The following is a 139334-nucleotide window of genomic DNA, read 5'->3' on the forward strand; positions in this document are numbered from 1 at the left end:
CCCAGCAGCCACCCTACACTTATGCTCCTGGCTGCCAGCGAGGGTGACACTGCAGGGACATTTCTCCAGCCCATGGAAAGAGCTGTCCCTTTGAGATGTCTTTGCCTTTCTGTACTGAACCAAATCTGTTTTCTCCGCCTTGTCCCTGGTGGGTAGGACAGGATGGAGCTGAGTCCCCAGCTGCTCTGTCATGCAAGCCAAAAGCCAATTTCTGGTGAATGAAATTCTCTGGGGAGATCTTGAAACACCTTCCAGAGCCTAAAGGGAGTCCAGGAGAGTTGGAGAGGGACTTGGAACCAGGGCCTGGAGGGACAGGAGACAGGGAATGGCTTCCCACTGCCAGAAGGCAGGGATGGATGGGAATTTGGGAAGGAATTGCTTGCTGTGAGGGTGATGAGGCCCTGGCACAGGTTGCCCAGAGAAGCTGTGGCTGCCCCTGCATCCCTGGAAGTGTCCAAGGCCAGGCTGGATGGAGTTTGGAGCAACCTGGGATAGTGGAAGGTGTCTCCCTGCCCATGGCCAGGGTGTGGAACTGGATGATCTTTAAGGTCATTCCCAACCCAAACCTTTCCATGATTCCCTGACTCTGTACAACAGCCAGAACTACACATTCCAGTCCAGAATTCTCCCGTCTCTGACTGCTTTGGTGGGATTTTTGTTCATTTCAACTAAAACCCTCCAAAACTTAAACCATTGTCCCGGATTCCATCTCTCTCCGGCTACATTGCGAGTCTTGGGAATCACATCATTCCTGACTTGTCCAGTGCATGAAAACTCAGAGGGGCATCAGCTGCCCAACAGATACCACAGTTTGTTAATAATATCAACACTGCAATAATGATCCGAGAACGAGGGCTAATTACACATAAATTTGACAACATGCCTGAGTATTCTTTCCCCATGCACTGCACTGGAGCTTTGCCTGATGATATGATCATTTTCTGATAAAATGAACTTTCATGTCATTGTGCCTTTTACAATTACAGCCTGTGGAGTATTTTCTTGCTTTTCCCCATGGATGACAAAATGCCACCTTCACCCTGGACAGCATTCCTAGGGAGGGGTGAAGCTGCAGGATGGGTCCAAAAGCCAAAGGCAGATTGGATTTCAGCAGATTTAAGGGAGCATCAACTCTGCTTCTCTCTGGTAACACTGGTGCATCGAAAATATTACACCAGTGATATTATGAACCCAAAAGAGGAGAAGAAGAAGAGGCAGGATATTCCTGATGGTAGAAGGGAGCTGGGATCTTTATTTGTGCAGCCATAAGAATCTCAGGGGCATAGTCTGAATTCCTGCTGCCCTGAGAGATGCTGGGGAGGGCTGCAATGTTCACTTGGCTGGAGAACAGCAGTGCAAGGGAGATTTTGGTGGGATATTTCTGGAAAATTGGGTGGATGTTAATTAGGAAATTTAAAAATCCCTTGTTGCTGTCTGAGATCCAGGAGTTGTGCAGATGATATAGAAAATAAATATATTCTGAAGGAGCTCTGGCAACACTTAATAGAACCATGGAATTGCTTAGGTTGGAAAAGCCCTTTAAGATCACTGAGTCCAACCATTCCCCCAAAACTGCTAAGGCCACCACTGAACCCTATCCCAGAATTCCACATCCACACACCTTTTAAATCCCCCCAAGGATGAAGATGCCACCACTGTCCTGGGCAGCTGTGCCAGGGCTGAGCAGCCCTTTGAGTCTTCCTTTCCTTTGCAAAGTCGAGGCCAGGAGATTTGGGAGAGGCTGAGTTCCAGCCCAGTATCCAAAGTTCAGGAAATTCATCTTCTCAGGGAATTCAACCATTTGCAAATCTAGGTGAAGAGAGGAAGATTCTCAGAAATTCTCATCTGCCCCCAGTGTCCCTTGCTGGGAGATGTTGCCAACCTCAGATCACAAATTCACCCTGCACCAGGGAGCTTTTTTCCTTTTTGGAAAAGACCAGACATTTTTTCACCTTTTTTGTTTTCAAGCTTTCCTTTTCAAAATGGTCAGTGTTTTGGGTTTTTCTGACTGGCATCTTGTCCAAGGTCAAACCATCCTCCTGCATTACCACTCAGTCCCGCCAGCACTGCCTGCACATGAAACCCTGCTTGTCCTCTGCTCATGTGAGTGCATTTCACATGGATTTGGGCTTGGAAATTCAGTGCTTGGACTTTTTGGCATGAAAACTATTTTGGATTCGTGGCTCGACTTTTACGTGGAATTCACCTCTTTCCTTTTTTGCTTTCCTCTCCAGAATAAGTGGATTAATTCAACCACTGATACATCAGTGCAGAGAGAGAAACAATTTTTTCAGCGCAGAGGGAGCTCAGCCACAAAACCTCACCCTGCATCTGCCACCCAGGGGCGGAACATTTGGGTCAGGACTGGCTTTTTTTTTTTTTTTCATCACCACATCCAACACCGGCGCTGCATCTCCCAGCACCCGGTGCTGCGCGATGCTCGGAGGCAGCGCAGGGGGCATCGCCTCGGGCTCCGGCCCTGCAGCCCTTCCCTTGCCGGCGGCGGCGGGGCTGCCCGGGGCGCTGACCCCAGCGCCGGGGAGTCTGGAGCGGAGCCGGCGGCCGCCGCTCGCCGCCGTCAGCCCACACCTCATCAATAGGGGCTGACAGCCCCGGCCCCGCCGCCCCGACGGCACCGCCGCCGGCACGGCACGGCTTGGCACGGCCCGGGGTGCGGGCTGCCAGCAGGGAGAACCCCGAAGGTGGGCTTGGAGGCAGCACATCCAGGGTGTATGTGGGGAGAGAAGCGGCCGAGTCGGGGTGCAGAGAGCCCCGCGGGCGTCAGGCTGCAGGTAACCCCACAGGATTACCAGGATTATCCAGGGATCCCGGCATTCCCGCAGGCAGCAGCCCCATGGGTCTGGGATAGACGCAGCATCATTGTGAGGGGCTACCAACATACCAGTGGGGCAGACTGAGGGGGCCAAGGGGGCTGGAAGGGGGGAACAGGGGTGTAGGGGACCCCACAGTGACAGGTAAGGGCACTCAGTGAGTGGTACAGGCGAGTAGGAAGGTAAGACACGTTGGTGAGAGGGAAACAGACACGTGGATAAACGAAAGGATGAATAAATCGATTCAAGGATGAATAAATCGGCAAAGCAGATGGGCACAAGAAAGCAAACAGGACACAGGAATGAGTAGGGAGTTACAGAGATGTATGGATAAATGGATATATGGCTAGATGATGGATATAGGGATATATAGATAAATGATGGATAAATGGATATATGGATAGATGAGGGATATAGGGATATAGGGATATGGATAGATTAGGGATAAATGGATAGATGGATAGATGATGGATATAGGGATATATGGATAGATGATGGATATAGGGATATATGGATAGATGATGGATATAGGGATATATGGATAGATTAGGGATATAGGGATATATGGATAGATGATGGATACAGGAATATATGGATAGAAGATGATGGATATAGGGATATATGGATAGATTAGGGATATAGGGATATATGGATAGATGATGGACAAATAGATATATGAATAGATTAGGGATATATAGGGATATGTGGATAGATGATGGGTGGTGATACTGGCTGGGGTTCCACATTCCCAGGGCTCCATCCCGGGCATCTCCAGGCAGAGCAGCCTTCCCCGCCTGACGCACGAGGCTTTTCCAGCCTCTCCGAGAATGGGAAGGGGTTTTCCATCGCCGCTGCTGTTCCTACCACACACGCGGGGCTCTGCCGCGGCCGGTCAGCCCCCGGCAGCCGGGATGTCACAGCGGGTGCGTTCCACACGGGCGGTTTCACTGCCGCTGCGTCAAAGGGCGGTGACAATGATGACAGCAGGACCACACGTGTGCGGGGCGCTGCGAGTGGGCGACAGGAGCCCGGCTGGTGACGCTCCCCCTTCGTCCCCAGCGGGTTCCCCCGCCGCAGGTGATGCTCGCCCGCTCGTCCCGTGCTGGTGGCCCCGGGGGATCCCCCATCCACGGGTGACTCGTGCCCACACATGCCACGCAGACTTTCGCCACACCGCCGTGGCACAGCCCCTGTCCCCGTGGGGAGGATCCCTCTAAGCTGAGCTTTCACGTCTCCCCACCCATCCAGAGAATCCCAGACCGGGAAATTCAGAGCCCTGACGTTTTAGGTCGATTTTGGCAGTAAAGCTGACAGGAATGCAGCGCATTGATGCACGGTGAATTTTCAGTGTTCTCTGGGACACATCTGTCCCCCTCCTCGCACACACAGTGGCAGAGACACGCAGGGCACCACATGTCCTGTGCTTCCCGTTTCCTAGATATCCCCGTTTCCTAAAAAACCCCGTTCCAGGTGGGTTTTGGATTTTGCCTGTCCCCCAATTCCCGCAGCACTGACCCTCACTTCTCAGCCTCTCCCCTCCTGCTGCATCAGGGCACGGCTGCTCCACGCACCTCTGCACCTCACGGGTTTGTCCCCGAGGAAGTCACTTGTACTTATTTCCACTGGGGGTAAAAAAAAAAAAAAGGGGGGTGGGGGTGGAAACCAGGAAAAAGCAATAACATAGTATTTGGGGGTAGAGGGGGTGGTCAGAAAGGATTTAGAAATTCCCCTGAAGCCTCGCTGAGCCGTGATGATGCTTGGCCACCCTCCTGCCAAGGGCAGTACCCGGCCTTTGGGACGGAGGAGGAGGCGGGGGGGGTTGGTGGCATTTCAGGACCACTGCCGTCCCGTAAACAGATGTGACGTTTGTTTGGGAAAGTGTCTCTGAAAGGCGTGACAAGAGCTGTGGTTAAGCCGGGGCGGGGGTGGCAGCCACAGCGGGGTCCCCTGCGAGCGGCTCACGGTCCCCCCTGCGCGGGGCTGTCGCACTGTCCCCGCCAGCCGGGCTCTCCACAGCATCCCCTGGGTTTTCCTTGCGCTGGGGTGTCCTGAGAGGTGTCTGCGGGCAGAGGGGTGCAGAGGGGTCCCAGAGCGGGGACTCCAAGGCTCCCCAGAGAGAGGAGGTCCAGGATCTGTCCCCCAGGAGGGCGGAGGGTCCATCCCTCCCCCCGCGTAGCTCCAGGAGGGGTTGATGCTCGGGATTCCCCCCTTTTGCTGGACCAGGGGAGGGCTGGAGCGGCAAGCCCGGGGGTAGCATCCCCCTCTCCATCCCCAGCCCCCCCAGACGGGTAGGAAGGGGGCGGGAGGAGGAGATGCCGTCCCGAGACGTCTCCTGGCTCGCAGGGAGCCTCGTCCCCCCCCTCCCGGCCATCCACCCCTCCCAAACCACCCCGGCCCCAAAAATTCGAGGGTGCAGCCTTGGTTGGGACCCCGCTTTCCCTTCTCAATGTCACCGGCTGCTCTAACACAAGCCAGGGACAGCCTAGAGATACCCAGAGATAGATACCGATGGATAGATACCTATAGATACCTATAGATAGATACCTATAGCTGATCCATACCGCCCGCAGATGCCACCCAGCCGTAGGCACCGGAATTTTTGGAGCCGATTTCTCCCCTCTCCGCTGTCCCGGGGATGGCCGATCCCTTCCCAGAGTCTGTAACTCTCAATTCTCCCCAGCCCCCTCCTCCAGACCCTTCCCGGCTGTAGGCAAAGCAAGGAATAAATAAAAGAATTAGAGTAATACTAATAAAAACCCCGAATACTCCCAAGTGCCCAATACGCAGCAGCCGCCGTCCGCATTTATCCCTTTTGTCCTGCTAAAACCACATTTCCCCTGCTATTTTCCCCCCTATTTTAACGACTTTTCTCTATGATTGTTTTAAAAATTCAACTTTTAGCACAGATAAAAATTTAAATTAACTTTCTCCCCTATTCCCCTCCTCCCCCCGCCCCATTCCTGTTCCTAAAGGGTTTTTCAGTGATTTTTTTGGTTTTTTTGGAGGGGAAGTTTGGTTTTTTTTCCCCCATGCATCAACACCCGGAGCTTTAACTCTAAAATCACGGCGGAACTATGTTCGATACGGGGAAATTAGAAAAAGCAAAACAAAAAAAACTCTAAAAAACAGGCATCGTCTCGACAGTTTTTCCTGCCTGGGGCAGAAGCAGAGGCTGGAAAGGAGAGAGGCAAGGCCAAAGTTTGCTCCCCTGGGTTATTTTCACACAGATTTCGTTAATCGCAAGGGGGGAAAAAAGCTCCACCGCGTGCAGAACAGAGTTAGAACAGAGTTTTGGGTTTGATTTGTTTTGTTTTGTTTTGTTTTTGTCGCTGCGCTTTGCTGTGTCCCATCTGCTTTTTTTCCGGGAGAAATTGTGTCCTAAATCCATCCTCTCCCTGCCGGCTGTTGGGTCGCGCCAGACTGGGCTCGGTGCGGTTCCTCACATCCCCGAATTTCGGGATGCGCGTCCCCCCGATTCCCGGCTCCGCCGACCGATAATTCCCCAAAAAAAAAAAAAAAAAAAAAAAAAAAAAAAAAAAAAAAGAGGCTGGATCCGGCCACACGCACGCGAAACAATCCACGGGAATTGCTTTTGTGCCTTTTTTCCCGCAAGTAGCAAAGCCAAAACAGGTCCTTGAAATCTTCTCTGCTCCTGGTATTGATGCTCTGCTGCTTGGGCGGGTTTAATCAGTTTAAATGGCATTTTCGCTTTTTGTGTCTTTTTAAAAATTTTTTTAAATTTCTTTTTAGTGAGGAAAGAGCTGCTTTTCTGTAGGAATTCAACGAATCTTTAGGAAATCCCTGCTATGGGAGAGAAAACCGTCAGGGATTTTGCAAAGGAAGGAAAGAAGAGTGTCCCGAACCCGGCACATCTGGATAGGCGCTGCTTCAGAGAACGGATAACAAAAGAGACATCAACATATTTAATTCTCCTTTCTTTGCCTGTGTGCTGCTAGCCCCGTGTTCATAAGCATATTTTTATATATACACGTATTCATACATACTTTTAAATATATGCATTTACATGTTTAGATATTATATATTAATTATTAGACATTATAGTTTATACGCTATATTTCCATTTTTATATATTTCATAATTGACACATATACAAAACAATACCACAGGGCGTTATAAATTATAAACACTAAATTATTTTGGTATGACAGTGCATCTATGTTTGCATGTAACACACGTTCCTGTGAATTATAACATACATTAAGTCCCGTTTATACTTAATTTTTCTATCGATCTGCATAAAATTACACACCTTTTATTAATTACAAATTGCAATATTTGCAATTTGTGTGTAATTTCACACCTTTTATGATTACATATCTGAAAGTACAAACACACACAGTGATACCGTTGCTGATGTTTATTTCTTACGTATTTCTGTGCCTGTAATTTTATTTCCATACGGGGCTATAAATATTTTCATCCCGCTATTTGGGGTGATCTCCAACTGAGTTTTCCCACTTTTTTGGGGTTCGGGGAGTCCCTGTGCCCCCTGGATATTCCAGAATAACGTGAGGGCAGAGGATGAGGGGATCCCACATCCCCGGGGATTCATTCCCAGCCCTGGAGCACCCCCTCACCTTCCATCCTCCTTCAATAAATCTCTTCCCCCATCCCCTCTTCCCCCCCACCTCGTCTCTTTCATGCGGAGATTTGAAATTTTAATTCAGTATTTTTATTTCCAAGCACCAAAATCCGCTGACATCTCTCCCCCTTCCCACAGACTTAGGGTAGGAGCCCCAAATTTCCACGAGAAGCTGCACAGCGTGGGAAATGTTAATGGTGTGAGAGTTATTCCCGGGAAACAGGGCAGTGGGACCCCCCCGATGTCTGGAGAGGCTCCAGGGTGAGACGAGCCCCTGGGGAGGGGGGGCTGTGGATGGGGGGGCTGAACCCCACGTGGAACTGGGACCCCGAATTGCAGAGGGGTGCAGCACCCCCGCTGCACTTCATCATTACCCTTAAACCCGTCACAGCATGGAGGGACAGGAAAGGGCTGTCCAGCTGGGGGGGAGCACCCCCAAAGTGGCTGGGATAGAGAGACCAGCTGCCACCTCCTCACTCAACAACTTGGGATCGCGATTTGGGGCAGAAGCACGGAAAAATCCCCCTTGTGCAGTATCGCCAACGAAAGGGGTTGACTCCAGCGGGATTGGGTGGTTGGGGGGTGTCTGTACCCCTCAGAAAATCCCTCTGATTTTTTTCTGGGAGCTGGACACGGGCATCCCTGAGGCGCACAGGGACGCGAGGCTGCCCAGCTGGTGGGGCCATGCCCATGGGACTGGTTTGATTTTATTATTTTATTTTATTCTTTTTTTTTAATTGTTTTTTTCCTCCACACAGCCATGAAACCTGGCGCCCGGTTGATGGTGCAACAGATACCGGCCACCCCCTTCACCCCCCCCTTCCCTCCCATCGCCGCCCACTTCCACGTGACGTGGGAAAACCAGTCAGCGAGTGGGACTGGGCAGCCTGGCCATACTGGGGAGCCCCTAATCCCCCCCAAGGAAGCAGGAGCCGGGCATCTCTGAGCCCTCTGCCTTCCCCACAGCGAGGGGGAGGGGGGGTTCCTGCCCCACGGCCTCGCCCCCTCCACCCCTGTGCCCCCCCCCAGCACTGAAGGTGGGTAGCGCTTCTCTGTCCCCTCGCTCCTCTTCCTCGCTGTCACGCCGGGACCCCAGTGACCTCCCCGAAAGCTTCCTCCTATTGTCTCCTCGGGCTTGAAAAGTGACTCGATTTTGCTTTTTTTTTTTTTGGTCAATTTTTTTTTATTATTATCACCACTATTTGTAAGGGAAGAGGGGAACCCGCTCCTTGTTCCCCTCCTGTGAATCCTGCTTGCTCCTCGCTAGGGAATCCTGTGGAAAAGCTCCATCCTAGGCCGGTTACACGCCAACCATTCCCTGGGGGTCAGGGGGACACAGACCTCCCTTAAAGCCCCTTCTTCCCGGCTCGCTTCCATCCTTACCCCTTCCCAGCGCTGCCTCCGGCTTCTCTCCCTTTCCTCGGCCGCCTACCCGTCTCCCGCTGTCCTCCCAGGGTATCAGCCCTTATCTGCTGGTTATCTCTTCTGCTGCTAAATTCAGCCCAGCGGAGGGGTTCAGCCAGGGGAATCTGTTGGTTAAACCTAAAGCAGTCCCAAGAGCTCACTCTCCGGCCATAATTCCCGCCCCCCCGCACCTCATCCAGCTCTTCTCCCGGTGTGAGGTGGCTTTCACGGAATCCTATAATTCCAGAATGGTTTGGGTTAGAAAATACCCATAAAGGCTCATCCAGTTCTGACCCCCCCGTCCTGGGCAGGGACACTTTCCACCAGACCGGGTTGTTCCAAGCCCTGTCCAAGAGGCTCCCTCCATGATTTGTAGAGAATCTCACATTTCAACTCATCTCACCCCCTCCCCGGATCTTCCTTGGGAAAGGGGTTTCACCCTGACCCCTTTCCACAAGTGGGTTTTGGGGTCTTGCCATTGCAAGCCACGCACAAGGCCCCAATGGCATTCCAAGGCCCAAACTCACTCCAAATTCCCACAAATTTCCCCAAATTCGAAACCAACCCAACATGAGGTAAAGCACCCCTTTCCCCCACCCCGTCCCACGACTCTGGGACATTCCTCCCCACCAGGACCTACAGCATTCCCAGTCCCCAGTGGGTCACCCCACGGTGCTTCCCGCCTCTCCCACTTCCGCACACGGGAAAAACGGGGGAGAGGGACAGAAAACACCTGGGAGAGGGAGTTTTGTGGGCGCTGCCTGAGCTCTGCTCCCCACTTTGGGCAGCACGAATGGGGCTGCAGTGGTCACGTCCCCCCCTCTCCTTTAAGCCCCCTCGGTCACGCGTGGCCGGGCTTTAGGGGGTGCGGACACGCCCGGGGCAGGCGAGGGGTGGGAGTGTCGAGCCATCCTTTCCCCTTTCCCTCTTTCCCCCCTACTTTTCCCTAATTTAACTCCCCCCCCCAACTCAGCCCTCCTCAGCCGCCTCCCGCCGCCCACATCAAACGCCGGCCCCGGGGGCCATTAACAACTTAAAGCACCGATCGTACCTGCGGGACAAAGGTTTTTTGCTCCGGGCCAGAGGAGAGAGCATCGCTGTCTCTCACCTTCCCGGCTGTGTCCCCCCCTTCCTTTCACCTCCCCCCCTTCTCTAACCTCCTTATCTCCCCGCCCGGGGGGGTCCCGGCCCGGCCGCCGCCGCATCCCGCATCCCGGCAGCATCTCCCCCTGCTCCCCCTGCCCTCCCGGGGGGTGTTGGAAGGGGCGGGCGGGGGGGGAAGGAGGGAGGAGGAGACTGACCGAGGGTTTTAAACAGCCCAGCCTCATGGTGGAGGGCGGGGGGGGGGGGGACGGGAGGTGATGGATGGAGCCCGGTGGGAGCAGCTAAATCCAGGCGGGAGCTAAACTTCCCCTCCGGAGGGACCTGGACTTCTTGCTCGGGGTCTGCAAGAGGCGGCGGGACCTGCTGAAGGTGGGGAAGGTGGGCGGTGGGGAAGCGAGGGGGGAGGGGGGGTGGTCGGAGGAAAATCGCATCGCTGGTGGTGTTTTGGTTTTGGCTGGAAGGCTGCGCCCACGCGAGACCGCTCCGGGGAAAAGTGGAGCCGAGGGTTTTCCACGCGCTCCCCATCGCTCTGGATCGCGGCCGGGGAGCCGGCTGGGCTTTGGGGAGGCCCCGCACGAGATGTACCAGAGCTTAGCCATGGCAGCCAACCCCGGCCCTCCGGCGTACGAGGGGGCAGGTGGCTTCATGCACAGCGCGGCCGCAGCGTCCCCGGTCTATGTGCCCACCACGAGGGTCACCTCCATGCTCCCCAGCCTGCCCTACCTGCAGAGCAGCGGCTCTTCCCAGCAAGGCAGCCCCGTCTCCAGCCACTCCATCTGGACTCAGCCCGGAGCCGAAAGCGCCGCTTACAACCCTGGATCTTCTCACCCTCCCGTGTCACCTCGGTTCTCCTTCTCCACCAGCACTCCCATCCCGGCCACCTCTTCCCGGGAAGCGGCGGCGGCTTACAGCAGCTCCTTGAACCTTTCTGCTAACGGGAGGGAGCAGTACAGCAGGGGTTTCGGCAGCTCCTATTCCAGCCCCTACCCGGCCTACATGAGCCCCGAAATGGCCACGACCTGGACTTCCTCGCCCTTTGACAGCCCCATGCTGCACAACCTGCAGAGCCGAGGGACGCCCGCGGCCGCCCGCCACGCCAACATCGGTGAGCACGGGGCTGGGAGATGGGAGGGGAGCTTCCACCCCGTTACCCCCCAGATTTTGGGGCACGCACCCCTCTGTGCGTAGGCGCAAAGGGCAGGAGGGGAGGAATTTGGAGTATTGGGCTTGGCGCTGCCTGAGTGGTCTCTCTCGGGGTCCTTATTCTTAATTGTTCTGCAAAATCACCGCTCCAAAACATCCTCAAAGGCCGCAGTTCCCAAAAAGTAAACGAAATTTAGGGCAGGCCCGGAGCGGCAAGGAGGGATGAGCCGAGCTCTGGAGCGAGGCGCTGCTGGCTCCTCGAATAGCTCAGAGGGGATTTAGGGGCTCTGATGAGGATGATTGTGGGGTGCAGGACCACGATGTTCTGTGGACACGCAGGCAGCCCCTTCCTGAGCTGGCTTTAGGTGTTAAACTGGGAGCACTGAGAAAGCAAAGTTGGGTCCATGAATTCCAAATCTTCCCTTCGGGCTGTTTTACGTTCTTGTCTTTTATAAAATTCTTTTGGAAAGGTCATTTGGGCTACAAAAAGGGAGAGCGAAGGGAAATTTAGAGCTGAGGTGGGAGAGATGATGGAGAAGGATGAAAAGAAATGCATCCACATTTATAATGGTGCTTTTTGGGGAACTCGGGCACATCTGAACAACGCGACCCTGGTATTTCAGAGTCTCCTTACCCCAAAAAACCTCACCCTGACCTCTTGTGCCGAGTCCAGTCTCGGAGCATTTAATTTCATTAAATTCCTCTGGTTCCTACAACGAAGAAGTGGTCCAAATGGCTTAAAATACTCCTTTTGTATTTTGTGAGGTGGAGGAGGGATTAAGGGAGAAGAAATGCAGGCACATCTTTGCATGGTGGTTTCATAAACCCTTTTTTCCTTCCTGCCTCCTCTCCATGAAGGTATTTCTGTCCGCTTCGGGGTCGGAGTTAACAAAGAAAACACCTCAAATTTGTCTTCAGATCTATTTTACGATTGTTTTCTCTGACCCGAATTTTGGAGGGTGATTTTTCCATCATGTCCAGCAGGATTTGCGTTGTCTTTAGAATTATTTTGAGATGTTAAAAGAAGGAAAGTTGGCGTCGGTGAAGGCTTGGCCTTGCCAACATCTTGTGCTTTTCTTTAGGTGCTAGAAAATTTCTCAAGACGAAGAACAGATTAAGGATAAAATTTTAGCCAATCAGGCAAGGTTTTTTTGGAAGCCATGAGAAGGCAGATCGTAGAGGAAAAAAAACCCAGGCTGAATTAAGTGATCTCATATTAATTGAATATCAGCAAACACATACGAATATTTGTATTTTACCGTGGTGCCATCTCTTCCTTGGGCGAAAAAAAAAAAATCACCTTTTTGCGGTGATTTCAGAAGGGCTCTTAATGATAGAAATACCCTAAACCCAAAATAATGCAAATGAAGAATTGCAGTTGCAGAAACACCCATCAGCTTTTAAAGTGCTTGGGCATTTGGGGGTTTGAGCTTGGTGGTTTGTGCTGCAGCTCCGCATTTTTGATGGCCAAAAAAAAAAAAAAAAAAAAAAAAAAAAGAAAAAGGGTCTTAAATAGTACTGGGAAGAAGAAGTGAGTTAACCAGCACAGAAAATGGTTTTAATGAAGAAGGAAGGAGCCGGGAGTCCACGGCCAGGTCCTGAGTCGGGTGCCGGATTCTCGGCAGCGCGGCCGAATCCGCGGGATTCATTAGCATGGGGCTAATTACGCCTCTGCCTCGGATAAGGAAAAGCGTTCGAATTTTAAAACAAAAGCGCTTGGGTTTTGGTTAAAAAAAAAAAAAACAAAAAAACTGCCTGAGAGCTGGTGAGTTTTAAATGGATTTTTGGAAGGCAGCTCCTCCGGGAAGTGGTTGAGGGTCCAGACCTGCCCCGTTCCCACTTCTCCCTGAGTCGGGACGCGGCCGCTGCCGGGTCTCTCCCTGAAGCCGAGAGATGCTTTGGGCATCGAGCGGGTTGAGTAAAGCATGTAGAGGCTGACTGTGGGGTTCTGAGCTGGGCAAGGGATTTATTTTAATGATATTAAGGGTAAAAAACTCTGAAAAGCTGAAGGCACTGAAAGATGTAGTGGGAGGGGACACCGTTGTGGATTATTCCCATCACAGACCCACTTCAATTCCACATCCGAGGCTGGTCAGCACCTGAGAAATCCCTGGAACGGTGGAGTTGACTCCTTCTTTGCCTTTTCTTAGGGCTAAAAGTAATTTTATTCTCTGCACAGCGAGGAATCTCAAGGTGGAAACGCAATCGTTTTAAATGTGTGAGCGGTATTTGCAGCGCTCTCATTTTCTTTTCCCAGAGAAATACCCACCACCCTCGAGCGGCGCTAAATGCAGAGCACCCCTGGGGTCATTAATATTTTAATTACCACGATTTTTTAAAAATAAAGATCAAGTATAGGCAGGTATAGCTGAATATGCAGACACGAATTCACAGTCTATACAACTGGGCATGACGATTTCCTCCCTGTTTTATACAAATACATCCCTGTAACGATAAAGCAACACACAGGGAAAAGAAGATTAGTGAAAACGTATCCAAAGAAAATAACACTAAAAGAAATACAAGTCTTCTTGTTTTTCCCTAAATTGAGGAATTTTTGCTTGGGTTAAACCGTGGTACAAAGCACTGGGAAGGATGGGCAAAACGCACGGGGCCGTTTGGAAAACTTTCCCTGGTGTGAGTTCAAAATGCCAAATTTGGGCTTTTCAGGGTAAGTTTGGTGACTGATTTCATTACCCTGAAGAGCAGGATCAGACCCTGTGGTCGAGGCAGTGAACTTGCCCCAGGCATTGCCTGGGATGGAGTTACTGCGAATTCCCGACTTAATGAGGCATGAAAAGGACCAGCTGCAGAATCCCCTCTCAAAAGACTTCCCCGCCAGCACCAAAAATCTCTTGAAATCGCTCCCAAAAATTACCCTAGATGGGCAGTTCGGTTCTTGCCCCTTCCCCAGGCGAAGGGAAGCGGGGATGGAGGGCGGCACGGGGATCCGAGCGCATCCATCCCGCAGCTCCTCGCTGCCTCCTGAATTTTTCCAGGCTAGGGAAGGACGCTCCGATCCCAGACTGCCATCCCTTTTCATTTTGCTCACAGCGGGGATTTTACTTTCGCTGTGGCATCGCGGAGGTTGCTGTGGTTGGCGATAAATCGGGGCTGTGGGCATTCCTGGTGGGTGCTTTTTGGATTTGTTTTTTTGGGTTGTTTTTTTGGCTAAATCGAAGTCAGGGCTCCTCAAACAGACGCTCCTGGAACACAGCAGCAGCATCTGGGAAGATCAAAGCCTGAAGCAGACACTGGGTTGGAAAATGTCCTTTCTGCTGCTGGTGGGGGAGAGATTGGGAACCAGATCTTAAGCTTTCCCACAGGGATGCTAAGAGATCTGCCCTGTCGCATCCCGGGGCTGACATTTCCAGTGATTCATTGGCATTTGTTACAACCCTCTGCCCTACAAGCAGCCCCTGACCTTCCCCACGCACCAAGGCACAAGGTGGCTGGTCCCTGTGGGGTGGCCGGCGATGAGGGGGGCCCAGCATCGTCCTGTCCCTGATCCTGGTGGAATGGGACCTTAGGACGCAGGGATGGGGCCATAGGACAGAGGGATGTGGGTGTAGGATGGCGGAAAAGTCTGTGGGGCAGCGGGAAGGGGCTGTGGGACAGCGGGAAGGGGCTGTAGGATACCGTGAAGGGGTTGTAGGACATCGGGATGGGGCTGTTGGACGCGTCTGCCTTTTCCTCCATCCCCCGTTTCGCAAGCGGCCGCATTTCTCACCCCAGCCCCGCCGGCGGGGAAGGTTCGCCCAGGGCTTTGTTCCCCCCTCCGGGTCTGAATCCACCTTCTGCTCTCCCTCCTAATTAAATTGTCACCCGTCAGTCTGGGATTTGGGATGAAACCCACAGAATGAGGGTTTCTAATCTCTGAGCAAGATCAAGCCTGAACGCACAAGTGTTTATTCCCCCCTCCAAGCCCCCAAGCAGTAGAATTTAAATTGCAAACAAATCAATGGTAATAATAAAAATAACACCATCAAGGGCGCTCTGTCACCCCTATTAATAATTCAATTATTTACTTTAAAATTGCACTGTATTACCAAGGGCAGCTTATGTTGCACAGAACAGCCATGGAGTAGTATATAATATAAATGTTCTCCAATTTTCGTAGAGCAGTAAAACTTAAGGCAGTGGATGGTGGTGATTAATCTAAGACTCTATTAAACCAGGATTAAATATTTTTCACCATCCATGTGCATTTCTTTATCCCTATAACAATAACAGCAATATTTTTTTAAGAGACAACTTATATTTTACTCTTTTTTTTTTTTTTTGCCAGAATTTTTAAGGGAAAGAGGTAAAAATCTTGGAAACAGATGAGGGTTTATCAGGCAGAGTATTCCAAAGGAAACCAGGCCCAATCCTGACACCTCTGTGCTCTTCTGATGAGGTTTGTCCAGCAGAAAGGGCTCCCCAAAACTGGTTTGTCCAGCAGAAAGGGCTCCCCAAAACTGGTTTTACCAATTGCAGAGGGGGATTTTGAAAGGGCAAACCATTTCTCTCTGAATATTTAAGGGTCAATGGAAAAAAACCACCAACAAAGTGCCAAATATCAAATAAAATTCCAAACCGAGTAAAAAGTGGCTTTTTATGTGCCTGAAGGTTGGAAGCCTGTTGTTTCCGAGGGAAGATATTAAAATAAAGGTGCAATTTTAAAGAAAAGTCAATTAAAAAAATTGATTGTGCTGTCCCAAAACCTTCGGAAGTTTTGTCTCTCACTGGCGCAGGGCTCTAGGCTGAAACTTTTGCTCCTTGAGCCTGTGGAGCTTTGCAAGCATACAAAAAAAAAGGAATGCAAATACATAAACTTTGAGAGGTTTTATTCCCAAATCTGCACACCAGCCTGGTGTGTCCTTCCCACCCTGCAATTTTCTTCATTGGTAAGGAGGTTCAGAAATGGGATTTTCGGGGATCTCCCCCTGCTCGGTGACGCTCCTGGGGATTCACGGGGCAGAGGAAGCTGAAATCTTTGGTTCTTCAAGGCTTTTGCAACCAAACTATAAAAAACTTCACAAAAAGTCTGCTTCCCCTTTGGGGCTTATTGCTGGCTGCAAAACCAGGTGGGAATCTACCTCAAGAGCTCAGTCCATAGGCTTAGGAAAGAAAGTTTTGCTGATGCTGGGAGGGAAAGGCAGAAATGTAGATTTTTGCTGCACCAGCCAGACGTTTCAGGGACGTGGGATCCCGAAAAATGCGATTACGCTGCCAAAACCCTTCGGTTGTAATGGCCAGGTTGGGTTGTTACAGGTCTGAGTTGCTTTGGAGTGGGGAATGCGTGCAATTATGCCTGCAGGATTGCAAAAAGGGAGATGGGAATATCTGGAAATGCCAAATATTCACCTTGTCAGCGGGTTGGAATCCGCGCTGCCGTCTGGCAGGAAGGTGTAAATTCGCATTTGGTGTGTGAGTGTGAAACGCTGCTTAAATAACCAGGGAAATAGGTGAGAATTTGCTCTGACCTCCCAAATTAACCCAAATTATAGAAGCAAATTTCATTATAAGGTTGGATTGAGTTAGTTCTTTTTTTTTAATTTTAAGAAAAACTGGTCTTTCTGCTTCATGGGACAGAACTCTTGCAGCTGTCTACGATCACATCCCACATTATGGCAAAATATGAAAACTTCTCCTGCCTTCCCAAGGCTTCCCCACATCATCGGTCACGGTGACCGGGCCTGAGCTGTAAATACATCTGTAATGACAAATTAAACCCAATTATCTGCCAGGCCTGAGCACTGAGGTCTTCCCACACACGGGTGCTTGCACTTGCGTGACTGCGCTCAAAAATAATCCCAGCACTGTTGGCACAAGTGGCATTAAAGGCTCTTTTGAAAACACCCGTGTTTTCAAAACTACTGCAAAATGTCGGGGTTTTTTGCAATTTTTTCCCCATTTTTTCCCTTTTTTTCCTTTTGTTCCCCTTTTTTCCAGGAGCTCCTTGCTGCGGGGTGCGTTGAGTTCGCAGCATTCCCCGCGCTCTTGCACCTTTCTAAACGCTCGCGGCGCTCGGCGGCGATTTCTTTTTCAATACGATAAGCTGGGGCTGGATTTTCTCATCCCCCAAAAAAAGAACTGGTGGGTGCTGGGTGTGCTCCAAAAGAAGAGCCAGGCAGAGATTTTCCAAGTTGGATGCAGATCTGACCCCGTCATCAGCGCTGAAATGTTTCAGCTTTGGGGTTTTGGCAAGACCTGGATTTTAAAGCCAAATTTGGGGCAGCATCAACTGGAAGTGAAAATAATTTTTTCTTTTCCAAGAAGTGCCCAGTGATTAATTTTTTTCTCAATTATTTGCTCGCACAGAGGGGTTTTTTTGCTTAATGAGGTGGATACCTAATTGTAGAATGAAGTCTTTGCTTGGGGGGAGCAAGCTGGGTATTTCCAATCTCTTTTTGCTTTCTCTGTCTTTTAAAGGCCAAACCTGCTCAGGTTTTAGGATCAGCCATCCCCTAAAAAACTAGAAAAAACAGTGACACAGAAAAAAACAACCTCAAAAATACCCACATTCCTTGATCAGAGCTGAAGCCATCCCTGAATTAAAGCACAGAGCAGCTCACTGGGAGCTGGTGCAGGATCAGGCCCATGCAAATAGATTCCATAGGGAAGAAACTCAGCCCACTGCAAATTACATGGGAATTTACATGTGTTCTCAGGGAGGTGAACCCCCAAAATCCGGTGGGACCTTCCTTTTCTTCCTGAGAAGTGGCGACTTCGTTTATATGCTGCAGCATGAAGGAGTTCAGGATGTTTTTTTAATTATTTTTAGTCACCCCTAAAGCTTGTGAGACCCTTATCGGAGCCAGCTGGGCTCGAACCACTCACACCAGACTTGGGAGAGACTCAGAAATTAATTTTGTTTGTGAAAGAGGAAAAGAAAGAACTCCTGGAAAGCCAAGAATTAATAATTTTTCCAGCAGAGGTGGGGCGAGGGCAGCCGGATGAGGGATCCCGCAGGGCTGATCTCCCTTCTCCACCAGGGACTGGTACTGGATTGCTTCTGAATCTGGGATAACAAAATCGCTGCCTGGAAATGCTTCCTCCTAATCCCTGGGGATTAAGCTGGTGTCTGCTAGGGGAGCATTTCAGGAGAAGTCCCGTGGTAGGACACCGCTCGCTGCTCCTGTTCTCCTTCCCAGAGCTCAGCCCTTTGCCGCTGGACAACGCTTCCAGCACGGTGGATTTACAGGGAGCTGGGATGGGGCTGGGTTCCCATGGCCATCAGACTCTCCCAAAAGGTTAAAACCCAAATTTGGGGGCAGAGCTGAAGCAGGGAGGAAGAACGAGGCCACACCAGTCCCTCCAAGCAAGATTTTGCCAATTCTTCCTGGATTTTCCACACGGAGCTCCCTGTGTTCATAATATTTAAGCAAATTCCAGGCTGTCCTCTGACCTTGAGGGCCTCCTTTGGCTCTGCAAACACCTCCCGACAGTTCAGGAGACATCTCCCTCTTGCTGGATTCCCAGCTACCCACCCCTGGCTGTTGCCAGCCCTTGTGCTTTGGTGCACCTCAATTTTCCTTCAAGCTCCAGCTTCCGGAGCCCTGTTACCGTATGTCAGGCTCTGCTCTTTCAGAAAGGGAAAGAGCAGCTTTCCTGGACAAGGGAGAGGCTGGAAAACCCTGATTCCTTCATGCTGAAATCCTAGACAAGGCAAAAAAACCACCCCAACCTAATATTTATTATTCAAACTCCTATGACTTTCCAAGCCAGACTCTTGGATTTGCAAGCCAGGGAGCCACTATTATTTAACATCCAGGGCTTGCAGTGCTGGAGCTGTAAAAAAAAAATAAAAAAATCAGTGAGGCCCTGAGCCCCAGACATCAGGACTCCTCCAAATGACGTGTGGTCCCAGATGTCTGAGATTATTTTGGGAAGGGAGTGCTGGCCCCAGGGGCTGCCTGCCCAGGGGGCTGGCTGCTGGGAAGGACTCTGGGTTGGGACATGCCTGGGTGGTGTGGAGCATGAGAGGGGCAGCTGCTTTGGGGGTGGGATGTCTCTTCCTCACACTCCCCTGGGCCGGGATGATGCTCTGGATCCTGGGTATGACTTTTCCCATGTTTCAGTCTATCATTACTTCCCTGGGACAGATGAGTGATGCTGTAATTTATCCTGCCCCTCTGGACATGAAGATCTGGGCTTGAGGACCCTTTAACTTCCCAAAATAAGTAGGACCACTAGCAGGAGGGTGAAATCCCCCTTACACCCCATTCCCTTTGCCTCAAGCCAGGGAAGGGTCTCACTCTTGCCTGCTCTCCCTGAGCACTTCTTCCCAAACCCACATCCCAGTCAGGTTCTGGCACCTCCCTCCACACAAATCAATAACAACGGGTGAGCAGGTTAATTATAATCACAGAATAAACGCCGTGGTCTCAAAGTTCACCCAACTTCAGCAGCATTTCAAAATGAGTGGACGGCGCCAAGAAACTTTCATTGATTCCTCTGGGGCAGGTGTGGGAGTTTGAACCTGTCCCCAGGCTGATCTTGATTCGAGGCTACTCAATTTTCCTCCTTATCTCGACTTTCGCCTATCTTATAATGCCTGTTATTTTAGATAAAAAGTCCAATCAATTGAGTTAGAAAAACTGCAAGTTATATGTGGCCCTGATAAGTTTGGTACCTGCCGTTTTATTGGCCTGGGCTGCGAAGTGACCTTTGCAGATGCTTTATCATCCCCTCCTCCCGCCCCGCTCGGGGGCTGAGTTGACTTAACATCCAGAATAACTAATAAAAGAGGAAAAGAGAAGGGCCAGGGGTTAGACAAACTCACTGTCCTCTCTAACGTGATGAGCCGTCGTAAACACCTTTTTGTTTGTCCCTGGCTGGAGTCCCGCTGGGAGGACGGGATCTGGCCTGGCTTGTGCTGGTGCAGCTCTTCTGAGTGGGATTTATCAGTGGAACAGCTCTGAACTGGAGGCAGAGCCTGTGTCTAAATCAGGGAAATTAGAACAAAACTGAGTCAGGGGTTTGGAGTTTGGCTATGTCAGTATTGGTTGGTGCCGTCATGCTCAGGGAGGGATTGGATATGTGGAGAAGTCCTACGTATTCCATATCTTCCTACACATGGTATAGATGTGTTTTATATTTATAAAGTCAGGTGTTTTAATATGTCATATGTGTTTTACACATTTAAAATGAGTTTTTAAAAATATATTTGTGCACATATATGTAAATATATATTCACACACCATTCTATTTAGCTAAGTTCTGTATGGTCACAGAATAATAACAATTTTCATAGCAAAACCATAAAGAATTGATTGGAGATGATTCTTAACTTGCTACAATGGCATTCTCAAGGACATCCCAGGCATCCCTGCCTATGGAAGAGGGTCTGGAACTAAATGATGTTTAAGATCCTTTCCAACCCAAACCATTCTGTGATTCTAGGACATGTAATGTGTATATATACAAATATATATGTTTATTTCTATGTATCCCACATGCCCACAAATATAATAACAATAATACAATTGTATTATTGAATTTCTACAAGAAAGATTTTGCTTCTTTGCTTTAGATAAATGTCTATCCTTCTGATCTGGGAAAAAAAAAAAACCAGCCACCCCAAACTTGGGAGTTTCTGGAGTTTTAGGACTGTAGAAATGCACATTTTAAGATCCCTAGCAGGAGAATCAACTCAGCAGTGGCTGAGGGCATGTGGATGAGGCTTTGGAATGCTCAAGGATGAACATTCTGCCATCTCCTAATGAAAACTCAACAGACCATAATCTTCAGTCACTGGTGAAGAATCATCTTGGGGTTGTTCTGTGCAGAGGCAGGAGCTGGACTCAATGCTCCTTGTGGATCCCTTCTAGCTCAGGATATCCTGTGATTCTGCAATAATTGTTAGCCCCTGGCACGGTCCAAGCACAGACCATCTCAGCCTGAGCCCAGCATCTCCTGCTGCAGCTCCTGGGAAGAAGTTTTGAGTGTGACTGGGGTCTCAGAACATTTGAACACGGCCAGACTCTGCTGGCTGGGCTTAGGGTCAGGCTTCACCACGTACCCAGTATCTGGCCCTGGCTCACTGGTTACCCTGTAGCCACAAGGCCAATTCCCATGGCTCAGCCACGGAGCAGCAGCTTGGCAGGACTCCACAGCACACCTGCTTGTGGTCCCCTGTGGGGACACCAAGAATGGCTGCACATGATCCATCACCTGCTCCCAACTCAGAGGCAGCTGCCCAGGAGGGATCATGGCACTGCAAATCCCAAGCTTCTCTGATCCACTTCATTTTTTCCCTACTGTCCCTTGGCTGAGGCCATCAAAGAAGAGTCTCAACGGGCACATCCACTTGGAGATAGGCCAGATTTCAAGCAGGGCAAGGCTGTGGCTCTTTTTTCTTTTTCAAAAGAGAGAAAGACCATTTCCAGGTGCCTCCTGCCAAGCAGACCCCAGGCTGTGGCTGACCCCATCTTGCCCATTCCCTGGTCTCTCCATGCTAATCTGAGATTTGTTAAAAAATATTTGGACAGTCGATAAGCGGAGGAATCTTCTGTTTATCAGAGGAGCCTCGGATATTTACAAGTGTAAGAACTGCAAGGAGGAGTAAGGAAGGGGAGGTCACCTTGGTGGGTGGGAGTTCGCTCAGGCACAACTTGACAGTCAGCAGAAGCTGCTGTTGGACACCAGGTTGGTCTCAAAAAGGTGGCCAAGGGGCTCCCACCAAAAGACCCTCAGGGATGTCTGCATTCCTGTCTCTTTCAGAGCAAGCTGTGCACCTTTGGGATGCGGGACATGGTCCTTCAGTGCGTGTGAGTGGACTGTCTCTCCACTCAGCTCTGGGATAACCACGGGGCTGGATGGTTTGGGCTCTGGTGGTTTTTGTGTGCTGAAGAGCTGTCAGTGCTTCTCCAAGCAACCAGGCTGGCCATCCCCCCAGCTCCTGCCCCTTCCCCTTCCCAAAGTACTGTTTAGATCTGATTTAGAGGAATCCAGCTTGTTTCCACCCACCCTTCTTCCATCCATTTCTTATCTCCAGCTGTGGCTTTTGAAAGCTGTCCTCTTGCCCCCCTCCAGTGTCACTCCTTGTCATGGGGAAAGGACAGCGTCACCACGAGATGAAAAGCCTTGCTCAAGGGCATCCTAATGCAGAGCCAAGAATGAACTCCAAGCCAGGCCCAGAATTTGCCCAACCTTCCCATCATGGCCCTCCTGCACATGATTTCAGCTGCTCCTTTGGCTGCTTCCACCTCCACCGTCCTTCAAAGAGCAGAAAACGTATCCACGAAGGAGAAGGAGTATTCCTGGCTGCTGGCAATGGTGTGTGCCACAGACCTTGGCTTGCTGCAGGCAGAGCAGGGAGTGCTGCAGGGGAGGGACACAATGTTCCCTTTGCCTTGACGTGAAACATTTGGCTTGGGAAGGGTTGCACGGGAAATGTCTCGCCGTGGTGTTTCGCGAAGCCGGGGAAAAAGCAGATTTCTTTGCCTTCTGGAAAGCCAGACTGTAGGGTGAATGTTTCCTCAGCAATAAGTAGGGTCTTTATGTTTTTAGAGGGAAAACTGTTTGGCCCAGGCAGCTAACTGGATACGCAGCCATTTTCTCCACCACAGATACGGCAGATAAACGCTAATACTTTCTGGGATGGCACCAAGCCATTTCTGTGAGGCTGCACAATGATGCTTTTTGCTTGAAACCATGTTTCTGGCTAAGTGTGGGCAATTTACCTGGTTCCCCACTTCCTGCAGATCCTCAATCACATGGGTGATGCCTTCTGTTAATCCAGACCAGGGGAGAGCAGGGAGCCACATTCCCTCAGCTCCCAGCCCAGTGATGGGCACTGCTCAGTCAGGCACTGCTCAGTCAGGCACTGTCCTGCTCTCCCTGTGTTTAGATCCCATTAATCTCTAAAACCCTGGGGGAATTTACCCCAAATTCTACCTGAGAGGAAACAGGAAGAGAAGAGGGAGCAGTGGGGGAAAAGCCAATGAGCAAAACATGTTTTTATAGAAACACACTTGGCTCCCTTAGCTCCATCCTCACTTTCTGATACCAGCCTGTGTTCCAAGATGGGGATGTCTCCATGGGAAAAGGAAAGACCCAATGACAGCTTGCCTTTTGCTACAAAGCCCCATGCATAAATTTGGGGGTTTAAAATTTGCCCAGTCACTTCCTGCCCATTCCCCTTTTGTCTCTCCTCTTTTTTTTTTTCCTTTTGTGCCACAATCCTGGACCAACAAGCCCTTTTAGCTGGGATGTGATCTGACCAGAAACCTTTTGGTGGGTTTTTCCCCTTGAAACTTCAGCTTCTGGAATCATGCAATTCAAGGAAACACCTCAACCCATTCCAAAGAAATAGGAGATGTGACTTTCAGCTCCTCCAGCTGCAGCAAAGTGCTGGTTTAAAGGACCCCAAAAGACTTGAAGAATAGGAAGGATTTCCAAACTGCCACTTTTTAATGGGAACAATTTTGGGATTTGGGACAGAGCGGCTGGGAATGTTAAATCCTGTTTCCACTGGCATGCTGTTGTGGCTGTCCCTTGAAGCAGAAGGTGAGGGTGTCCTGGGTGGGATTCCAGGGTGTCCATGTCCTTTGCCTCAGCTGCGAGTGCCCCCGAGAGTCCATTTGGGGTTTGTGTATACACAGGATCGTGGCTCTCACCTCTTATCATAACAAATTGTTTTAGGAAACTGCTTCTCTGCCGGGAAAACTGCTCTCAGGCTGTGTTTAGAGCCTCTAAGTGGCCTGGCTGTGTTTGAAGGAGAGTTCCTCCTTTGCTGAGTTGCTTCACTGGGTTGAGAAGACACTTCTGCAGGGGGAACTGTTGATATCAAATATCTCTCCAGCTGTAAACAAAACTCCAGTGCTATATTAATGGAAGTCTCCTTCCATCCAGAGAGGGTGAAGGCAGAAGGGGGTTGGAGGGAAGTAGAAGACAACCTTGTTATTTCTCATGCAGGAGGGTCTGACCCAAACCAAGGTAGGGAGGGCTCTTTGTCCCCTTCCACAGGATGGTTTGGGAAGAGAAATTCATAAATTGGATGCTGGCTCTGGACTGAAGGAATCAAAACCCTTCCTTTTTCTGTTATCATTCCTTAAGTTCCTAATCCATCAGGTTTATGTGTTCAAGATGATCTCTCCGTGTAAACAGATTTAATCACAGAATAACAGAATGGTTTGGGTTGGAAGGGACATTAAAGCTCATCCACTTCCACCCCCTGCCATGGGCAGGGATACCTCCCACTGTCCCAGGCTGCTCCAAGCTCCATCCAACCTGGCCTGGACCACTTCCAGGGATGGGTTCCTAAAGAAAGCCCAAAGGTCTGGACTCAGGAATGGATGTGGTGCCAGACTGGCAGAGTTGGGGTTTGCAGCGATGGTAGAAAGAAGTCACTTCAAGCCACGCTCCAGGCTCAAGCCTTGGGTTGAGTTGCAAGTGGGTATCTGGTTTTCCTGTTTGGGAAGGCAAAATTCCTCAGACTTTTGGTGAGCCAGATGTGCTGGAGGTGTGGGCTGGCAGGGCAAGCTCCAATCTGCTTTTTTGATGACCTCAGCATTGTCCGTTCAGGCCGATCTCAGTGGATGTGAAAGACCCCTCCCAACGACCAAGTGTCACGAAGGGCCACATCCAAGAATTCTTTTTCCCTACCAGACCCCCGTGCCCCACTCAGGAGTCACTCCTGGCTCCCTGGGGACTGGATATCCCATTGTAGAAAGTATTTCTGACATGAGCATACTCAAGGCCTCACCCAAGATTAGCAGACTGTTGTGCAACACACAAATGACATTTCCTGCCCTGGGGACCTTGCAGTGCTCATAACAGTAGATGTGAGGGGAAAAAAATCTCATTTTACACAGCAAGTTGATGACCAGGATAGGGATGGGACACAATCCATCCTCTCCACTGGTCATTCAGTGAGATTTCATGATCTGCGAAGCTCCTTCATTGACTAAAGACAGGGTTTTATGAAGAATTAAGTAGAAGGCCATCAGGATTAGCCAACTCCAGGGACCCAGCCCATAAAAAGGACTGAATGATCCCAAGATACAAGATAAGTGCTGGGCAAAGGCACGTGGGGAAGCTGAGCATTCAAAGAGGAAGATGAGGCCACTCAGCACACATGAGGCTCCCCCAGCCGTGGGCTGACGTCCTTCTCAGCCTGATCAGCAAATCCTTTCCTCAACCCTGTCCCAGTGCTGGCTGTACCTGGCTTCGGGAGAGGGAGTAAATCTTTCCAGCAGAAAGGCCATTACAGAGGTCACCGGATGGACCCATAAATCTCCATTATCAGGCAGCGGCTCCTGTGCCACAGAACGGAAATTATTGCCCTGAGTGCGACTGGGGGAGCCTTTCCTTCCCCCCTCATTGTTCAGGGCCCTCCGGGAGCCGCTCGGGCCATTTGCTGCCTGAATAAACGTTTCCTTTCCCGGCTGCAAAGTACAAGGAATAAGTGTCAGGGGATCTCATAATGCCAGGATTTAGAGCTCCAGCCCCGAGCCAGAAGCCAAGGAAACACTTTGCTGCTTTTTCCTGGGGAGTCTCCTTAATCCCCATTATTAATAACAGTGACAAATTAAACAATTAGTGCATTTGAAGCCCAGTGACCTCCATGCCCAATTTAGCTCAGCCTGATGGTAGACCCCAGCTCCTGTGGGCTCTGAGCCCTGGGAACATTTTGGTTTCCTGGGTCCTGAACACCCACCCACATCAAACTGTACAGGCTGCAGGTCTTCAGGTGACCCTTTCTCATTATTCTGTAGATCTTCAGGGTTCTTCAGAGCAGGAGGGATGTGTGCCCAGAAGGACAGCTCAGAAAGCTCCCCTTGGCAACTTCATCCTGGAGTTGAGTGACACTGTGAAATTATATATAATTGTATCTATACCAAATAATAATTACAAAATATAATTTCTTCTAGAAAGAAATCGAGCCCCTTGTTTCCCACTCTCTTGGGGCCCAAACACCCTTTGTTCAATAAATGACATGCACCAATCCCATATTATCATCTCTAAACCCACTTCCAGCAGTGTTCAAGACACCTCCTGTGCCATCCCAAAGCATTCTTTGAAGCAGGTGAGGATATCTCTCCTCCAGGTGATATCTCCCGAGGTCAAGGAGCTCTCCCTGCTCTGTCAGGGCTGCAGGAATATTTTTAACGAGGTTGCACTCGGCAGGTGTCATCTGACTCAGCACTGGGTGGCGCCCGGAGGGGACACACCCATATGATAGGGGCTGTGATTAGGGAGAGCCACCCATCGTGTGGAGCCTGGGTGTCCCCTGGGAACAAAGTCTGTCCCTGCCCTGTCTCAAACACCAATGAGTCCTGTTTATGAATGTTCACAAGGATCACCTTTGCCTGCAGCTGAGAGGGGAAAGTCTCACGAATGTTATTGCCACGGAAGCAGAAGGGGACTTTTGGAAACTTCAACCAATGAAAGTTTGGATGGGGCTTGGAGCAAGCTGGGATAGTTTAACGTGTCCCTGCCCATGGCAGGGGGTCGGAATGAGATGGGCTTTAAGGTCTTTTTCTACCCAAACCATTCTGGGATTCTATGGAAGTCATTTGAGAGAGATGTTCCAACCCAAATCCCATGGAAAAACTGGGAGAGAAACCCAAAACCAACCAAAGAAATAGGGAAGAATCTCAGTCAAATGCAGATGGGAAAGGAGAGCAGGTGTCAAGGCAGGTTTGCCCTGGTCTTTTGGATGTCGATGAGAAACCAACTGAAAATAATGTGCTCTGGAGCTGGGTGTCCCACTCTTGGGAAATAACACTCAACATTTGGTAACAAATTATTTATTGCCAGCAGATAGGAAACTTACATTTATCTAAAAGCAGAAATATATCCATACTTGACATATTTTTGAGGGACCTTCTTATTCAAGAACTAGTCCAATTCTTAACATTTCTGAGGGACTGTTAGGAATTTTCTGCTTTGTCTTTGATTAAAAACTTTTATATTTTGGTTTCCTGGAAAAAAAATTTCCAAGAAAGACCATATTTTGTAATTAGTCCCAGGCACAACTCAAATCACTCAAGTTTTAACTGTTACCTTTTGATTATCTCTGCTCTGCTAAATTCTCCCTGTATTATGTCCACAACTCTGTACTGAATTATTTTCAAAGAAGAAGGCATTTTTTACAGGAAAAAAAATACAAAAATACTTTGGCTTTTTCTTTGGAAAATTATAGTCAAAAACCTCAACAACTTCTAAGATGAAAAAAAAAAAAGTGAAATGTTTTCCTTTCTTGAGATTTTTCAAGGAAACGAGTTCTTTCCTGAGCAGCTGTTCCAATCCCTTTTCTTTTCAAAGGAAGTTTATTTGATCTAGATTTTGGCTGTGACTCAATTGTCATTTTAAGGGTGAAAGTGAGGGTTATGCTATCACTGAATCCGTGTGGACAAAAATCACCGGGAGGGATTCCCATCTTTTTGAAACCACCAGAATTGCCCCAGGATAGTGAGATTTTCCTAAACTGCTGGGAAGATACTGGATTCCTGCTTTTCTGGCTCCAGAGCTGCTTGGGTACAATAAATTACTGCTCTCTACCATTTCCCCATGGTCACACGGTGTAATCTCCTGCCATTTTTAGCCAGATTTCCTAGGGAGAATTAGGCTCACGTGAATATTTGTCTCTGTTAACTGGCGCCACTTCATTAATTTTTTTTTTGTCCTTTGGCTGCTTCACGGTTAGGCAGTTTCCTGCAGATTTTCCAAAAATAGTCTGGGGAAAAGAGAAAATAAGGCCACATCTGAACATAACCCTTGCTAGACATCAGAGAATCCACATGGGACTGAGGCATAACATAGCTAGAAGCCAAATTTTGTTGGTTTGCTCCTTGGGAGCAATTGTCTTCCAGCAGGAAGCTGAGATTTTTGTGTAAAAAGCAGGTGGACAAGCAAAAAATACAGTGAAGTTCTTGGTTTCTGGAAGGGTTTATATGGAACGGGGAGGGAGCTGTGCCTTTCCAAAGGACGATGAAGTTGAGCTGTGTTGTGCTGATCTTTGAACCTCCTGGTCCTGCCACAGCCAGAGGGACTGGGCTGGCCCAGCCCAGGGCAGTTCAGAGAATGACAGAATAGTTTGGGTTAGAAGAGACCTTAGAGTTCATCTCATTCCACAGCTCTGCCATGGGCAGGGACACCATCCCAGGTTGCTCCAAGCCCTGTCCAGCCTGGTGTTGGACACTTCCAGGGATGGAACAGCCACAGCTTCTCCAGGCAACCAGTACAAGGGACTCCCCGCCCTCGCAGGGAAGAATTTCTTCCTAACATCTGACCTAACCCTGCCCTCTGTCAGTTTAATTGCATTCCCCCTTCTCCTATTGCTCCATACCCAGTTGCTCCTCACATCCCAGCTGCAGCAGAGCCCCCGTGCAGGATGTACCAGGAATGCAGTGGGTGAATGTAGCAAGCCCTGGAGCGTGGCACCAAGAACAATACAGATTTCTATCAAAAGCTGAGCCTCTAACACACATAAATTCCCAACAATCCCTGTTAGCTGTCAGCCTGAGCTGGGGTTTGAATCCTAGAACCATGGAATGGTTTGGGTTGGAAGGGACCTTAAACACCATCCATTTCCAACCCCTTTCCATGGGCAGGGAACCTTCAAGTTGTACATGTGGATTCCTGCAACTCAGGAGATGTTTTCCATGCAGGGAATGGGGTGAAGGCACACGAACCTCCCCTTGGCTCTCTGGAGCCATTCTCCCCAGCAGAGGGGTTGGGCGAGGAGCAATCCCATGGAGAACAGGGCTCATGGAATGGTTTTCCCTGCCCAGCTGAGATGCAGCTGCCTGACCTCTGGGCAATTCTGCTCTGTGGGGTTTGTTTTTATCTGTGGTCTCAGGAATCTGCCTTGATTGTAACCAGGGCTGCTCACCTGCCCCAATCTGATTGCCCTGGCTATGGCCAATCTCGAAAACTGGATAACATCAGAGCAGAAGGAAAAGGTTTCTATTTCTCTCTCCTGGTATCTGTGTCCCAGCACATCCCTGCTTCCAGAAGTCCTGCAGCCATGGCAAGGAAAGGAGTCCCTCTTCCCAATAATCCTGGGGGGGCTTCCTTGGAGAAGGAAGAGCTGTTTCTTGCAACCTATAAAATCTGAATATTTGTGATTTCTTGAAATATCCCTTCTGGGCTAAACTGAGAAGCAGAGCAGCAATTTGGTACAGCCACCTAATTAACAAAGTCTTTTCCCTTCTCTCCCGTCCTGGCAGCAGAATTTTTTGATGATTATTCTGAGGGGCGAGAATGTGTCAACTGTGGGGCCATGTCCACGCCGCTGTGGAGGAGGGACGGCACGGGGCACTACCTCTGCAATGCCTGCGGGCTCTACCACAAGATGAACGGCATCAACCGGCCCCTGTTCAAACCCCAGAGGAGGCTGGTAAGTCAAGATCACACATGTGGGAGGAGGAGGAGGCAAAGAAATCTTGGCCAGATGGAGATGCCAGGGGTGTTTCAACTCCCATCTGCCCAGCTGAGGTCCAGACTTTCAAAACAAGCCAGATTTTCTCATGCTTGGGATACTCCAAGCCCTGGTACTGCCCAGAGCAGTTCTCCAGACACTCAGACAGGCAGTGGAAAGGGCTGTAGGACACAGGGTGATTTTGGGACATTTGGAGGAATGGCAACTCTTTCCAGTTCCAGCACAGTACCAGTCCATCTTCTCTTATCCACAGGGGTCCCTGGTCAAGGCTGGGTGAGCCCCTCACTTCATGGTGACTTTTCTGGATACTTTTTCTGGATACTCTGCTCCCAGATCCGTTGGGTGAGGTGAAGCCCCTGTTGTAGGGCAGGTCAGGGAATCCCAAAGCCTCTGGGGTCAGGGTCTGGTATGCACAAGGAACCTGGGAGACAGGAACAGGATTGTGCAGCCTGGAAAAGAGAAGGCTTTGGGTTGACCTAATTGCAGCTTTCATGAAGGAAACCTATAGGAAAGATGGAGAGACACTATTTACAAGGATGGCAGGACAAGAGGGAATGGTTTCAAACTGACAGCGCAGGTTTAAATGGGATATCAGCAAGAAATTCTTCCCTGTGAGGGTGCTGAGACCCTGGCACAGGTTGCCCAGAGAAGCTGTGGCTGCCCCTGGATCCCTGGAAATACCCAAGACAAATTTGGATGGGGCTTGGAGCAACCTGGGATAGTGGAAGATGTCCCAGCCCATGGCAGGGGGTGAAACTTGATGATCTTTAAGGTCCCTCCCAACCCAAACCACTCCATGATTTTGTGAGCTCAGTGTTGATAATCTGCTGCTCCTTGCATGTTTAGGTGAGGTGTTTTGGGAAGGTCTCTGTTCCCAATGACATGAATCCATCATGACAGGCTGAGAAGGTTGGGAGTGTTCAGCCTGGAGAAGAGAAGGTCTTGTGGGGACCTCACAGCCCCCTCCAGTATCTAAAGGGCCCTACAGGGAATCTGTGACTCTTCATCAGGAGCTGGAGTGACAGGAATGGAGCAATGGGTACAATTTTAAAGAGGGGAAATTTAGGTTAGGTATTAGGAAGAATTTTTCTCTGTGAGGGTGGTGAGACTCTGGAATAGCTGACCCAGGGAAGCTGTGCACGCACCAGCCCTGAGAGTGTTCAAAGCCAGGCTGGACAAGGCCTTGAGCAACCTGGTCTAGTGAAGGTGTCCCTGTCCATGGCAGGGGAGTGGGACTAGATGAGCTTTAAGATCCCTTCTAACCCCTTAAAATTCTATAATCCTACAATATTCTACGATTCCATAACATTCTATGATCAGGAACCCAAGCTAAAAGCAGCTGCCGGAAAGCCAGATTTCCACACTCCTTGTTTTCCACGAGGCTCCATCCCCACACTGCCCTGCCCTTTGCATCGCTCAGCCCTGTCTGTGCCCAAACCCAGCCGTCCCCTGCGAGTGACAAAAGTGACACCGGCAGCCTAAGCGCTGCCAGCAGCCACAGGCACTGAGCGCCCTCTTGTGAAACGCCTTCCCAGAGCCCGACAGATCCAGGCAGGATCTCACCCCGGCACCCAGGACCTTCCCTGTCTCATTTACTGGCCTCTAAGGCCTGAGCTTTGAAGCATGATAGCAGAAGTCAGGCAGGTGTGGAGGATGTGGCTTTTCCTTCCTCCACCTCCCACTGTTTCCCAGCTCAAGACTTGTATTTTATATGGCTTGAAGCCCGTTGCTTTCTCCTTTTGCCTTCTGAGCCTGACTAAACCAGTTCACCCAGAAAAGGAACTTTGGGTCTGCTCCCTGCACTAATTCATTAGTGAGACTTCCTATTAATTATCCCTCTTTATCGAGAGGAGGAAAATGCTGCTGGAAGCTTCTCCATTTTTATCTTCCCCTTGAGCTCTATAAACAACACAGCACAAAGCCAGCAAGGAATATGCAACATTTATGGTATTGATAACATTTTCTTGGGATAACCACAATGCCTGGAAGGGCTTAGGAGCTGGAAAAAGGCAGGATGGTCTGAGATCCAGACACTTAAGTGTAGGTGTGTACACATGCAGGGGGTCTCTAAGCTGCCACTAGAGCTGCTGGAGATCTGGGGCTCCGTTCAGGTGATGTGGGGTTCTGAAGAAAGGAGGTTCAGGGGGGACCTTCTGGCTCTCCACAACTCCCTGACAGGAGGTGGCAGCCAGGTGGGGCTTGGGCTCTGCTGCCAGGAAACAGGGACAGGATGAGAGGATAGAACCTCAAGCTGTGCCAGGAGAGGTTCACTTTGGACATCAAGAAGAATTTCTCCACTGAAACAGCAGTCAGGCATCGGCAGGGGCTGCCCAGGGAGGTGCTGGAGTCCCCATCCCTGGAGGTATCCAAGGAACAACTGAATGTGGCCCTCAGCGCTCGGGGCAGGGTGACAGGGTGGGATTGGTCACAGGTTGGACTCGATGGTCTTGGAGGTCTTGTCCAATGATTCTATTTCGTGTCTCTGGTGCCATCTGAGATGGCCCAGGAGAGCTGAGACCTGGAGTCAGTGGGAAGGCAAGAGGGGCAGAAAGAGGCAGTTGGACAACTGCAAAGGGGGCAAAAGATGAAAAGCCAGAGAAATACGAGAGGCAAGAGGAGAGGGAACCCTGAGGCATGGTGGAACGAGCTGGTTGGGATGTGGGGCGCTGCTGGTGAGGGCATTGCAGGGCTGATGTGCTTCCTTGCTCTGTCGTCCCCACAGTCAGCATCCCGCCGCGTTGGGCTCTCCTGTGCCAACTGCCACACGACGACCACCACGCTCTGGCGCAGGAACGCCGAGGGGGAGCCCGTCTGCAATGCCTGCGGGCTCTACATGAAGCTCCATGGGGTAAATCCTCGCTGTGGGAGGGTGCTCATGGCACCAGGCTGGGGGCTAGGTTCTTTACATAGCTCTGTGCTCTCCTGGAGCTGCTTTTCCTGCTGTCCTTTTGGGTTTAGTCCCCCTCAAGGTTACATCATGTTTATACCTGCAAAGGGGTGTACATGCTGGGTATTTCTCTCTTACTAACTAGGTTCCCTTAAAACCTAAAAAAAACCAGGCCCATATTCTTCCCACATAAATTCAGGCACTTTAGTAGAAAAGCCAAGTCTGAAGCACAAACACACGAGCTGTAGTTCCCTTGTGGCCCTAAAACACACAACACCATGGTGTGATCTGCCTTCTTATTCCCATTTAGATGCACATCTTGAACCTCCCTTGACCAGGGAATTTGGGCTCCACCTTGTTGCTGCTTTCAATTAAACTAGCTTGACCACAAGTTAGAATGGGAATCACGTTCTCTTAGATGACTTTAAGGGCATTCAGAAACCAATGTGCTTTTCCATTTGGACCCACAGGTCCCAAGGCCTTTAGCCATGAGAAAAGAGGGAATTCAGACGAGAAACGCAAGCCTAAGAACCTTAACAAAACAAAGGCACCAGCAGGTAAGTGTTAAATGAAGGAATTTATTTTATTATGTGTATTTGTGTGTGCACTTGTATTTCTGACCACAGTGCCCTCAAATTAGAGAGATCTAATGACAAAACAGGCAAATTTTTTTAAAAAATGGGGGATGTCTAAATACCTGAATACCCTTCCAAGTATTTTAAAATTTATTTTTACCACACACTTCTGGGTGAGTGAGAAAGACCTTTGGAAAGAGCCTGTTTTAACCTCTGGTTTTACCCCAGGCCCATCCAGCAGCGAGAGTCTTACCCCGACCACCAGCTCCACCAGCAGCAGCAGCAGCAGCACCACGACCACCGAGGAAATGCGCCCCATCAAAACAGAACCTGGGCTCTCATCTCACTATGGGCACCCCAGCCCTGTTTCTCAGGTACTGAGGGGAAGTGCTGGCAGTGGGGAAAAAAAAAAAAAAAAAAAGGGAAATAGGATGGTAGACATGGGGAGAACATCCTCAAAACTTTACTTAGGCACTTAAAGACAAGCACCTGAAGGGAGGCTGCAGGAAAAGATGGAGAGAGACAATTTACAAAGGTCTGGAGTGATAGGACAAGGGGGAATGGCTTCAAACTGAAAGAGAGAGGTTTAGGTTTGATATTGGGAAGCAATTCTTCCCTGTGAGGGTGGTGAGGGCCTGGCACAGGGTGCCCAGAGAAGCTGTGGCTGCTCCATCCCTGGAAGTGTTCAAGGTCAGGCTGGACGGGGCTTGGAGCAACCTGGGAAGGTGGAAGGTGTCCCTGCCCATGGCAGGGGGTGGGAAGGAGATGATCAAACCCAAATAGTTCCGTGTTTCTAGAATTAGAAAGAAAGGGAGACAGGAGGAAAGAGCCTGCCCAAAGTATCCCACATAAGATGCAATCTCCACCCCTGCAGCAAATCCAGACACATGTTTACAACAACACCCACCCACACTAAAGGGATTTATATGGTCCTCTATGGTTTGAAGCTTTTTTCACAGCATTCTCCTTTTTCCATAGGCATTCTCAGTCTCTGCCATGTCCGGACATGGATCATCCATTCACCCTGCGATCTCAGCTCTGAAGCTTTCCCCCCAGGCTTACCAGTCAGCCATGAGCCAGTCTCCCCAAACCAGCTCCAAACAGGACTCCTGGAACAGCCTGGTGCTGGCTGAGAACCACGGGGACATCATAACTGCATAACCTGGCCCTTTCCCTATGAACTCCAGGCTGATCCGCTTGAGAGATGAAGAAGATGCCACGTAATCATCAAGTCAATGTTGTCTCCACCTCCCCTGCTCTCCTGCCTTCTCTCCCCTTGTGAGATGTTCCAGCAAAGAGGTAAAGAGAACTTATCCAAGGTGTAGGGGAGCTCTTATGAAATGAACAGAGAAGACTCAAATCTCAGAGTATCTCAAGGATTTGAAGCCTTTTTTCCCCACTTTAAATGAGCCTCTCTATTTGACTGTCACCGCGTACTATGAAACAGCCAGAAACACAGAGATGGACACAGTTCTTGAGTTTTATTTAACAATATCTGGCATTTAAAAACTCAGACAGAGACAATTCTTCTGTCACCACCCATTCTTTTCCCTAACAGAAGAAAATGCCATTGTTTTCTCATGACCCAAATTCAGTGATCTTCCACCAAACGGAGCCAGTTCCAGGACAGTTTGCTGAAAAGACTTCACTAGGGATTCTTTAGTGGCTTTAGTGGATTTGATATGATGTAGGGCAGAGAAAAAAAGATATATCCCCCTTCCTCCGCAGCTCACACATGTAGAGCATTGTCTTCATTTTTCTAGATGGTCTGGAAAGCTCATGAATGTCCGTATTTAATAGTAACTCCTTTCCTATTTATCACTACGAAATCATTGGACTGTGTTTCCAAAAGGTTGTTGGCTGAGCCTGGAGTAGGTCTGTCCAAAGTCAAAGGAGGATTTTGGAAGAAGGAACCTTCTGGAAGAAGGTAGATGAGACCCATGCTGGCCATCAAATCCTGGAGTAAATGGCTGGGCTCTTCCCTGATGGATAGCGACAAGCCAGGTTTAGAGATGATTCAGGAGCACAGCAAGTGAAAGATGCTCTTCTAACGCTGCTGGGCCACTGCTTCTCAGACAGATAATTTAATTATTTTGCCTATTTTTATGTTGGTTTGGATGCCACTGATGAAATCTGACTGTCACTTATTTTGGCTGTACTGTGAGTGCCCACTTTCCCCCTAACAGCTGGCTCGTGACCATTTCCCACATCTAATCCTTTAGGATTTCACTTTTTGCAACAAGCAGTGGCTTCAGCCCCTACTGGAGGTGGCAGGGGCTGTTTTCCTTATCAAGCATGTGCACAGACTTGCTTGCCTGCAAGAGAAGCACAACTCCATTAAACAAGACTCGACTGTTTGCTTGCCCATAAGGCTCTCAGCTACCAGGGAATCCTGGCAAATGGAGTCGGAGGAGATGCGAAGAGCAGGACTCATTCCCTTTTCCCAAAGGGATCAGTCCTGCCTAATCCAGCCCTGACTGCTCTGCCTCTGGTTTAACAGACTCAAACTCCAGCATGGCAGACGCCACAGCTCCCCTGGGCAGTCCAAGTGCTTCACCAGATGCTTCCCATGACGTTTGCATCAACGTTTCCAAGGAAGGACAGCTTTGCCTGTCCACGCAGAGAGTTCCTGGGAGACCTCATCCTGCAAGATTCTTCACTCTGGTTTCTGTCTGCTCCCAAGCTCTGTTACCCTTCTTGCCTTCCCAGCTCCTCTCTTTTCCTCCCCACATCCAGAACTTGAGTGCAGAGCTACCAAGTGAAAAATCTCCAAGGGGGATTGTGCAACCTTCCCAAATGTGCCACCCTCTGCCTCCCACTCCACAAGGAGTGTTCTTCCACACAAACTAAGGCACATGACTTGGTGAAGAGGAGAGCCACGGACAAGTTTGAAGCAAAAGAATGGCATTGTGTTGTCTTTGCTTGAACTCACCCTTTTCCTCCCTGTGGTGTAAAAGCTTCTCTAAGGAGAAGGATTCAACTGGACTGGTCATGACTGGAGAGTCCTGGACCCTCCCGCATCCCCCATTCTCTCCATAGCTCAGATTTGCAGGGTTTTGTAGGGGTGACAGAGCCTCCACACTCCCTAGAGAAAAGCACCATGGCAATGGTGCCTTGGGAACAGCTGGGTGGTGTTTGCACCAGTTCCCACTGCTTTGTGGAGCTAATGCAGTGTTTAGCCTCATTAGTGCTAATTACACATGAGGGAAAGACATTTATGAAACATGAAATATAAAGAAATGAAATACTGTGATTGTGTTCAGATATGCTAGGCTTTAGAGAAGAGGCCAGAAATAGCCCTGAAAAATTTGGATTTGAGGTGAAAACACAAAGGTGTTTCTCCATTGGCAGGAAGATCTTTTGCCAAATGCCTCCTTAAGTAAATCCCTTTGTAAATGGCAGTTGAGCTCTCCCGGGATCTGGCTGTGAATTCCTGGCCATAACACAGCAGCCTGCACCACAAAATGCCACATGGCTCACGTCAACTTTTGAGACATCCAGAACTACCCTGGAAAGCCCCAAGAGAGACTGGAGCCTCCTGATGAGGATTAAAAGTCCAGATCAACCACATCCCCATTTATACTTCCATCTGGAGGCTCACACTGGTTCTACCTTCCCTTCCCTATTGCTGTGCTCCACCTCCTTCCCTCAAAGCCAAATTCCCCGGTGGAATTTTTCTCCTGCCCTTAAAACCCACTCAGAGATGCCAGAAAGAACTCTGCTTATAATGCCAGAAGGAAAAATCCCTGCAGAACATATCTGCCTTATGTCTCCTTGGTAGAGATTTTTTAACTGGATTTAAGCCTTCCTCAAAGCCTGAAAAAAAAATTCTTGAAACAGAGTGAGGAGCATTTTAAAATCCCTGATAACAGAACAAGATATCTGATTTCAAAAGGTGAAGCTCTGGGGGCTGCGAGGACAGCTTTAGGGGTAGAGGACAACTCTTTAGGGGTAGAAATTAGCTCTTTTGTCTCCCTTTCTGCACCAGAAGCAGAAGTTCGGATACACCAGGTTATGTGGTTCTTTTCAATCACCCAAAACTGTTGTAGAGCTGCTGCTGGCCCAGGAGATTCTGTCTTTTTCAGGCCAGTGCTGATATGAGGATGGTGAGAGACTGATCTCAGATGAGCATCACCATTTCAGGAGGGGTACAAACACACCATAATTGATGGGTCCCCTTCTTCAGGGCTTCTAATGATCAAATTACAGAATAATTTAACTCAGAAGGGACGAGATCAGGTCTCTCAAGGCCTTGTTCAGGCAACCTTTGAATATTCTCAAGGACGGAAATGCCAGCACCTCTCTGGGTTCCTGCTCCAATGTTTGACCACCCTCATGCTGGAAATGTTTTCCCAAGAATCACTGGCAAATTACTTACTCACATTTGGGGATTCCCATGTAAGGAGTCATTGTGGGAGGCTGAATGTGGTCTCCAAGGCCAGGAATCACTCAGAGCCACATTTTGCAGGAATGGCCAATGCAGGATGGCAAACTCCAGAAGTGACAGACCAAGGGATGCTCACAGGACAAGAGGATTAAAGTGCTGCCACTGTCAGTTCACTCAGCTCCTTCCAGCAAGAGGAGCCAATTACAAAATTACAGGTTCCACCAGAGCTCTGCTTCCCTGCCTGTGATGGGGGAGGCGGTTAGAGCCTGCTTTGGTAATGAATTAGATACAATTATTAGAGACCCATTAAGGCAAAGTAATTATTGGTTTTATTATTGCTTTTATTGCTGGAAAACCTAATGAGATCCTACACAAATACAGGATGGAGAACTATCCCTTCTCTGAGGGGCAAGAGGGAAAGGCCCACTCCTGCAAAATGCCTCAGCACATTTAAAACTGTATTTGTGGGATATGTTCCACTTGAGATCATCCCTAATCAGGAAAATTTTGATGCTGAAGGGTTTACAGCACAAGGTTTGGGTGTGTCAAACCAGACCTTGGCACTGGCCCAGTGACCACCAAAGTGAGATGGGCAGATGAGTACCAGGTCAGGGAGCCAAGAAAGGTCATTTAACCACTTCTAAATGCCTTTGCTCTTTATGGAAGTGCAGTATCTTGATTCACTTCAGTTACTCTTTGTAAATTGATCAGACAAGATCCACAGATTACTTGCAATCTTATGGGCTTGGATGGAGAGGGTGCAATCAGGAGGAGCTCAGGAATATTGCAAGGGAGCTTTAAAACCAATCAACAACTCTCAATGTAACATTGAAGCTGTGACCATGTCAGGGGTGGTGTTTTGTCTTGCCTTTTTTTCTCCCCCCCGTGTATAAAGTTTGAAGCTTCTCAGGTCATCTGGGAAGGTCTCATGGAAACAGACTCTTATTTGTAAGGGGGAGAGGGAAACCAACCAACTGAACAAGCTGTAATTATTTAAAGATGTAAAAAAATATCTATTATGAAGTAGTATGGCTACCAATCCATGTAACTTCTACACCTTTAGAACTAATGGAAATAAAACAATGATAATAAAACGAGAAGGTTTTTGCTTGATTCTGTCTACCCTCATAGGCTTCTTGGAGAGGGCAGGGGGTAAATGATGAAATACTGAAAACATGAAATGTACCTGGAGAAGAAATGGTGAGGTGGGTCCTGTCCCAGAGAGCTCAAAATGAAAAAATTACAGGGAATTTAAAGTCAGAAAAGATAAGATCAGGTTTCTCAGAGCCCTGTTCAGTCAAGTTTTGAACATACTCCAAGATGGAAATCTCACCACCTCTCTGGGTTCCTGTTCAGTGTCTGACCACCCTCATGGTGGAAATGTTTTCCCAAATCATAGAATGATAAAGTGTTGGAAGGAACCTTAAAGTTCATCTAGTCCCTCCCCCTGCCATGGGCAAGGACACCTTCCGCTAGACCATTCTGTTCAAGGCCTTTTTGAACCTGGCCTTTGACACTTCCAGGGATGGGGCAGCCACAGCCACCTTCGGCAACCTGTTCTAGCGTCTCACCACCCTCAAAGTTAATAATTTCTTCCTAATATCTAATCTAAATTTCCTCTCCTTCAACTTGCACCCATTACTCGTTGTCCTATATAAAATTCCTATTTAATAAATATTAGGTTATTAATGAGAACAAAAATCTTTGATAAATTAATTGCCTAGACCTGGGAATTCCCAAGCAATGAGTCATTGCAGGAAAATCAATGTTGTCCCCAAGCCCCAGAGCCACACAGAGCCCCCTCCTATATGTAGGATTTGGGATGGCCAACACAGGATGAAGAACTCGGGGGTGACAGACCCAGCTGGGAGCAACTCAAAACCAGGCTGGACAGGGCTTGGAGCAACCTGGTCTAGTAGAAGGTGTCCTTACCCATGGCAGAGAGGTGGAACTGGATGATGTCTAAGGTCCCTTCCAATGCAAACCAGTCTGTGACTATGATTTTAATATAAATGAGGAAAAGACACAGTACACAAGAAAAAGCCCCCAAACACAGCAGAGAGGGGAAAAGCCCTTGGGAGCACTTAAAAACCATCATGACTCAGCTTTTTGGTCTTCTCGCTGAGTTTTACTCGGTAGGTCTTGCTCAGCCTGAATGCTTCCAGCTGAACTCAGAGACAACAGCCTCGAGCCGCAATCAGGCTGTCAGCCAGGGCTGTGCTCAGCCACCTCCCACTCTGCAGGGGCACAGCCCTACTCTGAGACCCAATGACCCTGCCAGGTACTGCCCAGCTTCCTCCCCAGTCCGACCGGTTTACAGACCGGTACAGCTGCTGGCGTGAGTGAAATCAGCACCTGGACCCGCCCATCCCTGCCCCAGCAGCCAACTGGGGAGCTCCCCTGCTTTTTGGGGAGCGGAGGGAGGATCTTCCTCCCTTATAAAAAGAGGCGGGTGAAAGGGACTTGACTGTGCCTAATCCTGTTGAGGGTGTGTGGAGGTGCTCTGGGAGGTGGCTGGGGACAGAGGAAGGGGTGTGAGGAGTAGAGGGGAGGTAATGAAGTAATGGGGGAGGCTGCCCAGGCTGCTCCATAAATGCACAGGGTAGGCCCAGGGAGAGCAGTGGATGGAGAGCTAGATGCAGGAATGTGGGGCTTGGGGGAAAAGCAGTGGGTGCCTTCACCGCCCTGGGGCGATGTGGGTGAGAATGGGGTGGGAAATGAGTGCCTGTTTTCTGAGGATGGCTGCAAACTGATGCTTGGCTGAATGTGAGAAGATGGAGAGCTCTGCACCCCCCTGAGTGCCTGTGGAGGGTCAGAGCTGTGCCTTGAAGTCCCTGCAGGAGCCTTGCCCAGAGGTGTAAGGTCACAGGGAGCCTTCCTGTAATCCCTGGGGGCAGGAAGGTGCTGTGAGGGTGCAGGCAGAGCTGGGGTGAGCTGCATGTGCCTTGTCCTTGCTCTGTTCTGCTGTGGGTGCTGGGCTTTTGTCTGGGCACAAGGACTGGGAATGAGCCCATACAGGGGGAGGATTTGTCCTGGAGGCCTGGCTCCCTGCCCCAGACCTGCAGAGGTACTAGCTCAGGTACCATGCTCATGGTGAGATGGGTGTTGTGCTCTGCAGAGGGCTGGGGATGGTTTTCCTCCTCTTCCTCCTTGGAGGGGGGAGTGCTATGGATGAGACTGAAGTAGGTCTACAGTAAAAATGTGAAATAAGGAGGTACATGGCATAAGGATGATAGATGCTGGTGGTTCTGATGTGGTGGGGAACAGGGCAGTCTTCCCTCTTGAGGAGGAGTGTGCCTTTGCTGTCAGACAGGCTACAGCTGGGGCAGTGTGAGCATTAATACCTTACAGAGCTCCCAGCACTTCCAGTCTCTCACAAGGAGCTGTGGAGAGATGACTTAGCAGCAGTCAGAAAGCTATGCAGGTGATGAACTTCCCTGGGATGTGAGCTCTGGGCTCACAGGGCTGTTCTGGCACTCAATCAGTGAAGCCAGTGCCTGGATAGTCAGGGGAGACTCCTTGGATGACCTGTGGCCAGCTGTTTCCAGGGATCCAAACTGCTGCTGGTGCTTTTGGAAGCAGAAATATCTTTTTAGCTGTCTCTTGATCAACATAATATGCAGATTTTTTGGATAAAACTGGAGCAGCCCTGTGAATAATCATCACATGCCCTTGAAGGCAGAGGACTAAAGCTCAGTCTTTTACCCATGCTAAATCTAGTTTTGATGACCACTTAATATCTGGGTCTAAGACATTAAATGAATGTTCCCTAACATGTTTTTCTCTTGAGCCCTTCCAAAAGGGATTTGGTTTGTGCTGCAGCAGGAATGGCTGCATGAGGTGGGAATGGCTCTTCTGGTGGTGAACCCTAGGATTGCTGTTGATTTTTTTCATCAAGCTGTCTCAGAGCTGTGCCAGGTGCCTCAGAGCCCTGTACTGAGTGCTGTGGAGCTTGAAGCTGAGCCTCTGATCACTGCTGGTCTCTGGGATTAGTCTGCAGGAAGAACTGGTGCTGTGGGATGAAAGCCAAGCTGAGCTTTCCTTGTACACCCACAGCCAGCAGAAGTCCTCAGAAGAACTGCAAGTGACAGGGGCTTCATGCCAGAAATAACTCCTTATGTATTGGTGTGACTTCCTGGAAGGAGCTGCAAGATGTGCTGCCTCATCTCCCCCTCACCCAGAGCCTCCTGCTCCCAGATGGTGCTAGCAGAGTGCAGGAATGCTCCCCAACTGGTTCCATGCCATTGCAGTCAGTGGGGCAAGCAGTGGGTAAAGCCAGGGGTGGAGATGTTCTAATTGCAGGGCTGATCTTTCCATGGGAAAAGCACTTCCCATGGTGTGTTGGGAAAAAGATGGGTCACTGGCCTGTGCTGGTTCTGGGTCACTAATCATAAAATTACAGAATGGAATGGGTTGAAGGGAACTTAAAGATCATCTACTTCCAACCCCTGTGATGTGGGCAGGGAAACCTCCCACTGCCCCAGGTAAAAGGGGATTTTGGGAGATTCCCCAGACCAAATTCCTGCTTGTAGCATGAAAACTGATATTGGAGTACGTTGTTCAGGGCTGTGTTTGATTAAATTATGTATATCTGGTAGGATGGAAACTCCTCCACCTCCCTGGTCCTATTTATCTTCATGTACTTTGCCTCAGGAACTTAAAGAGGAAAATTAGGAGAATGTTTTGTGTATTTCTGAGTTGCAGCTTCCCTTCAAGTCTAGGGCAGAGTGTGACAAGGACCTGCTAATCCCTCTGCAGCTGCTGGAGATGCCAGAGGGCCCATCAGTGAGGAAGTTCCAGCTGCTGACCTCCCCTTTTGTGGGACAAGTGGTGGCCAAGGTGGGGGGAAGCAGCCGGAAGCTCAGTGTGAATGACCTGAATGCCCTGAGGCTCCAGGACTCCCAGGTGAGTTGAATTTACAGATCCATGACAAGTCTGAGGGCAGAAATCACCACTGTCCCACACCTGGGTGACAGAAGGTGCAGAACCTGTGAATGCTTCCCTGAGGGTTTCACCTGGCAAAGGTGAGATATCTGCGCTGTGGGTACTTGTCAGAAGTCACACTGGGTCAGTCCTGCTGGGGCTTCACTGGCCTGACACCTCCAGATGATGATTTGGACCTGACTGGCAAAACCCTGGTGGCAGCCTCACCTCTGATTAAAGGTGTGGAGCAAAATTAAAAGCACAAAATGTGCCCAGCACAAAGTGGAAGAGGAATCAGAAGTGAGGATGACAAATTTCAAACCCCTGAGTGTCTGTCCTAGTGGGCCTGATGGGAATCCCTGTGAGGGATTCAGAATTGAGTGGTATCTAAACACCTTGTGCTTCAGGCAGACAAAGAAAGGAATCTGCAAGGATGACCCCAGCTCTGATGGGAATGGCTTGGATGCTGATGAATCCCGTGTTCAGGGTGGGCTGATGTGCCCTCTGATAGAGGTTGTAGAAAATAAGTCACTTGCATGGAAACAGCCAGAGGTTTTATCCCTGGAAGTGTTCAAAATCAGGTTGGATGAGGGCTGAGCAACCTGGTCTAGTAGAGATTGTCCCTGCCCATGGCTGGGGACTTGGAATGAGATGATCTTTAAGGTCCATTCAAACCCAGGTCTTTCTAGAATGCTATGATCCTTTATGGATCATCAGCACATCCCATCTCTTTTCTCAGGTTCATGGGAAGAACTTGTACCTGGCATTTGGGGCAGCTGAAGGTCCTGTTGGACCAACTGCAGAGGAGACAGTGCTGCAAGGAGAGGCTGCTTGTCGGGCACACTGTCCTGCCCAGGGACAGCAAGGACAGGATGGTGCTCCACATCCCTATTCCCAGGATGAGGAGCTGCAGGAAGCCCAGCACTCGAGATCTGAAGCCCCAGAGGCAGCAGAGGGTCGCGGCAATTGGCTGCGCATCCATTTTGGCATGTTCGGCAGCGTCCGGGCAAACGAGTTCTCGAGGGCAAGCAGAGCCAATAAAAGGGGGGACTGGAAGGATCCTGTGCCCAGGTATGTCCTCTTTTCTCCCAAACCAAATCTGTGTGGGAATGCTCTTAGCCTTGATTTTCTCTGATAATTTTTAAGGCATGAGAGAATGGGGGGTGTGCTCAACCAGAGAATCCACAGTGGAATTGCTGGATGCAGTTGTCTGGGCATTATAGTACCAGCTCTGCTAAGATTTTTATCTTGAAGAGAGAAGTTTTAGGATGCCAGGCTGAATCATGCCCTAAAAATGCCAGTTTCTCCCACTTACCTGTTTTTTAAAAAGCCTTGGATAAATAACACGTCTCATACACCCGGAATCACAGGCTGGAGTGATGCTGTAAAAGGCAGCAGTGAATTGAAAACATGGCTATGGTTTGTGTCCTATATCCCACTGGAATTGTACAGAGCAAGGGGGAGCAGCTTCCCAGAGAAGCTGTGGCTGCCCCATCCCTGGAAGTGTCCAAGACCAGGCTGGACAGGGCTTGGAGTGGGGGAAGGTGTTCCTGCCCACAGCAGATGGTGGCCCAAAATATCTTTGTGTTCTCTCTCCATTCTATGATTTTATGATTTTTTGAAGGATGACTTTATTTCTATTACAAGTATTTTTAGACACAGTTTTTTTGTGCTACTTTTAACATCCATTACTCTGATTTGTGGACTGTCCTGCTGAAGGCTTTGCCAACCAGGGTCACAGGGCAGCAGAAGGAAAAACTTTCCACCAGCTGTTTGGGTTCACCACCAAGCTTTATGGCTGTAGGTGCTAAAGATGCCACCTTGCCTTGAGACAGTGGCCAGCTGCAGAGTATAATAAGTAGTTCAGAGATGTTTCTGATGAGAGACTCCAACTTCCCTGCTTCTCCCAGGCTGGTTCTGCACTTTGAGAGTGGAGGCTTCCTTGTTTTCTACAACTGCCGGATGCTCTGGTGCTCCTCTCCGAGGGCTGATCCTGCTTCTGACATCCTGTCTGTGGAATTCCACCGAGGCCGGGCGCTGCGTGCCCTCTGTGCACCCGATCCCATCTGCTACACCCTCCTAGACCAAAGATATTTTTCAGGGCTGGGTGAGTTCCAGGGAATAGGGGCAGAAGGAGAAATGGAGGAAGGGGGGTGGAATGTCTACAGATGCAGAAGTGTGTGTCTGGGCAGTTTTCTCTTTTAAGAGCTTCTGGTTGATCCAGCTGAGGGCATGGGGTCATCTTCAAGGTCTGTAACAACAGCAGAGGGAAGAGAACCTCTTCCAGTCTGATCCCAGCTCTAAGTCTACTCTTTGGATTCCAACTCTGGTACAGGGAATGGTGTTGCTGGCTGTGATCCTTGAGGCAGAAATCACAGGCTGGAGCCAGCAGCCTGCATTACCTTGATTAGAAATATCCTTGCTGTCTCCTTGTTTCTGACCCCTTCCAGGGAACATCATCAAGAATGAGATCTTGTACCTGGCCAGGATCCACCCGTTAACACCAGGCTCCCTCTTGGCTCTCTCAGATCTGGAGCGTCTGCTGGATTACGCTGTCCAGTTCAGCTCTGAGTGGCTGCACAACAAACTGCGTGGCCAAGGGCTGCACCCCCAGGTGTACCAGAAGGAGCAGTGTCCCCTGGGGCATCCCCTGATGAAGGGCACTTTTGGACCCTCGGGTGGCTTCAAGAGACTTACATGGTGGTGCCCTCAGTGCCAGCCTGCCATGCTGCCAGGGGATGGGGACCCTTCCCCAGTCACTGAGTGACCTGCCCTGCAGGGTGCTGGGTGGTCTCTGATCCATGCTCTTTGTTGTCCTAGAAGGTCCCTGTGGTTTCTTTTAGGCTGTTGAGTTTGGTCTTTAGGGAGTTGGCAGAGTTAAGTGCTCAGTGGAGGTCTCAGGTCCCCTGAGTGGCTGCAGAAAGAAAAAGTGGCTGTCCAGCTGTCCATGGGGCTTTTTTTTTTTTGTCACAGTGGCACCACAGTGTAAAGAGTTTGACCAGTTCTGAGGTGCATTGGTCACTCCGTTCAGGTGGCAGTGGATGGGAAATGTAAAAGGTTGAGCAGGGGATTGCTATGGTCTGAAGTGATCCTGTCCCTTGACCCCGGAGGAGTCAGCAAAACAGAGGATATACCTCTGCCTAAGCAGCTTGATTGATTAGGAATTAAATAATCCTGCCTCTGTTTGGCGCTGAATACATGTGTTCTGGGTTCCCTGTGTCAGATCTGACAGGAGCAGCTCCCTCCTTCCATGTCAACATATACAAAATATATGCCAGCAGTGCTTGGTGGGGCTCATCTCTGCACCCACAGGTTTCAGCTTTGTGCCAAACTGCCAATTCCAGATCTCACTGTAAAAACTAAAAAAAAAAATTACAGTGTGTGACAGTGTTGCATAAAACTCAGGATCTCCAAGGAAACCTGAAAGCAGAAAGGTTTGGAAATAGAGCTGTGCCTCTACACTAGGTGGGAACTGCTGCTGTCCTCTCTCCCTGGATTTGAGTTTATTTTAATAATAAGTTGTTGACTTGAGAAGAAAAATAAAAGCTGGAATTAGAATCAGTGATGTTCATCTCAAGAATGTCCTTTCTGGCAGTTTCTTAGTTAAAAACTGGGGTGTACATGGAAATTCCAGCTGCCTGGAATTGGTTAACAGGTACCTCTTTGGTACTGCCTGTTGAAGACGGTACCAGTGACTTTCTTTGGCTATGTAACTGGTCTCATTAAGGGGAACTGGATTTAAAGATGGATTGCAAATCAGCTGGGAGTGCTGGAGGTAAACACCTCTGTTGTAGGCAGCTGCTTCCTATGCAAGACTTGCACAGCCTCTCCCCTGTGAACTGCAACACCTTTGAGTGGTTGCAGGTTATGGGATTGCTGAATAAACCAATTAATGGGGTTATGGGGCCAAAGAAGGTGGTTAATGTCCCTTCTGCAGGGTGTCAGCCAAGTGCCTGTCCAAAACAAAGAATCACAGAATATCCTGAGTTGGAGGGACCCACAATGATGATCAAAGCCCAAATTCTGGAAGAAAACCACTCACAAAAAAGAACCCCAAAAGCTGAATCTTGTGCTTTGAAGGATGAGGATGGAGCTAGAGTTTGTGTTGGGTTCTCAGCGCAGGAAGGGTGTGGACTCTGGAAGCAAGTCCAGAGGAGGCTGTGGAACTGCTCTAAGGGCTGGAGCCCCTCTGCTGTGGAGACAGGCTCAGAGACGGGGCTTGGAGCAACCTGGGCTAGTGGAAGGTGTCCCTGCATTGGCAGGGGGATTGGAACTCCAAGGTCTTCACGCTCCCTTCCCACGCCAACCCTCCCGTGCCTCCATGGCGGCTCCGCTCCCCTCACGCTCACACGCGGGGGTTCGGGGCCGCCGACTCCTTCCCGCTCCGCCTGTGCCGACGCGCGCCTCCGCCAATCAGCGCCCGCCGCCGGCCGTCACACCAGCCGCGCCGCCTCCCTATTGGCTGGCGCTGCCCTGGTGCGAGCGCCCCTTCGCCAATCGGCGCCGCGCCCGCCCCACCGAGCGATGGGCCGAGCGCTGTGATTGGCTGCGGGGCGGGGCCGGAGCGGCCTCGCCCGTGCCCGGTTAAGCGGCGGTGGGGGGGGCGGCGGGAGCGCGCGGCGGCGGCGGGGTCTGAGCGCGGCCCCCATGGAGCTGCTGCGGAAATGGCTGGGCCACCCCGAGGACATCTACAACCTGCTCCGCTTCAAGATGGGCGGCTACCGCGCCGTCATGCCGCGGATGGACACGGTGAGCGGCGAGGGATGCGCGGGCGGCGGGATGCGCTTCGCTGTCGCCGGTGCGCGGTGGTCCCGGTGTGCAGCGGGGCACGGGAGGAAGAGGAGGAGGTGGGGGTACTGTCATGTCCGGGCGCGGATACGGTGTTGCCATGGGTGACCATCCTATATCTAGCATGTATAGGACTTTGCCTGGCTTTGTGCGCCTTGTGTGCGCCTCGGTGCTTCCCGGTTGCACCGGCTCCGGACATCCTATTGCATTGTACCGTGTGTGCATCCTACCGATTCCGGGCATCCTGTGCATCGGTGCATCCCACGGCCTCCAAGCATCCCTGCATTGCTCGGTGCCGGTACCCTGCGAGCTTCCCACCGGCTCCGAGCATTCGGTACCAGTGCCGGACACCGCAGAGCCCCGGTGCTACCGGAGCATCGCGCAGCTCCGGGCATCCCTTGCATTGCTCGGTGCCGGTGTCCTGCGAGCATCCCACTGACTCCGAGCATCTCAGGCATCCCATGCACTGCTCTGTTCCCCTACCCGCATCCATCCCACCCGCTCCGAGCATCCCTTGCACTGCTCGCTGCCGGTTCCCTGCGCGCATCCCCGGCGCTGTCCGTACATGGCAGCGTCTCCGGCCACGGCTCGGAGCCGGGACGGGGCGGGTTAAGGGGCGGGTTTCGGGCCGGGGGCGGAGCGGCCGCAGCCCCCCGCGACCGCCGCCGCCGCGCCCCCATGGCGGCCGGCTCCCGGGCCGTGTCCGTGCTGCGGCGGACACTGACGCTGTCCCCGCCGCGGAAGCCCCCGCGGGCAGCGGGCCGGCGGCGGGGACAGCAGCAGCGCTGCGGAGCCCCCGCGGCGCCCCCGGCCCCTCCGCCCGCCGCCCCCCGCCTCCAACCCGCGGCCCCCCTGTGCCCGCAGGACTCGCTGGGATGTGGCCTCCGCACCTGCTACCGGTACCTCAACCAGACCAGCCGCAGCTTCGCCGCCGTCATCCAGGCTCTGGATGGAGAGCTGCGGTGAGCGGGGGGGCCCCGAGGGGCCGGGGAGGGGGTGCGGTGACCCCCGGTACTGGGGGGGTCTTTGGGAGGTGGTGGGTGGGGTGCCGCCCCAACGCTGGGGATCCTCGGGAGGGGGTGGGCACAGCTTTTCCCGTGACACCGGGAATCCCTGGAGATGGTGGGGGTAATTCTTCTCCCTGGGAGGTGGTGGGTACAATGCTGCCCCGACAATGGGGATCCCGGGGAACTTAGTGGGTGCAGTGGTCCCGCCAGTTTCAGGTCTCCCCAGGAGCTGGTGGGTGTGATGCCCCCCAATACCAGAGCTGGGCCCATGCAGTACCCCCAAACTCCATTTTTCTCTAGTGGAGCTGCTGGGACACGCTTCCTCTCCCATCAGGAGCTGACTGGACTCGCTCAGCTCAGCCCCACCCCGTGCAGCAGGACGTGGGGCTTTTCACGTCCCAGCTGGCTGTACCACATCCCCCATCCCCACCACATTCCCCCCCAAACTTGGTCTCTGGGCTGAGCCTCCTGGCCAGCGGACTGTTAAACACAGGGCCTGGCAGTGTGCCGTGTGTGACACCCTGGGAATGTGTCCTGGCACTGCCAAGGCTGGCGCTGGACAAAGGCTGGAGGGAGGAGGTGAGGAAAAACCTGGGGCTGACCAAGGGTCTGGGCCTTGCCTGGGAGGTGCTTTTGGAAGCAGCTGCCTCAAAAGCTGTGCAGTTGTCGCAGGGGGTTGTTGCACGCTCATTTTTTACTGTGCTGGGTTTTGCTGCCCTGTGCAGAAAAGCTTCCGATGGGAATAGTAACAGAGGATGTAAAGCTCAGCTGGCCAGGGGGCCTCATGGCATGTAATTATTCTCCATATAATTCCTTATATTCATTTGACAATTTCTGATTTCAGTTTTTAAATCCCCAGTTAATCCCAAGATGGGTTGATGATCAAATTTAGGGGTTCTGGAAGCTTTTCCAGACACATCTGATGGCTCTGATCTGAGCAGTTGCAGGCACCACCCCGAACACTGGGTGGTCTGTGGGGTTTCTGAGCCCTGGTTTGGCATTTTGGATGGTGCCCCATAGCTGTGTCCAGTGTTTATGAAATGGTGTTTGCAGCCTGGTTGACAGGAAGGTGGTTTGGCTGAAATTGCATGGAAAAGTACAAGTAGGGCCAAGAATTAAGCTTTTTATTTTCCATGCTTTTTCTGTGCAGGAATTAAGAAAAAAAAATTAAGAAAACACTATGAAGCCTGTTAGCAATGTGTGTGCCCTGTGCTTGCCTCAAACTTCCTGCAGTTTTCTTTGTGTTTTTTTGTAAATTAATCCTTGCCCTGCAGCCCTGCAGGATCACCCTTCAGGGCACAGAAACTTCTTCCTGGCATCCTAAAAATGCTCTTGCCTGGTCTTTGCAACCCACAGTTGGGCAGGGATGGTGGTTGGATTACAGCTGGCTCAGTAGTGGATCAGGAGAGACTCATTTTCAAAGCCCAGCAGTTCCACTGGAGGGACAAACAAGGGAAATACAAAATAGGGAGGATAAAGAACTAGGCAGAACCACAGCCTTACAGAAGGAATTAATTTTGTGGATCAGAAAAGTGCTTGCATTGATGTTGACCCCATCAGGGAGTTCAGCTGAGCCCCTGTGGTTACAGACAGGCATCCCAGAAGGGCTGCTGGAAAATGGGGAGCTTCTGGAGGAGTGCTTGGGGCAGTGCTTCCCTGGCCAGACAGGGTATTGGTAGTTGAGCTGAAATGTCTGGTCCCTCCTTTCTTGTTTTTTTTGGCCCCATAAACCACCTGTTTTGCTGGCCAGAGCCCTGTCCAGCTCATTGCTCCATGGTTGGGGCGTTTTCTGGGAAGGTGGGAGGCTCAAAGCTGCAGTTTCATCCACGGCTGAGCCAACAGCATAATAACTGCTGGTGGAGGAAAAGAGTTATGATCCAAGCTCATAGCTCCTCTCCTGGTGATGGAGAGGAGAAGAGGGATGCTCCTGCCTCTCTGCTGCCAGTTCCATGGTCCTGCCTGTCTCTGGAACTCTTCAGGATCTATTCCTGAGGGTTCAGTACAGGCTCTATGTCCTGGCAAGGAGAAAGGAGACCTCCTCACCTGGACAGGAGGGAGCTGCACCCAGGACAGGGCTGGAGCTTGAGCTCTGGAAGATCCAGACTTGTTCTTTGCAAGTGTCTGCTTCTGTTTGTGCCACGGGTCTAAATTCAGTATGTGATGGAAGTTAGGGAGGCAGGTAAGGTCTGGATGCAGAATTGAGGTTAAAGAAGTGTTTTAACTCTTCTGGGTTCTGGAATTACTGCTGGCTCTTCCCTGGGCATGATGCCCATGTGAGAGGTGCCTCTGGGATGGCATTTCCAGGTTCTGCTCTGCCTTTCTTGGTGACTCCTGGAAGCGGGTTGGAGCCTTGAGCGCTTGCATCCTGTTGGATGAACATTTACAGCCTGGCTGGAATGGAAAAACTCAGTCAGCCATGCAAAGGAACAGGAGCACGAGAGAGCTGCTCACGTGGTTTGACAGAGGTGTTAAATACCCTTTTAATCAAGGAAAAAAAGCCAAATTTAACAGTATTGGCTCTAAGGGCAAGTCATTTTTCCCTGGGTGATTAATCACTGCTTGCACGTTGTCATTCCAGGAGTACAGCACTGTCACCTGGTAATTAGCATTTAAGCAGACCAAGCTGCTTTCCATTTGTTAAACATTTAATAAATGCCTCATCTCCTTGGCATATATCCCTATGCTCACAGAGATCTGGGGATTATTTTATATAAATCCTGGAGTGGCAAACAGCATTTCTTGCCGTCAAGACTTGGTTTTGGTTTTTATGGGGGTTTTTTTGTTTGTTTGTTTTTTTGCTTCAGCTGCAGAAATGTGGAGGCAGGGATGGGGAAGGAAGCAGGGATAGGGAAGGCAGGGGTGGTGGGAGCAGGAGGGGGGGAGGTGGCTCTCCAGCAGCTTCCTGCTGGGATGCTGGGACACATGGGCTGCCTCCAGTGTCTTGCTCCTGGAGATATAAAATACAGGGTGATATTGGCTCTTTCTGCCCGTCCTAATGTTCCTGTTGCACAGTGTGACCCCTTTATTCCCCTCCATCAGAGTAAAAGGAGTGCAGAGAAGGGGGAATGATGGGGAAAACACACCTGTTTTCCCCCCCTTCCCTATTTGACATTTGCATTTCCCAATAAGCTGACCTCAGGCTCTGTCCTCTGGGTCCAGGTGAACGCTGGCCTTGCTTGCAGGGCTGGATCTTCCCTGCTCAGGGAGCTCACAGGCCTGACTCTTCCCTGATACACATCTTAGAAACCCCAAAACCATGCTGTAGTTCTCTTCATGAGGGAAAATCCTGGATTTCCTAACCTGGCTGGTGTCTTCCAGAGGCACCTGGCAGTGCCGCTGTGTGACACGCTGAGCTCAAAGTGCCTCTGCTGAAAGCTCTGTGGTTAATCCCAGCTGCTTGTCCTGCCTCCTAGGCACTCCCAAGTAAGGGATTACTGTTTTTTCTCCCCTCACAGCCATGCAGTGTGTATATTCTACCTGGTTCTCCGTGCCCTGGACACTGTAGAGGATGACATGAGCATCCCTTTGGATGTCAAGGTCCCGATGCTGCACGAGTTCCACTCCTTTCTCTACCAGCCAGACTGGAAGTACACAGAGAGCAAGGAGAAGGACAGGCAGGTGCTGGAAGACTTCCCAACGGTAAGGCGGCCTCCTCCTTGCTCCTGGTGGCACCTCTGGATGCCTGGTTGTCTCCGTGTGGTGCCTGCAGAGCTTGTTCAGTGCTGCAGATCTTCCCAAGGGCTTCACCTGCCTGTGGGGCTGGGTGCCAAGCTGGGGTGAGAAACCCAAACATTGTGCAACGCTGTGAGGCAGAGGGGATCTGGCTGTGGAAAAGTGCCAGCCCTGGAAAGTGGCTTTTTGCCTGCTCTGCTGGAAGAGCACGTGACCATTGTCTTGTGGGGAGAGATTTGGGGTTACCCAGCACAGTGAATTGCCTGTGTATTGTATTTGCGGGGTGTTCTGATGAGGGAAGGAATGATGAATTTGACTCTATAGAGAGGTTTAGAAGGTTTTTTAGAAGGTTAATTTATTATTTTATTTTATATTAAAGAATACTATACTAAACTATACTAAAGAATACAGAAAGGATATTTATAGAATGCTAAAAAGATAATAATGAAAACTCGTGACTCTTTGCAGAGTCTCAACACAGCTTAGCACTGATTGGCCGTTGAGTCAAAACAGCTCACACCAGAACCCAATAAAACAATTATTTGTAAATAAACAATCTTTAAACACATTTCATACAAGCAAAACAAAAGAAAAGTAAATAAGATAATTATTGTTTGGTTTTTTTTTCTCTGAGGCTTCTCAGCTTCCCAAGAGAAAAATCTTAGATGAACAGATTTTTCAAAAAATATAAATGCAACACTTGTGTGCACAATGGGAGGTGTCCCTGCCCTCAGGTAGGGCAGAGGGTGGAATGAGATGTGCTTTAAGGTCCCTTCCCACCCTGACCATTCCATAATTCTGTGATAAAAGGCGAAAAGCACCCTCACTGTTATTAGTAACAATATTGCGTTGATTGTTTTTATTATTGAGTTGATTTTTAGGGTTTTTTTTCTTAGCTCTGTTTAAGGAAAGATGTAATAGTTCTGGTGAGGAGCATCTCATTTTCAGAGGATGTTCTGTTTTGTTCAAGTTTTTACCATTTTTAATGTATTCTACCCTTTTCAGGCTTTCCCTAGCAGTGGGAATGGGGGAACTGAGTGTGTTGGGATGCTCAGGTTTGGCTGTGACCTGTCAGAGTGTGCAGTGCTATAGGGGATGTCTGTGTTGGGATTCTGGATATGTAGAGATTCAGTAGGTATGTCAGTGGCTTGGCTTTAGAGGAGCTTTTGAGAGGGTGTTTGTGGCACTTTGCTGTTCTCTCTTGGTGTATATGTTATTTATTTGAGGCAGTCCATGCTCAGGTAGGATTTTAATAATTATATAATTGTAGAACCATGGAATTACTGGGTTGTGTGGGACCATAAAAGCTCATCCCATTCCATCTCCTGCCAAGGCAAGGACACCTTCCACTAGACCAGGTTGCTCCAAGCTTTGTCTACCCTGACCCTGAATTTTTGAGGGGCATTGACAGTTTCTCTGGGCATCCTTTGCCAGTGCCTCACCACCCTTATAGTGAAAAACGTCTAATAATATTTCCTAGAGGTGCATTTGCAGGCTGTGCTCCTCTGTGTAGGGGACTGAAGCCACAGAGACAGAAGCAGAGTGGGTACATTTATTTTACAGACAAACCCTTATTGCACACAAACCCTGGGCTGGCTGCAGTCGCCCACTGATGGAGAATAAAGCTCAGCACAGTAAAACATGATGCTCCACAGTTTTGGGAAAAGGAGGATGCACTTTTTAATTTTTTTTTTCAGTGTGAGAGTGATGGATACACTGCAGGTGTCCCCGCCCATAGCAGGGGGTTTTGGAACTAGAAGATCTTCAAGGTCACTTCCAACCCAACCCACTCTGTGATTCCATGATCTGGATTATGCTGGACATGCAGTAGAAGGATTTCACACTTCCCTCACTGCTGGATGCCTTTCCAGTTGTGCCAAATGTGTGAAGCTGGAGCTGGAGAGGACTGGGGAGAGCAGAGCACCAGAAACCTCCCATGGGTCTTTTCCTGTGGCTGGTGTGATGGAATGCTCTCAAATTACAGAGGAAAACAGCTCTGTGTACCAAGTGCAGTCAGTTTTGTCCTGCAGCTCCCAGATGATACCAGTCCAAGGCCACAGAGCCTTCCCAAAGATTCTGCTGTGTCTGATCTCCTGCCAGAGACCATCCTGTTTAGACTGGGAACAGGCTAAGCCTGAGCTCCAAGGACCTTGAAACAGCTCAGGTTGAGGGAGTTGTCCCAGATCTCCAGCCAGGGCAAGATTAGAGCCTGGTAAACAGTATTTTTCTGATTTGTTAATAAATGTTGAGCTGTGCTGGTTTTTTTTTGGTTTTTTTTTTTCCTTCCTGAACACTCTCTTTCTGTTTTTACCACGCTACAGATTTCCATGGAGTTTAGAAACCTGTCCAAGGTCTACCAGGATGTGATTTCGGATATTTGTCACAAGATGGGTGTTGGGATGGCAGAGTTCTTGGAGAAAAAGGTGGATTCTCAGCTTGAGTGGGACAAGGTGAGTCAGCCCAGACAGAGGAATGGACTGAGCATGAGTAGGGTCATGGAGTTAAGGTTGGAAAAGCCCTCTGAGATCATCAAGCCCAACTATTCCACCAGCACTGCCAAGGCCACCACAGAACCATGTCCCCAAGTGCCACATCCACAGGTTTTTTGAACACTTCCAGGTCCATCCCTGTTGGGAAAAAGTGTTTGTTTTCATGGGAAAGCTGAGACATCTCAGGGAGAGCTTGCATCAAATGAACTGTCAGTTGCTTTTTGTAAAACTCACTGTGGTTCAAACAGGCAGCTCTTTGTAACTGCTCCTTTTATCTTGTTTTTTTTTTCCCCTTTCCCAACTTGGCACCTCCTTGGCAGTATTGTCACTACGTTGCTGGGCTGGTGGGGATTGGCCTTTCCCGTCTCTTCTCTGCATCAGAGCTGGAAGATTCCATCGTGGGGCAGGACACAGACCTGGCAAACTCCATGGGCCTCTTCCTACAGAAAACCAACATCATCCGTGACTATCTGGAGGACCAGCTGGAGGGAAGGGAGTTCTGGCCCAGAGAGGTGAGGAAAAAACCTTATCAAATTGCTGCCGTTGGCTGTACTTCTTCTTGGTAATGACAGTTCTGATGACAGCTGGCTGACATCTGTCTGCAGCTCTCTGGGTATACAGATGTGGGGACAAGGTGATGCCAAGAACTACTTAGGCAGCTCCTTTTCCTCTCTGCTAGGTTTTCTCTAGGAATGAAGGACAATGAGACTTGTTGAGATCACAGGAGGGTACCTGGTCTGCTCCCAAAAAGCGGGATCAGCTCTGCCTGTGCCTGACATGATGTCCAAGAATTTTTCTCCCCCTTTCCCATGTGGCTCAGCTGTCTCACAGGGCGCTTCTTGATGTGTGACTCACCTTTTCCTTGCCCTCCCTAGGAAAGATGTGGAGATGAGTTTCACCCTCCTCCTTTACCATCTGTCTCTCTGTGTACACCAAGGCCACTGTCACATCCCCCCAGCCTGCCCTTCCTGCTTTTCTTCACCCCAGCGATGCTCCAAGGCTGTTGTATGTGGGTTTTTGGTGGTTCTTGGTGCTCTCCCAGGCCTGGTGTCTCTCTGATGACTTTAATGCACCCTCCAACTCATGAACACTTGTCTTGGTGCTTAGGTTTGGAGCAGATATGCCAAGAAGCTCTCGGACCTTGCCAAGCCAGAGAACATCGACGTGGCCGTGCAGTGCCTCAATGAGCTCATCACCAACGCCCTCCACCACGTCCCCGACGTCCTCACCTACCTGTCCCGCCTCAAAAACCAAAGTGTCTTCAACTTCTGCGCTATCCCCCAGGTGAGTTGAGCTTCCAAGTGGTTCCTCATCCTCTGCAGCCCAGCTGGTGAGGGGTTGGAGGTGGGGGAGCTTCTGTGTCGTTGTTTTTTTTTGCTTATTTCTTGGCTCCTGCCATTTCTGCTGTTGTTGAGGTTGTGGCTCCTCTCCATGGATGTCACTGTGGACAGGGTGATCCTTTGTCAAGTTCCCTGCAGTGCAAGTTCCTGTCTCTCCTCAGGTGATGGCCATTGCCACGCTGGCTGCCTGCTACAACAACCAGCAGGTGTTCAGGGGGGTGGTGAAGATCCGCAAGGGCCAGGCCGTCACCCTCATGATGGATGCCACGAACATCCAAGCTGTCAAAGCCATCATGTACCAGTATGTGGAAGAGGTAGTCTCAGCAGTTTGCTCTGAGTGATTTCTGGCTGTTCTGTCCCTGTTCTTGGGGTGGAATTTGGAGTACATGGGGATCTGTTCGTTCTATCCTTGGCTCAGTGGTGGGGGGGAATGGTGACCCTGATGTGACTTTGGCCTGGACCAAACTGTGCTCGATGTGTTCCCTTGAATGTACCCTGGGTCTGGGTCTGTGTTGAGAAGTAGGGACTGGGGCCAGTGGCATCCTGGCCTGGACCAGCAGTGGTGTCCAGCAGGATCAGGGCAGTGCCTATCCCCTTGACCCAGTTCTGGGGTCAGTTCTGGGCCACTCACAACACAAAGGACATTGAAGGGCTGGAGCATGTCCAGAGAAGGGAATGGAGCTGGGGAAGGGGCTGGAGCACCAGGAGGGGCTGAGGGAGCTGGGGAGGGGCTCAACCCACAGAAAAGGAGTCTCAGGGGGGACCCTATGACTTCCTTCTGACTTCAGGGTCCTGTGGAGATTAAAAGTTCACATAGAGAGTCAACTAGTGAGGGGTTTTATGGGGAAAAGTCCACCTCCCTCCCCAAAACCCAATTCCAGTGAGGGCAATTAAATAAAAAGGCTTCATTTCTGCAGCAGGGAGACCCCAAACCATGGGTTATTAGAGCCGCCCTTGTGAACTGGCCGATCCCATGGCAAGGGACAGTGACACTGCAGGGCTTTAACCCAGGAGCAGGTCTCTGCTTGTGCCCATCTTGCTCAGACTCCTGCAGAGGAGTATCTCAGAGGCCATGAGGAGAAAACCCCAAGTGCCACAGAATCGGGTGATGGTGTGGCTGTTTCCAGGCAGGAATGTTCCCACTGGTTTCAGGTGGGCTATACAGCGAGTGAGGATTGCAGGGTGAGAACCCCCGATCCCAGTAACGCCACTGGTCCCAGTGACACCCCTGGGGCTTGAGGGATCATGTCCCAAGCCATGTGGTCCATGTCCCATCACGGGGTGCCCTCAGGAGGCAGCTTGGCTTAGTGCACTTCCCAAGGGAAGTGGGAAAGGGATGGGCGCCTGGCTCCATCCAGCTGTCCTTTGCTTCATGGCACTCCACCACCAAGGTCACTCTTGGCCCTTAAAACTTCAACCTCCTCCTGTTTTCCTCCCTAAACTTCCTGTGGGAGCCATAAAACCTCCTCCCTCCTCCTTCAGATCTACCAGAAGATCCCGAGCACGGACCCCTCGTCCAACAAGACGCAGCAGGTGATCGCCTCCATCCGCGCCATGAGCCTGCCCGGCAGCCCCATGGCCTCCCGCCACCACTACTCCCCCATCTACCTGTCCTGTGCCATGCTCCTGGCTGCCCTGAGCTGGCAGTACCTCAGCACCCTCTCCAAGGCCACCGAGGAGTACGTGCAGGCAGGAGACAACTGAAGGGCAGAGGCCGGGTGGGGGGACAATGGTGGCAGGTGGGTGGCAGCAGGCTCCTCGTCCCCTGCTGTGGGGGTGGCCCAGCACTGGGACGGTGACAAGGATGGGACACTGGGGAGCTGCAGCCCCTGGGGTGACAGTGTGGCACTGCTGGACTCCATCCTCACTGCCCTTGCTGTCTGCTTGGATGGCTGCAAATGCTGACTGGAGTCTTAGTGTTTGGGGTTGAGTATTTTTTTTTCCCCTTCTTTCCTGTTTACCTGAATATTTTTGGTAATTTTGTTTGTTTGTTTGTTTTTGGTTTTTTGTTTTTTTTTTTCTATTAGGATGGTTTGAAATAGAAACTCCAGTTGTTTTTTTTTTCTTCCTTGAGATTTGAGGCATCTCTCCAGCTCAGAGCTGAGCAAAACCCTGAAGGTTTTGCCTCCCTTTCTTAGGCAGCCTCTTCTCCCTCATCTCTGCTGCCTGCTCCATGCTGGAAAGATGCTGCTTCAGCTGGGAGAGGAACGTGCTTCCTTATCCAAGGAAAAAACTCTGGCCACTTTCTGGCCCTCAGTGATTGACATCCTGCAGCCTGGAAGCAGGCAGAGGTCATAGTCACATTTCTGTTGTGCTGAAGGATGCTGAAATGAGTCCTTTTAATGTTAAACATATGTGAGGTGAGGTACTCTGTCCACCTGACTGTGCCCCCAGCTGAAAGGCAGCTCCCTGCCCTGGGACAGATGGCCCCTGCAGTGACACAGCTCTTGTTTCAGCTGTGAGGAGGTGGTTAAAATGAAGAGGGAGCTGCCAGCACAGCCCTGAGCTCGTAACCCAGGCCTGACCCCACAGCAGGCTCTGGGCTCTGCACTGACCCAGCCCCAGGGCAGGGGTGGTTGTGGCAGAGCAAGGCAGGGGAGTGAGAGTTTGCACCCTGCTGTCCCTCATGGGATGCTATTTTAGGAGGGCATTGCTCACCCTGGAAGGCAGGAATGATCCCTGCCAGGAGCTGGGAAGGCTGGAGCCACCGAGGGGGTGAGCAGGGCAGGTTTCCCTGACACACTTGGCTCTGGCTTTGGGTCAGACTGATGTGTGAGCTGCAAGAGGCTCCCACTGCTGTCTTCAAACACGTCAGGCTGGACTTCCAAGAGGAAACAACGCTCTGAAGGCAAGTCCTGTTCTCCTGGGGTGGACTGTTGTTTGCAAGGTCCCTATCCACCCCTTTCAAATGCTGCTTTGCTGTCGTGAAGGGAAGGAGGGCCCATATCCTGGTCTAGGACAGAGCCACCTGTGGTGCAGGGTGGTGGCCTTTGCAAGGCCAAGTCGCTGTGGCCAGGCTGTTACTCACAAGGAGCAGAAGGAGAGCCCCTACTCCACAGTTCCTGGTGTAGATTTAAGCTGTTGTTCTAAAGAAACTCGTGGTAGCTCTCTTTGTGCAGCTTCCAGTCTTGTTGAAATTAAAAGTTTTCTTTGGGAAAAAACATGCTGGAGCATCTTTTTTTTTTTTTTTTTTTTGTTTTTTCAGCTGTCATTTCTTTTACACCAGTAATTTCCCCACAAGTTACAAGCTCTCAGCTCATGAAATTCCAGTGCTCTCTTGGTGCCAAGTCTGAGTATCAAAGTACAGCCCCATGTGCCAGACCTGGGAGAAGAATTTTAACCAGAGGGACAGCTGAGGGTCCATAAATTCACCTTGAAAGGAGTAGAGGCACAGCCCTGGGGTGCAGGCACATGCTGCAGGGCCCTGGTGCATCCTCGAGGATGCTGGGGACAGGTCCTGGCTGCTCTCTGCTCCAGGCAGAAGCACCTTTCCCACCCCAGGGAGTGGCTGTCACCAGCAGGGCCACAGGACAGGGCTGGCAGTGACCACACCTGCACAAGGGAGGGGATTCTGCCCCTCTGCCCCCCTCAGGTGAGACCCCACCTGCAGAGCTGCCTCCAGCCCTGGGACCCCCAACAGCAGAAGGACGTGGAGCTGCTGGAGAGAGAGCAGAGGAGGCCACAGAGATGCTCCAAGGGCTGGAGCCCCTCTGCTCTGCAGCCAGGCTGGGAGAGCTGGGGGTGTTCACCTGGGGAAGAGAAGGATCCAGGGAGAGCTCTTCCAGGGCATAAAGGGGCTCCAGGAGAGCTGGAGAGGGATTTAGGATAAGGTATGGAGGGATAGGACACAGGGAATGGCTTCCCAGTGCCAGAGGGCAGGGATAGATGGGATAGTGGGAGGAAATCCTTCTCTGTGAGGGTGGGCAGGCCCTGGCACAGGTTGGCCACAGAAGCTATGGCTGCTCCTGGATCCGTGGAAGTGTCCAAGGCCAGGTTGGAGTACCCTGGGATAGTGGAAGGTGTCCCTTCCAGTCCCAGGGACTGGATGATCTTGAAGGTCCCTTCCAACCCAAACCATTCTCTGAAGACAGAAGGGTCTCACTTGGCTTCCACTCCAGACAACCATCTGAGGTGGGAGAAGCCAAGCAGAAGCAACCAAGAGCCAGGAGCCAAGACACTGGAGAAATCATTTATTGGCACAGGTGTTCCAGCCAAATACAGCACAGCTCTGCCTCACTGGTGCCTGAGCAAGCAGAGGTAAGGGGCTATTTTACAGTGCATGGAGAGCCTGCTTCACACATTTCAGACCCATAGCCTCAGGTCACTAATATATTTTGTGCTTTAAAATTAAAAAAAAAAGCTCTTTGCTATATTAGTGTTGGCAAATCACATGATTCCTCCTATACACAACCTATTACCTCCCCCCAGTAACAAAAATAAGGGGTTTTACCTTCCTTAATGCCTGTGGCTCACGAAAAAAAGTTTGTGAGACACCTCCAAGTATCTGCTTGAGCTCCCAGCAGCAGACTTGGGAACCATGCCTCAGCGCAGCATCCAGCACCTGCAGCCCCAAAGCACCCCAAATTTGGGCACTGCACCCTTGCCCAGGCATGACCTGCACACACCAAGCTGCTCAGCCACGGAGGAGAAGGGCTTTGCTCTTTCCAGCTCCCTCCCAGATCCTTGCAGGATATTTGATCAAAGGCTCATGGAGCTCCAGCCAGGCCCTTCCCCAGCATCAGTAACCCCAGACTACAGCAGATAAAAAAAAGGTCAGTGAACAGCTGAGGAAGAAGTGGTTTGAAAAGCCAGAAGGATGGAGCAGAGCAGGCGATGCACGAGGGACTTGGTGCAGGCAGCTCTGGCCAGAGCCACCCCCACAGCAAGTTCATCAGTATTTTGTTCATTAATAGGTCTAAATTTAGCCAATTCAAGGCACACACTCACAGGAAATCCTTCCCTGCTTGTTTCAGGTTCTAACAGTCAGATCAACCCATCTGGGGGTGCACAAATCCCCCTGGCCATGGCTTTTCAGCAGCATCCACCTCTGCTGCCCCACCAAGTCCCTAATCCCAGCACAAAGCTACTGTTTCCTGCCCTCCCAGTAGCAAACTGGGCTGGAAGGGGTCCAGGCTAACCAAATTCCAAGAGGCCAGTGAGCTCCCCAGCAGTCCTCTGAGCAGGGAATGCCCCAGTGTCCTGCTGTGACCCACCAGAAGCAGGAGGTTGGCAGAAAGCAGTTCCACCTCCAGCTCCACCGTACAATTTAAAAAACAAACCCAAAAATTTTAAAAAGGAAAAAAACCATGAACGAAAAAAAACTGAAAAAAAAAAGATAAAAAGCTTTAATAAAGTAACCTGAACTAGAGTCTCTTTTAGAAGGGAGGGTTTCTGCACCCAACCCACTATCAGTTAAAAGCATCAGGGACTCAGGATTATTTGTGGTTTGATCAGAGTTACATCCTCTTCCAGTACTGCTCCGTCCTGGGGATGCCAGCCACAACCTCGGACTCGATGCCACAGTGGTCCTCTCCTCGCAGGATTTTGAAGAAGCCTGGGACAACACCAAAAAAAGTCACCCTCTCCACCCATCCGAGGGGAAGGGGGCGGGGAAACGGGAATGAGGTGGGGATTCCCGGTGGCTCTCACCGTTCTCCCCCCAGTCGGTGTTCCAGGAGTTGGCCACCAGCCAGTAGGGAGTGTCCTTCTCCACGCCCCAGCCCAGGATGCGGATGGCGTGGCCTCCCACCTGCTCCCCAGACACGTGCTGGTACACCCCTGCAAGGGAAAAACACCCCAAAATGTCAACAGGCACTTCCTGGGGGCCACCCGGTATCACAAAGCCCAGAGTGGCTGAGATTAATAATATATATATGAATTATGTAATTATTAAATATTATTAATTTTGGTTTTTGGTTAAATGTGAAACTGAAACTTAGTGCGGAGTCTGGAGGAAGGAGTTCTGCATGGGCAGATAGCAACAGGACAGAAAGGAAAGGTTTTAAACTAAAAGATGGGAGATTTAGGTTGGGTGTTAGGAGGAAATTCTTCCCTGTGAGGGTGGGGAGGCCCTGGCACAGGGTGCCCAGAGAAGCTGTGGCTCCCCCTGGATCCCTGGAAGTGTCCAAGGCCAGGCTGGATAGGGCTTGGAGCAACCTGGGATAGTGGAAGGTGCCCCTGCCCATGGCAGGGATTGGAATGAGAAGATTTTTTAATCACTATCTTCCCACCCAAACCATTCCACGATTCTGTGACCAATGCTCAGCACCCTGAGCACACAGGACACCCAGACACATTTCCCAGGGGGCTCAAAGGCTGCTCACAACAAGAGTTTTGAGGTCCTAAAATCTGAGCTGTTGCTGACAGCTGAAATTTGGGGTGCTTCCCTTTAGGGCTCCTTCCCTGATCCAATCCCAAGAACTGATTCCCCTTGCTATGGATACAGGAGGTGGCATCTGCCCATGTCCTTGCCACAGCAGATACTCAAGTGTGAGGTTGAGATCTCCAAGACTGGAGAAGACAGACCAGGGCCACAAAAGAGGGACCCCTCTGGTTGAAGCTCCCCCCAACAGCCCCGTGGTGCTGCTCACCAGATTTGTACATCAGGAAATCCTCGTAGACAATGAAGGCTCCTTCCACTGGGCCGTTCTTGTAGATCTCAGCCATGATTTCCTTCTCACTGCGAGGGACTCCGTAGGATGTGATGCCTAAAAGGAAAAGAATTCCCACCATTACGATGGCACGGTCAAGCCACACAGGATGGCTCAGTGTGACCCTGCAGGAGGCCTCTTGCACTTAAATTCAGGTTAAATCCAAACCTGGCAGCTCCAGAGAGACTGACACAGCCAAGCAGGAAAAGTGGGCTCCAGCCCCACCTCTTCCAGAAGGAATTATTTAATCTGAGTCCTATTTTGTACCCAAAGACCTATTCCAGACAGCTTTAGTGGGAAGGGACATTTTTCCCTTGTACATTCTCCTTTCTAAAACCCAAAATACTCAAGGAGAAGACAATCTCCAAGAAACAGCTGGATTATCCTAAATGTGCAGGGCTGGCTGCTGCCAAGGCGCCTTGGAGGTGGCTTTGACACCAGATGGGGCTCAGCACCACACTCCTCAAGCCAGCCACGTGCACCACGAGGACTCAAACCAGTTCCACCAGTTCCCCCTTCCCAGCTGAGTCTCAGCAAACACAAACCGTGCATCTGCCACACTCAGGTTTGCTCCAGGACCACCAGAATGGAGCCTCCAGGCACAGGAGAAAAACCCACCAGGAATGGGTTCAATCCTGCCCACCCCTCCCAGCTGCCACGAGGACCTCTGGAATTGCTTTGGAGGCCACCTCCCTTACCATAGTGCTTGTCCTCCTTGTATGAGGGCGAGTAGCCAGGCTCACAGTGCCGGCTGCACCTTGGGGTGCCCCCTCCCTCCCCGGTGCAGGGGGGCCGGGTGCCGTTGACGTGGTGCTCGCAGGGTGGGATGGAGTAGGGCCGGCAGCCTGTCCAGGACAGAGGTGATGTCAATTGGTTGTCCTCAAAGACCCCGACAGCCATGCTGGAGAAGGCACCAGAAGCCCCAGGAAAGAGCTTTTCTGCCCCAGGAACCCCACAAATTAATGGGGTGCAGGTCTTCCCTCCACGAGCAACGTGTTTCCCACCAAACCTGCTTCCCACCACCTCCCTCTCCAAACATTGATAGAAAAGGTGGAAACATGAACCAGCTGGTGGTCATGACAGGGGGAGGCAGAGGGTTCCAGTCTGGAAGTTATTTTTTGAAGGGGGAACACGTCAGGAACACTCCTGACCTCATCCAAAGCGTACTGAACTGGTTCAAAACCAGCAACAACACAAAATTCACAGCCTGATTAATTCCTGCTATGGGAACAGGAGCCTTGGGGGGTGTTTTGAGGGCTCCTGGCTCCCTTCCCAGATGGGCCTCCTACCTCTGGCTGCTGCTCAGGGACCCTTGTCCCAAAGGAAGGAGCCATGGGGCCAGGGGCAGCCAGCTGAGACTGCAGAGGTGCTTGAGTTGAAGGAGGGAGCAGCCACAAGGATGCAGACCAGGAGGAAAGCATCCCAAAAATCATGAACTTTAAGCAAGCAGAGATGCCCCTCCCAGCTTCCCCAAGGGTATCTGCCAGGACTTACCCACGTGGGAATCGTAGAGACCCCCGGACACGAGGCCCCTCTCTGTCCAATACCTCCATGCACCAGAGGGGTAACCACCATTGCACCTGGGGGGAGAGGCACCAGCTCCAGCCCCAGCCATCCCATTTTGGGAGAGGCAAGGGAATGGAGCCAGCCTAGGATGGTTCAGAGGAAGGTTTGGGTATATTAAGCCTTTTTTTAGTCTGTTCTTTTCTTCCCCAGGATCTGCCTTGAGACACCAAGGTCTCAGGCAAGGAGGTAAGAGCACCCATGGCTCCAAATCCCAAAGTGCCTCCTTACCAGGTCCCTGACCAGCTTCTGCTGCCAGGAGCAAAAGGACTTGGAGACTCAACTCCCTGCCCTGTGCTCAACAACTGGGAAATCCACAGGCAAAAGGCATTGTGCCTGAAAATCAAGGATCTGGGACTAAGAAAAATCCTTCCTTTGGCTTTGGCAGCTGCCAGCTCTGTGTGGGAGAGCATCACTATGTGCTTGCAGCCATCACCACCCACTATGCTGGGGGCAGGATGTGTCCCAGTCCCTGGAATCACCTTTATGTTTCCACCTACCTCCCTCATCCACAAACCTCTGGAGGAGCTTCATGCTCCTAAGGGAGGTAACGAAGGCAGGGCTGAAGCAATCAGCACCCCCAGGGTCTGCCCCTGCTCCTCCCAACCACCTTCCAGGAGCACAAGGACCAGGAGCAGCTCACTCACCCCATGCCACACTCAAAGCCACAGCATGACAGCAGGTCCTCAGCTGACACCTCCACGCTGACCTTGGCGTTGGTGTGGACACAGATCCGGTCTGAAATCGCTTCCACGGCACCAAAAGCCTGAGGGAAACCCCAAAACACTCATTAGAGCTCACCCAGGGGAGAGAAACCAGGAAACCTCCTGGAAGTGAGAGCAGCAAGCATGGCCTGGCTGGGAGAAGCCACCCAGGAGCTCAGACACTGCAGAATCCCACAGTGTCCCCTCACAAAGGGCAACCAAGATGCTCCAAGGGCTGGAGCCCCTCTGCTCTGGAGCCAGGCTGGGAGAGCTGGGGATGGCTCTGGAGGAGAGCAGGATCCAGGGAGAGCTCAGAGCCCTTTCCAGTGCCTAAAGGGGCTCCAGGAGAGCTGGAGAGGGGCTTGGGACAAGGCATGGAGGGACAGGACACAGGGAATGGCTTCCCACTGCCAGAGGGCAGGGATGGATGGGACATTGGGAAGAAATTCTTCACTGTGAGGGTGGTGAGGGCCTGGCACAGGCTGCCTAGAGAAGTTGTGGCTGCCCCTGTATCCCTGGAAGTGTCCAAGGCCAGAATGAACAGGGCTTGGAACACCCTGGTCTGTGGATATTGTCCCTGCCCATGGCAGGGAGTTCAGCAGCAAATACAAAGGCGTGGGTTTTGCCCAGTAAATTTTATGAAGACAACACTAAACTTCCCCTGTCCTTACCCAGCAGGAGCCACAGGAGCCCTGGTCTCTTATCTCACTGATGGTGGGACAGTTGGGCCACTGCGTCCGCGAGTCGAAGTTATCAGGCAGCTCCATGTCTGCAGCAAAATCCACCCTGTGAGGAGAGGGAAATCCTGTCTCAGGAACACCAGCGAACCACGATGGGGTGCACTGCACTCTCCAGCCTCCTCTGAAGGTGGCCTGGAGGACACTTGTGTTGTTTGCTTATTGAAGGAGCATAAATACTTCTGCTGTCCTCAGACCAGGTCAGCAGCTCCCCTGGAGTGTTCATTTTCAAGGATAACAAATTGCACAATGGCTGAGCGTCTGGCAGGACACAGGCTGGATTTTCCACTCACATGCTCAATGCTTAATTCCATAAGCAGTGTCCACCCTGCTGCCCACAGCCTGCCAGGAGAGCCCCTCACCCACTCCAGATGCTCATGAAGAATCCACACAACTTTTACTGAAGTTTCACCTTCTCCTCCCTGCACTCACCTCTCAGGGAGCTTGGGCCCACCCAGGAAGGTGCCACAGAGCTTCTTCACATAGCTCATGTCAGCATTGTGGAAGTTGTGCCCTGCCTGGGGAGAGACACACAGAATCGGGACACGACTCTCCAGAGCCACCAAGAGCATCTCTGGGATCACTTTGGTGCTCCAGAGCTCCCTGAACCCCAACCAGAGTCTGACACTTGCTGCAAAGCCCAGGGGCCAAGAGCCAAGCACCTACAGACACAGAACACAGCCCATCAGGACCAGTAAGGTCCAGCTCGAGGCTTTGGACACAGCAAACTGGCCAAGGAGGGTCATGTCACCAATAACTGGACACTCTCTGCTTGTTTCCAGCCTCCTGCAGAGTCTCCTCCTCTTACATTGCTCCTCCTCCTCCTCTACTTGAGTGTATCCAACAGAGGTTTGACAAAGCTCTCAAAGCAGTGTTCATGGTTCAAATAAGAGGGGGAGATGTTGGAACCCTGGATGCTGAGAATTTTAGACTTTCTGTGCTGACAGATCTGACCCCCAGGAGAGCACTGCATTTGACCTGAGGCTGTGGAGAAGGCTTCCAAAATTGAATGACAGAACTGGGATTATGGGTGTGGAGTTTGATTAGAAGTGTGTAATATCACGTGGTGGAAAGCTTAAGAGTTTAATGGTTTAGAATATAATAATATATGTGAAGCAAGATAGAGGTTTAAAGGCAGAGGCTAATCCTTTTTCTTCACCTTCTTCTTCATGGGTTTGAGTAATATTTTGTAATTAGACAGAAAAGTCTGCATTGTGGGACACGAGTGATTAGTTACCGAGTTAAAAGTGAAAAGAATTTAAATGTCATTTCTTAATTAGATAGTTTTTCCTTAAAAGACCTTACAGAGATAGATACGGGGCCATTTTGTAGCTTGTTAGTGAAATGCTGTGGAACTCACAGCTTGTGAGACTGTGATATAGATAAGAACAACAAACATCTGAGTCTGAACACAAAACACCATCTCGAGCACTTTCAATCTCAGCCTTGGTAAGAAAAAAAAAATGAAGAACCAGAAGCTCCTATTCCACAAATTCATCCTGCTCTACTCCAAGGAGGAGCTCCACAGTTCCTGTCACTGCAGGAACCCCTGACAGCATCACCTCACTGGAGAAGCCAGCTGGGACCAAGGCTGGATCTATGTCACCACCATGGCAACACTCCCAAAGCCCAGCCACTGAATCCCACAGAGAGACCGGCAGCAATGCCTCCCCAAAAAACCCCAAATCAGCCCAGTACTCACCTTCCAGGTGGTGTTGAGCTTGTTTATGTGGTTGACCAGGTCATCAGAGAGAGGAGGGAAGTAGGGAATGCTGCGAGCGTTGGCAAAGGCCACCAGGACACACAGGAGGGACACGGGCGGCCACATCTTGGCTGCTGAACAGGACACTCCACCTGCAGCCAGATTAGAGCATTGTTGAAACACTCCCAGGGTGGGTTCAGCTGCAGCAACACGTGGGAGGATAAAATGTGGGGATGCACACATCAGATCCTTCCAGATCCCCAGCTGCCCCAAAGGTCAGGAGAGAGACACAGGAACAGAGCAACGACCCCCCCCCCTGCAGCTCAGGAGGAATCAGACAAGGCAACCTTGTTTGTTGACCACTGCAGGATTAGCAGCAGCAGAAAAATACCTTTTGAAGCAGATCCAAGGGATTTAGAGGGTATTAAAACCTGTGTTTACTTCCACAACAACAGAGAATAAGGACCAGGAGAAGGAACAAGCGACATCTATCTCCACACCAAACACATCTATCTCCACACCAAACTTCAGGCATGGGATTTGATAAGCTCTGCTCTTCCCTTTAAAGATATTACTCCAAATTACATTTTTAAGAGCCTCATTTTGGCCAGCCCATTGCCCTGGGGGTGCCACAGCCCCAGGTGTGACCCACTGTCCATGCACAGGGGGATCAGCATACACCAGAGCTGCTGCCATCCTCTGCTCCCCTCCCACTGGGGCTTTTCCCCAGGGAGCTGCAGGGAATGAGGAAAGCCCCAGTTTGGGGATCAGAGACGCCGAGAAAGAGCAGGAAAGAAAAGACCACAACCTCTCATGCAGGAGCACAAGCACCATCCAGCCCACAGACACCCCCGGGCTCTGAGATTTCCCGGCTCCCCTTTAACCTAATTCACACCGAATTGCCCAACTTCAAATTAACCCCCAGTGCCAGCAGCCACTTGTTTCACATCCCCACGTCTGACTCAGACACAACACGAGCTCCTTTATCTCTGCAAACACACCAGGACACCCTCCTCCTCCTCCTCCAAACCCTCCCAGCTCCCTCCCACCAGCCCCACATCCACCCCAAGCCTGGGGAGCACTCCAAAACCTCAGATCCTGCACAGCAGAGATATCCAGGCTTTAATTCCTGCTCAACTCAGCGAGCTGAAGGTGTAATCACCTTTGCAAGGCCGGGTTTGAACCGGACACACAGCTCCTGCCTGCCAGCAGCCCCACAGCAGCAGAGCTGGATGAGCAGGGGATGGGGATGGAGCCACACACACACACCTCCCTGCCGGCTGCTTCCACCCACTCCCAGCCAAGTTTAGCCTTTCCAGAGAAGAAAACCCAGCAGGAGTGTCCTACTTTCTGCCAGCAGTGAGCCCAGGAGGCTGCAGCTTGCTGTATAAAGGGGCTTTTTTCTCCTTTCCCACTCCTCCTTCCACCATTTATTTGCCGGCTCCCCCTGCTTTGTGCTTTCAGCAGGACGCTCAGCCCCCCAAAAAAAGCAGAGTTTCAGCAGCACTTGGGTCCTTCCACTTGTAAATATCACCTCTTTAAAGGGGTTTTATGCATATTTTCAGGGGTCTCATGAATATTTTCTTGCTTAGAGGTTTCTGCAAGAAAGGGACTCGCTGGCTGTACTCCCCTGCTTACACAGGTCACACCCAGGAAAATAAATATACATTTACAATACAACTGTGCTTTCTACCCACAACAGGCCACAGAAAGCCTGCAGGTAACCAGCCTGAGCTGGAGAACCTTTTAAATGAAAAATCTTATAAAAATAATTTTAAAAAATGCACACACACACAAATTTCAAACCCCACAACCCTCTGTACTTCCTGCAGTCAACTCGGTATTTTCCCATAGCATAGGCAGGAGGTGTTTTTGAGGCCAGAAGTCACATGATTACACTTTTTTCTTCCAGCAGGATGTTTGTAAATCTGCTGACAGGCTGAAAACCACCCATCGATGTGCTGCTCACACCCAGCTTTTGAGGGAGAGACACGGGACATCTCTCAACCTCGGGTCACCAGACCACACTCTCCAGGCAACCCGAAACCAAACTGAAAATAGATCCCAGCAGTTTCCCCTGAAAGAGGCAGAGTTTCAGCTCTGGCTGCTTTGCATCTGCACCATGGACATGGCCCAGGGCCAGCAAACCCAGCAAAGCAAATAGCTGGGAGCCAAATGGCTCTTGAGGCAAAAAAAAACCCCCAAAAAACAACAACAAAAAAAACCCACCAAACCCCTCTTGCCAAGTCTCCTGTGGGCATGAAGCCTCCCTGTGGGTCATGAGAGAGCTGTGAGCGTCCAGCCTGGGGAAGAGAAGGCTCCAGAGAGACCTTAGAGCCCCTTCCAGTGACTAAAGGGGCTCCAGGAGAGCTGGAGAGGGACTTGGGACAAGGCACGGAGGGACAGGACACAGGGAATGGCTTCCCACTCACAGAGGGCAGGGATAGATGGGACATTGGGAAGGAATTGTTCCCTATGAGGGAACAGGTTGCCGCAAGAGATGTGGGATGCCCCATCCCAAAAACCATTCAATGTCAGGTTGGACAGGGCTCTGCTGAGCAACCTGACATACAGTTAAAATACATAGTGAAAGACGTCCCTGCCCATGGCAGAGAGGTTGGAATTAAATGCCCTTTAAACACTCCTTCCACCCCAAACCTTTCTATTATTCTACAAGGTTTCCCTTGGCCGTGAAATTTAGGGTAGTGGGAGCTGACACCCAAGATCAGGTATCCCAAGATCTGTCTGGAAAAGGAAGGGGAAATCTTCATCCCCATGGGATTTCTTCCTCCCTAACCCCCCTTCTCCCTGGCTTTATCCTGCGTACAGCAGGTCTATAAATAGGACACAGGCACGGGACTGGCAGGACGGATTCCCACCAGCCATGGGTCACATGCAGCCCAACCACAACAACCCCAGAGACGCTGCAGCGACAAAAAGCTGCTGGTTTCCTCCCTCACCCCCTGTCCCAGCTGATCTGAGCAGCAAAACTTCCCCTGGCAGCATTATCACACCGGTGCTTCCCCCAGCACCGCTATCTCCTCCTCACACCTAAAACCTCAGGGCCGTTTAAACCCCAGAGCAGCAGCCCCAAAACCAGAATTGCATCACAGCTGCTGCACCCCAACATCTGCCCCCCAATTCATGCACAGCAAACACGGCAGAGGAGTTTCCCAAGGAACCCCAGCAGATCCTTTCCCTTTGCACCCCCACAACATCTCCAGAGGTGCCTCAGCTTCAGGATAAGCCTGGCTAAGGTTGATCCTCACACAGCTCACATCCCACCAGTTCATGAGCCTGGAAACAGGAACAAGGGTGTTGGGCTTGTCAGCTTCACCCTGAAGAATTCCCCAGGTGGCGGGAGGATGTTTGGGGGTCACAAAGAGCCCCTCAAGTCGCTCCACTTTCCCCTGGACTGAGAGCAGGGAATACTTTGAGATCCAAAGCATCTGCTCGTGCCGCTTCTTGAAGGATGAGCAAGAAATAAACACCCACCAGCACACCTGACCCTGGGCGGGACGGGACACTCACGATTCAGCCAGCTGGTCGCTTAGAAAGAGGAAATTTGGGGCAGCTGAGTGCAGCCCCCTCTCCCAGCGAGGAGGAGGCAGTGAGGCCGAAGGCTCTGCAGGAGCTGCTCGCAGCAGCTGCAGCCTGCGAGGGAGGAGAGCAGCTGAAGGGCTGTGGCTGTGCTGGTGCTGCAGCATCCACCCACAGCCCTCTGTGCTGCCGCAGAGGAGGAGGAGACACCACCCAAGAGCCATCTCCATCCCTCCTGACCAGACCGGGCAGCCAGGGCAGCTCCCCCACCTGTTTTCCCGTGGACAGAGCTCCTGACACAGTCGAATCCTGATATCCCAGCCCTCAGCAGGATCCCACATCACCTTTCCAGCAGCCAAGGAGGACACACAGCAGCGAATCTCTTCACCTTTGCACCACAAAGGTCTCCTTCCCCAAAACAAAGCCCACAAGTCTCACTTAACTTGATTCAAGAAAAAGCAACAACCCAACCCCCAAACTGGCTATTCCCAGCCCGGCTCACATGACTCAGCCGTGGCAGGTCAGACCACAGGTAAGTCACAGCCCTAAAGCATCTCCCAGCCCCTGCAGGCACAGACGGAGGCATCCACACCTTCCCCAGGGCTCTGAGGAAGGTAAAAGCTGTCCCACCCTCCCTCCTACAACACCCCCCAGCCCTCCAGGGCCAGGGGTGCTCAGCACAGCCCAAATCATGTGTCCTGCTCAGCACCAGCCCTTAGCCTGGGCCGAGCTTTGTCCTTTGTTCTCTTTGCCAGGGCTTGTGACTCCAAACCACAACAAAGCGAGCCCAGGAAGGCTCAGCTCCAGCCCCAGATCCAGCTCAGCCTGCTGCGTCACCAGGTGAGCTCGGCAGCACCAAACCTGGTGACTGCATTACAGCTCTCGCTGCATTAACAAAGCTTGAATTATTTTTTCGACCAAGAAAAAAACAACATGAGGCAAAGCCAGATCGCTAACACGGGTCAGAACACGGGTCAGATAACAGAATCCTAGAGAGGTTTGGGTTGGAAGAGATCCTAAAGGTCATCTAATTTCAACCCTACTAGACCTGACGAAATAATTCCCTCCTGAGCCAAGCTGCAGCACTCACCTCTGCAGCTTCCATGCACAGAAAGCACAAGATTCCTCCCCAAATAAAGCTACACTGATTTTTCTTTTTTTCCCCCCTCTTATTCTTACAGGCCAATCCATAAACCAGAGTCTTGCACAAGCCCCCAGACACCAAGTGCTCGGGAAATCCTTTCCCTTCGAGGGAAACGACAGAAGGAAGCGATCTTTGCTACATCACCATGCCCGCAGAGCATCCCTGAGAGTGGGGTACGGGGGTGAGAGATTCACTCCAGGCCAGAGGAAAGCAAGGCAGCTTCTCCAGCGCCATTCCCAAGCCATGGTCCCGGTCCAAACCCAGGCTGGGCTGTGTGTGCATCACGGGATGTTCCCAGAGTGCCAAACCTCGGCGTCAGCTGACGAGCAGGGCTGCGCTGTTTTTCCTGTCTCTATCATAAAAACAAGGCTTCCTCTCTCCTCCCGTGACCTTTCATGAAGGCTTGATGCCTTTTGAGGGCTCATTTTCCCCGCCACAACCTCCGTGGGATGCAGCGCATCCCCCTCCCTCACCCCGCATTCCGCATCCCGCGCCAGCCCCGGACAAAAATCCCCCAAAACGCCGCTGGAAAAAGGGGGAGACGCTGCTGCTGCTGTCCCTGCGGGTGTTCCATGGCCCTCACGGAGCCGTGCAAGGGGGTGCCCCATTTTCCGTGTCCCTTGACCCTAAGCATCCCCTCCCTTACCGCTCCTCGCCGTGCCCGCGCCCGCTGCGCTGCTTGTGCGCGTCCCCGGGACCCTCCGGCGCTCACAAACCCCGCTCGGTGCCCACGGCTGGGGCAGCTCCCGGAGGCTGAGTCATTCCGCCCGGCCCGCCCCCGGTGTGACAGCATCCTGCCGTCAGCCCGCCCCCAGAGCCCGCCTCCCTCCCTCCCTGCTTCCATCCATCCTTCCCTGCCTGCTTCAATCCATCCCTCCGTCCATCGCTGCTCCCCTCCTTCCTCCATCCCTGCCCCTGCAGGCTTCCATCATCCTCCTGCCCCCCTGCTCTGCTTCCATCCCTCCTCCTGCCCACCTCTACCCCACCTGTTTTTTATACCTCCTCCCTGCCTGCACCCTTCCTCAATTCCGCCTCCAGCCCACCTGAATCTCCAGCCTGCCTCTGGCCTTCCTCGATCCCGCAGGTGTTCCGCCCTCTGCCATCCCATCCTGCATCCTTCCTCCTGCCTTTCTCCCTTCCTGCTGTGCTCCATCCCGTTTTGTTTTCAAGTTCCAATCTGCCTGCATTCCTCCTCAATCCACCTTTATCCCTGCTTAATCCCATCCACATCCTTCCTGCTTCCTTCCTCCATCCTATCTCCATCCCATCTAGTTTTCCTCCAGTAACCTATCTGGATTTTTCCTGAATCCCACCTTTGCTATCCCATCTCCATCCTGCCTCTATACCTTTTCCTTCCTGTTTCTCTCTTCCAGCTGGCCTCTCTCCCACTTGGTTTTCCTCCTCCAACCTGCCTGTATCTTTCCTAAACCCTCCTGCATCCCACACTCATCCCTTTTCAACTCCACCTGCATCACACAGGTTGCCCAGAGCAGCTGTGACTGCCCCTGGATCCCTGGAAGTGTCCAAGGCCAGGCTGGATGGGGCTTGGAGCAACCTGGGATAGTGGAAGGTGTCCCTGCCCATGGCAGGAGGTGGAATGGGATGAGCTTTAAGGTCCCTTCCCACCCAAACCATTCTGGGGTTCTGTGATCCTCCTGCTTTCCTCCTCCAGCCTGCCTCTATCCCATCTAATTTTCCTATTCCACCCTCCTTGCACCCCACCACTATCCTGTCTCCATGCCACCTCTGTCCTGCCAGCATCCCTTGAAGTTTTCATCTGGAAATGCAGAAATATTTTCACTGTGTTGCTGTGCTGACTGACTCTTTCGTCCTCATTTTGACCAATTTTCAGCATTATGAACAACAGAAAAATCATCTCAGGGACCAGTTTCAAGACCTGTTCTAAACCACAATGACACTAAAGCTTCTCTTTAATGAGAAAAAAAAACATATCTTTTTATTATTATTTTCTCACCCTTCTCTGTGAGGAGGAAGAGATAAAAACTATACTCCCCACCACTCTCAGAAATGAAAGGACCATGTGGCCTGGAACCACAAATAATTAATCAGTGATAAAAAAAACAGTGAGCATATTCCTTTATTCCCCCTGTTTCCATTTCCAATCAATCAATTTTTGGTCACATCACAGTTTTAAAGATTGATTTTGGTTTGAGAAGATTTCCTAGTGAAGTGATGAGAAAAATCAGAATAACATTTAATACACTTGACTGCACAACCCAGTATTTAGGCAGTAAAATGGGAGATGTTTTTGATGTGTTTAAATGTTTTTATTCTTCAATGCTCTATGTGCAATGGCCCTTGGACCACTGCATGCCTTTGCATGTAATATTTAACCACCCCTTCCCTATGTTTTTATTTGTGTTTTAGCTATTAAAATATTTTTTTTTTAAATCACTTGTAATTTGCCTAACTTCCCTCTGACTCCACAGGATTTCTTCGCTCTCCTTGTGAAGGTTGATTTCAATTTTCCACATGGTCTGCGAGGTTTAATTGGCATAAAACACAGGAGAAATAATCTGGATTTCGTCATGCCCTTTGCACAGTCCAGCTCCAAAAGCCTCAGTGCCTCCAGCCATGTGGAGCTGCAGTCAGGACATCACTTAACACTGATTTATTCCAGTAACTCAGTCAGTTCCCTCTGAATTCCCCACACCTCCTTATTTCCAGCTGGGTTTTCACCCAGAAGTCGCAGAAGAGCAATTTTAAACCTCTTTAAACCATAAAACACCTTTTATTTTGCCTTGCTCTGTGTCACCAGGGATCCCATCCTTCAGGCTCTGCTGGTGAACTCTGCGGGTTGCTCAGGAGGGTGCAGCCACCTGTCTCTCCTGCAAATATTTGGTGTCTTTTTCAAGAAACGAAAGTATGAACTAAAACTTTGCACAGACTGCTGACTTTCTGCCCTCTTTGGGGAAGTGTCAAAGTTGCTGCCCCTATTGCAGTTGGTTTGGACTGAGAACATGTCAGTTTTTGAGATAAGTTGATCATTTTTGAGATAAAATGCTCCAAGGGCTGGAGCCTCTCTGCTCTGCAGCCAGGCTGGGAGAGCTGGGGGTGCTCACCTGGAGAAGAGAAGGATCCAGGGAAACCTCAGAGCCCCTTCCAGGGCCTAAAGGGGCTCCAGGAGAACTGGAGAGGGACTGGGGACAAGGCATGGAGGGACAGGACAAGGGGCAATGGGCATGATGGGATATTGGGAAGGAATAGTTCCCTGTGAGGGTGGTGAGGCCCGGGCACAGGGTGTCCAGAGAAATTATTGCCCCATTCCTAGAAGTGCCCAAGGCCAGGTTGGATGGGGCTTGGAGAAACCTGGGATGGTGGAAGGTGTCCCTGGCCATGGCAGGGGGTGGAATGGGATGAACTTTTAAGGTCATGCCAACCCAAACCATTCTGTGGTTCAATGATAAGTTGTTTTTACATATGATGCTGAATGCAGCCAGGAAAGTTTCCCCATTTGAGACTTCCTAGAGAGTTCACAAATCTCATGTGTGCCCAAGCCAGGCATGAAACAAATCCCCTTTTTTCTCATCGTATTTTTTTACCATATCAGAAAAAGGTGAATGGTGTTTGCTGAGGCTTTGGCCTCTGGAGCAAAATCCACCACTACAGGAACAAGATAAGGAAATGGGTCAGGAGGCCTTGGGCAAACCTCTCTTATCACTGATTAAATCAGTGTTGATTGAATCATGGTGTGCCTGCTTCAGCACTGAACTGCAAATAGTTTTTGAGGAGGCTGCTGTGGGTCAACACCTATAGGTTTTAGAAAAAAAAACAAGTTTCTATGTAAATTCATCTCCTACCTTAATGTTTTTAATGGTCCTAATTAATGCAGGTATGGCTTTTTCATCTACAGGGTTTAAAACCATCATTGCTTACAAAAAGGGTATGAAATGCATGTTTATTTAATAATCAAATAGATCTGCTCTGCTTGGAGTAGTAGTGAATTGTGCTCCTCCCTGAACCCAAAGCCTGTCCAGCTGGGCTGCCAGATGTCCTTTGGGGAAAATCCACCCTGATTTTTCCTGATTCATCCCTTTCAGATGCTTTTAAACGCTATAATTTTACTGCTGAGGCAGCGTTACAATATTCTACTCTGAAGTTCTTTTATTCCTGGCTTTATGTCTCTCTTTAAGCATCATCCCTGAAGTGTCCAAGGCCAGGTTGGACAGGGCTTGGAGCAACCTGGGATAGTGGGAGCTGTCCTTGCCCATGGCAGGGGTTGGAACGAGATGAGCTTTAAAGTTCCTTCCAACTCAAGTATTTCTATGATTCTAAGATTTCTGTGACATGATTTTGCAGCTGACTCTCTCTCCCCGGCAGCAGCAGAACATCTGTGAGGCCTTGATGGGAATAATCATGGTTATTACATGGTTGCATCAGCTGCCAAGGTAAAATACTCACCCAGGGCAACTAAAACAGGATTTTGTAAAGCCATAACGCTGCCTGAGAAATCCTTGCTGGAAGGGTTGGGCCCTGATGTAATCCTCACCTCTCCATGAGAGCTGGGGCGTCCTGAGCTCCAGTCCTCACCCCCCAAGCCTTCAGTGTCTGCCAGAGTCACTGCTGGAGCACGTGGCTTTAAAAACCTCGCTGGAACATGCCTTGGGTGGGCTGTTGGCTAATTCTGAGGGATTTAGGCTTGTCTGGGGGAAGTCGGGGTTTGTTGACCAGATTTTTTCTGTCCAGACAGAAAATGAGCTTTGCTGCCTCCTTGAGCAAGAGAGGCTGTCCTGGCTGCTGGGGGCTGTGTGCTCCTGGTGTGGATGGGAGATAATTTGAGGCATCAGGGAGTCTTGGCGTCCTACACCCCCTGGACACCCATCAGCAGCACCTTTAGCCTTGTGCTGCTGATGCTGCTTAAGAGGCTGAAGGCCTCTTCTAGATCTGGAGGACCGTGCAAAATCCTCCCCCCTGCTTTCGGCAAATCCTTGCGAGCAGGGAGCGCTGATTCCCCGAAAATTCGGTGCAAACAGGGAACTCCGGTTACACAACCCCGCGGGCGCGGTGACTCAGCCGGGCTGGCTCACGAGGAGCCCTGTGACCGCCGGGAGGTGACTCGGGAACAGGTGACATCAGCAAAAAGCTTCTTCCCACCAGGGCTGGGACCCATCGAGCCCAGAGCTGGGCCAGCAGCAAGACTTCCAGGGCTGAACTTGCTGGCCCTGGATGGATGTGGGGAGGCAAGGACAGGGATATTATTCATTCCTGCAAAGTTTATGTCCCTTTGCAGTGTGACTAAATTGATCCTCAGCACCAGTGTAAGGCGGAGTCCTTGTCTAGATTAAACATTAATAGTTTGATGTATTTTTATTGAGAATCTCTCCTTGGTTCCCGTGCTCCATCCATCCTGTCTTTCTGGGGTGTCTCCCCTCCTAATTCAAGCAAACAGCATCAGCTGTGCCCAAGGACATGCCCAGCTGTTCTCATCCAAAGGTGGAAAAGTTTTTCTTCATATGTGGCACATCAGAGAGGCAGAGAACAAACTTGTCCCGTGTCTTGCTTGAGACAGAGCTTTGTAGACCTGTGTGAATGTCACTGCTCAGCATGGCCAGACCTCTCTCCCCACTCTCCCAGCAATTTTTGGCTGCAGCACTCCTGGAGCCAAAGGTGGAACTTTATCAGATCTGAACTTTTCTCCATGAATCTGACAGACTTTTGAATCTATGGAAACTTGTTTTGTATTCTCTCTCTGCCCTGGCAAGGAATTGTGTTTTTCTGCTTTTGGAGCTGGGGCAGCTCCCCAGAGCTGTGTCCCCATCAATGTGGGGCTGGTTGGGGCAGCTGCTCTGGCCCCAGGTAGTCCAGGAGGTTCCTTTTGGAAACACCTTAAATCCAGAGCACTTTTGCCATGTGCTTTCCATACAAAGTGTCACAGAATAATTTAGTTTGGAAAAGCTCTCTGAGATCATTGAGTCCAACCATCCCCCAGCACTGCCAAGGCCACCATCCACATGGCTCTTAAATCCATCCAGATGTGGAGACTCCACCACTGCCCCCGACAGTTGTGCCAGGGTTGGAGAACATTTCTAATGAAGAAATTATTCCTAATATCCAATCTAAACCTCTCCAGGTACAACTTGATGTCATTTTCTCTTGTCTGGTCCCTTGTTCTCTGGGAGCAGAGCCCAACCCCCCCTAGCTGTCCCCTCCTGTCAGGGAGTTGTGCACAGCCAGAAGGTCTCCCCTGAGCCTCCTTTTCTCCAGGCTGAGCCCCTTTCCCAGCTCCCTCAGCCTCTCCTGGTGCTCCAGCCCCTTCTCCAGCTCTGTCCCCTTCCCTGGACACGCTCCAGCCCCTCAATGTCTCTGTTGTCAAGAGGGTCCCAGAGCTGTCCCCTGCACTGGAGGTGCCCCAGCAGTGCCAGCACAGGGGATGGGCACTGCCCTGGTCCTGCTGCCACCCCAGAGCTGGGACAGCCCAGGTGCCTTTGGCCTCTTGCCCACCTGGGCACACCTGGCTCATGTCCAGCTGGGTCACGCATGTTCAGACACTTTGGAGCAGCCACTGTGATCTCTGTTCCCTTTGTGGTACACACCTGACTTTGCTCTTGCTCCTGCCATACCCCAACCTCCAGGGAACTCAGGAGTGCTGGGAAGTGCTCAGGACTCAGCTGCTCTGCCCGGTCATCTGATCCTGACCTCATCTTTCCAGTTCTTGCTGAGGCTGTGCTTTTGAGCCACTCGGCTGCAATCTGTGTTCGTCCATCCTGGCTTGTGACGAAAAGCGGGACCTGACTTCCCCTCTGTGCCCCTCTGGGTAACCCACTGCCCACATGACAGATGTAGGATGGGAACATCTAAGGGTGAGGACCTTATGGTTCAAAAAGAAACTCCCAGCTGGCTCCAGAGGAGAAAATCCACTGAAAAGAAGAAGTGAGAGAGAAGTGGGGACAGTGACATGTGAGAATTTGTATCCAAAGCACTTTTCTGTGAGTGTTGTACAGAGGGAAAGCAAAACCCCTGTTCCATGTCCTTTGCTCCTCTGCATGACCAGTGTGTCAGTCCCTTCCAACCAGCGTAACTTTGCCATCCTGGCTTTACTGGGAGAGCTCTGGGCACAGCTTTTTGAGGGAGTGTTTCACAATTTGGCCTTTTTCTGCAAGCTCAGAGATTGGCCATGGCCCAGATCAGAGCCTGAACAAGGGGATCACCTGAGCTCTTGGCTCCTCCTACACTCACCTGAGCCTTCCTTCCCAACACAGAGTCGGGAAGGTGTTTTCCCAACGTGTCTGGCCAAGGAATGGGGCTGTGTTTGCCCTTGTCTATTCCAGGAGATCCCCAGGTTCTCATTTGTGTCTGTGACTTCATCTCTTGATGTCTCCTGCTCACAGCGTGAAATACCCATTGGATGGGGGAGTTCCTTAGGCCCAAGCAATTGTTCCATGTGTTTTTGGAAAGGTGATACAGGGATGGAGACTGTGTCTGGTACAGGCAGAATTTGGCTTTGGGGAGAGACCATTTTCTCTGCAGAGAGATTTTTGGTTTCCTCTTGGCAGAAAGGAAACTGAGGCATGAAGGCTCCATCCCACAGTGAGTCCAGCTGGAGAAAGCTGCAGTGCTGTCCCATGGAGAGCCTTGCTGCAATGCCTTCATAGTGCTGCTGGCACCCTCTGACTGCCTGCAGAGCCAGAAGAGCTGCTGGCTCCTAGCAGGAAGGGAAACCTCCCAAAATTCTTCAGAAAAGGGTGTTTTTGGTGCTCCAGTGAAAGGTTATCTCATCAGGCACCGTGCCAGGCTCTGGTGACGTGGGAGGGTCTGTCACATGCCACCAGCCACTCGGGACCCATTTTTTCCTGGCATCCCTGTTTTTCCCTGTTCTCTGCTTTGTTTATACTTGAGCCTCAGGGGGAAATGGAAACAGGAGGAGAACTGGTGGGACTGGAAATTGGGGTCATTCCTAAGGAGCTGGGGCAGGAAGGGCAAAGTGCCAGGAGGGTTTTCTGATGTCAGCAGCAAGGGACCCGTGAGATGGGTACCTGGACCTGTTTGGGATGTGGAAGAAACTGGAAGTACATTGGATCTAATTTTAATTTAAATTTAATTTATTTAGCAAATTAAATTTATGCACATATTTATTACAAAAAATATGTGCAGGACAAGGGAGCCAGCGGGGAGTTTCTTGAGGCAGAAGTGACATTCCTGTAAGAAGAGACACGCTGTGCCATTCATCCCAGCAGGATGAACCTTAGAAAGTCTGGGTTTGCTGGAGGAGGCCAGACCAGAGGGAAAACCTGTCTGGTTCAGGCTGCTCTGGTTTTTGATGCCATCTCGTGGTCCGGGAAGGTTTTACAGAGGGATGCGTGGAGCATATTTCCTTGGCTGAGCAGAAAACTGTGGATTTGGGCAGCTCCTGCTGTCACTTCCCTGGCAGAATGGTGAAATCTGCCCCTGGCCCTGTCACTTTGAACAAATCTCATTCCTAAAGGATGATTTCCATCATCTTATCCCATGTCTGTTTGGGAATTGCCTTCCTGAATACCTCAAGGGAGCTGGGCTGTCTCATCCAATCTCATTTTAAGCTGTGAGGGCTGGAGCCCCTCTGCTCTGGAGCCAGGCTTGGACAGCTGAGGGTGTTCACCTGGAGAAGGATCCAGGGAGAGCTCAGAGCCCCTTGCAGGGCCTAAAGGGGCTCCAGGAGAGCTGGAGAGGGACCTGGGACAAGGCATGGAGGGACAGGACACAGGGAATGGCTTCCCACTGCCAGAAAGCAGGGATAGATGGGATATTGGGAAGGAATTGTTCCCTGTGAGGGTGGAGAGGCCCTGGCACAGGTTGCCCAGAGAGGGATCCCAGCACAGAAAGACAAAACACATTCAGAGCCCAAAATTCTAGGGGTGTGTGCTCCAGGAGTGAAGAGGAAGCTGAGCACCATAAAACCTCCACGTCCAAGAGGTTTGATCCTGTGTTGCTGCAAGCCTGGTTGCCCAAGAGCAGCCCACGTGTTGTGGTGTACAGCAGGAATCTCTGCACAGCTTGCTCAACATCTGCAGCTGCAGGGATTTGAGGGAGTGCCTCCAGGCTGGCATGGGCAAGGCTTCCAGCTACGAGCAGACCATTCCAGGGGATGCAGAAAAGTGAGGAGCAAACGCTGACCTGTCTGACTGTGGAGGTTTGGGAGAGGTTTTGTGTGCTGTTCTCCTCTGGTATCACTGCTACAGAAGAGTGTGGGGGGTAACAAAGCTTTATTTAGGTACTCAAATGAGCTGATTTCACTTGTATCTGTAAGAACTCCCAGTTTAGGGTGATAATCCCTGTGGGTTCAGAGAGACAGGGTGACAAAAAATTGATTTGAACATCTCCTGGATAGAAAAAAAAAAAAAAAAAAAAAAAAAAAAAGTGGCAGCATCTCTCCTTGGAAATCTGTTTGGAGGTGAGGATTGTGAAGGTTCGATAAGGGAGCAGGTCCCAAGGACAAGCACAAAGGTGCTAAAGACTTATAAATTATCTGTAAAGCATGAAGAATTCACCAACTGAAGAGCAGCCTCCCAGGTTTGCACTGGAATTACCCCGAGGGGGGATGTGAGACCATCTCACAACAGCCACACGGGGCTGGAGCCGGCTCCAGGTTTTCTCCCATGACTGATCTCCAAGGCGACTCCACCCCTGCTGCCTCCCCAAGCACTTTCCAACCAGCCAAATCCTTCTGATAAATATAGCAGGAGGAAGGCAGCAGGTTTGGCTGGGGACAGGCAGAGGGAACTGGCTCTGGGACAGCTTTGTGGTCATTGCAACAGAGTCACGTGTACGTGCTTAAACTAGGACCTAAGCCTAAAGTTATGCTGTCCTGGGACTTTGGAGAGGTCTTGGGGTTTGGAGGGGAAGTTGGCAGCTGGTTGTTTTTCTCAGCTGATGGGGTAACAAGTCAGCTGGATTGGAATGGGCTTTTTTTAGTTTTGAGGTGACTTTTCTCTCCAGGGAACAGGGTGGCAGATGTCCCAACACACAGCCGTGGTCATGGCACAGTCATGGAACCATGAATCATTTGAATGAATTTAATGGAATGGAATGAAATGGAATAAAATGGAATAGAATAGAATAGAATAGAATAGAATAGAATAGAATAGAATAGAATAGAATGTCACTATCTCCAGCTCTGCCTGGGCTGAAGGAGTAGCTGTGATCTTCATTTCCCTCCTACCCCTCATTATTCCTCAATATTCTTCTTCCAGCATCTTTTATTTATCTGCCAAGGCATCACTTGGCTGCAGGAAGCTCCTGGCATGGGAAAAGAGGTGGTGACTTCTGGCTGCAGCCTCCACTGTGCCAGTCACCTGCCCCTGGGATGGACCTGAGGGTCTGAGGGCTGCCTAAAAGCCGTGGGGTCTTCCAAGAGGGGCCTTGCTGCATTTTCCAAGCATGTGCAGCCTCTCCAAGGATTTGTACCTGGCAAACTCTATTTGCTGGTGCTTGCAAGGGCCATGAGCTCCTGGGACTGCCCCATTAAGGGTGGACATCACCCATGGAAGTCCCCACAGAGCAGGCAGGTGTCCCATGGGATGGGCTGTGACACCAAGTGCCTCTTGTCCCATCTGAGGGGTCAGGGATAGCCCTGAGTCTGTCCAGCACCAGGCACAGTGAGGTCCTAACCCTGAACTGGCACCCACCCAAGGCGACAAACGCCACAAAAAGAGGGGATCCTCTCCTGGGAATTGCTGTGAACAGGGCTAGGCTCTCCCAGCATTGTCTCCCCATGGCCTTGAGCATCTCCCTGGCCGCCGTGGTGCTGAACTGCACGTTCCAAGGTGAACGAGGCTGAACAAACAATTGCCCCCCAAAACGACCCTGGCGCCTGCTGGGGAAGCCCAGACTGGTGTTTGTGCCAGAAGACACACAAACATCTCGGCTGAACAGCCCTGACCTCCTCCTCCTTCCCCCTTTTTCTGCTTATCTCTGCATCCCTGGGGTAACCCAGAGCAGAGATATTCTGGGAGCCCAGTGCTGCCGTTTCCTCCTGGCGCCGTTTCCTTCGGCGCGGGGTCAGCTCCACCACCCTCTCCTGACAGGACCCGCGGGATGCCCACGGTCCCCTGGGATGCTGGGGGCTATCTCTGGGAGGACATCGGCCAGAGGAGGAGGAAGCCCTTCGACAGGAGCTGATGGTCCAGGAGCCGGGCAGGCTGGAGGGTGCTGAGCAAGGAAGAAAAACAGGAAAGCGGCAGCAGATAAGGAAAAGGACCTGGAAGAGAAATATTGAGGAATAATGGAGGGTAAGAGGGAAATGAAGAGCACAGCAGACGTCGTGCTGCGAGAGGAAGCTGCTGAAAGGAAAGCAGCCCAGAAATATCCTTCTCATTGTACTGGGAAATGGGTCTCAGCCTCACAACACAAGGGTGCTTAGCAGGTCTGCGTGCAGGGGTTGTCACACACCCACGGGTCATACCTGGCTGGGAAACTCCAAGAACAGCACTGTGCAAAAATGGTAATTAGCCCAATTGTGAAGACTGTTAATTAATCTAATTAGTGGCCTGATTCCCATTGTTGTGAGACTGAGCCTCCTGCATGCTGTCCCTAAAGAGAGACAGTCCTGGGGACAGGGGCAGGAGGCTGCATGGGGCTCTGAGCAGCCTGGTCTAGTGGAAGGTGTCCATGCCCATGGCAGGGTTTTGGAACCAGATCGTCTTTATGGTCCCTTCCAACCCTACCCATTCCATAACTCTACGATTCTATGATTCCATGTTTCTGTGACTCAGTGTGAACCCTGTTGGGGTGAAACAAACCAGCGAGAGGGGCTTGTGCCCATATCCCAGGTGTGTCCTGCCTCAGGTTCCCCGTGCAGGTGTCCTGCTGTTTAAATTCAGTGTGGCAGAACACAACAACTGTGTTTCCTGGCTGGTTTCTGCAGTCACCACCACTTTCTGCTGATCTCTCGGGCATTGGTCACTTCCACGTTCTTGCCTTGGAGCAGGTCACACTTGTGGCACATGGAAATCTCATCATTACTCCAAGACACTGCCTTTCTTCTCCATTTACATGGATAAAACCCCAATCCAGATCCATCCTGATCATAGCCATAACCTTCCCAAAATGGGTGCAATGGAGGCACACCTAACCTGGTGTTCCTTCAGAATCATTTCTCTGGGACCTCTTCCCTACAGGAGCCGGCTGGGAATGTCCTGATGGCCAAAATGTGCTGAGGGCTTGTTTAGCTCTGTGCTCACTGGTCAGCGTTAAAAGCAACGAGTGGCTAATTTAAAAGTGCAGACAAATTTAATTCCCTCCTGGATGGGAAGGATTATCCCTGTCTTGCCAAGGTAACCTGGCAGCAGTGAGGGTCTGGTAGATGATAACCCCAGAAGGGAAGAGGTCAATCCTCCAGACACAGCAGAGGTTGAGGAGACCTCCATGGTGCCCGTGTCCCCTGGGATGAGATGGGATGCAGAACACCAACTCTGCTGCCAGACAAGAGGTGTGAGCAGAGGAGCCTGAGCAGAATCATCCCAGTGACCTGATCCAGGAGCCATCACTGACAGTGCTGGGGATGCAGACTGACATTCCAGCCTCAGAGTCACAAGCACACAGGGAACTTCACCAGGATGTGGTTGGTGACACATGCTGGATATGAGAAAGTGTTGCCTGGGACAACCCTGATACAAAACTGCCACTAATTAGGGAAAAAGAGAAGGGCTCAGTGAGTTTTTGTGCGTGGGCTGCAGGGAAGAGCAGCCCCTCTTTCCCTCTCCAACATAAAAAGAGTGAAGTGAGAGATATATGCTGAATCCTTGTGCTCTCTGGGGTCATCAGCACCAGAGAGACATGGGCCTGTTGGAGAGAGTCCAGAGGCCATGGAGATGCTCCAAGGGCTGGAGCCCCTCTGCTCTGGAGCCAGGCTGGGAGAGCTGGGTTTGTTCACCTGGAGAAGAAAAGGATCCAGGGAGAGCTCAGAGCCCCTTCCAGGGCCTAAAGGGGCTCCAGGAGAGCTGGAGAGGGACTTGGAGTAAGGGATGGAGTGCAACGACAAGGGGGAATGGCTTCCCACTGCCAGAGGGCAGGGATAGATTGGATACTGGGAAGGAATTGTTCCCTGTGAGGGTGGTGAAGCCCTGGCACAGGGTGCCCAGAGAAGCTGTGGCTGCCCCTGGATCCATGGCAGTGTTCCAGGCCAGGTTGGACGGGGCTTGGAGCAGCCTGGAAAAGTGGAAGGTGTCCCTGTCCATGGCAGGGAGGTGGCACTGGATGAGCTTTTAGGTCCCTTCCAACTCAAACCATTCAGCCCTGAAAAAACTGATTTGAACAGAACCTGACTTTGAACATACCCAGAGATGGGTCAGCCACAGCAACCTGTTCCAGGGCCTTGCCACCTGCATTGCAAAAATTTTTTCTCATATATAATCTTAATTGACTCATTTTTTAGTTTAAAACCATCACCCCTTGTCCTGTCACAGCAGGCTCTGCTAAAAAGCTTATCCCCATCTTTTATTCCACCACCTTCATCCATAAACCAAATTTCTTGGTCTAAGGCTGACAAAAGAGTCACTGCTGCAGATCATCCATGAGAAACCCACTCATCTCTGTCCCATGCCCAAGTTACAGAAGGTCCCTGCACATATTTTGGGATCCACTTTTACCTCAGGATTGTCCAGCTGGTGACTGACGATGGCTGGTGGGATGACTTTCTGTCTCTGAAGGCATTTTTGCACTATTTCACCACGTGACTCTGGTGAGTGACAGGGCTGTTGTGGGGGGCTGATAACTGGATTAGCTCGAGCCAGAATTGCTTCTGCCTACAGCCAGCAGGACCTCAGATCATCCCCCACCGTGTCAGCTCACAAAATCCAAAAGCCCCTTTTCCAGCCTGTGCTGAGCCCACCGCAGGCTGTCACCCCCCAGGGGACCCTGCTAACGAGCTGTGCTTGAAGAGCAGCCTCTCCCAGCAGATAGCAGCTCCTGAGGGAACAGGCAGCCTGGGAGCCACGATGCTGATGGTGAAACCTCCCATTAATCACAGGAGCACAGCTGCCACCTCCCCATCCCAGCTACCAGAACCAGTCACAGCCCTGAGCAGACAAAACATCCACGTTTTCCCCCCTCCCATGTGTTTTCCCTCCATGTGCTCTGTGTCAGGAGTTGTCTGGTGCTCAGATAGGGCTGCCCCTGGGCCCTGGATCATACATTGAAGGATTGTGTTGTCATCCAGCCTCATCCTTGGAAACATCAGCCTGGAGGGTCCGTACTGCAAATCCTTAACTGTTCATGGGGCAGAGAGTCCATCGTGCAGATCCTAACAGGCAAATCCATAACTGTCCTCCTTGGGGAGATAAAGCTGTTCCCATGCCAGCAAGGGGGACCTCAGCTTCACCTTTGCTTCCAGAGCTGGTTCCTTTGGGCCATCACCTCCCCATGGTTTCAAGACAGCACTGCCTGACTCCTCACCTTGAAGTAAAACCAGGGCAGCATCTTCTTGGGCTTTCCTTGAGAGCAGCAGCCTGGAGGGAGGGATTATTTAATTTCTGTGTTTTTCACCCCAACACAAATGAAATGTGTTTCATTTGAAGCGGCTGCTATGGGCCAAGCAGACACCCAGATCTTTGGGAGAAAAGGGGCTAATGGCAAACTTGCCATTATATGCAAGTTTATGCAAGATATGCATGAACATGGAATAAACATAGTGATTTCCAGAGCAAATGTACAGAGCCTTTGAAATTAGGAAGACATTCTTAACTGTAGGGATGATGAGGTTGCCCAGGGGAGTTGTGGACTCCGTGTCCCTGGAAGTATCTGAGGCCAGGCTGAATGGGGCTTGGAGCAACCTGGGGTAGTGGAAGGTGTCCCTGCCCATGCAAGGGGGTGGAATGAGATGGTCTTTCAGGTCCCTTCCAATCCAAAACAATCTATAATTCTGTGAAATCACATCTGTATTTTTAGCTTGTCCTGCAGACCTCACTGGGACGTGTTGCCCTTGTAAGTGCTGCCAGCTCCACATCTCTACCCCAAGTTTTGTAGTTTCCTAAAGTCTTCCCATCACCCAGTTGCAGGTTTGCTTTTGTCCCCACAGCTCCTGCAGCACAAACCTTGCTGTTTCCTGGTGCCTCAGGACCATGGCATCAGGTCCTCCAGGCCGGGGATGAACTTCCAGTCTTAAAGAATCATTCCCTACTTCTGCTCCCTCCACCTCCTCCAGATGAAGACAGGGAAGGGCAGGCTTCAGGTTCTACCCTACAAACCTGGGGTGCAGTCCCAGAAATTGAGAAAAGTGGCAACAGCAGAAACCCAGCAAGATGCAGCACACAGTTCACAGCCACAGATGCAGTGCTGGGGTCCCAGCAGCACTGTTGTGGTCTGATGCAGCTGAGATATTTTCCACGTTAATGTCTTTCCTGCTGGCTGGAGCTTTCCCCTGCCCTGGGAAGGATCTGCCTGACACCAAGGAGGGGTCAGACCCCTTGGGGTCCGGCTAGCCCAGCCAACATCCTTGCAGAGGCTCTCCTCATTTGTTCATGCACCCATATGAATTAAGAGATGTGTTTGCAGGAAGGGTGTTTTTGGATCTTACCCAAGGAATTTAGGACTGGCTCTTCTGGGCCAGGAGGCCTTGGGTCTGGCACAACTGCTTTGACAACACATTGCTCCAAAACCTTCTTTTTCCTCTCCTTCTTCCATGGATGTGGGACATGGGGTGGGTGGAGGATGGGCTGGGTGGGCGTTCATGCCCATGCACCTCCCCTCCCTCCCTCCTCCTCCCCCTCCCCATCATCCTCCCCAACCCCTTCCACTCTTCTCAGCCATGATAAGCTCACTGATGGAAAAAATGTTGTCACACATATCTCACTTCCAGTGTGTGGGAGTCGCTGATAACGGCGCAAAGATCTGGACAATAAAGACTCCTGACAGCTTTCGTGTCCATCCCAGGCACAGGGGGATAGTCCTGGGAGAAGACTTGCAGGATTGTGGGATTTAGGGAAGGGTCCTGCATACTGTGGTCCTGGGGAGGAGGCTGTAGAGGGGAAAGGGCTCATCCACCCTCCCCATTTGGGGCGCAAAGCCATTCCCCTGCACATTCCCCAAATTCCACCCTGCCCTGGGGCATCTCCAAACTGAGAGCCACGAGATTTTGGCTTCAGGTGGCTTTGCTGTCGTGCTGGGGAGCAGCCCAGCATCTGCTCAGCACGGTGTTTGTTTTGGAGCCTCCCCATCAGCCAGTGCTCCCTCCGTGGGGAGAGGAGGCTGTGCTGCTCCAGCGCTGCCGTTCTTCCATGTGGACCTGCTGAAAGAGCCCGGAGCAGCTCGCCAGAAGGTGAAGTAATTTATTTATGCCTAGAAAAAACGTGTACTTTATTGCACAGCCTGTGAGATGAGCTACTGAGCCACTGCCAGGTTTTTGTGCTGATGTGGAGAGCCAAGGTCAGCATGGGGCAGTGCCAGTGGCTGCGTTTCTTCCCAGTCCCCTTTTTGGGATGTACGAACAGGACACACATTTATTAATGGGAAAAAAGTGCCAGGGTTTGGCTAGCAGAGGTTCATTTGACACAGAATCACACAATCATTTAGGCTGGAAAGGATTTCCAAGACCATTGAGTCCAACCTGTGACTGATCCCTACCTTGTCACCAGCCCAGAGCACTGAGGGCCACATCCAGTCATTTCTTAGATACTTCCAGGCATGGGGACTCCAAACTTCCCTGGGCAACCCCTTCCAAAGCCTGACCACCTTTTCCATGGAGAAATTCCTCCTGGTGTCCAACCTGAACCTCCCCTGGCACAGCTTGAGGCCATTCCCTCTGATTTTATAGCACTCCTAGTTATTCAGCATCTATTTTCTCACTCTAGTTACAACAACTGAGAATGACTTCTGCAGAAAACTTTATTTATTCCAAGCAAAAGAAAATCAATTTTATAAATTTTCCAAATGGAAGGAGACCTACCAGTTGTTTATCCTCAGGGACTGTAAATGCTCTCCCCAAAATCTCCCTTTCCCTCCAAAGCACTGGTCTCCAAAGTGAGCATCAGAATGGGGGAAAATATTTTTTCTAACATAAAAAAATAATACAAAATTAAATTTATTTGAAGACCATTGCTGTGGGGAACTGCCTCTCTCCTTGAGCTCCCATGTATCATAAGGCTTTTCCCTTCTGAGGGCTGTGTGGTAGGAGATAGCAGATAGGAGATAGGAGATAGTTGAATTCCCTGGATTTAGCCTAAAATATTTCACACTTTTCTGATTAAACCACCTTTCTGGGGGAGAGAAGAAAAGAGGGGGTGGTGTTAGCATTTTACAAACAATGAAGGTTTTGCATTCCACCTTGGAGAAAGGTGCTAAAACAAGAGGAGGAGACAATGGTCTATCCCAAAACCATTTCCATGGTAAATTTGTACCCAGCTCTGCAAGAGAGCACTCCAGACCTTGAGCTTTGGATATACGACAAAGTAATTTATCTCCCTCCATCTGCCCTGACCTTTGATGGCAAGGAGCATCTTCTAATCCTTTTCAGATGGATTTTCCAGGTTGTCTGGCTGGAATATGAGAGGTTAATCCCCCCACAGGAGCAGCTCTGGGTGACAGCATCGCCCTTGACTTGGCCGGGCTTTGGCACAGAGGCGCTTTCCCCTTCTCCGGCGGCTGATAGCCGGCTCCATCCTGCTGGGAGCGACTTCCCTGCTGCCAGTGAGCTCAGACACACACACAGACACATCCCTGTGCACAGCCGGGCGTGCACGCCTCTCACAGCGCTCACATTCAGGCCCTCCCCACCTCCTTTCCCTCGCAGCTCCGGCATCCCGGCCCCGGGATGTCATCCTGCCCCTGATAAGGCGCAGGGGCGGCTGCCAGAGGAAGGCTCCCAGTTGCTCCCGGCGCCAGGCTGGGTAGAGGCAGACGTGTCTAACCCTCGCTCCTCTGAAGGGCCAAAAACAGATTACATCACCCCCTCATCGTGTCCATCCTCCCCCCAGAATCCCTATCACGGAGAGGCTGCTCTTGGAGGAGTGAGGAGGAAGAGGGAAGGCAAAGGGGAGGAGGCCGGGGAAAAGGAGGGAAGGCAAAGGCTGGAGCTGGAAGTTGGTTACTTTGGCAAAAAGACAAAGTTCTGCAAAACTTCACCCGCCAGACTTCAAAAAGGTGGAAAAACTAGAGGCTCAGTTCTGGCAGGTCCTGTTATCAAGGGGAGCCTTATCTCTCCACGGGGCTGATGGCTCATGCGAGCCGCAGTGGCTGCTAACCTCTGGCTGAGCTTTCCAAGGCCCCCGAGGAGCCAGACTGTCACTCAGCAGAGAGGAGAAGCATCCAGGAGAGGGGACTGCATGGAGGCACGGCCACTGTGTTTGCAGCCTGCAGAGCCACATGAGCAAGGATGGGGCGTCCCAGCATGGAGCCCAGCGGTCCCTCACTGCCTCAGTTCATGGTGGGGAGGAGTGAGGGGATCTTCCCCTGCTCACAGTTCAGCCAGAGATGGGTCAGATCACAGCTGGGTGTCAGCTGGCACAGCTGGGTCACTGGTTTTACTGGTTTCCTCAGGGCAAGACTGGTGCCTCTGGGATGGATAGCAGAGTGGGTTTAGGTTGAAGCCAGGTGTGTAGCTGGAGGTTTTAGGGTGGGAATTTTGCACACCTCAGTTCTTCCACGCCCCGAATACCACGCTGGGTGTTTCTCAGAGATAAATCTTCCAGCTTTTCTCCTGAGGAGATTTTCATACCCTTTCAAGCCAACTCTCTACTCACAGCTCCAAGACATCTCTATTCCTGCTGCTCCTACATCACCTCCTTTCCACCTCACCATCTCCAAGGTGAGGAACTGCTTTGGGGGTCCTGCTCCAGAGCACATCACAGTGGGCAATTCCCCTTCCTTCAGTAAACAACAGTCCACAGCCAGCAACTCTCACTCCCTGGTGAGGAGCTGCTGGAAGTGGACTTGGACTTGGCTCATTCCCACTCTTAATTCTACTCAGCCTATGCAGGTCAAGAGGCAGGTTAAGGCAGTGATACCCTTCAGGTGATATTGGGATAGAGTTTGGAACCACTTGCACTATGGAAGTAAGATTTCACCTGGGAATTGCTCCGTGCAGGAGCAGGGCAGATGCAGAGCCGACCGCACTCCCTGTGAGACTGGGTGAATTGTTTGAATTGCTTTCCCCACAGGGATTTCTCAGCTTTACCCACCTTTACCTCCTCACAGAGGTGGATCACAGAATCTTGGAATGGTTTGGGTTGGAAGGAAGCTTTAAGGGTCATCTATTCCAGCACTCCTGCAATGAGCAGGGACACCTTCCAGGAGGTCAGGCTGGGTAACCTGAGTCACACACCCAGGTTCACCTTGTTGCTATAGGGGAGGAAGAGTGGAAGAGGTTTTACAGCGGCTTCTGAAAGCCAGAGAGAAGTTTGATAAGAGGATCCATGTTTACCTCTGAAAGAATTTTCTACCAAGGTCATTGACGTAGAAACCAAGAAAGAAAGAAGGATAAATAAGAGAAACCTGCAACTGCCTATTCCAACGAGCACTTTGTTTGTCTTTCATGACCAATGAGTAAACTTATGAGTTTTGTAAGAATGTATAAAAAGCATACATGCTCTAATAAAATCAGTTTGAAGCCTTTGGAAAATGGAGCGTGTTGCTTTGTATTGTCTCCGTCTCAACTACAACAAGGAAGAGGAACTTCTGGAGGGAAAATCATACCTCTGACTTGGAAGAGGATGAATCCTGCCATGGTATCTTCTGAACAGAGCTAGAAATTGGGGTTGTTAAAGGCAATGACTGAGACAGAGGTGGAGGAAGGGGTCCAAAGAGAGGTTTCAGAACTGCTTGGACCAGCCCAGCAGACCCCTGTCTTGCTGCCACTCTGGAAAGACACCCCTTGCTCCTACACCACATCTGCCACCTTTGTGCAGACGATTTGGATCCCCCAGTGCACCTCCAGCACCATCAACCCCTGAGTGTCAGGCAGGGTGGTCCATCTGAGGGGGAAGCACGGCTGCACTCCGGACCCAGCAGGACACAGAAAAACCAGAGGTTTATTGGTGGCGGACAAACTGAGCTGCACGTGGAGGCACGGAGGTGTCTGAGGGCAGGTTCTGTGTACAGTTCTGGCTGCAGGATCACTGGGCTGGCTCCCCTGGGGCTGTCACACCACCCTGGTGTGGCCGCTGTCACCGGCAGCAGCGCAGGCGGCCGTTGCTGCAGCTCCCTTCCCAGCGCTCCATGTGGAAGCAGAGCCTCCGGCAGTGGCCACGGTTGCTCCTGCACTGCTGGGTGTCTGAAAGGCCTCTGGCTGCTGGGGAAAGAGGACAGGAGACCTGGTTAGGAGAGATGGCACCTGCTCAGAGCCCCAAAACCTACTGGGAACACCACTGGTGTTGGTGGCTGAGCAATGGGATGTTCTTGGTCAGCAGCAGGGAAATTCATCTGGTTCCATGGTGAGGATCAGATGTGCTTGGGAGGAGCTTCTGCATCCAGGAAGCCCTGGGAGTCTCCTAATGACTGGCCTGGGTGAGACAGCCAGGTTTGAGTTGGCTTTGTTAGGTTGGATGAGTTAGGTGAGGCTGGACAGCATCAAAAGACAGAGAAGTGCCTCTTGGAAAAGATGTTTTACCTGTTGTTTAGTTTGGAGATTTTTTTTGGTTTCTGGGTGTTTTGGTGTTTTTGTTTGCTTGGGTTTTTCAAATCTTTTGCTGTTTTGATTAAAAGGGTATATGCTGCTTCTCTTTAGACACAGCAGAAACACCAAGTTTGGGGGTTCTGGAGGGTCCACCACCAGTGGAGTGGGCAAACCCTTCTCTCTCCCTCCATTGTCCCCAGGACTTCAGTTAAATAAATGACAATATAAACAGGTTAAGCAAGTAAATCTCCTCTTCTTGGTTTTCAGGTTCACCTTCTGCAAACATGATACAAACAAAGTCCTGCCAACATCATAGTGACCTTACACCTGAATGAAACCCAAATCTCTGACATGTGTATACAAGCAGCCAGCAAAAATCCCAAGCCAAGGAATAAATTTCTATCAAACTAGAATCCCAGAAGAAAACAAACAAAAAAAGGAAAATTATCTGCCTTTCCCTCTTCTTTTTCCCCTGAAAGATAATTTTAATTTTTTAGAATCAAAGATGCACAGAATGATTTGAGTTGGAATGGACATTAAAGACCATCTGCTTCCAACCTCCTGCCATGGGCAGGGACACCTTCCACTATCCCAGGCTGATCCAAGCCCCATCCAACCTTGCCCTGAACATTTCCAGGGATGGAGAGTCCACAGCCTTTTTGGGCAACCTGTGCCAGGGCCTCACCACCATCACAGGGTACAATTCCTTCCCAATATCTAATTTACACCTGCCCTCCTCCAGCTTAAGACCATTCCCTCTTGTCCTGTCCCTCCACGCCTTGTCCCAAGTCCCTCTCCATCTCTCCTGGAGCCCCTTTAAGCACTGAAAGAGGCTCTGAGGTCTCCCTGGAGCCTTCTCTTCTCCAGGTGAACACCCCCAGCTCTCCTAGCCTGGTTCCAGAGCAGAGGGGCTGCAGACCTTGGAGCATCTCCATGGCCTCCTCTGGAGTTGTTCCATCAGATTCTGATGCTGGGGATCCCAAAGCTGGAAGCAGCTTTGCAGGTGGGATCTTACCAGAGCAGATCAGAGGGTGAAAATCACCTCCCTCAACCTTCTGGTCACACGTGCATCTTCCTGCATTTGCCACATCTGTATTCCACCCATAGAGAATTTAATGGGATTCTCCTTGTTTGGTGGAGGATGAGTCTTTTATCCTGGTCAGGAGCAAAGCTCAGGCTCCTGGCTTAGGCTCAGCATTTCTGGGTGAGTTTTGAGGGCGCAGAGAGGAAGGGATGCACAGCCTATGAACTCAGGATAGCTGCATGCAGGAACTTCATGGAGACCATCTCAGGAGAAATTTTTTCCTTGGAAGCACAAGTTAGGTCAGCCTTGACTTGGGGGTCCTGTCCTGTCCTCTTCTACCTCAGAAGAGTAGGAACCTGCCTTTTCTCTCTCCACAGTCCTGCAGGAACCCCTGTGAGAATTTTGTCCTTACCCGGAGCGCCCTGGAGGAGGAGAATGACAAAGACTGCAAAGAGCAGCTGGAGAACCCGCATGGCTCGGTGTGGGTGGAGGTTCCACCCCGAGGAGGAGTGAAGGGCCCTAAAGAGAGGAATAAGAGGGAAATTCTGGATTTATAGAGGCCAGGGGTGTTGTGTAATTTTCCTGGAGTGGAGGGAACTTTGTCAATCTCAGGTGCATTTCAACATGACAGCAAACAGTTGCACGGGGTGTGCCTGCTCTCAGTTACAGACAGAAAGTATAAAGGGGAAATAAAAGGAAAAAATAGAAGGAAAAGACCAAAAAGTGGGGGGCAAATCAGGGTTTTGTTGACAATTACACCGAGCACTGGGGAGTCTGCTACTGCTTGCTGCTGGAGACAGGATGTTGGGACTGACCCAGTCTGGCTCTGTGCTTGTAGGCTCAAGCATGTGATGTTAAAATCCAGTCCAAGTGTTTGCAGTATCAAAGTGTTGGATTTTGGTTTGGTTTTGTGTATTTTTTTAAATTTTTTTTATTTCCAGCTCTCACTCTCTGTGTTTAGCACTGACACAGTCAAGTGTGAAAAAATCCAGAGTCTCTTCCTCAGCACTCCCCAGCACACAGAGCTGGCTTGAAAATAATGGGATACTTAAAAAAATCATGGGTCTGCTTCAATTTCCCAACTTCCAGGCTGCAGAGAGGATGCTTGCCAAGGTTTTGTTTACAACTGCCAAAAAAAAAGTCAATTTAATATTTTATTCACATATGTACTCATTCAATGGGAAAGCTGGGATAGCTCCCTGCAATACTCAGTGGCATCAGGAAAGCAGGTGGATTACAGCTCTCCCAGGGATCCTGGCAGGCTCTCAGGTTTGTACCAGTTCTCCAGGTCAGTTCCAGGAAATCAGTGGAGATGAGACCTGCATTTCAAGTTGGGAAAACAACACAAAGCAAACAATGAGCAGGAATGTTCCCCAGCCAAAAACAAATGGAGGGAGAGGAAATAGAAACTTTATAAAGGTTTTTCTTAACAGTGGTGATGCAGTGGAGGCCATCACCAACTCCTCCCTTTTCCCTCAAAAGTCACCTCAGTGGATTTTTCTTTGCAGGATGGATGCCAGGGGGTGCTGGAAAATGCACACCCCATGTCCTTCAGGCTGCTTGGACAGAACAAGGATCACCTTCGTCAAACAGTGCAGATAAAGGGGCCTTCACCAGTTGGACTTTGGAGTAGGGAACACCGAGCTCTTAACCAGGGTGCCCTGCAAACTGGCCACGCACAACCTGGGAAGGGAGATGGACCTGGAAACCCACCTGGGGGAGAGCTGGATGCAAGGATGTGTGTGAGCCTCTGGAAAACTCTTGGTGCCCTGCCTGGGTGGAAGACAACAACCCACCCTATACCTCTGAGGATTAGCATCTCCAATGTCAGAGATGGTGCAGTGGGATTTTGTGGAATTACGGAGTCATGGAATGGTTTGGGTAGGAAGGGACATTAGAGATCATCCAGTCCAACCCCATGCCATGGGCAGGGACACCTTCCTCTATCCCAGGTTGCTCCAAGCCTCATCCAACCTGGCCTTGGAAACTTCCAAGGATGGAGCAGCCACAGCTTCTCTGGGCACCCTGTGCCAGGGCCTCACCACCCTCACAGGAAAGAACTTCCAAAGCAAAGAATTTGGGCAGAGCTTATCCAGCAGAGAGGAGACAGCACTCCTTGAGCTACAGTCCAAGGAACTACAGGAACTACAGGAAGGAACATGTGGATGCTCCTGTGAGTGTCCTGCTCTGAGTGTGTGACCTGAAGTGTCTCAACATGTGTGTGCAGATGGCTTGGTGTTCGCCAGAGAGGATGTGGAGCACGGAGCCAGGGTGCCATGTGGCCATGGTGTTCCCAGTGATGGATGGCAAAACTCCAGGTGTTTGTCTCCGGCTCAGCTGCTCTCCCGTGCTGGGAGCAGCACCACTGCAGAGGGTGGTTTGTTCCTGGTGCTGTTTGGATGCTGCAGGCCCCATGGGGACCAGGCTGCATCCTCCACACCACTACAAACCCCTGCTCTGCAGCTGTGGTACATGGGTTGTGTTGCAGAACGTGCCTTGGGAAAGAAATCCAGGACTATACAGTACCAACAAAAACCAGATTTCCTCCAGAAATCAGGGGCAGGAAATCTCTGTCCCTCGGGCAACTGCTTGTACAACAGCTGGTCTGGCTCCCCTTGGCGTGGTCCCACTGCCGTGTTGGCCTCAGCCTCTGGTGAGCCCACTGGGGCTGGCCCAGCAGCCTCCCACCCTCCCCTGCTTCCCAACCTGCCAGCAGATGTCTTTTTTCAGAGCTCACCATGCACAAAGGCAGATCTGTGCTCAGACACGTGGCACAGGAATGGGCTCCTGGGTGCTTGAGAGGTTTTGGGGCTGGGAGGAGTTGAATCAATCTATATCTGCTCTCTGGCCCCAAATGGGAGGGATGTTTCCACTGACTTCATTGCCTTCAGGCCAGGACCTGAGCAGGCTGACTTTTAAATGCATCCTGGGATAGGTTTTTGCCAGCAGGAGCAATTCCTGGGGTGAATGAACCCTTTTGTCAGATTGGGATGCCACCTCCTACTTCCAATCCCACTGACAGCATTTTGCCAAACAAGCAAGCACGGACAGAGCCCTGAAATTCAACCTGTGAAGAAATGATTGTGGGTTCAGCTCTGGGTTCAGCCCGAGACCAGAAACCCCCCATGGCTCTCATTCCAGACCACTCTTTGTGGCCTCCTCAGAACTCTTTTCAACAGGTCCATGTCTGTCTTAAGTAGAGGTCCCCAGACTGGAGACAGCAAGAAATGATGATTTTTGCCCCACAGAAAATGACCAGAGCACACCTTGTGCAATTAACTTCTGCTTTCCAGTGCAGGGCCACATCCAGGTGTGAATTATTGATCATTCCTGGCATCTGCCCACCTCCAAACTGTGCCAAGGAACAGCGTGTTGAACAGTTCAATTTCTGACAGCACATTTGAGCAGCCACTAACTTCACATGATTTGATTTACTCGTGTAGGTACAGCCTCTAAATCCTGGCCTGTTTTATCTCCCCAGCATGCCCTGGAGCTGGGCTGTACTGAGGTGATTCCTTTCACCCCACAGGGTTTGGAAGAGCTCCACGTGAGCGGGTGGAATGTTGGAATGTGACCCCTTTTCTCTTATGTAGGGGGGAAGGAAGATCCAGGCCTGCAGAGGGTTGCACTGGTTTGTGTGGAATTTCCAGGGATGTAAGAGACAGCCTGGATCCAAGGGGCTGCCCATGGCAGTGGCACCTCAGCTTCCCCAAGCAGGAGCCCATACAGCACCATCCCGCTCCTCATTGCACATCACAATGACGTTTTTAGGGCAGAAGAGGAGGATTTGGCTCTCTTTGCCAAACAAACACTGGCCTGTTGCCTGGGAACAGCAAACAAATCCTGCTGAGGGAATCCATGCCATGCTTTGATGGACTGAAATCCCCAGCTATCCAGGAGGCTTGTGCTGGTTGACCTGGCATGAGGGTAGAGCTCTATCCTGGCTGTCTGCTGTGGCTGCAGAGATCCCAAATATGCATCCCAAGATGTCTGGATGATTTTTGCATCTCCTTTAGGTATAGGTCTGCTGGGTAGTACTAAAGAAACCCTATTTGTAGCTTTCTGAGCTCTATCAGGTACAGACAGCTGGAGTTCAAGGCTCAACCAAGAATTTCCCACCAAAATCCTCTTCTTCATTTGGCTTTCACCTGCCCATGGCAGGGTGTTGGAACTGGATGGCCTTTAAGGGTTTCCAACCCAAACATTCTGGGATTCTGTGACGATTTTGATTCTTCCTCCTCCCCAGGGTTACAGGGTACTCCAACTAGGGTTTAATTAATTTGAGCAGCATTCCCTGTCATACATTTACACCAAAGCAGCTCATGCTGCTCTTCAAGCACTTCCCCATGAGCTGAGCTGGCTGCTTTGCCCCAGATGAGTTCAGGGGTAAAGAAACCACATCAAGAAACAGTTTTATGAGGTCTGGAAATGCCATTCTACACCATCCACCCTATCCTTGGTGCTTTCTCTCTCCTCCCTCTCTGTGAGACTAGAAGGGAATTCAGTTCATCGTATTCATTGGGCAGAATTAATGATGGATTTTTGTTTAATTGTTGGTTGGTTTTGGGTTGTGGTTCGGGGTTTTTTTTAAGGTTATTTCCATCCAGATCAGCGAACAAGGGAACACACAGCAGTGGGACAGTGGGACCATGCCTGTGAGCATGCCCATTAGTGCCAGAGGGACAATATTCCCTATAAACTGAGCTTTTCCACCTTTCCTGGTGGACTGGCCAGTAGGTCTGAAGCATATCAGGCTCAGGATGCACAGTGATTATGAGAGAAATGTGCAAGGTGAGCTGCAAGAGCCCACTCTGCACTTTCCTGGGAAACCAGACTGTAACCATGATGACTGAGCAGTCCCAGATGAGGGGCACGAAGAATGAACCCTGTGGATGAATGTGAGAAATAACTTGTTTGATTTGGAGAGGTGCCTTGATTCAAAGCCCTCCCCGTGCTGTCCTCGTGCATCAGCGTGCGTCAGAGGGATGGGCTGGGAATGGGCAGGAATTTGGCTCTGGATTCAGCCCTGTCCCTGTTTTCAGAATCAGCTCCCAAGCCAAAAGCCAGCTCTGGGTTATCTGGCCCTCCTGAGGGTTCACCCAGCTGCAGGGGATCTCCAGGGGAGCACTGGGAAACCTGGAGTCCCAGTGATGACTCGAGGAGAGTAACTGGGCTGCTCTTCAGTGAATGGAGACTCTTGGATGAATGAATTATCATCCCTCTGGCCGTGGGGCCTGACCCTCGTGAGGTCAGTGGGAACTTTCCTGTTTGATTCATCAGAAAAAGAATTTCATCTCCCAGGGAGGACTTTTCCCTGGCTCTGACCAGTGCCTCAGCTGGTTGGCATAGCTCTCTCATTACATCATTGTTTCCTTGCTTTCACAGAAATGATTGACCCAGAGAGAAATATTTTACCTGGAAAGGGAGGCCAGGAGCTGACAAAGGCAGGCAAGTGTCAACATTTTGTGTTGAAAAGACACAGAAGGGCTGAGAGGGGATTTGGAAAGAAAATTAATTTAGGCTGAGGGAACTCATAGGAAGAAAGCTATGAGGACATAGAGACTGATTTCCTGGAGCTGGGTGACCAAAAAGGAAAGGAGTTGCATCAGAAATGCAGTCCATGGGTGGAGAGGGCAACCTGTCAGGGCAATGGGACACAGCTTTCAGATCCCCTCCCCATCATGTTTAAAACAAGTAAAGCTGGGATCTTAGGGAAAAAAAATGTTCCCTGTGAGGATGATGAGGCCCTGGCACAGGGTGCCCAGAGAAGCTGTGGCTGCCCCTGGAAGTGTCTAAGGCCAGGCTGGATGGGGCTTAGAGCAACCTGGGATAGTGGAAGGTGTCCCTGCCCATGGCAATGAGATGATCTCTAATGTCCCTTCCAACCCAACCCATTCTGGGATTCCATGACTGCCTTGAGAACCTGGCACAGCCTGGAAAGGAGAAGTGGATGTGGGTGGATCTTGCCTGAGAAGCACAGACCACACTCAACTGCATGTCAAACCAGGTGCCTTTTGCACCAAAAGCCAAAACGACTTTCCCCATTGCAGCTGTTTTCTCTGTGAAGAGAAATAGAGGCACAGAGGCCCCCTGGTATTCTGGGGAGGTGAGGAATGCTGTGGTCACTCCTGGTCAGTGCCATCCCACCACTGGCTGCGTTGCTGACTCACAGGTGAGCACTTGCTGCTTTGTTAAACCTCAGGTTTATTGGTTTCAGGTAAGCAGAAAGGCAATTTTTCACCAGGGCATGTCAGATAACAATCAGAGTCCCAAGAGGGCCACAGATAGTTTGGGTGACCCCAGTTTCTTCTTGTCACGGTGTTTCCTAAAAAAGTTACAGCAAAACCAAAGTGTTCAGGAGTCCATGAGTGAATCCACAGCCGTATTCTCCCAGGGGAGCCACAGCCACAGAAACCACAAAATCTCCTTCCCAACAGCTGCTCGTGCCGTGCCAGTGGAGCCTGCAGCTCTCCATGTGCTGCAGCGGCTCCTCTGGACACCTTCAGCTCTCTGTGGTGGCAGGTGACAGATTTTTGCAGCAGAGAATGACGGGTTCAAAGCAGTACTGAGCCAGGTATTCACCAGAAACACAGCTTCCCACTCGGCACAAGCCCCCTCCGTGCTTACAGCTGTCTGGTCCATGAGCATCTCCTGGACAAGGGAGCAGTAAATTCGTGGATAAAATTAGTGGGGTTCCTTCTGGCACCATGTTGCTAGCCAGCCAAGCCAGCACTGGGAGCACACAGAGAGCCTGGGCACCTCAAGCACACCGAGGATCCCCATCCCACAGACAGGTTCAGATATCCATGTTAGAAATCCCAAGCTGCTGAGCCAACCTCCCTCAAGGAATGTTTTATCATGGAGCTGTTTTTTCAGGATGTTGGCAAAGACCATGCATGGGAGGTCAGAGGCTGTCCTCTCCCTGCCAAGGAGGCAACTGCAGCCTGAGAAAAGGCAGGAACATTTTCCCAGAGCACAGGGCTTCTCCTCTAGGGCATCTCCTAACTCAGTGATGTGCCTCATTTTCACAGCTTCCTCCCTGCTCATTTTTTTGTATTCCCCCAAGGATTAAATAATGAATTTTCCCAAAGTACCTCACCCACTCTCTCACCCAGAAAACTCCTTTCCTCAGTACCTATCACACAGTGAAACAAGATTATCCCTGTTCCCAGATATCCTGTTCACCACCCCAGGCCTTCCTGGTCTTACCGTGCTGGGTCAGGGAGATGAATATGAAGACAAGCACGAGGATCCCCATTCCTTTGGCTCTGCTGGAAAATCTCAGGGCTGGGAGTGAGATTTCACAGAAGCCTCTGTGTGCTGCTGGCATGCTGGATGGCATCCTGGAAGAGGGGAGGAGTTAATTATATTCCAGTCCCTGGAGTAACATTTGCTGCTGAGAAACTCTTTCGTGTCGTTCTGACCCAGCGCTGCTGCTCCAAACAATGATGAATTTTTTTCACGTTCACTGGTTACTGGCTTTCCTGATTCCTCTCCTTGGCAGCTGGCATTTTGGGCTGGTAGAATTCCAGCTGGAAAAAAAGAAGCTCAGGGAGATCCTCTGCCCTTCACCTGCAGCCAGCAAAATCCCTTGAAGTGACAGGGAGGAGGGAAGCAACCTGCAAGGGAAGAGTCCTGAGGATCTGCAAGGAAGAAAAGGATGCAGGCTGGGAGTGATTAATTTTTAATCTGAGCTTGTGTGAATATTTTCTCCAGCTGAAACCTGGGTGTTATTTTTTTTCCCCAGCTTTGGTTTCCAAGGAATTTGGGAGGCTTCATTCCTGAGTGTGACGAGCACACAGTGCTGGTGGAAGAGCTGTTAGTTCAGCAAGGCACCTCGTGGTGGTAAATCTGTGGAGAGTGTGCAGCTCTGGATGTAAAATCTGATATTCCAGCTGCCCTGCCAGGCCCTGCTGTTTGCTGCCTGTTCAGCTGTGGCAGTAAAACTGCTCTGTGAGCACATCTTAAACTGACAGGCTAAAGAGTAAAATTAAAAGCCCCTTTCTCCCTAAAAAAAAGACCCACACAGAACAACGTAACTAGAATCCTAGAGTCATTTGGGTTGGAAAAGGCTTCCAAGGTCATCGAGTCCAGCCATTCCCCAGCTCTCCCAAGCCACCACTAAATCATGTCCCCAAATGCCACATCTGTCTGTCTTTTAAATCCCTCAGAGACAGGGACTCCATCACTGCCCTGGGCACCCTGTTTTAATGCTTCACTACCCTTTCCATGAAGAAATTTCTCCTGATGTCCAACCTGACCCTCCCCTGGCACAGTTTGAGGCCATTTCCTCTCATCCTGTTCCCTGGGAGCAGAGCCTGACCCCCCCGGCTGTCCCCTCCTGTCAGGGAGTTGTGCAGAGCCAGAAGGTCCCCCCGAGCCTCCTTTTCCCCAGGCTGAGCCCCTTTCCCATCTCCCTCAGCCACTCCCTGAAGTGTCCAAGGAATGACTGGATGTGGCACTCAGTGCTCTGGGCGGGGTGACATGGTGGGGATCAGTCACAGGTTGGACTCGATGACTTTGGAGATTTTTTCCAACCTTAATGATTCTGTGATTAAGTGTCCTCAGTCCTCTAAAGCATCCAAGTGTAAAATCAAGCACGGTAAATAAGATTACACTGATAAGAAGGATTAGGGGATGGGGTTTGCAAGGATACAACAGCAAATTTTTGTGCAATTCTGCATTTGGGCGTAATAGAGAGATATTCTGCCTCTTTCCATAAATAAATTACTGTTACTCCTGTTTATTTAGCATTTATTGTCCTCTTTCTATAAAGACACGTCACCTCTAGTTAATTACACACTTTGCATGGTGAGAGCAACAGAGACGTCTACAACACTTGGAATAAAACTTGTTTGCTTTCCTGGCTGTTCTCTCCCATGGTTTTCTGCAGTCCCACGAGGTCCTTGTCACACTTCTGTGCAGCACTTCCATCCTCTGCGAGGGCAGAGTCCCTCTTGCTCTTGCAGACATCTGATTTCTGGGGGCACACAATGGCCCCCCTCATCTTGGCAGATGTGGAAGTTGGATGTTGTGTCTGCAATTCAGAGAGTTTGAGTCAAACCAGAAAACCTGACACTGCCATCCAAACCATCTCATACACAAAAATTGTTGGGAAGTTGTGTTTACTGTGTCTCCAAAAAGCAAAGACACAAAGATGAACTTTGCAGCTTATCACAGCACTTCTGCAAAAGAAGGAACTTGTGACCCACCAGCTTGGAAAAGAATTAAATGAGGGAAGGATATTGTAAAGCTATGAAAAAGCTGGATGCAGAATGACAAAATTTCAAATAGGTGGCACTTAATAAAATTATGAGGGATGAGGCTTTAAAAGAAATGGAAGGAATTCCTAACCTGGGGGGGGGAAGAAAAATCCAGTAAGGACTTTTAAACACAAGGATACCTAAATCTAAAAATCCTGAGCTGCAGTTTCACGAAAGCCAGAATGATATATAAGGGAATGTAATGATGTGGTTGTGGTCTCTTTACACACACAGAGTAACTGCAAGGAAATATCCACTTCTGGCCACGGACAGATCCTGGATGCTGGATCAGAGGAACTTTAGGATTAGCACAGTTGTTTCTAAAGTATATATTCATGAATTATTTACGCTGAGGATTATCTATTGAGGAGCACCAAAACCAAGCAATTCTGGGAAGATTCTGATAAAATAACAGGGAAGAGGTCAGTTGGCACCTATTAAGAACAGCAAGGTGGGTGCAGCCAGCAGTCGCCCAACAGAGAATTATAGGAAGATTTACGAAGGAAAGAGGACTCTCTGTGGGCCAAAACATTTATTTTATTTCCCTAGTTGGACGTAGAGCTTTGGGGTATTTTGGCCAGCCCCAAAGGCTCCACACTGATGTCAGTGGAGGAACACACAGGTCCATCTTTTTACATGGAAAGAGATGGCTTAGACCCCGTCCCTGGAAGTGTCCAGGGCCAGGTTGGATGGGTCTTGGAGCAACCTGAGATAGTGGAAGGTGTCCCTTGAAGCCAAACCATTCTGTGATTCTGTGAATTGGAGGCAAAGTTTGTTTTGCTGAGTTCAGCCATTTTCCCCCCCAAATTTTGCCCTCCTGGGCAGGGTTCCCACACATACCAACGCAGCAGGTCCTCCGGCGCTGATAGCAGGTTCCAAAGGCAGCGAAGGGCTCTGGGCAGGATTTCAGATGGAAGCAGTAGCCGTGGTATTCCAAACAACGCAAGGTGTCCCTGGGCAAGCCGAGACCTACAGGGGGAATGGGATTCCCAGTTGTGCTGCAGGATCAGTCCATTCTCATGGTCTTTCTCCTGCTGAAACCCCACAGACCCCAGTTAGGGATCTGACATACATACCCCCAAAACCCAGAAGTTTTGAGGAACTTATGGGACCTCAGCGCATTTCAAGGAAGGTTTTTTGTACAACTGGAGTAAAACACAGAGGTTGAGGCAATTTTCTGAACATATCCAGGCCATCTGTGCTGTAATGGGAAGGAACAGCCCAGTCTTGGATGCTTCTGAGTTCTGGGACTGCAGTGCTGCAGGGACATGCAAGGGACAGCATGATCACCACATGCCCTGAAGATAAAATTATGGCTTATAAAAAACCCCAAAAAGCGGAATCTGGCCTAATTAAAAGGAACAAGCAGTTTTTCCAATTCCGTCTTTCTCTGGAAACCTTTCTTCAAGGTGAGGAGTTTCACTGAGCATGAAGAACAGGTAGGATAAAAACACAATCAGAAAACGAGTCAGAGCAGCAGAAGGGCTGAGGAAAGGGAACCAGAATATTCAGAGAGCTGAAGTCAGTGGTGCAGTTCAACCTGAACAATACCAGGGAACACCTCTGCTCTCTTTTACCTACACAGAGGAGATAATTTTTAACCCTGGGGTTAGAAAAGGAGGTGATTTCCATGGTGCCACCATCCAATAGTGCCACAAAAGACATTTCAAAGAGTCATAAGACCAACACCTGACAGAGGCTTGTGTGAGGAGGTTCTGATGCGACATCTGCTCACCATACCTTAACTTTTCACTTCTGCTTTTAGACTGAGAAATAGGAAACTGCTCTAAGAAAAGGAGCTGAGGAGAATGTTCTGCGCCACCACACGAGTGAGCTGTACCTCCTGCACAGGCATTCTGCACCACCACAGGAGCGAGCTGTACCTCCTGCACAGGCAAACCTCAATGTGGGGCTTGGCCCTTACCTGGAACAGCCTGGAGGAGGAAAAGCAGGAGAGCCATGAGGCAGGAGAAGAGCTTCATGGTGGAAAGTCTCAGCTGCAGCGTGGAGACAGGTCCACGATGTCAGAACCTTTGAGCAGGGGAGGAGGGAGCTCTCTGGCATTTATAGGGCAGTGGGAACAGCTGTGGCTGTCTGGGGTGGCAGGGGAAGGCAGCAGGTACAGCCTGACCTCTGCACGTGGCTAAACCTGAACAATGGCTCAGGGGCACAAAAACAAGGGGACAAACAGCTCTGCCTGCCTGCCTGCCTGCCCACTGGGAAGGCTGCTGGGATGGTCCCTTATCAATATGGATCCACCCAGAGAGCATCATTAACTTGAAATGTCAATGTGGTTGGTACTGGATTATCTGGAGGAAATGAGCCGTTGTTTGGCGTGACAGAAGGCAGCTGCAATATCATAGAATCATCATGGAATCATAGAATAGTTTGGGTTGAAAAGGACATTAGAGATCATCCAGTCCAGCCCCCTGCCATGGGCAGAGACAGCTTTCATTATCACAGGTTACTCCAAGCCCTGTCCAACCTGGCCTTGGACACTTCCAGGGATCCAGGGGCAGCCACAGCTTCTCAGGACAAGAGAGAATATCTGATTCTGCTGCATGTCCTGTGATGCAACAGCTGTTCCCAAGATAAATAAATAAATGATAATAATAATTCCATACACAAACATATAAAATAGTTGTATTTTTGTCTGTGATAGGTGCTGTGAAGAAAAAAAATCTGGTGTAGTGGACGGTCTTCCTGTCCATGTCAGGGGGTTGGAATGAGATGATTTTTTAGATTCCTTTCATCCCAAACCCTTCTGCCACTCCATGTTTCTATGATACATGAAGTGCAGATTATCTGTTTTCAGGTGTAACCAGCAGCACCTTCAACTTTGCAGGTGCACAAAGAGCACATGGCAAGTGAGATTCATGAGTTTTCCTCAGCATTTTTCTGTACAGAATTTGAATGATATCAACAGACACATGGAGGTGGCAGCTGACAGCTCAGGTTCTGCCTCCATCATTTACTTCAGCCTCTTTCTACACAAGGTGTTTATTGATGTTGTTCTGACCCAGCAGCCTCGATACCAACAATAAAACCTCCCCCTCAGTCATGTGGATTGTTCTCTGTCTGCCTCCCTGCTTCCTTTGTTTGCTTTCCATTGCAAATTTGCAGGTGCCACCCAGTCCTGAAGGAGAAAGTTTTGTGTCCCTTTCCAGGTACTCCAGGGACAGGGATGAAACAAAGGCTGCAACAAGAACCCTTCAGCTGGCTCAGGTTCCCTCTAAATCCAAGGGGATCCTGGCTGAGATATTTATCTCAGCTCTCAGACAGGATCTATTATTGTACTTTGTCAGACTGGAGCAGACATTCAGTTTTCTCAACAATTATTTTTGAATCACACACACACAAAAAAAGGTCTTGTTCTGTAGTGATGGCCTGGAAATGTTTGCCTTTTAAAATTTTATTTCCATGGGAGGTGAAGTATAAATTCAAAACCTCAAGTGTGTTAAATATCTGGAGGAAAAGGAGTGACTGCCCAGTAATCTCACATTCAAAATCCCTCCCCTTCAGAATGTCCTCACTGTCAGACCACAGGTGCTTATACAATCACAGTCCCCTTCAAATTAGGATCAGAAATTACCCCAGGAAAAAAAAAAAAACAAAACCACTCTTTGAAATTCAAGTACTATCTCACTCTGCCTTGATGCCTCTGCACTTTGTTACCTTTTTTTTTTTTTTTTCTTTTTTTTTTTCTCTCCTCCTTTCCCAGGTTACTTTCCCAGGTTATTCCAGGTCAGAGACATGTTTTATATGGAACACAAAAGAAATGCTTACACACAGTGGAAGTTCAGCCCCTTGCCTAAGGATCTCTTGTGAGAAGCTGCCAAGGGAGCTGGGAAAGGGGCTCAGCCTGGAGAAAAGGAGGCTCAGGGGGCCCTTCTGGCTCTGCACAACTCCCTGACAGGAGGGGAAAACCAGAGGTCAGGATCTTCTCCCAAGAAACAAGGGACAGAGCAATAGGAATCACCTCAAATTGCACCAGGGGAGGTTTAGATTGGAAATTAGAAAAAATTCCTTCACAGAAAGCTCTGTCCAGCCCTGGCACAGCTGCCCAGGGCAGTGGTGAATTCCCCACCCCTGGAGGGTTTTGCTGATCTGGCCTGGGACTCACATCCCTTTGAGTAAGGGTGTTTTTATGAGAAGGGAAGACTTATTCATTTTGAAGTTTTCAGTCATGGGACAGCTCTGAAAATAATACCTGGGATTCTAAATTTATGGGAAACATCTGCTGCCCCAAAGCACTTAAACAGATTTGTGTTATGGCAATGTAAATCAGCAGGATTTGACTGCAGTTGGGCTGAAGTGGTCCTGGAACTGGCTGAAAACCTGGCTTTATTTACAACATTGTAAGGAGCAAGTGACAGAATGGGATAGATGAGGAGAGGTGCCACTGGGAGCGGTCAGCAGGGAAAAATACGGGGGGAAAATCTAATAGCAAACATTAGGGTTGAATAGGCAAAACCTTTGGGCTGTGGAGGAAAAAACACTGTATCTCCAAGAAGGAAACAAGTTGAATTTCCAGTCTGGCCTTGGGATGGAGGTTCCTTCACTGAATGAAATTAATCTCCAGCCTGACTTACAGCTCATGGAGCCCATGAGCTGGTTCCTGGCTCCCTCTTGTGGGAAAAGGTGCTGGAGGAGAGAGGGACCTTGTGGTGCAGGGTTTGCTCAGGTGGAAAGGTAAAAGCAAGAGGAAATGCCTCTTTGCTCCATCCTCAGCGCTGGTAATCCACAGGGAAAATGCGTGGTGATTATTATGTTTGGACAGCAGGGATGGGATTTGGTTTCAGGCATCAAATTTTAGAGAGGAATCGAATTTTTGGAGGGAGTCACATTCAGGGTAAATGTTTAACTATAAAGTTAATGTTTTCTAGCCTCATGGAATTTTATAACATTTCTATAACTTTAAAAATCTCTGTAACTACAGTAATACTGAGACCTCTGCTTTTACCAGGATTAGGCTGAGCCAGGGAGGAGTTTCCTGGTGCTTTGCCCATTGCACTGCTGGCCACAGCCCCTGCCTCTATTGCCCCTCTCCAGACACTCTGGTAGCCAGCAGACTGCCTCCAGCATGTCTCCAGGGGGTGGGAATGAAGCTGGGAATAGAGCTGGAGAGGGCTAAGGAAGGCTTCACCTCCTTACCGATACTGCAGCCTTGCCCTAAGCACCCATGAGGGAAGGACTGGGCAGCTGGAGCTGGGGGTGGACCTTGCCTGCAGTGGTGGGACATCCTGCCCTCCTTGCAGGAGCTCCAGGTGCCACTCCCAGCCAGCGCAGGGCTGTGGCTGGGGCAGGACATCAGGAGCTGTGACTGTCCTGAGCCCATGGGTGCTTCACTCTACCAAAACCATTTCTGGCTCCACAGCCAAAACCCACTTTGGGCTGTCCTGTGTTCCCCCCTGAGCCACCATCCTCCCTTGGAGCATCCCTGAGCCCGGTTCCTGCCCTCATTGACCCTGTAGGTCCCCTCATCCCACCCCAAACCTTCATCCTGCAGCCTGGACTGGTCTCAGCAGCCAGGGCTTGGCCACCCTCCCCTCAGGCTGTCCCTCCATAGCTACAGCCCTGCTCCCAGGGTGCGGGGACATCCCAGGGTGGTCCCCATGGAAACGACATTCCCAGGGGGCAATCCTAGGCCCCTGGACCCCTCCACCCCGACCTCGTGGCGCAAGGGCAGCGCGTCTGACTCCAGATCAGAAGGTTGTGTGTTCAAATCACACCGGGGTCAGTCTGGGGCACCACTGGCACCCCTCTGCTTTTATAGGGGGCTCTTCTGCAGGAGGGTGTCTTAGACTGGGGGTGTGTGATCTGTTTCTATCTGTCAGAGGTGGGGCAGTTATCTTCTGTTAATTGGGCAGCTTTTCTTTATCTCTTCCACAAACCAATCCTCCCTCAGGGAAGATCTCTTCTGTTAATGGGCCAGTGAGTGTCCCTGCATGGCTGATAAAATTACATCACCCCATTGGGAGATGCTCCACCCAGGGGGAGGAGCCACACATTCTTACCTGGATATAATCTGAGGTTTGGAACGCCACAGGCAGCCAAACCTGTGGATTCCCAGAGGAGCAGCTTTTTTTCTCCACTGGATTCGTAAAGGAAGACCAGGCCCATTTACACCACCACTGGAGCTTCAGAGGAAAACTCCAGCCTTCTCCAGGATCCCTGCTCCAACAGAACCATATCTGCCACTCCACCAGGACTGCAGCCACCATGGAATGGCACTGCTGCCGCCACCCTGACCCACAGGGTGTCAGGTCCTGTTGTGACTGTGTCAGTGGTTTGTTTTCTTTTTGTACTATTGCATTTGTATTTTTAATTTTCCTAGTAAAGAACTGTTGCTCCTATTCCATATCTTTACCTGAGAGCCCCTTAATTTCAAAGTCATAACAATTCGGAGGGAGGGGGTTTCCATTTTCCATTTCAAGGAAGGCTCCTCTCTTCCTTAGCAGAGACCTGTCTGTTCAAACCAAGACAGAGGGGCAGGGCTCAGGGTGTAGGGGCATGGACTAGACTATATGGGAAACATGACACCCAGAACTCTCCTTTGAGCAGGGAGCTGTGCTGGATGGAAGTTATGGGTCAGGATGCAAGCAAGGAGCTTGTGTTGTTGTGTGTGTTGGCCATAATTTAGCTCAAGAAGGAGTTAATGCCTTCCTCAGGAAAATGCAAGAAACTTTTTAACTCCAGGCTCAGTCACTTCTGGAGGACCTGGACATGCTTGCCTGGCAGGGTAACATGGGGTGGTAGGGTCAGTCCTGGGAATATCTGGAGGGGAATAAAGAACAATTACTCGGTGTAGGATTAGGGAAAAAGGGACAAGTTTCTGATGAACAGCATGGATTTTTTTCAAGAATATTAAGGACAACCATCTGGAAAATTCTAGTCTGGGCAGCTCAGGGTCTGCCTGAACATTATGGAAACAACCCTCAAGAAAGACATGCCCAAAAAGAGGAAAGATGTGAAAATGACTGGAAGGCCAAGGATTTACCAAAGGCAGACCACACTAGACCAAAATAATAGATTTCTTTGAAGAGATGATTTCTTCAGTAATCAAGTGGACACTGAGAAATATCATTTGTCTTGACTTTGGTTTCACCTCTGACAGGGTCTCCCAGACATGTCCCTGCAGCAGGACATGCACACAGAGCAGCTGAGCTCAGTCCAAAGCCAAAGCAAAGGGCCACCACCAGGCACTGAGGGGGTTGGGGTCAGGGGCTGGTGCTCCAGGGGACCCTTCACTGCTGGATGCTGAACTGGGTGTGGTTTGGGGTCTCTGTGGTGGGAGCAGAGGCTGTTCCACAGAAGGAAGGACACGGCCAGCCTGGCAGGGACATGGGAGTGACCAGGGGACAGGGCCAGTGGCGCAATGGACAACGCGCCTGACTACGGATCAGGAGATTGCAGGTTCGACTCCTGCCTGGCTCAGCACTTTTAGCCCACGCAAATCCCTCCTGCTCCCTTTCTGAGCACCTGCCTTCTCCTGCCCATCATCCATCCTCCCTCAAGCTCCTGATGTCCTGTCCCACACTCCAAAAGGGGCAGGGATGGGGCCCACACCAGAGCCAGGGACACCACAGCAAATCCCACAGCAGAATGCAGGTGCCTCCTGAACTGGTGTTCCACAGCCAGGACAGAGCCAGCGCTCCCAGGATGTCCTGGCACCTCATGTGCCCTGGTCCCCAGCCCCCTCCAAGGCTCCCACTGTTCCTGCTGCCCTTTGTCAGTGCCTTGCCAAGTTCTCCATGTGACAGCGATGGTCTCAGAATAGGACAAGGTCCTAGAGAAGCTTTGGAGTTTTCATCCTTGAAGTTATTTAACGTTTTGCTATAACCTGATGTCAAAGACTCTTGTGCTCAGAGTGGGGATTAGATCACCTGCTTCCCAGGGATCTCCTAAAATGTATTTTTTCCTATATCTAATTAATTCCGTCACAAAGCCCATCCAGCGATGGGAAGCCCCCAGGGCACCGCGAGGGCTGGGCCAGTGGCGCAATGGACAACGCGCCTGACTACGGATCAGGAGATTGCAGGTTCGACTCCTGCCTGGCTCGCAATTTTCCTGCCCACAACCTGGCTGTCTTTTTGATGGTGACAGGGGACATTTTCCCCCATGGCGCCCTGCCTCTCTCTGGTATTGTCCCTTCCTGCACAGCAAAACTTCCCTCTCATCAGGGCAGGCTCTGACTGGACATACTGGTGAAAAAAATTCTCTGTGAGATGGTAAATCACCAAGAGATGAGCCCAGAGAGGCTGTGGCCTCTACATCCTTGGAGATATTCATAGTCTGAGCATGCAGTCCTGATCTGCACGTCATAAATTAGGCAGAAGTCTGGACTGGAGACCACCACGTGTCATTTCCAACATGATTCACTGTTATTTGATGTAAAATTCCCATTTCCACATTCTTTTGTTGCTTCATCCCACATTTGCACACTCATGGTGCTGTCATCACTGTTTTTGTACCTTCACTGTGTCTGTGGCTTGGGCCAGGAAGGTTGAAGGTGTCCATGTGCAGGGTAGCCCAGACCAATTGGCCATCAAGCAAGATTTTGCTACAGCTCACCTGCCCACCCCTCTCTCACCAGGCTGGAGCAAGTGGAGGTGGTCTTGGGCTAAGCTTTCCCCTCCACTGGGCACCACAGCTCCAGAGAGTTCTATAAGGCCTGGGAAACACATCCCATAGCAAGGCAAGATGTGCCCTCCAACCTCCAGAGCAGCTCAGCTGAGCCTGGAGCTCAGTACTGACATCTCCTCTCCTGGGTGGTGGAACCGGTGGGACCACAGGTGAGGAGGGCAAGGCTGACATGGAATGGGCAGGTGGGAGCAAGGTGAGATCCTGCCACTTCCCTTTAACCACCAATAAATCCAGGTGGTCCTGAAGTGAGGACAGCAGGTGGGATCAGAGGCTGGGGCCAGTTGCTCAGAGGACCATGAACACACCTAACTATGGATCAGGAGTCTGCAGGTTTAAGTCCTGCCTGGATCACCCTGAAACGGGTGGTGGAGGTGACAAGGAACAGCTGTCTTCCTCAGGTCCTTAACCTTCCAGGCTTTTTTTCCATCTCCCCAACGTCACCATCACACAGAACATCATTTTGTGACATCAAAGCTGTGAGCAGGGCACTGATTCCAGAGCAGAACTTGGCAAGGCACTGACAAAGGGCAGCAGGAACAGTGAGAGCCTTGGAGGGGGTTAGGGACCAAGGCACATGAGGTGCCAGGACATCCTGGGAGTGCTGGTTCTGTCCTGGCTGTGGAACACCAGTACAGGAGCTACCTGCATTCCCAGGAGGCACCTGCATTCTGCTGTGGGATTTTCTGTGGTGTCGCTGTCTCTGGTGTGGGCCCCATCCCTGCCCCTTTTGGAGTGTGGGACAGGACATCAGGAGCTTGAGGGAGGATGGATGATGGGCAGGAGAAGGCAGGTGCTCAGAAAGGGAGCAGGAGGGATTTGCATGGGCTAAAAGTGCTGAGCCAGGCAGGAGTCGAACCTGCAATCTCCTGATCCGTAGTCAGGCGCGTTGTCCATTGCGCCACTGGCCCTGTCCCCTGGTCACTCCCGTGTCCCTGCCAGGCTGGCCGTGTCCTTCCTTCTGTGGAACAGCCTCTGCTCCCACCACAGAGACCCCCAAACCACACCCAGTTCAGCATCCAGCAGTGAAGGGTCCCCTGGAGCACCAGCCCCTGACCCCAACCCCCTCAGTGCCTGGTGGTGGCCCTTTGCTTTGGCTTTGGACTGAGCTCAGCTGCTCTGTGTACATGTCCTGCTGCAGGGACATGTCTGGGAGACCCTGTCAGAGGTGAAACCAAAGTCAAGATAAATCATTTTCCTCACTGTCCTTTTGGCCATTGAGGAAGGAATTGTATCGTCCCAGAGTGTTCTGCCCTTGGGAAGTCCATGGTCCCCGTCTCCACCCATCATCACATTCTTTCTTCATTTCAGGAATATTCTCACCTGGACTCTGAAGTGGGATGGACCGGAGTCTTCTTTTTTACTCTTTTCTTGAGAAAAACTCCTCATGGTGTTCATCAGAAACCTCTCTCTATTGTCATTATCTTACACTGAATCTTTGTCCTTAAACACTCCAAGAGCACCCTGGATTGACTGTACCACCCCACACTGCTCTTCCAGGGAAATATCACATGGAGATAAGTCCAGGTCCCCCAGGAGTGACTGAGCCTGCAGTTGTGAAATTTTTTCCACTTTTCAGAGAAAGCCTTCACTCCCTTCAGCTTCCTCATGGGGCAAAGTGCAGCAGACACCCACCACACCTCCCTGCTTTGTCCTTCACTTTGGTTATGACCTGTGCCCTGTGAATCATGGGTTTGATATCCATGCATCTTCCAGGTGAATGGGGCTTCTTTCCCCAGGGAGGTGCTGGGCTGTGAAGTTTTTGCTTTTTTTTTCTTAAAGTTGGGATTAAATGTGTGAGATGGAATTTCATGTTTGGACTCAGATGTTTATTAGTTCTTATCTGTATTATAGTTTTACAAACTGTGAGTTCTACAGTATTTAATTTAACAAACTAAAAATGGAATTGTATCTCACTCTATAAGGTTTTTTAAGGATAAACTGTTTAATTAAGAAATGACACTTTAATTATTTTTATTTTTGACTTAATAACTAACTACTTGTGGATTGCAATTTTTTTAAAAATCTAATTACACAATACTACTCAAACCTACAAAGGAGAAGGTGAAGAAGAACTAGCTTCTGCTCTATATCTTGTTTTATATATATTACTATATTCTAAAACCTTAAACTCTAAGTTTTCTACTATGTGATATCACACACTTCTATTCAAACTCCACACCCATAATCCCAGTTCTGTCATTCGGTTTTGGAAGCTTTTCCACGACCTCAGGTCAAATGCAGTGTTCTCTTAGAGGTCAGTGTCTGTCAGCACAGAAAGGCTAAAATTCTTAGTAACCAGGGTTCCAACACTGGCCCACCATTTTTCCTGTCCCTCTGGAGACACCACATCCAGGAGTCTGTTTCTCCTGGGAGAGGCTCTGCAGGGTTGCTCTGGGCAGTGGCCATTTTTGGCCTTCTTCCTCTGAAGTGTCTCATTTAGAGCCCTCTTTCTTTAGCAAGGCAAGGCAGGCAATCATGGTGCCACCTGTGTCAGGTGAAACAAAATTCCCATTCCCTGAAAGAATTCCCCAAATTCCAGGATGATATTTCAGCAGGAAATGTCCCACCCCTGACCTCGTGGCGCAATGGCAGCGCGTCTGACTCCAGATCAGAAGGCTGTGTGTTCAAATCACACCGGGGTCAGGATGTCCCCTTGCATCTCCTGGACATTTCTTTTTGCCCTCCCACTCCATAACTCTGCACCCCAAATCCCTTCGGAAGGGCAGTGGGTGAGCCACGGCAGAGTGGTCTTTCCTTGCTGGATGAGTGTTCAAAGTGTCTTCAAAGTTATGCGTCTTCAAAATATAACTTCAACTTTCCCTTATCCTATGTTTGCAAAGCTGACAGGAATACAGGGCACCCCAGATGTGGCTTCATGTCTGGGCATCAATTCTTCTGGTCCCAAAACCCCTTTGGAAAGACAAGGAACTGTTAGGGGGGATAAGATCCCTTTGTACGTTCTTCCTTGGATTGAATAATCCCAATTTCTCCTCATCTCTCTCCACATCCCCCACATCCAGCTCCCCCACCACCTTGATGGCTCTCACTGAATTTGCTTTATGATGTCAGTGAGGCTTTTTTGTTGATTCTGTTGAAACACCTGGCTGTGGGGAGCCTAAGCTGTGCCATCTGGACTGGTCATCAGGATCTTTAACTCTCTGCTTAGTCTTCTCTTGATTCCCCATGGTGAGATGGACAGAGGGGATGGAGGGCTGGAAAGAGGGCTTGAATCTGTAGGAATGACCTTGTATGAGTTATAATTCATAAAAAATAGTTGAACTTCTTTAAGGGCTCTTTCAAGGTGAATTTAAAAATATGTAAACAGGAGACATACTGAGATAAGACAATGGATCAATAAGAAATACAAGAACCTAAGATCTCTTATTCCATAACTCCTGGAGTGCCACCAAAAGGTTGAGTGAGCAGGGATTTCCTCAAGATGTCGCTGCCTCACTGCTTTCAATGTCACAGAATCATCGAGGTTGAAAAAGACCTCCAAGATCATTAAGTCAAATGTCCTTGTCTTTGGCTCTGTCTCCATAATGTGATTTTCTGTCCCTTTGACTTCTCAGAATGGAAAGAAACTCAGGTATTTCCTTTTGTAAATCTTCCACAGATCAAAAAGCCCCCAAACAGTGCAATTTTCAAGATGCTGTTGTTGGGACAACTGGCACTCTCTTGAAAGGATATTTGGTAGGAAGCATTATTCTTGAAGACTTCCCATCAGAAGTATTTTCACTGCAGGCAACAGGAACAGTTTTACATTTCATAAAAAATTCTGAGTTCACAACTACTCTCACTTTTCAAAGGGCCAAACTCTTAAGACTTCTGAAAGCCTTTTTTTTTTTTTTTATTTTTTTTTAAGCAGGAGCATTTTGAGTCACAATCTAGAGAAGATGTCCCTGCCCATGACAGAGGGGTTGGGATGAGAGGATCTTCAAGGTCCCCTTTCAACCCAAACCATTTGATGATTCTGTGAAGAGCTCGGTGATGAGGTTTAATCAAAGGGACACTTCAACAGAGGGTAGAACTTGATGCCTCCCATTCAAGGAAAGTTGTCATAAGCTACTTAATAACCAATATTATTTCATAATCTTGAGACTCTCCAAATGTTTCCAGTGAAAATACTCTGTCTTGAATAAACAGGGAAATCTTGGAGGCCTCATCAAATGGTGAAATGTGAGGAAGAAAGGCTTAAAATATTCCATATTGCTGTAAATTCCTGTAACAAATTCTCTTTCCTAAATAACTTTATTTTCCAGTGAAAATCCAGTTCTCGGGGAGTTGTGATCAGCCCTATCAAGGTCTGTTACACAAAGTAGTTTACTCTGAATATTGACTTAGAAGTAGATTTACCAGAGGATGTGAAACCTGCAGCTGGGAGTCCTTCACACGGGAACAGATTGGGTTCAACTCTGGACTTTTTGTGTCTGGTAAAAATGTTTTTCTGTGGAAACTTGAACTATGTTTTGTCAGGCAGCAAGGTTGGTTTGTTTTGGTTTTTTGGTTTTTTTTTCCTCTGTCTGTATAAGCAACAGTGTCACTCCTGTGTCACCAGGCTTCCTACTAGAATGACCCCATGACTGTTTTGGAAGCTGAAGTTTTGTTTTCATTTCTCTCCACCCTGTTGGTTCAAGTCTCAGTGTCCAAGTTGAGGACAAAGTCACATCTCCCTGTGAGCAACCAAGGAAAGTTTGTTTGTGGTCTGCTGGACCTTCCTAAGGATAAAGACCACACAGAATGGGTGAGGTTGGAAGGCACCACTGGAGGTCATTTGGCCCAACCTTCCTGCTCAAGCAGGCTCATCCTAGAAGACATTGCACAGGATTGTGTCCAGACAGTTCTGGAATATCTCTAGTGTGGGAGATTCCACACCCTCTCTGGGCAACTTGTAGGTCCTCCTGTTTGTGGAGGGAGGCTCATTCCATGCCAAAAAAAAAAAAAAAAAAAAAAAAAAAAAAAAAAAATCTTTAGCCTTTATTCCCTCAGCACTTGAACCAATCAATGAAGTGACTGCTGGAGAAGTGATGGAGGAACCTATTAACATTTAGATACCAGGAAGAATTTCTTCATGGAAAGGGTGATCAGGAGTTGGAAGGGGCTTTCCAGGGAGGTGGTGGAGTTTCCATCCCTGGAAGTGTCCATGGAATTACTGGACATGGCACTCAGTGCTCTGACAAGGTGGGGATCAGTCACAGACTGGACTCAGTGGTCTGGGAGCTCTTTCCCAACCTAAATAATTCAGTAATTCTGTGATTCTAACAGACTTTGTGTCTCCCATTTCCTCTGGCCAAGCCTGTCCCTGGTGCTCTCATCCCTTCCCTGTTTACATCTATATCTCACTCCTGCCTTAGTGTGGAGCAGGATGGGAGTGCCAGGGCTGTGACTGCTCAGTCTTGCATGTGGGAATGAATTTTTATAAATATCTTCAGCAATGGCATGGAAAAAAAACCCAAAGAGTGGGGTTTTGGCAATTTTATTCCAGCTATTTAAAAGCCACATTGACAGCAGGGACCTTCCTAAAATGGAGAAAGTGGGAAAATATATAACAGAAGTGCTCAGGGGTAATGGATTTAGGGCAAAATAACTCAGGTTGTGACACTGGGTAATTTCTTTCCCAATGTACATTTTGTTGACAGCATGTGGTTGATATTTATCTTTCTCTGCAATCAGAAGGCAGAAGGGTTTTCAGCTTGTACACTGATATCTTTAAAATCAGGCCATAAACCAGTATGGGATGGATTATCAGCTAAGAATCTTCAAGAGAGAAATATTTCCTTGGATTTATTTCAGGGGAAAACAACAATAAAAAAGGCTCAAAGCAATTTCTTATCTCTATCTCTGTTGCAATCCCCAAGCCTGAAAATTGGCAAACTTCTTTGTCGTCAGATTCCAGACCTTAAATCATAATTAATTTCTTGTAAACTCTTTTTTTTTTCTATTTTTTTCAGCTGTTTTGCCAGGTGCAGACCCAGGATGTACTCATGAGTGATTTTCAAGTTGCTGTCTTAGGAACTGGGTGAATATCAGAACAAATTCCCAGGAAACCTGGACGAAGCACAGGGACCAGCCTTGGGAGCAGACACCAAGGCTGGCAGCGAGATGTAATCAAGAGTAGATTTTTAAAATTAATAAATGTCTAAATGAACACAAGCCAGAGCTCATCAGTTTGTAGGTATCCCATCATCCTAATTGCATCCCCTTCTCTATCACAATCCATTAGCTTTTCAAAGCCCCAAAAGTGTGTTAGACGCTTTTTATGCCTTATATTTGCAGTGAAAAAGTCATGATGGGAATTTTTCCCAAGGAAGAAAATGGCAAGATGAGGCTGGAGCAGATGGCCCTGCTCAGCATATCATTCCCCATCTCCCAAAGTTGATAGAGGAATAATATAGCTCTTAGACTTTTGAGCATGCAAAATCAACCAAACTTCTTTCCTTTGCCTGAGCTTTTCCCTGGGATTTTGTCCCTTATGTAAGAACAGGAGCTGTCCGCAAATGGGATTTGATCCAACAGCTTGGCTGCTTCCTTCCTTCCTTCCTTTATGCTTCTGGGATTTTATATCATATTTCTGTAACCAAAACTGCTCTTGCAACTAAATCACTGCACAGGACCTATGTCCTTTACATGGTGCAAACAGCTGATTAAATACAGAGCTGCTGTAATCTGAAGGGCCAATTAGATTTTAGGGTAAAAGCCAGATATTTCACTTACTTGTGGTGTGATTGAAATAGCTTTGGTCTGAATAATGTACCAGCAGAACTGCTGAGTGTCCTGGGGCAGGAGGAGTGAGTGGAGGGGAAGGAGGGAAGGAAAGGCTCTATCTACCCTCTCCTGTGAGAACATCCATAACAAAATGTCCTGGAGCAGCACCCTGTCCATGTTGGCATTAAAATAGTGGAGGGACAGAGGTACAGGGCCTGGCTCTGTAATATCAGCTAAACTGGCTCAGTCTTGGCCCAGAACAACTGTCTAGGGGGGCTGGTGTGGGCTAGGAACCACTCCCTGTGGATAGTTTTAATCCAGCCACCTGTTCCTGAAGCTGAAGGAATTTAACAGTATGGATGTGGCCAGCCACCCTTGTTCCCTCAGAATCACAGAATGGTTTGGGCTGGAAAGGACCTTTGTACCCACACCCACAAACTCAACCTCACTGCCCCTCTGGAGGGCTGGAGATGGGGGTAAAAGGTGGGTTAAACTCTGTTTTATACCCCCAGCAAAGGCGTGGGAGTGAAAACATGCAGATGACTTAAGAAATGCAGCCCCTAAATGCTGCTAGGAAGTCTTGGCTTTTCCAAAGGTCAGTTTCCTAGAAGCGTGTGGCTCATTACCCAGCAGGAATCCCATCCTTGAAGGAGGGGGTGAGGTGCTGCTGTTTTCAAGACATGGTTTCCCAGGAAAGTCATGCACAGGGGAGCAGGAGCTATTGGCTCTGCGTGGCTCTGTGGAGACCTCTGTGCAGAGGGGGCTTGGGGTCATTGAAAATCATCTTGAACGTTTTGTAAACTTCAGCAGATGAGTGTCAGGATGGTTTAAGCCATGTCAACATGTCTGTGAGGAAGGGAGATAAAAAATTAACAACTCTGTGTCTTCCCTGTTTTTTGAGGGATTCTTCCATGCTGGAGCTGTACAGCTGCTGCAATGTCAGCCCTGCTCCCAGCTGAGGCTGGAGCAAACCTCATCCCCCAGCATGGAGACCAGCTTGGTGGGGAAAAAAAATCTGTGAATGGAGAGATGAAATGAAAGAGATGAAATGAAAGGAGAGGAAGAAAGTATATTTAGATGGTGTTGCCAGAGGTTCATCTGATAGACCACAGAGTGGAATGTTTTGGGTTGGAAGGGACCTTAAAGATCATCCAGTTCCATCCTGTGCCATGGGCAGGGACACCTTCCACTATCCCAGGTTGCTCCAAGCCCTGTCCAGCCTGGCCTTGGAGACTTTCAGGGATGGGGCAGCCACAGCTTCTCTGGGGAACCTGTGCCAGGGCCTCACCACCCTCATGCTTATCTCAAGGAGATATTTAAAGGATATCAGATATCAAAGGAATGCTCAAAGTCCTGTCTCTATGACTCCTAAGAAATAACACAATCATCTAAAAAGCGCTTTCCATCCACAAAGGGTATAATTTCAGGAAAAAAAAGTTTCAAGGAAAAAACATTAACTCAAATTTAAAGTCGGACCCAGGAAGCAAACAATTGGGTGATGTATGAGCAAGTGAAGAGCCAGGCACGGCCACTTCTCATCCCCAGCAGATGTGGCCCACTGGGTGGGAGAAAGCAAACTCCACCCCCGGCTCTGGCCCCTGCATTACACAATGCCCAGATTGGCTCACTGGAAATTGGTGACGTGCTTGATGATGTCATGACTTGCACAACTGGGTTTTGTCCCTGATATTGACCTTTGAAGTTGTGGGCTGCTTTACAGAGGGCTAGAAATGAGATAACTGAGTAAATCAAAGTATCTAATTATTTCAGGTGACTCCTCCAGGTAGATGGTTTTCTCTATCCTTTAGAAGTGTCCAAGGCCAGGTTGGATGGGGCTTGGAGCAACCTGGGATAGTGGAAGGTGGCCCTGCTTATGGCAGGAGGTGGAACTAAATGTTCTTTAAGGTCCTTCCAACCCAAACCTTCCTGTGATATGACATTTCAAGCCACCTTTTATAACTGAATGGACACACTTTTTTGTTAGATTAGTGATACCTTTTCTTTTAGTGTTATCCCTCACTACGTGCAATCTGTACAAGTGGAGATCTGCAGTGGCTGTCTCACAGAGTGGGATTTACGCATCCATAATCACTCTGATTTCTCTTGGGGACGGTGATATCCAAGCAGAGACAGGAATGAAAAACTCATGCAATTCCAAACTTTGATCAGGACACTGACCTGTGTAGACGACAGATATTTAGATCTCAAAAAGATTATTGTTATTAGTTATAATTTATAGCAGAAGAAAGATTGCTAGCAGCAGGACAGAGGAATTCACGGCAACTGAACCACGAGGGAGGGAGAAGGACAACTGATGAAGCATCCTATAAAAGGCTCATTTGCAGCCGGTGCCAAACCAGACAAATATGAATAATTAACAGAATTACAGAATCATTAGGTTGGAAGAGACCTTCAAGATCATCAAGTCCAACCCATGTCCTAACACCTCAACTAAACCATGGCACCAAGTGCCACATCCAATCTCTTTTAAGCATATCCAGGGATGGTGACTCCACCACCTTCCTGGGCAGGCCATTCCAGAACTTGATCATTCTTTCTGTAAAAAACTTCCTCCTAATATCCAATAAATATTTCCCTTGGTGCAGCTTAAGACTGTGTCCTCCCATTCTGTCAGCTGCAATATGTAATGATTGTAATATGATTAGCTGCAAATACAGTCTGGAACTCATAACAGTGCCTTTCTCTGGGTTCTGAGATGACATCATTTGACCATACCTATATTGTGCAATTTTTGGCTTCCAGTCCAAGGTGACCACACCAGGCTGCCCGCTGGAATAGCTCCTAGCCAGGACTAATCATTGAAACAGCCCAGGAATTTTTGGCAGAGGGCTAGCAGAGGACAAAACTGCCAAGGCTGTTCTAATAATTGAATATTGTGGATGATGAATTTTCAGTGGTCACATCCTGAATCACTGCTCACACTCTGCTGCCTGAATTGGCTGCAGCTCAATAAATTGTAATGTGATCTTGGATGAGGCAGGCACAAGGGAGTTGTCTACTGCAGATGAGAACAAGGAGAAGGCCAATGCCATGCTGACCTGATTGATTATAGATATAAATATATATTAATCCAATTCTTGTGGCTGCAGTGTTAGCAGCTTCCTACCTAACAAGAAACAGTGGAATTCCATGATTCTGGTTTTGATGATGATGATGGTGCCAAAGGCAGCAGAAACTACCCAATACACCACAGGGGTAGACATTTAAATGATGCATAGAGGGAAGCATTTAGACCCTGCTCACTGTCTAACAAAGACACTTCTGGTGTTTTAGCTCGTCATGAGCTGTACAAGAACTCCCAAAAATCAAGGCTTCTGAGTTATTCTGTAGGATACCATCCACAGAGAAGTCTCAGTATTTTTTGGGAAAAGCATCAGCACTAGGGCTGTGCGACAGATCAGGGGACTCCTCATCAGGACCAGAGAAGTACCAGTCTTTTCTCCACAGCCTACAGGAGATCCTGCCTTCCTCCTTCCCCTCAAACACTCATTATTATTCTTTCTCACCCACCCCTCCACAGAGGAATTCCCTTTTAGCTTAGAGGCACAGAGGACAGTACATTCTCCCAGCTGGTGTTGAGTGCTGTCATTAAAATTTCTGTTTAATGTTGACTCAGTGTCTGGATTGCAACAGGAGGGCACAAGCAGCTGAGATCAAAGCAGCCAAGGCCAGGTAATAATTCACCAAGTTCCCAGACCTCAGCACGGCACCATCCCTGAACCTTAAATGTACAGGGACCTCCCCTTGTGCCCTTTCAGTGACACCAGCCAGTGTCTCACACACCAGGATTCATTAACTCATCTGCTGTATTTCTTCTCATCTAAAAATTTTAGGATATTTCTTTAATAGGAGACCTTTGTAGCTGTTGCCAAACGCAGTGAGGACTGATGGAGAAACAGAGGTAAAACCTGCCCTGTGCACTCATGTAGCCCATGGGAAATGGCACAAACCACTCTAATGACAAGTGGCTTGTGGGAAGATTGTGGGCAAGAGCCAAGTGTATCCATTAGAGGATGTCCACTAATAAATTTTCATGGATGAAGCAACCTTGGCCTTCATTTTCCCATTCTCATTGTGCAATTGTCGTAGTTGAGACAGAGACAGTACAAAGCAGCACACTCCATTTTCAGAAGGCTGCAAACAGTTTTTATTATAGCATCCATGCTTTTTATACATTCTTACAAAACTCATAAGTTTACACTTTATTAATTGGTCACAAAAGATGAGCAAAGTTCTTATTTGAATAGGCAGTTGCAGGTTTCTCTTATTCATCCTTCTTTCTTTCTTGGTTTCTATGTCAACAACCTTGGTAGAAAATTCTTTCAGGTGTAAACGTGGGTTCTCTTATGAAACTTCTCTCTGGCTCACAGAAGTCACTGTAAAACCTCTTCCTCATGCCCTTAGCAGGATGATGTCAAAGGGTAGAAACATGGAATCACAGAATGGTTTGGGCTGGAAGGGACCTTAAAGACCATCCAGTTTCAATGCTCTGCCATGGGCAGGGACACCTTCTACTACCCCAGGTCCCTCTAAGCCTCATCCAGCCTGGTTTTGAACAGTTCCAAGGATATTCCACCTTCCATTAGACCAGGCTGTTCCAGATGGAGCAATCTGGGGTAGTGGAAGATGTTCCTGCCCATGGAAGAGGTGGAACTGGATGATCTTTAAGGTCCCTTCTGACCCAAACCTTTTCATGATTCTATGATTCTTTAACAATGATTTGTGCTATCATTAGGAAAGCCAGGAGAATACTGGATAGTGTTTTAACATGCATTTGGTTTTAATGGAACATAAGCACATGGTTTCTTAAATAACCATGTGCCTACGAAAATTTAAAGGCATGTTTATATTTACAATGGTAAAAGGAAGTTTTGCCACCATCCAAATACATGTACCCTATTTTAAACAATCTTTCTCAAAAGCATAGTAGTTCTTAGACTTCTTTTCATTTGCCATTAGCTGATGAGTCACACTTAAGAGAAAACACTGAGGCAAACTCCTCCTATATAACACCATGTATGGTGCTTGCTGTGAATTATTATGGGGGTAGTTTGTTACCCAAGGAGGGAACAAGAGAAGAAAAACCCCTGTCTTGCAGAAGACTGAAAAACATCAGCTTGAAAGGCTGTTTGCAAAGATTTTCCCCACTCCACATTACAGATTTTCCTGTGATTTTTTTCAGTATCACCTTTGGAAAGGGGCTGCCAGGGCAAAATTCAGGAAAATTGAATTGCAAAGTCCCCCCAGCTCCTCTTTGTTTAGAGAGCTTGATTTCTCTGGGATAGGAACTTGCAGCTCCTTGAATTCCCAGCTCATGTGTGGAAGTTAATGTTCAACAGAGATCTCCAGGACTTCATCCTGGCTCTGGGTACTGTGGGATAGAGTTCCATGCACACACTTCCATGTTCCAGCCCCAGGTCACTGCTGTGCTGCATGAATTGTTCTGCTCCTTGCCTGTTTTATACAAGTTTTGCCTGGTTTTAAGCAACCAGTTTGCTCCTGTCTTTGTTTTTGTTAGGAGTCAAAGTCATGGAATTTTCCTCTTGCTCTGAGTGACATTTACAGGTTGCCTGTGCTAGCAGGGCTCAAAGTGTTGGCCACTTCCATAGAATCATGGAATCATGGAATCCTTGAAGAGTTTGGGTTGGAAAGGACCTTAAAGCTCATCTCATTCCAACCCCCTGCCATGGGCAGGGACACCTTCCACTGGACCAGATTGTTCCAAGCCCCATCCTTGATTGTTTCCAGGGGTATCCACCACCTCTCTGGGCAACCTGTGCCAGGGTTTTGCCATCCCTATTGCAAAAATCTTCTTCCCTGTTTCCTAGAGGGCTGTTCTCTTTCTGCAAGGAAGGAGGCTGTTCAGCAAAATCTGAGTGCTATGGCAATCCATAGAAGTGAAATTATATAGTTTAACTTCAGTAATAGATTGACCCTGTTCCAGAGGAGGGAAAGAGTAAAGCCATGGGAGTGAGTGGAGCTTTTTCAAATAACAAAAAGTAATCACAACCTTTCCCAGTGCTACACTCTGATTTTATTTGGAAACAACACCCCTCTTCCCAAACTTGGATGTCTTATAGACAAGTGCTTCCACTTGCACAGCATTCCCAGCTGTTCTTTCTGTGTGAAAGACAGGTGGGGGGAATTCACATCTCAAAGGGTCTTGAGAAGAACAAAAGGGTTTTATTTTCTGGTTTATTCATGCTGGTATTGCAGGTCAGGTGTTTGCCTCTCTGTATCCCACTAAAGAGAGAAGAGAGGGGTAAGAAATTAAATTTCTTCTCCATTAGAAATGGGGAAAGCTGGAGAGTTGCTGGTAAAGGAAAAGATCATTTTCCAGGCAAGGGTATTAAAAAAAAAAAAAAAGAAAGAGCACTTGGCATTTCTTGGTTAATTAGATTTTATGAGTGGAAGAGGGAAATCAGTGTTTATCTTGTTGTTATTTGCTGCATAAACTCACCTTGTTGCCTCTCACTCAGCTGCTCAAGCTGGCCCATTATCGTGCAAATTAAACATAAACCTCAGTAATGTTCTCATCCTTTGAACAATTCTTGGAACAAAAATGCCATTAACTCCAAGTTAAGCATAATGAACGAGGTAATAAGGGAGCAAACCACTGAACCAGAATGTCAGAGGTAGGAACTGCAGAAGCACCTGGGCTGTGAGAGTGTTTAAGCTGTTTATTAGCCCAGGATTTTGTGAAGAAGAACCTTCCCTGCATTGATCTCCTTTTAAGAACATTTACAGCCACAGGGATCATGCTCTGAAGTGAAGCCCCAGAAGATGTTGCCCTTCAAAGCATTGTGTCAGAAATGATTCTTGTGGAATCAGCCCATTCTCCCAACCTTTCAGGGCAATAAGAGGGGAAATATTTGGCATTTCATCACAAACTTGTGCATGTATATGAGGTAGTTTATGTCCTTTAAAGGGAAATAGATATATTAGTGAGTGTTAGAACTCTTAACTCCTGAGGTTTTTAATGTGGACAAACAAACTGAATGCAATGAGGTCAGAATTTGTACCTTAAGGCTGAAGGTAAAGCAATGTGAATGATGTGGGATGAAATGCCAGGCTGGATGGGGCTTGGAGCAACCTGTTCTAGTGGAAATGTCCCTGCCCATGTTGGAATGAGGTGATCTTTAGGGTCCCTTCCAACCCAAATAGTTCTGTGATTCTGTGATACAAGTGAGGACTGAAGGAGGGGGAGAGCTTTGTGCCAGCCCCCGGCGGTGGGTGAGGCTGTCCTGAGACCTGTTTAAAAAGTGACAGAGAACAGTTGCATCACCTCGAGTCTTTCCCAATGCTTTCCTCTGCCTTTGACATCATCCACCTGGCTACAGGGATGGAGAGATGGAGACAAAATGTTACATGAGCTGTCAATGAGTGATGAATCCAAGGTCAAAGCTGGGTCCCCACACCAATGGTCACTGATTTCCAAGTCCCCCTGACCCATTCTGCTGCCTGTGTTGGGAAGAGGTTTCCAAAAGCCATGAAAATTGGTGCAGCTCAGTCAGGCTTGGCTGATGGTCAGATTATATAACTGACACATGAAGTGGAAATTCACCCTTGGGGGGATTGCAACACATTCACTGCCACCTGTGATAAGGGGTCCAGTCTGTCTCCAGAAAGTTCATGGCAGTTACTCATTGACTTGTCACACTTGCACAACCCCAAGGGCCCTATAAATACCAGGTGTCTGTCCCAGCCCTTGCTCAAGCCAGCTCCAGCCATCATTGGCCTTTCAGGTGCTTTGCAGGACCTCACAATCCACAAGCAGCTGACAGCCATGAAGATCCTCTACCTGCTCTTTGCTGTCTTCCTCCTCCTCTTCCAGGCTACTTCAGGTGAGAAGCAAAGCTCCTATAAGGAGAAAAAGGGTTTGTAAACAGAAGAGTGTTCACAGGGGGCAAAAAGCCACCATCAGCTGAAAGGCAAAATCTGATGCCGTGGGGATGGTACCGTGGTGGGACCAGGAGCATCTCTGCTCAGGATGCCTCTCTTGCTAAAAAAGACAACTCATGATTTGTTGAGCATTTACCTCTCATCATTTCAGGCAGAAGGCTGACATTTTAACTCCTGCCACTCCCCACAGGTTCTGCAGACCCTCTTTTTGCTGACACCGTTGAGTGCCGGAGCCAGGGAAAATTCTGCCGTGCCGGGGCGTGCCCACCCACCTTTGCTGCCACGGGGACATGCCACGGGGGGCTGATGAACTGCTGCTCTAAGTAGGTGACAAAACATCTCAGGGGTCTCAGAAGGTCCCCTGTTTTCTCCACTGTTTCTCTGAATAATCAGCAAAACTCCAGGGGGGCTTGCAGGGCAAGCCTTGGTGGGAAGGTCCAGAGGGAGGAGGAACACGAGTATAATGCTGGTGTGTGTTTAGGGAGAAAATTCATTTAAATGGAAGTTATGTATGGGAGAAAGGGTTCAGAATGGTCAAAATTTCCAAGAATTCAGTATTTTTCACTTTGAGTTCTTATGGGAAAAGAAAGAAGTTTCTTCAAGTAATTGTTAGGAAAATACTTCACAGTAATTATACCCATCAGGGGAAGCTTTTATAATCCCTCTGTTTTTATTTTAAAATTTACCTAGAAAATGTACATTTAAAGGGGGAAAATTGTTCACAGAACTCTGTTTTTCAACCTCTCCCCATCTGTCCTTCCTCCCACCACTGCACAGCTCTTAGAAGGGTGAAGAGGAATGAATTTGTCAGTGAGAGGAGACTTGGGTGTGCATTTCACTTTTGACCTTGGAAACCACTTTCTAGTAATGTCTGGAGTTTTCCTGATAGCCAGATTTTTTTTCTTTCCTTAAGGTTTTGAACATGCTTTTGGGGAATGCTCTTCAGCTTAAAATAAAACCTATTCTCCAGCTACTTAATTTTTAGAGTAACTTTGTTGCATTAATGGCCATGAGATGATCCCTGCCAGGTGCAGTGATATTCACACCCCCAAATTCAGTGCTAGATTATGAGACGTTCCTGTACCTTTGATGAAGAGGACTGGTGTGATGATATCCCAGCCATGATGTTCAGGCAGATCCCCAGCCACTGATGTGACAGGGCAGACCTTGGCTCAAAACAAAGGGAGAGCTCAGACCTGTGATGTCTGAATTTTCCAGAACTCCTTATTCTGTGATTCTGTTGTTTATAGAATAGCCAGGGCTTAAAGGTTCCCAGAAACTGAAGACATCTGATGAGGTTGTTCTGGAAAAAAGTTCTATACATTTATTCAGCAAATAGGGATCCTCAGTGGTTTCAGGAAGCCCAAGTAATTCCAATAATAGGACAGGTTTGTTGCCAGGAGAATAGGATGCTAAGGAATAAGATGCTAAGGATGCATTTGGGAATTCAGGAAAGTAAATAGAAGTAACCTGATATTAGATGATTTTACAAAGCAGTGATATGATCCCTCAGTTTCTGTGACCACTCATCCTCCTTGGGAAGCAATTTCCACTGATAGCAAATGGAGTGGGAGGAGCAGATGGGAGATCTCCAACATCAAATTTCTGTCTGAACATCTGCTAGACCTGACACAAAGAAAACTGAGCCTGGGAAAGGAACCCAATTTTCCTACAGAAATACTCTTTCTTGGAAGAATGTAGCTGCTACTGATGGATGTTAGTGTTCAGGATTAAAGTTCTTATATGGGCTGTTTGATTTTCAGCTGAGCTGACCAATACAAGAGTAGAAGTTAAAATCATCAGGGTATGCTGAAGTGTAAAAAATATATACAAATACTATTTTCAGGTGGCTTGAAAACAAATCAGGTGGCTTGAAAACAAATCTTTGAATTTAGACGTGAAGGGCTCGATTCAGCAGGATACATTGAGATGTTTAGTGGCATTTGAGGTGCCTTGGATTTAAATCATATCAATGTATCTGGCTGAGTTAGCTCTAAAGGAAAACACTGATTTTCAGAAAAGAGAGATGTCTGGAGGCCAAGCAGATACCCCAGACCACTTCAGATGGCACTAAATTTGTGTGTTCAGCAACTACATCAATTCGCCAATTTTTTTTTTTTATTTTGGTGCAAACTGAATAAAAAAATGTCATTACAAGTGGTCATATAACTAATTTGCCAGTGGCCACAGTTCTTATACACTGGTTATCTGCAGACCTGGACACCCAGCACACACAGAGATGTAGGTTTTTAAAACTGCAGGCTGAACCCACCTCGTAGGTTCATTTTGAATGGTAATTAAAAGGTATTGGGGGTTTTGGAGAAGGAGCTGAGGTGGAACTGCAGCACAATAACAAGACCCTTTGTATCCTTGCAGGATTTTGGCAGAGTAAGAAGAAAAGGCTTTCCTGGATCAGAGCCCTTGGACCAGCAACATTTTCACTGCCTTGAGGAGCTGATTTTCATGGATTCCTCCTCTATCTAAAGCCTCCTGCAAATGAGCTTTAAAAGAAGCTTCCAGAGGGCATGTCCTGTTAGCACACCGCTTCTGGAGATCCGGGTTTTTCCTTGCTGAAGTCACTCCCTTTTTGCTTTTAATACTCAAGCCACTTTGGCTCCTTGGCCACCTATTCCAGCCTACCTCACAGGGGCGTTTGGAGGTTCAATCACTTCAGGTTCATGCAGCTCTTGGAGGATGTGAAGCAGTAAATATATTATTATTTTATTCACACAAGAAAATAAAGGTTTTCCTAAACCAAAACCCATGATCTTTGTTGTTACTGACAGTAATTTCCTCTCTGGTTTTGACTCAAGGCTCAGAGTGATGCAGTGTTTTTTGAAGAGGTGAGTCTGTGCAGTCTCACATATTCCCAAAGGAACTGGGAAAGGGAATGACTAAAGGAGAAACCAGTTTTGATGATGGTAATGAAGCATTTAGGATGACAGGAATGAAAGCTGAGTGGGAAGAACTTTACAGGCAGCTCTTGATGCAGAGGATAATTGTATGGTGACCAATAAACACCAGCAGTATTGCAAATTTTATAACAATAAAATAAAATAAAATAAAATAAAATAAAATAAAATAAAATAAAAATAATATAATTTAATATAATTTAATATAATTAATATAATTAATATAATTAATAGATAAGCATTTATAGTACACAGACACATACCTGAAATTATTAACACAATGATGGGGTCTGAACTATCCCTCCACAGGGACAAGATTTTGGATGATGTATAGACTGGGTTTTAAAACATCAGACCTGTTTTCAACAACAGTCACAAAATTCAGTATTTAAAGAACACACTGTAGCAAGGACATCTCACTGCCCACAGCCTGGACACGTCCAATTTACAAAACAGACATTGATTATTTGCTCTACATCCCTCAAGTTCCTTCTGTGTGCTGGTTTTGGCTGCGATAGATGTAATTTACTTCCCAGTTTGGAGTGGTGCTTTGGGTTTGTGCTGGGAGCAGGGCTGATCATTCAGGGCTGTTTTTTGTTATGGCTGAGCAGGACTCAGTCGAGGTCTTTTCTGCTCCTCACCCCACCAACGACAGGGCTGGAGGTGACAAGGAGTTGGGAGGGGATAGAGCCAGGGCAGCTGATCCCAGGTGACCCAAGGGATATTCCAGACCATGTGGGGTCATGCTCAGCAATAAAACTTGCAGGAAGAACAAGGAAGGAAGGGACATTCGGAGTGATGGAGTTTTTCTTCCCAAGTCACTGTTACCTGTGGTGGATTCCTGCTCTCCTGGGGATGGTTGCCTGCCCATGGCAAGTGGCAAATAAATTCCTTGTTCTGCTTTGTTTGCACAGATTTTGTTTTGGCTATTAATCTGTCTCTATCTCAACTCACAAGTTTTTTCACTTTCACTGTTCTGATTTTCTCTCCATTCCTCCAGGGCAGAAGTGAGCAAGAGCTGCCTGAAGCCGAATTTCTGGCTTGGGTTAAACCACAACATCCTGAAGAAAATCTCTGCTATTAAATCTAGATACATTCAGAACAGACTGAGCCTCAGATTTCCCTGCATCTGCTGGTGTGTAAACCAGAGAGGTGTCATTCTAAAAGGGATTGTCTCCATTTCTGTTTCTGGATGCTGGACCTTATGTCCATCAAGGTCTGGCATTTCAGCCCAGCAGCCACCCTCACTCCAGGCTCATTCTTCCATTTGTGCCCAATTTCTACGGAGCCTATTGAGTGTCCATCTCACCCCTGCACCCCCCATGAGCCTGACTGGAACCTGGCCTTGGTCTCACGTGAGACAGCTCCCACTGCTCTCCTCTCTGATGGCCCTACAGGGATCTGCTTCTCCCATCCCAGTTCCCCGCCCTGTTTCTCTCCTGCAGTGACCACTGAGAGTTCTTCCCAAGGATTTCCTCATTCCATATCTATTGAGAACTTGTCTCCTAAGACACCATTGGTGTTTCCCCGTGGAGAGCTGCCAGGGCAGCAGCTCAAACCAAACTCTTTGATGGTGTTCAAGCTATGGGAGAAAAAGATTGTTTTGGTTGATATTCCCCTTCCAAAGCTGATGCAGGACCTCAGAAAAACTCATCCTCGGTGACCTGACAAACAGATCAGTTTTCAAAATGATGATTGGAACACAGCTTTCCAAAAATCTGCTATCAGTGACTTATCCCCCTCCCTGTTCTGGTCCATGGCCAGGACAAAGACTGGAGGTGGTCCTGTGACTGGCCTTGGACAGGCATTTCAGTCACTAGGACTAGAGTTTCCCCACTGAAAATCAGTTTTATGCATGGGCAACCTTTATTGAGTGCTCTGTCAAGGAGAACAAACATTGTGCTCCCTCTGCCCCCTGTCACCTTCACTATGGCTGCAAACACTTGTCCCCCTCTGTCACTTGTTCTATGCCCTCAACTTCAGGACAGGGGAACTCAACACCACTTCTTGCCTCTGCCTGTTTATTTTTTGCTGGAACAGAGGAGATTGTCACTAAATTAATTTTCCCCTTCTGATCAGGCAGATTAGTTGCTCATCAGTTGTAATTAAAAGAAGGGAAACTCTGTCAGAGCCAAAGATATTTGCACTGGTTTCCCCACAGTCCAGAATACAGACCACAGGTGGTGATTTGCCAAGGTGTAAAGGCAAACTTCCCAAGCTCCCTGAAGAATCAGTGAGCCAAACAGATGAATTTGCTCTTTCTGGGTGACAAAATGATTTTCCTTCAAAAGAACAGGTCCCGTACAAAATCCACCACCCACTGCTTGGCTGCCAGGTCAAATATTATAATAATATCTCTAACAGAAACCTCAAGATCAACAGCTTCCTGCCAGTCACAGCCTCAATGATTTCTCTGTTCACTGGAGACTGCTTGGAGCATCTTTTCCCGGTCCTCAAGAAGAAGGAAGAAGTGAAGCACTGTGTCCAAACTCCCTTTCCCTGGTGCCAAGCAGTCTTCAAGGGGGCTGCTATCACCCCAGGTACATTTATGTTTCCATGGAGGGAGCCTGGACCTGGGACAGCATTGCTGCCACTCTCCATCTGGAGCTGGGGGAGGGAGCTGAGGAGGCTGGAGCCATTTCCCCTCTCCTTCCCTCTCCTTGGTGTTGTTTGGTTCCAAAGAGCACTGAACCATCTGTGACATCATGGCCCAGCAGGGTTTGCTCAGCAGCCTCACTCCCCAAATTAAACACCCCTGCTGCCTGGGACAGGCGGGAGGGAGATTATGCAAGGAGTAGAAAAGCACTTTTCCCTTTTCCATTAAATTATTTCTACAAGTCAGCTTCACCCTTAGTGGTTTCCTTAAAGCACAGCTGGCTGTGTTTTAAGATCATTGACTCCACTTTTTTTGTTCTTTTTGTCTTTCCAGAAGTGAAGCTGAGGGTGCAGGTGGATAGGCTGCCGGTGTGAAGCCTTGAGCAGGTGCTCAGAGTGGTTTGGATTGTGGAGTTGTGTCCATGTCCTGGATCACAAATCAGGAATCAGGGAGATGGTCAGTGTTCCCTATGACTCCCTTCAATAAAATTCCAGGCACGCAGGAACACAGAGTGATTTAATACAAATGACTGAATCCTTAAAACTTCTATATCCAGGAGGGAAACAGAGGAGAAGTGACAGCCCATTTTACAGCCTCTGTCTCAGGCTCTAAATGTGTGTGTGAAAATACACGTGTATTTTCATGTGTGTGAAAATAGAGGGCCTTTCCCTAAACCATCACTGCCCACCCCAGCTCTCACAGCTCCTGGCAGAGATCTGAAGGTTAATTTCCTCAGCATGTTCCTCAAGGATGTGGTCTCCATGAAGTATGGGTGGGAATTCATTTTCTTTGCCATCTGCATTCTGTTGCCCCTCCTCAACCTCCTCATCCATCCACAAGAAGATTTTTGCTTGTTTCTAGCCCTGATATACTGAATTAATGGGGTTAAAATTAAAAAAAACACACAAAAAACCCCAAAAACAACAACAAAAAACAACAACTGAAGACCTTTCATGCCCTCCACCAACTTGCAGCAGCTGGTTCACCAAGCACAGACCTCTCTGCCCTCTGTGAGCAGTCAGAGCTGACCCCTGCTCCTGCTCTCCATCGTTTCAGTTTGCTGCTCTGCCCGAAGCAGTAAATAATTAATCACCCTCGTGATTTTGTTTCACTGATGATTTTTGGTTTGTCCCGTTTGCCTGAAAAAAAATGTTCACTTGAAGTTACCATACGTCACAGGAGTGGCATTTCTTGGTGACAGGTACAAGGGTTAAGAGACCTTTACAGAGTTCTGGTGACACTTCTTCTGATCCATTTTAGGTATGGCTGGACCTTCATATGCAGGAAAAGACCCATTAGATTTTATTTTCAGATACAGAAATAAGTAACAAGGTGATAAGAGAGGTGCAGACACCACACAGAAGTGGATTTGATATGTTGGATCTGTGAAATCAGAGAGATGTGAGTCTCTTCATAACCACATTCATCAACGTGATTGACAAGGGAAAATGTCATTAAACCAAGACAATTTGGGCAAGAATGAGTAATTTTAGACACTCCTTGCAGTCTAGATTTGGGAAGAAGGTTCAGACTACGATATCATTGTTTTCAGACTGATCTTAGGGGTTGCTGGAGGGAATTAGGATCAGTCTCCTGTGATAGCATGTCAACACACAGCAGTGTCCCTTCCAGTGCTTCCTGTCTTATGACTCCTGTGACATTTGGTACAAATCCATGGCTAAAGTCACAAATAAGAGGCACAGAGAGTGACTGAGCTGAGTGAACCATGCTGGAAAAACTCCTGGGAGACTGGAGCAACTGCCAGTTTCATAGCCAGGAGGGGAGATATCCATGACCCTTTCAGCCCTACTCTGTCTCCTTCTGTTGCAGCCCTACAACTCCAACCCAAGCCAGGACTAAATCTCTGATCCTTTCCTGCATTCGTCTTCAACATCACAGAATTGTTTGAGTTGGAAAGGACCTTAAAGATCATCCCATTCCAAGCCCCTGCCTGGCTAGGAATATCTTCCACTATCTCAGGTTGCTCCAAGCCCTGTCTAACCTGTCTTTGAACACTTCTAGGGATGGGGCAGCCACAGCTTTTCAGAGCAACCTGTTCCATTGTCTCACCACCCTCACAGTGAAGGAATTTTTCCTAATATCTCACCTAAACCTGCTCTTTCAGCTTGAAGCCATTGCCCCTTGCCCTGTCACTCCATGCTCTTGTCTCCAAGGAGGAGTTTTCTCCTTTGCTCACCCTGCCTGGTGGCTGAGGGGGAGGACAAGCTGGCACAAGACCATGGCCAAGAGCCACAGGGCACCATCAGTTCCGCATGGTTTACAGCCCTGCAGATCCCAGGAACCCACCTCCCTCCTGCTCCAATCCTGTGCCCTCCCTGGGCGCAGCCCACCAGCTGGCCCGGGGTGGTTTGGCTGCTCGGGTCAGCCAGCAAGACGTGGTCATGGCTCAGGTCGGGCATCTCCTAGCGTGAGAGGTTGCAACATCTCCCTACCTCACCAATCTCCATGGGAACAGGGCAATGAACTCTCTGTTCTCCAGACAGCCACTCCTCCACCCCCTTGTGCTGTCCCAGAGCCTTTATATGCAGAGGCACTGCCTGTGCTCGGTCTCGGACAGCTTCTGTTCACACTGGTGTTGTCTCCATCCCTGCCACAGCTACCTTGCTGCCAGCTGCCAGTCATGAGAATCCTTTTCTTCCTCGTCGCTGTTCTCTTCTTCCTCTTCCAGGCTGCTCCAGGTAAGGCTGAAAAGAGATGAGATGGAGGCCCAGAGGGTGAAGATGCAGAGAAGTTCATTAGATCCCAGTGCTGAGGGTCAGATTACCTCTCTGCTCCTGGAATCCATGACTTTCCTATTAGAATTCCCCTTCCCTGGTCATTGTCCTAATTTTCAAGCTATCAATTCAAGGTCCTTGATAGTCATAGTCATGGTTTCTTTCTAGCATGTGATGACAAGGTGAGAAAAAAGGATGATCCTGTATTGACCTTGGTGCCAGAAAAGGTTTTGGAGCAGCTCATCTTGAGTGCCTTCATGTGGCATCTACAGAACACCCAGGGGATCAGGCACAGCCAGCGCTGGTCCATGAAAAGCTGATCCTGCTTGACCAACTTGATCTCCTCTATGACAAGGTGTCCTATTTAGTGGATTAGGTATCTAGCTGGATTTTGTTAAATCCTTGACACCATTTCCCACAGAGTTTTCTTGGAGAAACTGGCTGCTCGTGGCTTGGGTGGGTGCACTGTTCACTGGATTAAAAACTATCAGGATGTCCAGGCCCAGAGAGGTGTGGGGAATGGGGTTAAGTCCAACTGAGGCTGACACCAGTGGTGTTCCCCAGGGCTCAGTACTGGGGCTGGTCCTGTTTGATATCTTAATGAACGATCCAGATGAGGGGGCTGAGGGTAACCTCAGCAAATTTGCAGATTACACCGAGTTAGGCAGGAGTGTTGATCTGCTGGAGAGCAGGAAGGCTCTGCAGAGGGACCTGGACAGGCTGGATCCATGGGATGAAGATCCATTGTGTGAGGTTCAAGAAGGTCAAATACTGTTCACGTCAAGCCCTGCAGCTTCCGGCTGGGGCAAAAACTGGAAAAGGCCCCGGGAGGGGGGCTTCTGGCAGCAGCTGGACATGAGCCAGGTGTGCCCAGGTGGGCAAGAGGCCAAAGGCACCCGGGCTGTCCCAGCTCTGGGGTGGCAACAGGACCAGGGCAGTGCCCATCCCCTGTGCTGGCACTGCTGGGGCACCTCCAGCCCTGGGAAAACTTGTGGGACCCTCACGGCAAGAGAGACACTGAGAGGCTGGAGCATGTCCAGGGAAGGGAACAAAGCTGGGGAAGGGGCTGGAGCACCAAGAGCAGCTGAGGGAGCTGGGAAAAGGGCTCAGTCTGGAAGAAAAGGAGGCTCAGGAGGGACCTTGTGGCTCTGCACAACTCTCTGACAGGAGGGGACAGCTGGGGGGGATCGGGCTCTGCCCTCAGGGAACTGGGACAGGACAAGAGAAATGACATCAAATTGTACTTGGGGAGGTTTAGATTGGATATTAGGAAACATTTCTTCATCAGAAGTTCTCCAACCCTGGCACAGCTGTCTAGGGCAGTGGTGGAGATCCTGAGAGAGAGAGAATCCTGCAGGGATCCTGAGAGAGAATCCTGCAGGGATTTAAAGCCATGTGGATGTGGCACTTGGGGTCAGCGGTGGCCTTGGCAGTGCTGGGATGGTTGGACTCAGTGGTCACGGAGGATCCATGAACCCTTTTCCAACCTGAACAATTTCCTGAGGATTTTATTGAGACAATTGTTAGAGTAATAGTAAAGATGTAACCCGGCAACATGAGAGCTTTCTCACATTCTCACCCACATGTCCTTGACTGTGTATTCTAGATTAGGACACCTCATCTGTTTTTAGAAAAAGTGCTATCCTGACTGTTGCTTTTTGCCTGAACTCCATATTGTCCAAGTGCACTAAGTGTTTTTGGAGCCCATGTATCATTCCAGGCTGTTTAGGTGTCTTTGAAGCAGCTGAAGTTGTCTCAATTTGATTTGCAGTAATCTCAAATTTGTACCAGCTTTCTTGGACCATCAAATGTCTGTTTTACTCACAGAAAAAAATGTAGAACCATTGAGACAAAATCTGTACTACATGTTTTGAGATTGCTTTCTTGGGCTTTTCCTACTTCATGCACCACAAAATGTATTATTTATATCAAAACACCCTGTGACCCCTGAGATGGCTGCAGGACTGGTACAATTCCAGTAGAATCTCTGGGGAAAGGGCCACCAGTTATTTTCTATCTCTTCATAAAGATTATATGTATAAAACAGTACAGGGCTTCTTAAATTAAGAGATAATGGAAACCAAAGTAAAATCGGCTGAGTGACATCAAAAACACGTAATCCTTGAACAACATGTGATTAAGAGAAAGGACTCAAGAACCACTGGGACCAAGTGGTTGAAATGTTATAGACCTGATTCAGAATAAAGCTGGGATGCCTTCCAAATTCGGGATGGAATCCAATTTGATGACAAAACCTTAACACAGTGCCAGGTAAACCTCATGCCTCAGTCTTCAGTCCTCTGCCAGGAGAAACAAACATGATTTTTCCCTATTTTTTTTGCAGCTTACAGCCAGGAAACCGCTGACACCCTCGCCTGCCGGCAGAGCCGGGGCTCCTGCTCCTTCGTGCCCTGCTCTGCTCCTCTGGTTGACATCGGGACCTGCCGCGGTGGGAAGCTAAGATGCTGCAAATGGTAAGAGGAATTCCTCTGGGGAAGTGCTGCTGCAGCAAAAGCAAGCAGAATCACTGGGCTTTTCCCCTTTTCAGCATCACAGCCCTTTCTCCAGCCCCCTGCAGCCTCCAAAAAGTACCTGCTAATTGCTGGGGTTGGCGTGTGGTGAAAACAGGGCAGAGCCTTTGTGGCGTTAGAATATTCCAGAGAAAAAGAGAAACTGTTTGCAAGAGTGACAGGACAAGGGGCAATGGCTTCAATCTGACAGAGAGTAGATCTGGATTGGATGTTAGGAAGAAATTTGTCCCTGTGAGGGTGGGGAAGCCGTGGCACAGGTTGCTCAGAGAATCTGGAGCTGCTGCATCCCTGGAAATGTTCAAGACCAGGTTGGGTGGGGCTTGGAGCAACCTGGGATAATGGAAGGTGTCCCTGGTATTCTGGGGCATCAGCAGCCACAAGTCAGCAGCCATGGTGTGTGCTGAGAGGTGACAGCCCCATTCTGTATTTCATCTGGGGTGTCTTGTGGCCAGAAACACAGGTCCAGCTCAGTCCCCAGCTGTCTTACCCTCATATGGTCCCTGATGTCTCCAGCAGTCTGAAGTGTTGAGGTGTAATTTATTTGTTTGGTGGATGAGCTAAGCACCTGACTTTTCTCTGCAGGACCCCCAGCTCCTAAATCTGACAACTCACTGACCACTCAGACAAGAGCTCTGGACATCTGAGACATCCTCCATCTCTTGACATCAATGGATCCTGTCCTCGGTGCCCTGGGGAGCCTTTCCCATGGGGGTGGAGGCCCTCAGGAGCACAAGAACATCTGAGGAGGAGTTCTTGTCCAATAAAAATATTTGCAGTTTCAATTCTAATAAAAGCAAGTTCTTGTGAAACCATGTTGCTGATACTTGCCCATGTATGTCAGGGTGGATTTTGTTGGTTTTATTGTCTATAAAAATCTGCCCATAAATGAATTTTATTTAACTACCTTAAGTCCATGTGTCATCAAGTCCTGTTAAATTGCTCTGTGTTGCAATGATTTATGTGGCAACATTTATATTAATAATTAGAAAAGCATTAGAGCCCGCTCCAGCTGCCATTCCAGCCCAGAGCTGGGATTCAGGAGACAGGCTCAGTCCTCTGCTCCTCTCCAGGGCTGCATCTGCCAGCCCAACCTGAAATATTTGGAATACAGAGAAACCCCATGGTGGCAGAAGGGCTTGAAGCTGTGGGACCACATCCACAAGATTCTGCTCCTGCTGTCTCTATTTAGTGAAGACCAGCATCACGTCCATGGAATTTAATTTCTCTGGATCCTGAACTGGTCAGACTGTTTTTCCCTGCACTGCTCTGTCTGGAGGCAGTGTGTGTCCATCAGCCTGGATTCTCATCACCAAGACTCATCCCCTCCTTCCCTTCCCTATCCCTAACACCCCCAATGCAAAGGCCACAAGGATTTGGGACAGGAGGTGACTCAAAGTGTCCTTGCTCTCCATGCCAGGAGCTCCCGGATGGATTCAGGACTTCCATGGGTGCTCAGCCTGACCAGTTTGTGCCAGCTCTGCACTGGCCTCATCACATTGGGCTTGGAGAGTCACAGAATCATGGAATGGTTTGGGTGGGAAAGGACTTTAAAGATATCCAGTTCCACCCCAGCCATGGGCAGGGACACCTTCCACTGTCCCAGGTTGTTCCAAGTCCTGCCCAACCTGGCCTTGAAGTTATTCTTGGTCAAATTAATAATGGTTAGGACAAGGACATATTCCTGTCACATGGGTTTGTTTTCCTCCCTTTTGCTTGGATAAGTTTTCCACAAGGTACATCTCACACTGATTCCAGGTGAGACCCTCCAACAAAAACACACAGCAAGAGAATTCCTCACAGGAATAAGGAGATTGTTCCTCACAGGGATAAGGATCAAGTACAGATCTTCCAGGGCAAGTTTATTAAAATTTATTGAGATGTGTAGACTATGAAATATAAACACCTTAGCTGAGCATTCTGGCATTACTCACATTATTGCTGACTCCAAAAGGAAAATAAAATAATAAAAATAACAATAATAAAATAGCTGTTCTAAGGGCCAAAGGAAGAACTTTGCATCCTCTCATAGTCACAGACTCCTGTGTGCTGGTGACCTCTGGGACAGATGTTGGTCAACACAATAAAATTTCAGCAGCAAAACATTTTTTAAAATTAAAAATATTGGTCTTTTCAAGAATTGCTTTGGAGTTTCTTCAGGTCATTAAGGCTGTTTGCAGAGGGGTTTGTTCTCTTTCTGTTGTTCACATTGTGGCGTGTGCCTGCATGTGTCAAATGCATATTTTCTGCTCAGAATTCCAGATTTTCCAGTGAGGTGATACATCCCTTAAATTGCCAGAAGCTCTAGTTAACCCATCTGTGATGTCAGTGGTCACTAATCATACTGCAAAAAAAAAAGGGAAGAAATTTTCAGATTTTGTGTTTACAACCAGGAAAGAAATTAAATACAAATGCACAGAAGGGATTGAATGAGCACCAAGGGCTGATATTCCTGAATCCAACACTTCTGGATATTCACAGACCTGCTGCTGCTGGATTTTAAGCATAAATTGCTTTTCTACTTTAATTAACAATGAATTGACCACACTCTGTGCCTGAAGCTTCCTCCTCCTCTTGGAATTTTGGGTATGGAAAATGGTTTCTGCTGCTCATGTTTTGTTTTTAACATCTCTTGCTACTAATATTGAACAGAGTTTAAGTAAGAGCCTCCAAAAATAAAATAGTCTGCAGCATTTTACAGGGGAAAAAGAAACAGAAAATGAAATGTTAGAATCAGTGGAGGCAGAGTGTAAATATTCAGGGATATTTGTTGCTGCAGTTTCACATTGGAATAAAGATATAGGGTGAACTTTAGGATTCCAGCAAGGAATTTGAGGGGAAAAAGAGTAATTTAATCACAGAATTAAAGAATGATTTTGATTTGAAGGAAC

General features: G+C 49.5%; 7 protein-coding genes, 1 long non-coding RNA gene and 5 other non-coding genes across 16 annotated transcripts; 9 read left to right on the forward strand and 4 right to left on the reverse strand.

Moving 5' to 3' along the window:
- Window positions 1–5247: 5247 nt before the first annotated feature.
- Window positions 5248–10290, reverse strand: LOC119699520. 3 transcript variants are annotated; one of them, XM_038133153.1, is made up of 3 exons: window positions 9890–10290; window positions 8818–9073; window positions 5248–5535 (listed from the first exon to the last, which is right to left on the reverse strand). In XM_038133153.1, exons 1-3 carry the CDS (start codon window positions 10164–10166, stop codon window positions 5376–5378), a joined length of 693 nt encoding a protein of 230 aa, XP_037989081.1. In that variant the 5' UTR covers window positions 10167–10290; the 3' UTR covers window positions 5248–5375. The 3 variants fall into 3 exon arrangements, 1 of the variants encoding a protein (XP_037989081.1); XR_005256457.1 differs by lacking the exon at window positions 5248–5535 and having other exon boundaries at window positions 8478–8963; window positions 9996–10290; XR_005256456.1 differs by lacking the exon at window positions 5248–5535 and having other exon boundaries at window positions 8478–8963.
- Window positions 10291–10521: 231 nt separating this feature from the next.
- GATA4 (GATA binding protein 4) lies at window positions 10522–36777 on the forward strand. Its single transcript, XM_038133152.1, is given in 7 exon segments — window positions 10522–11047; window positions 29253–29422; window positions 32187–32312; window positions 32822–32861; window positions 32864–32908; window positions 33155–33300; window positions 33905–36777. Coding segments are annotated over 7 exon segments (1236 nt in total). The 3' UTR covers window positions 34088–36777.
- A 4382-nt stretch (window positions 36778–41159) lies between these two features.
- Window positions 41160–45227, forward strand: NEIL2 (nei like DNA glycosylase 2). Its single transcript, XM_038133172.1, is given in 6 exon segments — window positions 41160–41198; window positions 41200–41393; window positions 42035–42218; window positions 42976–43307; window positions 44147–44343; window positions 44687–45227. Coding segments are annotated over 6 exon segments (1263 nt in total). The 3' UTR covers window positions 45004–45227.
- Window positions 45228–46817: 1590 nt separating this feature from the next.
- FDFT1 (farnesyl-diphosphate farnesyltransferase 1) lies at window positions 46818–58693 on the forward strand. The gene is made up of 8 exons (XM_038133359.1): window positions 46818–46985; window positions 47889–47986; window positions 51487–51670; window positions 54025–54153; window positions 54513–54704; window positions 55300–55476; window positions 55694–55846; window positions 57015–58693. Exons 1-8 carry the CDS (start codon window positions 46884–46886, stop codon window positions 57234–57236), a joined length of 1257 nt encoding a protein of 418 aa, XP_037989287.1. The 5' UTR covers window positions 46818–46883; the 3' UTR covers window positions 57237–58693.
- A 1014-nt stretch (window positions 58694–59707) lies between these two features.
- Window positions 59708–72372, reverse strand: CTSB (cathepsin B). Of its 2 annotated transcripts, none has more exons than XM_038133135.1 (10): window positions 72265–72372; window positions 66889–67040; window positions 65619–65704; window positions 65121–65235; window positions 64393–64511; window positions 63677–63762; window positions 62881–63027; window positions 62123–62239; window positions 61182–61310; window positions 59708–61086 (listed from the first exon to the last, which is right to left on the reverse strand). In XM_038133135.1, the coding sequence occupies exons 2-10, from the start codon at window positions 67012–67014 to the stop codon at window positions 60989–60991; spliced, it is 1023 nt and encodes a 340-aa protein (XP_037989063.1). In that variant the 5' UTR covers window positions 67015–67040; window positions 72265–72372; the 3' UTR covers window positions 59708–60988. The 2 variants fall into 2 exon arrangements, with proteins under 2 accessions (XP_037989063.1, XP_037989062.1); XM_038133134.1 differs by having other exon boundaries at window positions 72219–72354.
- Window positions 72373–102044: 29672 nt separating this feature from the next.
- LOC119699835 (gallinacin-11-like) lies at window positions 102045–104380 on the reverse strand. The gene is made up of 3 exons (XM_038133830.1): window positions 104323–104380; window positions 103239–103367; window positions 102045–102172 (listed from the first exon to the last, which is right to left on the reverse strand). The coding sequence occupies exons 1-3, from the start codon at window positions 104378–104380 to the stop codon at window positions 102045–102047; spliced, it is 315 nt and encodes a 104-aa protein (XP_037989758.1).
- Window positions 104381–108066: 3686 nt separating this feature from the next.
- TRNAW-CCA lies at window positions 108067–108138 on the forward strand. Its single transcript has one exon. It is a non-coding gene; the product is annotated as a tRNA-Trp (tRNA).
- A 1624-nt stretch (window positions 108139–109762) lies between these two features.
- TRNAR-ACG lies at window positions 109763–109835 on the forward strand. The gene has a single exon. It is a non-coding gene; the product is annotated as a tRNA-Arg (tRNA).
- Window positions 109836–110387: 552 nt separating this feature from the next.
- On the forward strand, window positions 110388–110460 carry TRNAR-ACG. The gene has a single exon. It is a non-coding gene; the product is annotated as a tRNA-Arg (tRNA).
- A 1419-nt stretch (window positions 110461–111879) lies between these two features.
- On the reverse strand, window positions 111880–111952 carry TRNAR-ACG. The gene has a single exon. It is a non-coding gene; the product is annotated as a tRNA-Arg (tRNA).
- A 1663-nt stretch (window positions 111953–113615) lies between these two features.
- TRNAW-CCA lies at window positions 113616–113687 on the forward strand. Its single transcript has one exon. It is a non-coding gene; the product is annotated as a tRNA-Trp (tRNA).
- Window positions 113688–125453: 11766 nt separating this feature from the next.
- On the forward strand, window positions 125454–125999 carry LOC119699870 (gallinacin-10-like). Its single transcript, XM_038133900.1, has 2 exons — window positions 125454–125614; window positions 125863–125999. Exons 1-2 carry the CDS (start codon window positions 125557–125559, stop codon window positions 125997–125999), a joined length of 195 nt encoding a protein of 64 aa, XP_037989828.1. The 5' UTR covers window positions 125454–125556.
- A 7721-nt stretch (window positions 126000–133720) lies between these two features.
- On the forward strand, window positions 133721–137258 carry LOC119699809. The gene is made up of 3 exons (XR_005256556.1): window positions 133721–133879; window positions 136260–136389; window positions 137029–137258. It is a non-coding gene; the product is annotated as an uncharacterized LOC119699809 (long non-coding RNA).
- The last annotated feature ends 2076 nt before the right edge of the window (window positions 137259–139334 follow it).

This window comes from Motacilla alba, chromosome 3 (genome assembly GCF_015832195.1).
Source record: "Motacilla alba alba isolate MOTALB_02 chromosome 3, Motacilla_alba_V1.0_pri, whole genome shotgun sequence".
NCBI lineage: Eukaryota > Metazoa > Chordata > Aves > Passeriformes > Motacillidae > Motacilla > Motacilla alba.

Excerpts from the sequence above, each read along its gene's own strand:
- CTSB (XM_038133135.1), bottom strand. The coding sequence starts at position 67,014 with ATGTGGCCGCCCGTGTCCCTCCTGTGTGTCCTGGTGGCCTTTGCCAAC. Across the intron at positions 65,705-66,888 it reads AGCTCAACACCACCTGGAAG|GCAGGGCACAACTTCCACAA; the intron begins GTGAGTACTGGG and ends GTCTCTCCCCAG. Across the intron at positions 63,763-64,392 it reads GGCTTTGAGTGTGGCATGGG|GTGCAATGGTGGTTACCCCT; the intron begins GTGAGTGAGCTG and ends CTCTCCCCCCAG.
- FDFT1 (XM_038133359.1), top strand. The coding sequence starts at position 46,884 with ATGGAGCTGCTGCGGAAATGGCTGGGCCACCCCGAGGACATCTACAAC. Across the intron at positions 54,154-54,512 it reads CTCAGCTTGAGTGGGACAAG|TATTGTCACTACGTTGCTGG; the intron begins GTGAGTCAGCCC and ends CCTCCTTGGCAG. Across the intron at positions 55,847-57,014 it reads TGTACCAGTATGTGGAAGAG|ATCTACCAGAAGATCCCGAG; the intron begins GTAGTCTCAGCA and ends CTCCTCCTTCAG.
- LOC119699520 (XM_038133153.1), bottom strand. The coding sequence starts at position 10,166 with ATGAGGCTGGGCTGTTTAAAACCCTCGGTCAGTCTCCTCCTCCCTCCT. Across the intron at positions 9,074-9,889 it reads AAAAAACCTTTGTCCCGCAG|GATTCCGTGAAAGCCACCTC; the intron begins GTACGATCGGTG and ends CTGGAATTATAG. Across the intron at positions 5,536-8,817 it reads GGAGGCAGCGCTGGGAAGGG|CCGGGAAGGGTCTGGAGGAG; the intron begins GTAAGGATGGAA and ends CTTTGCCTACAG.
- LOC119699835 (XM_038133830.1), bottom strand. The coding sequence starts at position 104,380 with ATGAAGCTCTTCTCCTGCCTCATGGCTCTCCTGCTTTTCCTCCTCCAG. Across the intron at positions 103,368-104,322 it reads CCTCCTCCAGGCTGTTCCAG|GTCTCGGCTTGCCCAGGGAC; the intron begins GTAAGGGCCAAG and ends TTCCCCCTGTAG. Across the intron at positions 102,173-103,238 it reads CCGGAGGACCTGCTGCGTTG|ACACAACATCCAACTTCCAC; the intron begins GTATGTGTGGGA and ends TCTGAATTGCAG.
- LOC119699870 (XM_038133900.1), top strand. The coding sequence starts at position 125,557 with ATGAAGATCCTCTACCTGCTCTTTGCTGTCTTCCTCCTCCTCTTCCAG. Across the intron at positions 125,615-125,862 it reads CCTCTTCCAGGCTACTTCAG|GTTCTGCAGACCCTCTTTTT; the intron begins GTGAGAAGCAAA and ends CACTCCCCACAG.